Below are 144179 nucleotides of genomic sequence, written 5' to 3'. Positions count from 1 at the left end.
GCTGGAGAGGATGTGGAGAAATAGGAACACTTTTACACTGTTGGTGGGACTGTAAACTAGTTCCACCATTGTGGAAAACAGTGTGGCAATTCCTCAAGGATCTAGAACTAGAAATACCATTTGACCCAGCCATCCCATTACTGGGTATATACCCAAAGGATTATAAGTCATGCTGCTATAAAGACACATGCACCTGTATGTTTATTGCAGCACTATTCACAATAGCAAAGACTTGGAATCAACCCAAATGTCCATCAGTGACAGACTGGATTAAGAAAATGTGGCACATATATACCATGGAATACTATGCAGCCATAAAAAAGGATGAGTTCATGTCCTGTGTAGGGAGATGGATGTAGCTGGAAACCATCATTCTCTGCAAACTATAGCAAAAACAGAAAACCAAATACCACATGTTCTCACTCATCGGTGGGAATTGAACAATGAGATCACTTGGACACAGGAAGGGGAGCATCACACAACGGGTCCTATTGTGGGGAGGGGGTAGGGGGAGGGATAGCATTAGGAGATATACCTAATGTAAATGACAAGTTAATGGGTGCAGCACACCAACAAGGCACATGTATACATATGTAACAAACCTGCACGTTGTGCACATGTACCCTAGAACTTAAAGTATGATAAAAAAGTATCCATAAATAGCTCACAGCTTAGTATATAAAATCAGATTTGTAAATAAGTAATCTGTAATTAGACTAATTACAGTCAGATTATTCCTATTTTATAATATCTAAAAAAAATTGTAAAAGAAATAAAATCCTTCCTCAGAAAAAAAAAAGAAACTGGTATATTTATACAATGGAATACTACTTAGCCATAAAAAGGAATTAATTAGGCCGGGCGCGGTGGCTCAAGCCTGTAATCCCAGCACTTTGGGAGGCCAAGACGGGCGGATCACGAGGTCAGGAGATCGAGACCATCCTGACGAACACGGTGAAACCCCGTCTCTACTAAAGAAATACAAAAAACTAGCCGGGCGAGGTGGCGGGCGCCTGTAGTCCCAGCTACTCTGGAGGCTGAGGCCGGAGAATGGCGTGAACCCGGGAGGCGGAGCTTGCAGTGAGCTGAGATCCGGCCACTGCACTCCAGCCTGGGCTACAGAGCGAGACTCCGTCTCAAAAAAAAAAAAAAAAAAAGGAATTAATTAATGGCATTCACAGTGACCTGGATGAGATTGAAGACTATTATTCTAAGTGAAGTAACTCAGGAATGGAAAACCAAACATTGTATGGTCTCACTGATATGCAAGAGCTAAGCTATGAGGATGCAAAGGTATAAGAATGATACAATGGACTTTGGGGACTTGGGAGGAAAAGTGGGAGGAGGACAAGGGATAAAACACAACAAATATGGTGTAGTGTATACTGCTCAGGTGAAGAGTGCACCAGAATCTCACAAATCACCACTAGAGAAATTACTCATGTAACCAAATACCACCAGTACCCCAATAACTTATGGAAAAATAAAAAATCAAATAAAATAAAATAAAAAGATATCTCATGCTCAGGAAAAAGAAGAATTAATATTGTGAACAATAACCCTATTACCCAAAGCAATCCCTATCTATGAATTCCATGCAATTCCTATCAAAATGTCAATGACATTCTTCACAGGTGTAGAAAAAATCCTAAAATTTATATGGAACCAAAAAAGATCCCAAATAGCCAAAGCAATCCCAAGCAAAAAGAGCAAAGCTGGAGGCATCACACTACTTGACTTCAAATATACTACAAAGCTATAGTAACAAAATCAGCATGGCACTGGCATTTAAACAGACATTTAAACTAATGGAACATAATAGAGAACCCAGAAATAAATCCATGTATTTACAGGCAGCTGATTTTTGACAGTTGCCAAGAGTACACATTGGGAAAAGGACACCCTCTTCAATGAATGATTCTGGCAAAACCAGCTGTCTATATGCAGAAGAATGAAACTAGATCCCTATCTCTTTTCATATACAAAAACCAACTCGAAATGTATGAAAGTCTTAAATGTAAGACCGAAAAATATAAAACTACTAGAAAAAAACATAGGAGTAATGCTTTAGGACTTCAATCCAGGCAAAGATTTCATGGTTAAGACCTCAAAATCACAGACAACAAAAACAAACATAGACAAAATAGACTATATTAAAATAAAAGCTCTGCACAGCAAAGGAAGCAACAGAATAAAGAGACAACCTGTAAAATGGGAGAAAATATTTGCAAACCATTCATCCAGCAAGGAGCTAATATCCAGAATACACAAGGAACTCAAAAATTCAACAGCAAAATAGTAATAATAATAATCCTATGAAAAAGGGCAAAGGATAGGAATAGACATTTCTTAAAAGAAAATGGCCAACAGAGATATGAAAAAGTGTACAACCTCATTCATTACCAGGAAAATGCAAATCAAAACCACCATGAGATATCATCTGACCTCAGTTATAATGCTATTATCAAAAAGACAAAATATAAGGAATGCTGGCGAGGATGCAGAGAAAAGGAAACTTATCCACTGTTGGTGAGAATATAAATTAGCATAGCAATTATGGAAAACAGTATAGAGGTTTCACCAAAAAATAAATAAATAAATAAATAGAGCAACCACATGATCCAGCATTTCCACTACTGGGTATTTATTCAAATGAAAGGAAATCAGTACATCAAAGGGATACCTGCACTTCCGTGTTTATGCAGCACTACGCACAATAGCAAAGATATGTAATCAAGCTAAATATTCACCAATGGATGAATCGATAAGGAAAAAAATTACCTATGTATATATATATACACACACACATATATATACACATACACAAACATACACACACACATCACCTTTACGTCTTTCTCACATCTACCCAGGATCTCAGAGGCACTGCTCAATCTTAGAAGTAAGCCTCTCTGCCAGGAAACATGAAGGACCTTGAATCTTTTTTCAAATCTTTCTCTGCCATAGCCAGGGCTTCTGCTTGCCTGTTTCCCTCTGACTACTCTGATGAGAAGATTTTAAGCAACTCCCAGTGATTTTGCTACAGCAAATTATGTATTTCAGGACCCTCTGAGGGGTTCACTCTTTCCTTTGTCACCTTTTCTTTCCTACAAGAATGCCAACACAGGCCAGTTCTTGGCAAGAAAGCATCTGGCTCCCTGAAGACAACTGTGGTGGTGGGAAGACAATGACTCTGGCACACCCCTCTCTCAGCACTGACCCTTAATAAAGCAATCACAAGTTCATCAGTGGGAACTTCCCAAGGAGCTTCCAAAATGTCCTTTTAAGAGTGATTTTAAGGTAGCCCTGAGGGTCTGGAGCAATTCAGTACTATGCTGGTCTCCTATAAAGCCAAGAGGAAGTAAATTGGTTACTGACTAGAGTAGCATCAGAGGAAAGGAGGGGGATTTGACCCAGCAACAACTGGCAACTGCCTTCTCAGAGGATTTGCATTGTCAGTGGCTTATGGGGCCCAGGGAGGAGGTGGAAAACACTCTACATTAATGTCCCAACATCCCAGAGGAGAAAAAAATTATAACTGACGGAAATGTAATAAAACAGTCAAAAGCAGATGTAACCAGTTGTAGATATTGTGAAACATATTGGTCTTTTTGTTCAAATATTATAATTTTTATTAAAATAAAAAATAAATTAAAAGTATGTGCCCCACTCTACTCATATATTCCCCCTCTCTATCTGAATGTTCTCTCTAATCCCCATCCTCTGGCAATCAGATTTTTTTAAAAACGTATTACAATGTACACACAAGAGTTCATAAAACATAAATTGAGAGTTTAAAGAGTAATTATAAGGTAAACACTACATTTTATGTCAGGAAATTGGGTTTGTTCAACACTACTGAAATCTGCTATATGTCTCTTCCTACTCAAAATGCCCTCTCTGCCCTCCAATTCCAGAGTTAACTACTTTTCTGACTTTGATGATAACTATTTCCTTGCTTTTCATCACACATTTACCCCATATATATATATATTGCTATCTAATATACTTTCATTTTGCCTAGTTTTGAACTTTATATAAATAAAATTAAAGTAGTCTTCTTGGGTTCTTTTAACATTATGCTTGTAAGATCCATTTGCATAGCTGCATGAAGGAAGAGTTTTATTTTTATGGGTAAGCAATATTCCATTATATGAATATACTACAATTTGATTATTCATGGTGCTGTTGGTGGACCAAGTGTTTCCAGTTTGAGGCTATCATGAACATACTGCTATGACCTTCTTGGACACGTGTGTGGTAGAAATTTGCACCCAATGTTTCTCTAGGGTGTATACCTAGGATTGGGAAAAGAGCCAACATGGTAGCTGTAACTGGTATTGCACTTTTTTCTTTTTTCTTTCCTTGAGACAGGGTCTTGCCTTGTCACCCAGGCTGGAATGCAATGGCACAATCATGGCTCACTGCAGCCTCAACTCCCACTACAGCCTTCCAAGTAGCTGGGACTACAGGCACATGCCATCACACCCAGTCTCCAACTCCTGGGCTCAAGTGATCCCCTTACCTTGGCCTCCCAAAGTGCTGGGATTACAGGCATAAGCCACCATACGTGGCCTTCATTATGCTCAAATGAGTGCTTCTCTAATATCTAGTCAGGGTAACACGTTTTCATGTTTACTGACCACTTCGATTTCCTGTTTTGAGATAAAACTCTTCAAGTCTTTTGGCTACTGTTTTATTAATTGTCTTCTTCATTGCAAGTTTGTTTTGTTTTGTTTTGTTTTGTTTTGAGATAGCCTCTCTTTGTTGCCCAGTGAGGCAATCTCGGCTTACAGCAACCTCAGCCTCCCCAGTTCCCCAAGCAATTCTCCTACCTCAGCCTCCCGAGTAGCTGAGGTTACAAGTATGTGCCACCATCCTGGCTAATTTTTTTGTGTATATTCCTAGCAGAGACGGGTTTTCACCATGTTGGTCAGGCTGGCCTCCAACTCCTGACCTCAAGTGATCTGCCCGCCTTGGTCTCCCAAGGTGCTGGGGCATGGGTGAGCCACTGCACCTGGCCAGATTTTTACAAGTTCTTTATATAATTTGAATATAAGCCCTTTGTTGGTCATGTGTATTTCAAGCATCTTTGCCTACTCTATGAATTGTCTTTTGTTTCTCTCAATTTTGATGTGTCAAATTCGTCAGTCCTTTTCTTCATTATTAGTACTTTATATACAGTACTAAAATCTTTACCTACCATGAAGATATTCTTCCATTATATATTCAAATCATTATTCCTACTTGGATCCATAATCTACCTAGAATAGGTTTTTTGATATTTTGGGAGAAGAAGGTCAAGTTTTATTTTTCCACATAGAAAATATGAGTCTCCATAGGACACCATAAAGGCACTTTATTATCCCAGTACCATTTACTGGGGAGAAAAATGGAAAACAGTCTTTTCCCTATTATGATGAAAGGTGCAACATCCATCATAAATCAATCCATCCATGTGTATGTCAGTGTCCACATGCATGTGGAGTCCTTACTTCTGGTCCATTAGTCTATGTTTCTATGCCTCATCAGTACCACACTATCTTCATTCCCATGGCTTTCTTCGCTAAAACAAGGCTTCCATCTTATTCTCATTCTTTAGTGGTGTCCTGGCTATCATTAGCCATTTGTTTTCCAAATATACTTACAATCAGTTAAGTTCTATAAAATCCCTCTCATTGCAACGAATCTATATAGATCAATTTTGGCAGAGCTGACATTTTTACAATATTTAGTCTTCTTCCAATCTATGAACATGGAATCTCTCCACATTTAGGTCTTCTTGAATGTCTCTTCATTCAGTTTTACAATTTTCACTAAAGAGGTCTTTCACATATTCTTTTAGATTTATATTTAGTTATTTGATCATTTCCATGCCATTTAAGTATTACTTTCTAAAAATTTCTTTCTAACAGTGTTGCAGTACATGTAGAAATATGATTGTTTTAAATTGATTTTTTCTAGCAAATCTGTAAAACTATTATAATGGTAATTTACCTGTAGATGCTTTTGGATTGTCTACGTATACTACCATTTCCTCATATCATTATAATTTTGTTTTCTCTCTTTTCTGTCTTTATACCTTTCATTTCCATTTCCTACCTAACTGCACTGGCTGAAACCGCTAGTGTACTGTTGAACAGAACTGATAATAATTTGTATTCCGGCATTCTTGTAATGTTTTGCTCTCAAAAAAAGGTTTTAACACTTTTCCATTAAGTATAATGATTGCTATGGGAATTTTGTGGATAATTCTATCAGATTAATCTATCAGATTAAAGACATTTCTTTTTATTCCTAGTCTGCTAAGAATATTTTTTAAGTAAATAAGGGTAAATTTTAGAAAATGTTTGAGGACTTCGTTGTTTCACTTAAATAATCACATGATGTTTCTTCTTTAATCAGTTCATATGATGTGTTATAGCAATTTTGCTTTTCAAACGAAAAGTCATCTATGTGTTCCTAGGATAAACTCAAGTTACTTATGATATATTAATATCTATTTGCTTATTGATTGATTTGGTTTGCATCAATATTTGAAAGTTATATTGAGCTATAATGTTTCATTTCTATATTGTCTTTATTGGGTTTGGCATGGAGGTTATGCCAGTCCCATAAAGGGAAGGGTAGCATCCATTCTTCAGAAGAAACCATATAGCATTCTTTAAATATTTTCTATAGATTACTCCTTAATGTGACCATCAAAAAAAAAGTTGAAATTTTGTGGATTCAGCACATTCCCTTGGAACAACAGTAGCTTCCTAACTAGACTCTCATTATTCCTTCAACCTGATCTGATAGTCACTTCAAGGCTGGTAGTTCTTCGAGGTTTGTAAAGTTTTTAGATATCTTAAACAACTTTGATTCCTTTTAACAAGAAGATTGCATGAAATTCTAGGTCACTATTAATGAAATTTCCTAATCAATATTTATTACATGACCGAATGCATATATTTTACTCCTCTTTTTTCATATGTGCAGGTTTTTCTTTATCCCGTTCTTCTATTTTTAAGTTAAACTAACATTTTAAAACAAAACACAATGTTGAAAAATTTTAATGAATTAAATTATGCCAAATGCTAAGGCACTAATAAAGGTGCTATACTATTCTCTCTTTGTTCCCTTCTTCTTCATGTTACTTTTCAGATGCATAAAGAGATTTGATAGAGCCTGTACAAGAGAAGAGGTTAAGCTCTGTGCAGCTCTAAAAATAAGTGAAAAAATTATATATTTATGTATAAGGAAAGGAACGCTAACATTCATGAGATTTTCAAGAGGGCCTATTATACTCCATAAAGCTGGGAATTGTATCTCACACCAATTAGAATGGCTATTACTAAAAAGTCAAAAAATAACAGATGCTGGCAAAGTTGCAGACAAAAGAGAACATTTACACACTGTTGGTGGGAGCAGTTAAACCGTTGCGGAAAGCAGTATGGTGATTCTTCAAAGAGCTAAAAACAGAACTACCATTCGACCCAGCAATCCCATTACTGGATATTTGCCCAGAGAAATATAAATCATTCTACCATAAAGACACATGCACACAGATGTTCACTGCAGCACTATTCACAATAGCAAAGACATGGAAACAATCTAACTGCCCATCAATAGACTAAAGAAAATGTGGTACATATACATCATGGTACATATACATATGCAGTCATAAAAAAGAATGGACTCATGACCTTTGCAGAGACATGGATGGAACTGGAGGCTATTATACTTAGCAAACTAACACAGGAAACCAAAGAGTACATGTTCTCACTTATACGTGGGAGCTAAATGATAAGAACTTACGAACACAAAGAAGAAAACAGACAGTGGGGTAAGAAGAGTGAGAGGAGCGGAAAAGATAACTATTGAGTGCTGGTCTTAATATCTGGGTGATAAATATGTACAACAAACCTCCATAACGTGTGTTTACCTATGTAACAAACCTTCACATGTACCCCCAAACCTAAAATAAAAGTTAAAAATAAATACATAAGTAAAAGATTTTAAAAATAAAAGACAGAAAAAAGAGATTGGGAATTGTATTAGTCTTCAATTCTGCTATTTCTGCAAAAATTATACTGGATTGTAATGGTTTTCTGTGCATACACAGAATCTTCTAAATATTTTTAAGTGTTTTTAATAATCCACTGTGTTACTCTGCAGTAATTTGCTGTTCTTTTCTCCCATTGTTGAGTATGTGGCTCTGGTTCCCTTATAGGTAGCACAGCAATGAATGTACCTCCTTCTCAGAAGCTTTTGCTCCTGGGATTAGGTTGATGGGCCTCTAATGTCACCAATGAAATGGGATCTTAGATATTTTCCAGCTAGGATATGACAGCTCCCAATAAAATCAAGTCACTAAACCTTTACTGCAAGCAAGGAGCCATTCTGGAACATAAAGACTTTAACCTTGGGTAGGAAGCAGGCAAGTAGAAGTCTTCAATTGCGTCATAACTTTCACTGAGGCCTCCAGTGACCTGAGAAAGTAATTGTGAGTGTCAGAGCCTTGTTCTTCCTTTTCTTTCTCCAGCAGCACGCTTCACCTACTCAGGAGAGTGCCTACGCAATCTGACTTGACAACTTCTAGAAAGAAATTGGAGCAACAGGGGTCTCAGCAGGGTGGTCTTGGGCCAAACAGTGAAAGCAGGCAGGCTTACCCTTTCCTCTTCTGCCCCCTTCAACTTTTTCCTGGTGTTCTTACCCACATCCCTCACCACACCACACCCTTTCATTCATCCTTGTCCCAGACTTATTAAGTATATACAGATAAGCAATCCAGGGAACTTGCATTCATTAAGAGAAACCCAGAAATTCAAAAGGACTGATGCTCTAAATCCAGAGGAATAGAAAACAGGAATTGGGCAGCTGCCAGCTTTCTTGCTTTGCTGGAGTATTCTGGAATTTGATGGATTGAGGGTTCTGGACACAATGCCCAAAGCCCCTTCCTTGTTGTGCTGGGTTCCTATTTCTGTTCTCAGCACTGACTCAACAGCTGCACAAGAGCTCGCCATGTTGGCTTGGATTACACCCTCTCACCCAGATCTCCGGCAGTTTGCGGGCAAACCTCCTGAGCAGCCTTGGGTGATGAAACCTATCGTGGTAGCAGGAGAATGGGACTGTGAATTCTCAATCCCCTATCCCCACCCCTTCCTTCCTCTCTCAGGTCCTTAAAGTCTAGCAGAAGGAAGCACAGCAGCAACTGACTGGGCAGCCTTTCAGGAAAGATGCAGCCACTCCTGCTTCTGCTGGCCTTTCTCCTACCCACTGGGGCCAAGGCAGGTGAGTGACCGCCCCCACCCACAGAGGCCTGACATCATCCCATAGATTCTTGAGCCAAATTGCCTTGTATATCCCAATTCTGTACTGTTGAGCAAGTTATTTGAATTTGTATTTCCTCAGTTTCCTCATCTATAAAATGAGAATAATATTAATACCGACTTTGCAGAGTTGCCATGAGAGTTAAATAAGTTAGAGTACTTAAATGTCTTGGAATTGCCCGCACACTGTAAGTGCTATAAAAACTTGCTTTGTATAAATAATTCAGCAGCATGTGTCAGAGTTTACCTAGGAGGTAAGAATACAGCAGTAACAGTACCATCAGCTCATGTCTAGATTTTTAAACACCAGTCCCACCTGGTCTTGAATTGGACTCAGAGGGCTCCGGGAAGCTCCATGAGGATGAAAGTATAAGGGAACTTCAGGAACAATCCTGTATTTACAGCAAAGCATCTCCTCAATACCTGAGGCTGAAGCTGGCCTTGCCTGGAACAAGGGTTGTTCTCCCTCTTTTGGAGAGGAGAAGGGAGCTGAGGCCTACGGTGGGGAAAAGAGCTCCTTTCAAGACAGCAGTGTTTCCTGTAGAACCCAGGAGCCCCCTCCCAATCTGGTGCCCCATAGACTCCAACCCTCAGCACCATCTCCTCCCTCTCCTGCACCTTCTCTCCTGCCATCTCCATCTTCCAGCCTTTCTGGAGCCACCAGCCTTTCTGGTACTCACACTGCAGGTTCAGCAAGCATAGAGTTAAGTGCCAAATGCTTCCTTCCAGGGGAGATCATCGGAGGCCGGGAGACCAGGCCCCACTCCCGCCCCTACATGGCGTATCTTCAGATCCAGTCTCCAAGAGGTCGGAGCAGCTGCGGAGGGTTCCTGGTGCGAGACAACTTTGTGCTGACAGCAGCTCACTGCTGGGGAAGGTGAGGAGTTAAGTAGCTTCCTGGGCAGCCAGGAACACAGCCCTGGGGAGCTCTTCGGAGCATCCATCTGAAAGAAGGGTTGTAGCAACAAAAAGGGTGAAAGAGGGACCAAGTGAGTCTTTGCGGGAGGGAACAGGCCAGTGTAAACGAGGAGGAAAGGAGGATACGATCAAAAAGAGCAAGAGGAAGAGATGGAAGACACATATTGGGGCTCAAAATATAAACTCAGGCTATTTATCAATTTAATCTGGGGCAGCAAACCTGAAGGCAACTACCACCCTGTCATCCCTAGCTCAGAGGTGCTGAGAAAGAGGATACAGCTGAGCCCCTGGGCCCTCCCATCCCCTCGATTCTGGTTAGCTGCAGTCTTGCCCTCCTGGTGCTGTCCGCCTACCCTGCAGAGCCGGTGGACCATAGCTCCTGCAGCCCAGACCTACCTCTTGCTTTTGCAGCTCTATAAATGTCACCCTGGGCGCCCACAATATCCGGAGACGGGAAAACACCCAGCAACATATCACTGCGCGCAGAGCCATCCCCCACCCTGGATACAATCAGCAGACCATCCATAATGACATCATGTTATTGCAGGTACCACCTACCTGGCTCTCTGGCTCCTTCCTAGTGTGTCCAGGAACAATGGAGGAGGAAGTGAGGGCAAGGCTTCAGGGTAGCGGGAAGGGTATGGGACGTGTACTGCACCAGCGACCCCTGAGCCTTGGCTGGAGGCCCCAGCTGAGCGGGAATGCCTACATTCTTCCTCCAGCTGAGCCGAAGAGTCAGACGGAATCGAAATGTGAGACCAGTGGCTCTGCCTAGCACCCAGGAGAGACTGAGACCCGGGACGCAGTGCACTGTGGCTGGCTGGGGCTTGGTCAGCCAGACGAGGAGAACAGACAGACTCCGAGAGGTGCAGCTGAGAGTGCAGAGGGATAGGGAGTGCCTCCGCCTCTTCTCTTTCTACGACGGCGGAAGCCAGATTTGTGTGGGGGACCGGCGGGAACGGAAGTCTGCCTTCAGGGTAACGCATGGGCATTGGCCAACACACCCCGGGATAGAGGGGCCTATGCAGAGCCAGGGCAGTGCGAACAGATTCCATCCCCACAGCCTCAGCCTGGGGGCCAGATCAGGGTGAGCTGGGGACTGATTTCCCCATCAACCTGGTCTCTGGGGGAATAGGAGGAAGACCCACAACATATACATAGGCAACATTCTCCTGGAGAAGGGGGAGGTACCTTGACTCGGATTGGGCTGGAGACAGTAACTCAGGCGGAGCTGAAGTCCAGCGACCAAAAGGGTCCAGAGGCTTGGCTCTGCACCCCACCAATCTTCCATCTCACACGCACCCAGTAGTTGAAGGGGCCCACCCACCCCTGCCTTCTCTGAGAGCCCGGAGCTCAGGGCAGCAGGAGCAAGGAGGCCTGTCTCAGTCTCCCTTCCCCTCTCTACCTACAGGGGGACTCCGGAGGCCCCCTGCTGTGTAACAATGTGGCCCACGGCATCGTCTCCTATGGAAGACCGTCAGGGATTCCTCCAGAAGTCTTCACCAGGATCTCAAGTTTCCTGCCCTGGATAAGGAGAACAATGAGAAGCTTCAAACAGCTGGATCAGATGGAGATCCCCTTGTGACTGACTCTTCTTCTCGGGGACACAGACCAGCTCCACAGGGTTGCCAGAGCCTTAATAAACGTCCCCAGAGTATAAATAACCAATTCCTCATTTGTTCATTAAACGTCATTCAGTACTTAGTTTGTTTGGATTGCTACAACAAAATAGCACAAATTGGGTGGCTTATAAATAACAAATTTATTTCTCACAGGTTTAGAGGCTAAGAAGTCTAAGATCAAGTCACTAGCTGATTCAGTGTCTAATAAGGGCCCATTTTCTGGTTCACAGACAATCATTGTCTCCCTGTGTCCTCATATGGTAAAGGGGCAAAGGAATTCTCTGATGTCTCTTTTACAAAGGACCTAGACCCATTCAAAGAGCTCAGCTCTTACGACGTAATCACATCCCAAAGGCCCCACCTAATGCCATCACATTGGGGATTAGGTCTGGGAAACATAGGGAAACACTGTCTCTACACAAAATTTTAAAATTAGCCAGGCATGGTGGCAAGTGCCTGTAGTCCCAGCTACTTGGGAGGCTAAAGTGGAAGGATTACTTGAACCCAGGAGGTTGAGGCTGCAGTGAACCATGCACTACAGCCTGAGCGACAGAGCAAGACCCCATCCCAAGAAAAAAAAAAAAGACTGGCAGGCCAAAAAGACAGAACTGAAATTCCAAAAAAAGACCTACTTTAGTGTATGAAAAAGGTGGCATCTCAAATCACTGGGAAACAATGGATTTTTAATAAATAGCATTAGAACAACTAGATAGATATTTGGAGGGGATGGAAAGTATAATTGGATCCATTCCTCACACCATACTTCAAAATAAACCTCAAATGGATCACAGATCTAAATGCAAAAACATTAAACCATACAAGCACTGGAATAAAGAAAAAGTAAAGAGATTTGCTTCTTTAAAAATAGTTAATGAGCACCCATGTTCATAACAACACTAACCACAATAGCCGGGGATGGAAGAACCCCAGCATCCATCACCAGCCAGCATACTTGTCCTAAACCTTGTGAAAGAAAATAGACTCTCAGGACCCAAACCTCACTACTCCAAAGGGAAAGTTAAGCTTGGGAACTGACCCACGGTAAAAAAAATAAATAAATAAAAAATAAAAATAAATAAAAAATAAACTGCTTTCTATTTATTTCCAAACAGCTATAATTCATAATCCTGTGGCATCACCTCATTTCCTCTACTTGCTTTTCCACATGTTTACTTTATCTTGTGTAAGATGTAGATTTAATGAGGCTAATTAGAACCTCACAAGAACATAACCATCTGCCTCATGTCCTACTCTCCCATTTTTACCTTCCTGCTTGCCCTTTCCCCTTTAAATACTGAAGTTCCTAAAACCCTTTAGGCAAAAGCACAGGTCATAGATGCTCCTGTGGCTTATATTTTTTCCCCTAGTGCATCTTCAACCTTGACTAAATAAACTTCTGTTAGATTGAGACCTATCTCAGTCACTTTGTGGTTTACAACCCTTCCTTACACTATACCAACCCCACTGTATGTATAAGCCAGCATTTTCCTCACCAATGTGATGAAGATCTGTCTCAGAATTTTTGATACTCTGAAGGTATATAAAACATCTCACAAAATGTTGACCAAAATAACAATACATTTGCCCTGAAGATTAGCCCATGACTGTCTACATCAATATTATATTCAAACAAAAGATTACTGAAATCACATAATTTAAAATTAAGCTTTAAACACTTTCTGAAAGTAACTACACAGAATCATCCAGGAAGTTTTCCTAGGTAAGTAGAAATATTAATTACTCCTTTCAGTGTGACATTTACTATCTAAACTTTTGCAGCTTTCATAATCTTAAATGAAATAATCCCTGAACAGACATTTTATCAAATCTAACAGGCTATATACGAAAATGCTTTGGTGAATTTGACCATTATTTTATGTGTATCTCTTATCAGAAAGTCATTTGTCTAATATTCAGTGTAAGCCATTTATCAACAAAATTTTAATCAATAATACATCTTTAACAATCCTCAGTCATTCTCTCTGTATTTACTAACTGCCTACTCATAGGAATTATCTATTACTGGCATACTCTGGGGGTAACAGTCTCATTATTAAATGTTTGCACTGACAAATGGAAAGAATACTTGCTGGTGAAGAGAAAGAAGGAGGGAACAGTAGTAGAAAGGTCCCCCATTCAGCCCTTCTTCCCTGTGGCATTTACTTAGAGCCTCAGAGCACTGCCCAGTCTCCAGACTCAGTCCCCAGGAAGCCCCACAGGCATTCATCTCATCTTCAGGTCTTTCTCTACCAGTCAGTGCTTCCAAGGCAGCTCTTTGTCTCTGCTACCCTGCTGAAAAGGTCTCTACAGACCCCAGGGTACTCACCTCCAGGTGACCATCCCAGAAGCCAGACCCACCACTTCTAACAAATCTGCACTCTTCCCTATTGAGTAAACCTCATGAGCAGAACTTTGGCAAGAAAGTGTTTTGCACAATGAAAACCAATGCAAAAGAACACAAATCTTTCTTTTTCCACGTGCAGACTTTGCACATTAGAAGCCTTACCAGTTTGAATGGAAAGTCATAAAATTACGGTAAGCTCAGGCACAGAAACCTCACTGGGAACTTCTTCCCCAGCCCAACAGCTAAGGCAAAAAGGAGGATTGGGTCAGATGATGATATTTCAGAAAGAGAAAATCTTTCTCCTCTCTCTCTCTCTCTCTCTCTCTCTCTCTCTCTCTCTCTCTCTTTCTCTTTCTCACACACACACACACACACACACACACACACGCATTAACCCACACTAAGCCATTTTCCTTTTCAAACAACCCAAGGCCAGAGAAGAGGGGAGCAGAGGAGAAAGAGTCTGTGTAGACAGAAAATCTGAAGATTCTAAGTTGGGCCCTGCCTCTTCCCATTCCATGTGGAGTCTTCAGAGGTCCTACCTGCAAGGCCAGGACTGTGTCTGACATGTACATGTAAATGAGAAATCGCTCTCTACTCCAGAATCTCAAGTGTTGCTCCACAAGATTCTGCAGTTGCCTGAAACTGCTACTCAACAGTACAAAGAAGGACATGGATGACTAGATTCTTGCCAGTGTGTTTTAGGTGAGACCAGTGTTTGACCCTCTTGCATTTATTTTAAACAAAAAAGTTCTAGAGACTTTTAGTTTAAAAGAGACTTTAAGTTTAAAAAACTTAAAGGAAAAGAATTGGGTCAGGTGATGATGTTTCAGAAAGTAAGCAGGTGCTAATCACAAATGCAAGGCAATGTGGTATGATGTTCAGGCTCTGTGAAGACCCAGAATTCAATCACATAAGAGAACACTACTTCTGATTAACACCAAAGTCCCTGAGAGCCCCATTCATCCCATCTGCAAGTCCAGGACTTCCTTCTGGTAAATGTGGTCATGTCGACTCAGCAACTGCCTGAGAACATGTTTTTTGCAACACCCCCACCATAGACATTCCTGTGGGAGGGAGGAGGCACATGGTGAAAGTTTACATCTTGAGAACCAATAGACCAGGAGGAAACTGATGGTCACTGAGCCTGCCCCTCCTCACTTTACCTGTTGGGTTGAAAAACGTGGAAGAAGGAGGCACAGGTCACTCCTGAACTAAGCAGTTGATAGAAAATATGCTGATGTTCCTGATCCTCTTAGATTTTCCTCTTCCCTCTGGGGCTAATGTAGGTAACTGACCATCCCCACCCTCAGAGGCTTGACATGTGGAAGATTGGTACTTCCACAATGTACTAATCAGGCTACCTCTGAGATCCACCTTACTTCAGTCATACCCAGGAATTTGCTGTACTCCAGCTCCATTGCAGAGATAATACTCTGAAAAGACAGAAATAAAAATTTCTCCCAAAGGGCAATGATGAGTCATATCCTTTTCATGACTCATCCACCTTGACCAGAAAAGCGATTTCTAATTAAGGTGGCACATGATTCTGGTAGAAAAGTACATCTGAAAATAAGGGCTATAAATCCCCATTCTCCAAACCCAAGAGCGGGCAGCTCTAGCCCAGGAGCTATCATCTGGATTAAGGCTGGAAGAGATATCTTATACTCAGATTCCTAGACATCATCTTCGCCTTGTCTCTGTTCTGCTAAACTACTTAGCTCTACTAGGGCAGAAGCCAGACCCTAACTGAACCAGCAAAGTGTTCCCTCATCACTGCTTCCTGGCCTGATGGAGATGAGCCCCAACAAGGCCACTTCCAGCCCATTGCCCCATCTCACTCTGATCTGCAGTCCTTTGTCCTCTCTCCTCTTTAGGAGTGCCTTAGGAAGATAAATCTTCCTGAGTGCCTTAGGAAGATAAATCTGTCCTGGTGTTCAGATTCCATTAGAAACTCTCTTCTCCAGCTGTGGAACACACAGCACACCTTGGGACTGTTCATTTGTGTATCCAATAAACATTTGTAGAGTATTTATTACATGCCTGACTCAGGATGAGGTAGAAAGAAGCCAGAGTATTCTGCCCAGTGTATCATGTTTAGGTATTAAAAGACAGCCCTATCCTGGAAGTGAGCAGGACATGGGGTCTGAAAAGCTTTGAACAAAGTAGCAATCATGGTAGGTCAGAGTGTTTTCCAGATTTTCTAGGATGGTCTATTCTGAAGATAGATGCCTTTCCCTTAATATGTATTTGAAGTATATTTGACCCAGAGCAATGACTGAGCTCCTTCATATCTACAGAAAGAGATTGATAACTAGGCAAGGAGTCAGGTCATGCTCTAAGCCTGCCATGATGCCCATAGAAGCCAGGAGCCTCAATCTCAGTGTGCCAGATTCCCTGAAGACTGCTACAGACCATTCCAACCTTTTAATGACCAATTTTTCAAGCCACAGGGAATTTCTGTCTTTTGTGTTCTGTGGACACAGAGATAAAATTTGTGTTTTGGGGGAGATCAAATGGGGTGAAGAAGCCAATTCACACTCCTCACCCTACATGGTGATGGAAAGTTCTAGAAAAAAAACCAGATAGGATGAAATATGGGGGTTTCCTGGTACAAGACAACTTTGTGCTGACAGTAGCTCACTCTCATGGAATGTAAGGAGCAACAACTGGTCCTGGATTTCCTGGGAATTCCTAGCACCATCCAAGAAACAATAGCCCAGGAAAGTCCCTGAGTGTGGAGCCAATGGCTAATAAGGATGTATCTGAGAATCTCCAAGCTGGCTCAAAACAAATATTGGATGCAGGATTGAAAGGTATGGGAGGGGCTGGGTGGCAGGGGAGGCTACTGTTGAAATAATCATATGGTTTTACTGCGTTATGTTATTAAAATGGTGAATTACCTAATTGAATTTTTAAAATATATCTGGGAACTACAAGTGCAGATTTCTTACATGCCTATCTATGTTGCATAGTGGTGAATCCAGGCTTTTAGCTTATCCATCACCTGAATAGTGAGCACTGTACCCAATAGGCAGTGTTTCAACTCTCGCCCCATTCCTAACTTCCCACCTTTTGTAGTCTCCAATGTCTATTATTCTACGCTGTATGTCCATGTATATCCGTTCTTTAGCTTGCACCTATAAGTAAAAACACGTGCAGTTTTTGACTTTCGTTTCTGATCTATTTCACTTAAGATAACGGCCTCCAGTTCCATCCATGTTGTTGCAGAAGCCATGATTTCATTCTTTTTTATGGTTGAGTAGTATTTCATGGTATATACATTTTCTTTATCCAGTTCTCTGCTAATGGGCTCTTACGTTGATTCAATAACTTTGCTATTGTAAATAATGCTGCAATAAATGTGTAAATACACTTACCTTTTTTATGTAATGATTTATTTCTCTTTGGTTCAGTACTATTCAATAGTGTGATTGAAAGATCAAATGGTAGTTCTACTTTTAGTTTTTTTGGAAATCTTCATACTGTTTTCCATAAAGATGTACTAATTTACATTCCCACCAACAGTGTATAAGCATTCCCTTATCTCTGCATCCTCCTCAACATATGTTGTTTTATGACTTTTTAATAATAGCCATTCTGAATGATGTATGATGATATCTTATTTTGGTTTTAATTTGCATTTCTCTGATGATTAGTGATGTTGAGCATTTCTTCATATGTTTGTTTGCCTCTTATATGTCTTCTTTTGAAAAATGTTTGTTCACGTCTTTTACACACTTTTTAATGGGTTATTTGATTTTTTTCTTGTTGAGCTGTTTGAGTTCCAGGTAAATTCTGGATATTAGCACTTTAACAAATGCGTACTTTGCAAATATTTTTTCGCATTTGTATTGGTTGTCTGTTTACTCTGTTTATTGTTTCTTTTACTGTTCAGAGAAAGTTTTTAGTTTAATGAAGACTTATGTCTATTCTCACTTCTATTGCATTTATTTTTGAGGACTTGATCATAAATTCATTGCTTTGGTCAACATCCAGAAGAGTATTTTTCTCTTTTTTTTCTAGGATTTTTATGATTTCAGATATTACACTTAGGACTTAAATCCATCTTGAGTTACCTTTTACAAATGGTAATTCAAGATGGATCCTGTTTCATTCTTCTGCATATAATTATTCAATTTTTCCAGCATCATTTATTGAAAATAGTGTCAAGACGGCCGAATAGGAACAGCTCCAGTCTCCAACTCCCAGCGCGAGCAACACAGAAGACTGGTGATTTCTGCATTTTCAACTGAGGTACTGGGTTCATCTCACTAGGGAGTGCCGGACAATCGGTGCTGGTCACCTGCTGCAACCCTACCAGCTAGAGCTGAAGCAGGGCGAGGCATGGCCTCACCTGGGAAGCGCAAGGGGGAAGGGAATCCCTTTTCCTAGCCAGGGGAACTGAGACACACAACACCTGGAAAATCGGGTAACTCCCACCCCAATACTGTGCTTTAAGCAAATGGGCACACCAGGAGATTATATCCCACACCTGGCCGGGAGCGTCCCACGCCCACGGAGCCTCCCTTATTGCTAGCACAGCAGTCTGCGATCTAACCGCAAGGCAGTAGCGAGGCTGGGGGAGGGGCGCCCGCCATTGCTGAGGATTAAGTAGGTAAACAAAGCCGCTGGGAAGCTCGAACTGGGTGGAGCTCACAGCAGCTCAAGGAAACCTGCCTGTCTCTGTAGACTCCACCTCTGGGGACAGGGCACAGCTAAACAACAACAAAAGCAGCAGAAACCTCTGCAGACGCAAATGACTCTGTCTGACAGCTTTGAAGAGAGCAGTGGATCTCCCAGCATGGAGGTTGACATCTGAGAAGGGACAGACTGCCTGCTCAAGTGGGTCCCTGACCCCTGAGTAGCCTAACTGGGAGACATCCCCCACTAGGGGCAGTCTGACACCCCACACCTCACAGGGTGGACTACACCCCTGAGAGGAAGCTTCCAAAGCAAGAATCAGACAGGTACACTTGCTGTTCAGCAATGTTCTATCTTCTGCAGCCTCTGCTGCTGATACCCAGGAAAACAGGGTCTGGAGTGGACCTCAAGCAATCTCCAACAGACCTACAGCTGAGGGTCCTGACTGTTAGAAGGAAAACTATCAAACAGGAAGGACACCTACACCAAAACCCCATCAGTATGTCACCATCATCAAAGACCAGAGGCAGATAAAACCACAAAGATGGGGAAAAAGCAGGGCAGAAAAGCTGGAAATTCAAAATATAAGAGCTCATCACCAGCAATGGATCAAAGCTGGATGGTCAATGACTTTGACAAGATGAGAGAAGAAGGCTTCAGTACATCAAACTTCTCAGAGCTAAAGGAGGAATTACGTACCCAGCGCTAAGAAACTAAAAATCTTGGAAAAAAAGTGGAAGAATTGATAGCTAGAGTAATTTCTGCAGAGAAGGTCATAAACGAAATGAAAGAGATGAAAACCATGACACGAGAAATACGTGACAAATGCACAAGCTTCAGTAACCGACTCGATCAACTGGAAGAAAGAGTATCAGCGATTGAGGATCAAATGAATGAAATGAAGCGAGAAGAGAAACCAAAAGAAAAAAGAAGAAAAAGAAATGAACAAAGCCTGCAAGAAGTATGGGATTATGTAAAAAGACCAAATCTACGTCTGATTGGGGTGCTTGAAAGTGAGGGGTAAAATGGAACCAAGTTCAAAAACACTCTTCAGGATATCTTCCAGGAGAACTTCCCCAACCTAGTAGGGCAGGCCAACATTCAAATCCAGGAAATACAGAGAATGCCACAAAGATACTCCTCGAGAAGAGCAACTCCAAGACACATAATTGCCAGATTCACCAAAGTTGAAATGAAGGAAAAAATCTTAAGGACAGCCAGAGAGAAAGGTCGGGTTACCCACAAAGGGAAGCCCATCAGACTAACAGCAGATCTCTCGGCAGAAACTCTGCAAGCCAGAAGAGTTGTAGAGTGGGGGCCAATATTCAACATTCTTAAAGAAAAGAATTTTAAACCCAGAATTTCATATCCAGCCAAACTAAGTTTCATAAGTGAAGGAGAAATAAAATCCTTTACAGATAAGCAATGCTTAGAGATTTTGTCACCACAGGCCTGCCTTACAAGAGACCCTGCAGGAAGCACTAAACATGGAAAGGAAAAACCGGTACCAGCCATTGCAAAAACATGTCAAAATGTAAAGACCATCGAGGCTAGGAAGAAACTGCATCAACTAACGAGCAAAATAATCAGTTAATATCATAATGGCAGGATCAAGTTCACACATAACAATATTAACCTTAAATGTAAATGGGCTAAATGGTCCAATTAAAAGACACAGACTGGCAAACTGGATAAAGAGTCAAGACCCATCAGTCTGCTGTATTCAAGAGACCCATCTGACATGCAGAGACATACATAGGCTCAAAATAAAGGGAGGCAGGAAGATCTACCAAGCAAATGGAGAACAAAAAAAAGCAGGGGTTGCAATACTAGTCTCTGATAAAACAGACTTTAAACCATCAAAGATCAAAAGGGACAAAGAAGACCATTACATAAGGGTAAAGGGATCAATTCATCAGGAAGAGCTAACTAGCCTAAATATATATGCACCCAATACAGGAGCACCCACATTCATAAAGCAAGTCCTTAGAGACTTACAAAGAGACTTAGACGTCCATACAATAATAATGGGAGACTTCAACACCCCACTGTCAACATTAGACAGATCAACAAGACAGAAAGTTAACAAGCATATCCAGGAATTGAACTCATCTCTGCAGCAAGCAGACCTAATAGACATCTATAGAACTCTCCACCCCAAATCAACAGAATATACATTCTTCTCAGCACCACATCGCACTTATTCCAAAATTGACCACATAATTGGAAGTAAAGCACTCCTCAGCTAATGTACAAGAACAGAAATTATAACAAACTGTCTCTCAGACCACAGTGCAATCAAACTAGAACTCAGGACTAAGAAACTCAATCAAAACCGCTCAACTACATGGAAACTGAACAACCGGCTCCTGAATGACTACTGGGTACATAACAAAATGAAGGCAGAAATAAAGATGTTCTTTGAAACCAGTGAGAACAAAGATACAACATACCAGAATCTCTGGGACACATTTAAAGCAGTGTGTAGAGGGAAATTTATAGCACTAAATACCCACAAGAGAAAGCAGGAAAGATCTAAAATTGACACTCTAACATCACAATTAAAAGAATTTAGAGAAGCAAGAGCAAACACATTCGAAAGCTAGCAGAAGGCAAGAAATAACTAAGATCAGAGCAGAACTGAAGGAGATAGAGACACAAAAAAACCTCCAAAAAATCAATGAATCCAGGAGTTGGTTTTTTGAAAAGATCAACAAAATACATAGACCACTAGCAAGACTAATAAAGAAGAAAAGAGAGAAGAATCAAATAGATGCAATAAAAAAGGATAAAGGGGATATCACGACTGACCCCACAGAAATACAAACTACCATCAGAGAATACCGTAGACAACTCTAAGCAAATAAACTAGAAAATCTAGAAGAAATGGATAATTTCCTGGACACTTACACTCTTCCAAGACTAAACCAGGAAGGAGTTGAATCCCTGAATAGACCAATAGCAGGCTCTGAAATTGAGGCAATAATTAATAGCCTACCAACCAAAAAAAGTCCAGGACCAGATGCATTCACAGCTGAATTCTACCAGAGGTACAAGGAGGAGCTGGTACCATTCCTTCTGAAACTATTCCAATCAATAGAAAAAGAGGGAATCCTCCCTAACTCATTTTATGAGGCCAACATCATCCTGATACCAAAGCCTGGCAGAGATACAACAAAAAAAGACAATTTTAGACGAATATCCCTGATGAACATCGATGCAAAAATCCTCAATAAAATACTGGCAAACCGGTTTCAGCAGCACATCAAAAAGCTTATCCACCATGATCAAGTGGGCTTCATCTCTGGGATGCAAGGCTGGTTCAACATTCGCAAATCAAAAAAGATAATCCAGCATGTAAACAGAACCAAAGACAAGAACCACATGATTATCTCAATAGATGCAGAAAAGGCTTCTGACAAAATTCAACAGCCCTTCATGCTAAAAACGCTCAATAAATTCGGTATTGATGGAACGTACCTCAAAATAATAAGAGCTATTTATGACAAAACCACAGCCAATATCATACTGAATGGGCAAAAACTGGAAAAATTCCCTTTCAAAACTGGCACAAGACACGGATGCCCCCTCTCACCACTCCTATTCAACATAGTGTTGGAAGTTCTGGCTAGGGCAATCAGGCAAGAGAAAAGAAATAAAGGGTATTCAGTTAGGAAAAGAAGAAGTCAAATTGTCCCTGTTTGCAGATGACATGATTTTATATTTAGAAAATCCCATCATCTCAGCCCAAAATCTCCTTGAGCTGATAAGCAACTTCAGCAATGTCTCAGGATACAAAATTAATGTGCAAAAATCACAAGCATTCTTATGCACCAGTAACAGACAAACAGAGAGCCAAATCATGAATGAAATTCCATTCACAATTGCTTCAAAGAGAATAAAATACCTAGGAATCCAACTTACAAGGGATGTAAAGGACCTCTTCAAGGAAAACTGCAAACCACTGCTCAGTGAAATAAAAGAGGACACAAACAAATGGAAGAACATACCATGCTCATGGATAGGAAGAATCAATATTGTAAAAATGGCCATACTACCCAAGGTTATTTATAGATTCAATGCCATCCCCATCAAGCTACCAATGAGTTTCTTCTCACAATTGGAAAAAACTGCTTTAAAGTTCATATGGAACCAAAAAAGAGCCCACATCTCCAAGACAATCCTAAGTCAAAAGAACAAAGCTGGAGGCATCACGCCACCTGACTTCAAACTATACTACAAGGCTACAGGAACCAAAACAGCATGGTACTGGTACCAAAACAGAGATATAGACCGATGGAACAGAACAGAGTCCTCAGTAATAATACTACACATCTACAGCCATCTGATCTTTGACAAACCTGACAAAAACAAGAAATGGGGAAGGGATTCCCTATTTAATAAATGGTGCTGGCAACAGACACATGAAAAAATGCTCATCATCACTGGCCATCAGAGAAATGCAAATCAAAACCACAATGAGATACCATCTCACACCAGTTAGAATGGCGATCATTAAAAAGTCAGGAAACAACAGGTGCTGGAGAGGATGTGGAGAAATAGGAACACTTTTACACTGTTGGTGGGATTGTAAACTAGTTCAACCATTATGGAAAACAGTATGGCGATTCCTCAAGGATCTAGAACTAGATGTACCATATGACCCAGCCATCCCATTACTGGGTATATACCCAAAGGATTATAAATTATGCTGCTATAAAGACACATGCACACGTATGTTTATTGCGGCACTATTCACAATAGCAAAGTCTTGGAATCAACCCAAATGTCCATCAGTGACAGATTGGATTAAGAAAATGTGGCACATATACACCATGGAATACTATGCAGCCATCAAAAAGGATGAGTTTGTGTCCTTTGTAGGGACATGGATGCAGCGGGAAACCATCATTCTTAGCAAACTATCACAAGAACAGAAAACCAAACACCACATGTTCTCACTCATAGGTGGGAACTGAACAATGAGATCACTTGGACTCAGGAAGGGGAACATCACACACCGGGGCCTATCATGGGGAGGGGGTGGGGGGGAGGGATTGCATTGGGAGTTATACCTGATGTAAATGACGAGTTGATGGGTGCAGCACACCAACAAGGCACAAGTATACATATGTAACAAACCTGCACGTTATGCACATGTACCCTACAACTTAAAGTATAATAATAATAAATAAATTTAAAAAAAAATAAATAAATGGTGCTGGGAAAATTGACCAGCCATAAGTAGAAAGCTGAAACTGGATCCTTTCCTTACTCCTTATATGAAAATTAATTCAAGATGGATTAGAGACTTAAATGTTTAGACCTAATACCATAAAAACTCTAGAGGAAAACCTAGGTAGTACCATTCAGGACATAGGCATGGGCAAAGACTTCATGTCTAAAACACCAAAAGCAACGGCAGCAAAAGCCAAAATTGACAAATGGGATCTAATTAAACTAAAGAGCTTCTGCACAGCAAAAGAAACTACCATCAGAGTGAACAGGCAACCTACAGAATGGGAGAAGATTTTTGCAATCTACTCATCTGACAAAGGGCTCATATGTGGAACCTACAAAGAACTCAAACAAATTTACGAGAAAAAAACAAACAACCCCATCAAAAAGTGGGCAAAGGATATGAACAGACATTTCTCAAAAGAAGACATTCATACAGCCAACAGACACATGAAAAAATGCTCATCATCACTGGCCATCAGAGAAATGCAAATCAAAACCACAATGAGATACCATCTCACACCAGTTAGAATGGCGATCATTAAAAAGTCAGGAAACCACAGGTGCTGGAGACGATGTGGAGAAATAGGAACACTTTTACACTGTTGGTGGGATTGTAAACTAGTTCAACCACTATGGAAAACAGTATGGCAATTCCTCAAGGATCTAGAACTAGATGTACCATATGACCCAGCCATCCCATTACTGGGTATATACCCAAAGGATTATAAATCATGCTGCTATAAAGACACAAGCACATGTATGTTTATTGTGGCACTATTCACAATAGCAAAGACTTGGAATCAACCCAAATGTCCATCAGTGACAGACTGGATTAAGAAATTGTGGCACATATACACCATGGAATACTATGCATGGAATACTATAAAAAAGGATGAGTTTGTGTCCTTTGTAGAACATGAATGCACCTGGAAACCATCATTCTTAGCAAACTATCGCAAGAACAGAAAACAAAACCGCATGTTCTCACTCATAGGTGGGAACTGAACAATGAGATCAGTTGGACTCGGGAAGGGGAACATCACACACTGGGGCCTATCACAGGGAGGGGGGAGGAGGGAGGGATTGCACTGGGAGTTATACCTGATGTAAATGACGAGTTGATGGGTGCTGACGAGTTGATGGGTGCAGCACACCAACATGGCACAAGTATACATATGTAACAAACCTGCACGTTATGCACACGTACCCTAGAACTTAAAGTATAATAATGATAATAAAAAAAAGAAAATAGTGTCTATTTCTCTAGTATATATTTTTGTTGGTTTCGTCAGCATCAGTTCGTTGTTGGTATGTGACTTTAGTTCAGGGTTCTCTATTCTGTTCCATTGATCTATGTATCTACATTTTTTTATTATACTTATACTTTAAGTTCTAGGGTACATGTGCACAATGTGCAGGTTTGTTACATATGTATACTTCGGCCATGTTGGTGTGCTGCACCCATTAACTCATCATTTACATTAGGTATATCAACTAACGCTATCCCTACCCCCTCCCCCATCCCCACAATAGGACCTGGTGTGTGATGCTCCCCTTCCGGTGTCCAAGTGATTTCATTCTTCAATCCCCACTGATGAGTGAGAACATGCGGTATTTGGTTTTCTGTTCTTGCGATAGTTTGCTGAGAATGATGGTTTCCAGCTGCATTCATGTCCCTACAAAGGACAGGAACTCATCCTTTTTTACGGCTGCATAGTATTCCATGGTGTATATGTGCCACAATTTCTTAATCCAGTCTGTCACTGATGGACATTTGGGTTAATTCCAGGTCTTTGCTATTGTGAATAGTGCCACATAAACATACATGTCCATGTGTCTTTATAGCAGCATGACTTATAATTCTTTGGGAATATACCCAGTAATGGGATGGCTGGGTTGAATGGTATTTCTAGTTCTAGGTCCTTGAGGAATCACCACACTGTATTCCACAATGGTTGAACTAGTTTACAGTCCCACCAACAGTGTAAAAGTGTTTCTATTTCTCCACATCCTCTCCAGCACCTGTTGTTTCCTGATTTTTTAACAATTGCCATTCCAACTGGTATGAGATGGTATCTCATTGTGGTTTTGATTTGTATTTCTCTGATGGCGAGTGATGATGAGCATTTTTTCATGTGTCTATTGGCTGTATGAATGTCTTCTTTTGAGAAGTGTCTGTTCATATCCTTTGCCCACTTTTTGATGGGGTTGTTTGTTTTTTTCTTGTAAATTTGATTGAGTTGTTTGTAGGTTCCACATATGAGCCCTTTGTCAGATGAGTAGATTGCAAAAATTTTCTCCCATTTTGTAGGTTGCCTGTTCACTCTCATGGTAGTTTCTTTTGCTGTGCAGAAGCTCTTTAGTTTCATTAGATCCCATTTGTCAATTTTGGCTTTTGTTGCTGTTGCTTTTGGTGTTTTAGACATGAAGTCCTTGCCCATGCCTATGTCCTGAATGGTATTACCTAGGTTTTCTTCTAGGGATTTTATGGTACTAGGTCTAACATTTAAGTCTCTAATCCATCTTGAATTAATTTTCATATAAGGAGTAAGGAAAGGATCCAGTTTCAGCTTTCTACTTATGGCTGGTCAATTTTCCCAGCACCATTTTTTAAATAGGGAATCCTTTCCCCATTTCTTGTTTTTGTCAGGTTTGTCAAAGATCCGATGGCTGTAGATGTCTAGTATTATTTCTGAGGGCTCTGTTCTGTTCCATTGGTCTATATCTCTGTTTTGGTACCAGTACCATGCTGTTTTGGTTCCTGTAGCCTTGTAGTATAGTTTGAAGTCGGGTAGCGTGATGCCTCCATCTTTGTTCTTTTGGCTTGGGATTGTCTTGGCAATGCAGGGTCTTTTTTGGTTCCATATGAACCTTAAAGCAGTTTTTTTCCAATTCTGTGAAGAAAGTCATCGGTAGCTTAATGGGGATGGCATTGAATTTATAAATTACCTTGGGGCAGTATGGCCATTTTCACAATATTGATTCTTCCTATACATGAGCATGGTATGTTCTTCCATTTGCTTGTGTCCTCTTTTATTTCACTGAGCAGTGGTTTGTAGTTTTCCTTGAAGAGGTCCTTTACATCCCTTGTAAGTTGGATTCCTAGGTATTTTTCTCTTTGAAGCTATTGTGAAGGGAAGTTCATTCATGATTTGGCTCTCTGTTTGTCTGTTACAGGTGTATAAGAATGCTTGTGGGGGCGGCGTGCCCAAGATGGTCCAATAGGAACACCTCCAGCCTCCAGTTCCCAGTGTAAGCGACATAGAAGATGGGTGATTTCTGCAGTTTCAACTGAGGTATCAGGTTCATCTCACTGGGCCTGTTGGACAGTTGGCGCTGGCCTGCAGGTGCAGCCCAACCAGCAAGAACTGAAGCAGGGCGAGGCATCACCTCACCTGGGAAGTGCAAGGGGGAAGGGAATTCCTTTTCCTAGCCAAAGGAAATTGAGACACACAACACCTGGAAAATCAGATAACTCCCACACTAATAATGTGCTTTACCAAGGGTCTTAGCAAACAGCACACCAGGAGATTACATCCCACACCTGGCCCAGAGGGAGCCACGCCCACTGAGCCTCCCTCATTGCTAGCACAGCAATCTGAGATCTAACTGCAAGGTGGCAGTGAGGCTGGGGGAGGGGCATCCAACATTGCAGAGGCTTAAGTAGGTAAATCAAGCCTCCAGGAAGTTTGAATTGGGTGGAGCCCACCACAGCTCAAGGAGGCCGGCCTGCCTCTGTAGATTCCTCCTCTGAGGATGGGGCATAGTTAAACAAAAAGCAGCAGAAACCTCGGCAGAGGTAAATGTCCCCATCTGACAGCTTTGAAGAGAGCAGTGGATCTCCCAGCATGGAGGTTGACATCTGAGAACGGACAGACTGCCTGCTCAAGTGGGTTCCTGACCCCTGAGTAGCCTAACTGGGAGACATCCCCCACTAGGTGCAGAACGACACCTCACACCTCACATGGTGGGGTACACCCCTGAGATGAAGCTTCCAGAGCAACAATCAGACAGCAACACTCGCTGTGCAGCAATATTCTATCTTCTGCAGCCTCTGCTGCTGATATCCAGGCAAACAGGGTCTGGAGTGGACCTCAAGCAAACTCCAACAGACCTACAGCTGAAGGTCCTGACTGTTAGAAGGAAAATTAACAAACAGAAAGGACACCCACACCAAAACCCCATCAGTATATCACCATCATTAAAGACCAAAGGCAGATTAAACCAAAAGATGGGGAAAAAAACAGTGCAGAAAAGCTGGAAATTCAAAAAATCAGAGCACATCTCCCCCTCCAAAGGAACGCAGCTCATCGCCAGCAAAGGAACAAAGCTGGACGGAAAATGACTTTCATGAGTCGAGAGAAAAAGGCTTCAGTCGATCAAACTTCTCAGCGCTAAAGGAGGAACTACATAACCAGAGCAAAGAAACTGAAAACCTTGAAAAAAGATTTGATGAATGGCTAACTAGAACAACCAATGTAGAAAAGTCCTTAAAAGAACTGATAGAGATGAAAACCATAACACGAGAACTACATGACAAATGCACAAGCTTCAGTAACCGACTCGATCAACTGGAAGAAAGAGTAACAGCGACTGAAGATTAAATGAATAAAATGAAGCGTGAAGAGAAGTGTAGAGAAAAAAAGAGTAAAAAGAAATGAGCAAAGCCTCCAAGAAATATGGGATTATGTGAAAAGACCAAATCTACATCTGATTGGTGTGCTTGAAAGTGAGGGGGAAAATGGAACCAAGTTGGAAAACACACTGCAGGATATCTTCCAGGAGAACTTCCCCAACCTAGTAAGGCAGGCCAACATTCAAATTAAGGAAATACAGAGAATGCCACAAAGATAATCCTCAAGAAGAGCAACTCCAAGACATATAATTATCAGATTCACCATGTTGAAATGAAGGAAAAAATGTTAAGGGCAGCTGGAGAGAAAGGTCAGGTTACACAAAAAGGGAAGCCCATCAGACTAACAGCAGATCTCTCAGCAGAAACTCTACAAGCCAGAAGAGAGTGGGGGCCAATATTCAACATCCTTAAAGAAAATAATTTTCAGCCCAGAATTTCATATCCAGCCAAACTAAGTTTCATAAGTGAAGGAGAAATAAAATCCTTTACAGACAAGTAAATGCTTAGAGATTTTGTCACCACCAGGTCTGCCCTAAAATAGATCCTGAAGGAAGCACTAAACATGGAAAAGAACAACAGATACCAGCCATTGCAAAAACATGTCAAAATGTAAAGTCCATCGATGCTAGAAAGAAACTGCATCAACTAGTGAGCAAAATACCCAGCTAATATCATAATGACATGATCAAGTTCACACATAACAATATTAACCGTAAATATAAATGGAGGAAATGGTCCAATTAAAAGACACCGACTAGCAAATTGGATAAAGAGTCAAGACACATCAGTTTGCTGTATTCAGGAGACCCATCTCACATGCAGAGACACACATAGGCTCAAAATAAAGGGATGGAGAAAGATCTACCAAGAAAATGGAAAACAAAAAAAAAGCAGGGGTTGCAATCCCAGTCTCTGATAAAACAGACTTTAAACCATCAAAGATCAAAAGAGACAAAGAACACCATTACATAATGGTAAAGGGATCAATTCATCAGGAAGAGCTAACTATCCTAAAGATATATGCACTCAATACAGGAGAACCCAGATTCATAAAGCAAGTCCTTAGAGACTTACAAAGAGACTTAGACGTCCATACAATAATAATGGGAGACTTCAACACCCCACTGTCAACATTAGACAGATCAACGAGACAGAAAGTTAACAACAACATCCAGGAATTGAACTTAACTCTGCACCAAGTGGACCTAACAGACATCTACACAACTCTCCACCCCAAATCAATAGAATATGCATTCGTCTCAGCACCACATCGCACTTATTCCAAAATTGACCACAAGTCAGAAGTAAAGCACTCCTCAGCAAATGTACAAGAACAGAAATTATAACAAACTGTCTCTCAGACCACAGTGCAATCAAACTAGAACTCAGGACTAAGAAACTCAATCAAAACCGCTCAACTACATGGAAACTGAACAACCGGCTCCTGAATGACTACTGGGTACATAACAAAATGAAGGCAGAAATAAAGATGTTCTTTGAAACCAATGAGAGCAAAGATACAACATACCAGAATCTCTGGGACACATTTAAAGCAGTGTGTGAGGGAAACTCATAGCACTAAACGCCCACAACAAAAAGCAGGAAAGATCTAAAATTGACACCCTACCATCACAATTAAAAGAACTAGAGAAGCAAGAGCAAACACATTCGAAAGCTAGCAGAAGGCAAGAAATAACTAAGATCAGCACAGAACTGAAGGAGATAGAGACACAAAAAACCCTCCAAAGAATCAATGAATCCAGGAGTTGGCTTTTGAAAAGATCAACAAACTTGATAGACTGCTAGCAAGACTAATAAAGAAGAAAAGAGAGAAGAATCAAATAGATGCAATAAAAAATGATAAAGGGCATATCACCACCGACCCCACAGAAATACAAACTACCATCAGAGAATACTATAAACATCTCTACGCAAATAAACTAGAAAACCTAGAAGAAATGGATAATTTCCTGGACACTTACATTCTCCCAAGACTAAACCAGGAAGGAGTTGAATCCCTGAGTAGACCAATAGCAGGCTCTGAAATTGAGGCAATAATTAATAGCCTACCAACCAAAAAAAGTCCAGGACCAGATGGATTCACAGTCGAATTCTACCAGAGGCATAAGGAGGAGTTGGTACCATTCCTTCTGAAACTATTCCAATCAATAGAAAAAGAGGGAATCCTCCCTAACTCATTTTATGAGGCCAACATCATCCTGATACCAAAGCCTGGGAGACATACAACAAAAAAAGACAATTTTAGACCAGTATCCCCAATGAACATCGATGCAAAAATCCTCAATGAAATACTGGCAAACCTAATCCAGCAGCACATCAAAAAGCTTATCCACCATGATCAAGTGGGCTTCATCCCTGGGATGCAAGGCTGGTTCAACATACACAAATCAATAAACAAAATCTGGCATATAAACAGAACCCACATGATTATCTCAATAGATGCAGAAAAGGCCTTTGACAAAATTCAACAGTCCTTCATGCTAAAAACTTTCAATAAATTCGGTATTGATGGAATGTATCTCAAAATAATAAGAGCTATTTATGACAAACCCACAGCCAATATCATACTGAATGGGCAAAAACCGGAAGCATTCTCTTTGAAAACGGGCACAAGATAGGGATGCCCTCTCTCACCACTCCTATTCAACATGGTGTTGGAAGTTCTGTCTAGGGCAATCAGGCAAGAGAAAGAAATGAAGGGTATTCAGTTAGGAAAAGAGGAAGTCAAATTGTCCCTGTTTTCAGATGACATGATTGTATATTTAGAAAACCCCATTGTCTCAGCCCAAAATCTCCTTAAGCTGATAAGCAACTTCAGCAAAGTCTCAGGATACAAAATCAATGTGCAAAAATCACAAGCATTCTTATACACCAATAACAGACAAACAGAGAGCCAAATCACGAATGAACTTCCATTCACAATAGCTTCAAAGAGAATAAAATACTTAGGAATCCAACTTACAAGGGATGTAAAGGACCTCTTCAAGGAAAACTACAAACCACTGCTCAGTGAAATAAAAGAGGACACAAACAAATGGAAGAACATACCATGCTCATGTATAGGAAGAATCAATGTTGTGAAAATGGCCATACTGCCCAAGGTAATTTATAGATTCAATGCCATCCCCATTAAGCTACTGATGACTATCTTCACAGAATTGGAAAAAAACTGCTTTAAAGTTCATATGGAACCAAAAAAGACCCTGCATTGCCAAGACAATCCTAAGCCAAAAGAACAAAGATGGAGGCATCACGCTACCCGACTTCAAACTATACTACAAGGCTACAGGAACCAAAACAGCATGGTACTGGTACCAAAACAGAGATATAGATCAATGGAACAGAACAGAGCTCTCAGAAATAATACCACACATCTACAGCTCTCTGATCTTTGACAAACCTGACAAAAACAAGAAATGGGGAAAGGATTCCCTATTTAATAAATGGTGCTGGGAAAATTGGCTAGCCATAAGTAGAAAGCTGAAACTGGATCCTTTCCTTACTCCTTATACGAAAATTAGTTCAAGATGGATTAGAGACTTAAATGTTAGACCTAGTACCATAAAATCCCTAGAAGAAAACCTAGGTAATACCATTCAGGACATAGGCATGGGCAAGGACTTCATGTCTAAAACACCAAAAGCAACAGCAACAAAAGCCAAAATTGACAAATGGGATCTAATGAAACTAAAGAGCTTCTGCACAGCAAAAGAAACTAACATCAGAGTGAACAGGCAACCTACAAAATGGGAGAAAATTTTTGCAATCTACTCATCTGACAAAGGGCTAATATTCGGAACCTCTAAAAAACTCAATCAAATTTACAAGAAAAAAACAAACAACCCCATCAAAAAGTGGGCAAAGGATATGAACAGACACTTCTCAAAAGAAGACATTCATACAGCCAATAGACACATGAAAAAATGCTCATCATCACTCGCCATCAGAGAAATACAAATCAAAACCACAATGAGATACCATCTCACACCAGTTAAAATGGCAATCATTAAAAAGTCAGGAAACAACAGGTGCTGGAGAGGATGTGGAGAAATAGGAACACTTTTACACTGTTGGTGAGACTGTAAACTAGTTCAACAATTGTGGAAAACAGTGTGGCGATTCCTCAAGGATCTAGAACTAGAAATACCATTCAACCCAGCCATCCCATTACTGGGTATATTCCTAAAGGATTATAAGTCATGCTGCTATAAAGACACATGGACATGTATGTTTATTGTGGCATTATTCACAATAGCAAAGAGTCGGAATCAACCCAAATGTCCATCAGTGACAGACTAGATTAAGAAAGTGTGGCACATATACACCATGGAAAACTATGCAGCCATAAAAAAGGACGAATTTGTGTCCCTTGAAGGGAGATGGATGCAACTGGAAACCATCATTCTCAGCAAACTATCACAAGAACAGAAAACCAAATACCACATGTTCTCACTCATCGGTGGGAATTGAACAATGAGATCATTGGACACAGGAAGAGGAACATCACACACTGGTTCCTATTGTCGGGAGGGGGGAGGTGGGAGGTATAGTATTAGGAGATATACCTAATGTAAATGACGAGTTAATGGGTGCAGCACACCAACATGGCACATGTATATATATGTAACAACCCTGCACATTGTGCACATGTACCCTAGAACTTAAAGTATAATAATAAAAAATAAAATAATAAAAAATAAATTTAAAATAAATTTAAAAAGTAAAAAAAAAAGTATTTAAGTCATAGAAAAAAATAAAAAGAAGTGTAAAGAACAGGATCAAACAGTTCTAAATACCTTAGGAACAAATAAGGAATCTTAACAAATGTTAAAATTATATTTCAATTTTCAGAAATTCCAAAAATTCACCTTGTTGATGAAACTGTTGGGAAACTGACTCTCTCATACTCTGATGATGTTAAAACAAAGCAATTCCCATATGGAGGCAATTTTGGTGATACTAATAAAAATAGATATAAATCTACCACCTGACTCAATTAAAAAATAAATAAATAAATAAAACTAAAAAAAATAAATAAATTTTAAAAAGTAAAAAACAAAGTATTTAAGTCATAGAAAAAAATAAAAAGAAGTGTAAAGAACAGGATGAAGGAGACAAGCAAGACATAACAATCCTGTGCTGTGGGTTTCCTGGAGCAGAAAGAGGATACCAGTGGGACAGCTGGCAATTTTTAAGAATGTCTGTTAAATGACAATATACCAACATTAATGTCCTAGTTTTTGTATTTGTATTGTGGTTACATAAGATGTTAGCATTAAGGAAACTGAAGTTTTAGACTTTTCCATAAATCTAACAGGATTCCAAAATAAAAAACTAAAAAATTTTAAAAGAAGTAAAACAAAATGAAAATGTCTTGCAAAAAAAAAAAAAGAATTAGAAAAGCAAGAGTAAACCAAATCCAAAATTAGTAAACGAAAAGAAATAATAAAGATCAGAGCAGAAATAAATGAAATTAAAATGAAGCAACAATACAAAACACCAGTGAAACAAAAAGCTGTTTTTTAAAAAAGTTAAACAAAACTGACAAATTCTTACCCAGGTTGACTAAGAAAAACATGAGAGAAGATACAAATAAATAAAATCAGAAAAGAAAAAGAGACATTACAGCTGATACCACAGAAATTCAAAGGATCATTAATGGCTACTATAAGCAACTATATGTCAATAAATTTGAAAATCTGGAGGAAATGGACAAATTCCTAGACATGTACAACCACCAAGAGTGAATCAGGAAGAAATCCAAAATGTAAACAGACCAATGACAAGTCACAAGATCAAAGCCATAATAAAAAGTCTTCATAAAGAAGAGCCTGGGACCCAATGCCTTCACTGCTGAATTGTACCAACATTTATGTAAGAACTAATACCAATCTTAATCAAACTATTCCTAAAAAGAGTAGGAAGGAATACTTCCAAACTTATTCTATGAGGCCAGTATTACCCTGATAACAAAACCAGACAAATATAGATGAAAAGGAGAAAACTACAGGCCAATATCTCTAATGAATATTGATATGGTTTGGCTATGTCCCCACCCAAATCTCATCTTGAATTCCCACATGTTGTGGGAGGTACTCAGTGAGGGGTAATTGAATCATGAGGGCAGGTCTTTCCTGTGCTGTTCTCGTAATAGTGAATAAGTCTCATGTAATCTGATTATTATATGAGGGGGATTTTCCCTGCACAAGCTCTTTTTGCCTGCCACCATCCATGTAAGATGTGACTTGCTCCTCCTTGCCTTCCACCATGATTGTGAAGCCCCCCCAGCCACGTGGAACTGTAAGTCCATTAAACCTTTCTTTTGTAAATTTCCCAGTCTCAAGTATGTCTTTATCAGCAGTGTGAAAATGGACAAATATAGTAAATTGGTACCAGGAATGGGGTGCTGATGAGAAGATACCCAAAAATGTGGAAGCAACTTTGTAACTGGGTAACAGGCAGAGGTTAGAACAGTTTGGAAGGCTCAGAAGATGGGAAAATGTGGGAAAGTTTGGAATTCTCTAGCTACTTGTTAAATGTCTTTGACAAAAATGCTGATAATGTTATAGACAATGAAATCCAGGCTGAGGTGCTCCCAAACGGAGATGAGGAACTTGTTGGGAACTGGAGCAAAGGCAACTCTTGTTATGTTTTAGCAAAGAGACTGGTAGCATTTTGCCTCTGCCTTAGAGATCTGTGGAACTTTGAGCTTGAGAGAGATGGTGTAGGGTATCTAGTGGAAGAAATTTCTAAGCAGCAAAGCATTCAAGAAGTGACTTGGGTGCTGTTAAAGGCATTCAGTTTTAAAAGGGAAAAGAACATTAAAGTTTTAAAAAAATTGTAGCCTAGGCCAGGAGCAGTGGCTCAAGCCTGTAATCCCAGCACTTTGGGAGACCAAGGTGGGCAGATCACGAGGTCAGGATATCGAGACCATCCTGGTTAACACGGTGAAACTCCATCTCTACTAAAAAATACAAAAAACTAGCCGGGTGAGGTGGTGGGCACCTGTAGTCCCAGCTACTCGGGAGGCTGAGGCAGGAGAATGGCCTAAACCCAGGAGGCGGAGCTTGCAGTGAGCTGAGATCTGGCCACTGCACTCCAGCCTGGGTGACAGAGCGAGACTCCATCTCAAAAAAAAAAAAAAAAAATTGTAGCCTGACAATGCAATATAAAAGAAAACCTCATTTTCTGAGGAGAAATTCAAGCCAGCTGCAGAAATTTGCATAAGTAATGAAGAACCAAATGTTAATCCCCAAAACAATGAGGAAAATGTATCCCAGGCATGTCCAAGGTCTTCACAGCAGCCCCTCTCACCACAGGCCCAGAGGCCTAGGAGCAAAAAGTGGCTTTGGGAACAAGGCCCAGAGTCCCCATGCTGTGTGCAGCCTAAGGACTTGGTGCCCTCCATCCCAGCTGCTCCAGCATCGCTGAAAGAGGTCAACACAGAGCTTCTGCTGTGGCTTCAGAGGGTGCAAGCCTCGAGCCTTGACAGATTCCATGTAGTGTTGGGCCTGCAAGTGCACAGAACTCAAGAACTGAGGTTTGGGAACCTCCACCTAAGTTTCAGAAGATGTACGGAAACACCTGGATGTCCAGGCAGAAAACTGTTGCAGGGGCAGGGCACTCATGGAGAACCTCTGCTAGTGCATGGAGAAGGGAAATGTGGGGTTAGGGCCCCCACACAGACTCCCTACTGGGGCACCACTTAGTGGAGCTGTGAGAAGAGGACCACTGTCCTCCAGACCCCAGAATGGTAGATCAACTGACAGCTTGCACTGTGTGCTTGGAAAAGCTGCAGACACTCAATGCCAGCCCATGAAAGCAGCCATGATTGGGGGCTATACCCTGCAAAGCCACAGGGGAAGAGCTGCCCAAGGCCATGGGATCCCACCTCTTGCATCAAGATGACCTGGATAAGAGACACGGAGTCAAAGGAGAACATTTTAGAGCTTTAAGATTTGACCACCCAGCTGGATTTTGGACTTGCATAGGGCCTGTAGCCCCTTTGTTTTGGCCAATTTATCCCATTTGGAATGGCTATATTTACCCAAAGACTGTACTCCCATTGTATCTAGGAAGGAAGTAACTTGCTTTTGATATTACAGGCTCATAGGCGGAAGGGACTTGCCTTGTCTCAGATGAGACTTTGGACTGTGGACTTCTGAGTTAATGCTGAAATGAGTGAAATGAGTTGAGACTTTGGGGGACTGTTGGGAAGGCAAGATTGTTTTGAAATGTGAGGACACGAGATTTGGGAGGTGCCAGGGGCAGAATGATATGGCTTGGCTGTGTCCCCACCCAAATCTCATCTTGAATTTCCATGTGCTGTGGGAGGGACCCAGTGGGAAGTAATTGAATCACGGGGGCAGGTCTTTCTTGTGTTGTCATGGGATAGTGAATAAGTCTCATGAGAGTTGATGATTATATAAAGGGAAATTTCCCTGTATAAGCTCTCTTTGCCTGCTACCATCCACATAAGATGTGACGTGCTCCTCCTTGCCTTCCGCCATGATGGTGAGGCCTCTCTAGACATCTGGAACTCTTAATTCCATTAAACTACTTTCTTTTGTAAATTGCCCAGTCTTGGGTATATCTTTATTAGCAGTGTGAAGATGGACTAATACAAATATTGATATAAAAAATTCTCAGCAAAATACACTAAATCAAATTCAAAAATATATTAGAAAGATCATTCATCACAATGAAGTGAGATTTATCCCTGGGATGCAAGGACGGTTAACATACACAAATCAATCAATATGACATCACATCAACAGAATGAAGGATAAAACCATATGATCTTTTCAATTGATGCTTTAAAAAAAGCATTTGATAAAATCTAACATCTCTTCATGATAGAAAAACACCCAAGAAAGTGGGATAGAAGGAACATACCTCAACATAATAAAAACCATATATGACAAACCCACAGTTAGTATCATACTGAATGAGGAAAAACTGAAAGTCTTTCTTCTAAGATCTGGAACATAACAAGGATGCTTATGTCCACCATTGTTATTCAACATAGTACTGGAAGTCCTAGCTAGAGCAATTAGCCACAACAAAGATAAAAGGCATCCAAATCAGAAAGGAAAAAGTCAAATTATCCTCGTTTGCAGATGATACAATCTTATATTTGGAAAAACCTAAAGACTCCACCAGAAAACTATTACAGTTGATAAGTTCAGTAAAGTTGCAGGATACAAAATCAACCTACAAAAATTAGTAGTATTTCTTTATGACAACAGTGAACAATCTGAAAAAGAAATTAAAAAGTAATCCCATTTACAATAGCCACACACAAAATTAAATACCTAAGAATTAACTTAACCAAGGAAGTGAAGGATCTCTATAACAGAAACTATAAAACATTGATGAAGGAAATTGAAAAGGACACAAAACTGGAAAAATATTCCATGTTTATAGGTTAGAATAATCAATGTTGTTAAAAGGTCCATACTACCCAAAGCATTATACAGATTCAATGCAATCCCTGTCAAAATACCAATGACATTCATCACAGAAATAGAAAAATCAATCCTAAAATTTATGAAGAACCAAAAAGGACCCCAAATAACCAAAGTTATCCTAAGCCAAAAGAACAAAACTGGAGGAATCACATTACCTGACTTCAAATTAGACTACAGTGCTATAGTAACCAAAACAGCATGGTACTGACATTAAAATGTGCACATAGACCAATGGACAAGACTAGAGAACCCAGAAACAAATCCACACACTTACACTGAACTCATTTTCAACAAAGTTACCAAGAACACACACTAGAGAAAAGACAGTCTCTTCAATAAAAGGTACTGGAAAATTGAATATCCATATGCAGAATAATAAAATTAGACCCCTATCTCTCACTATATACAAAAATAAAATCAAAATGAATTAAAAATTTAAATCTAAGACCTTAAACTATGAAACTACTATAAGAAAACATTGCAGAAAGTATCCAGGACATTGGTCTGGGCAAAAATTTCTTGAGCAATAACCCACAAGCACAGGCAACAAAAGCAAAAAGGTACAAATGGGATCATATCAAGTTAAAAAAGCTTCTGCACAGCAAGGGATACAATCAACAAAGTGAAGAGACAACCCACAAAATGGGAGAAAAATATTTGCAAACTACCCATCTGACTGGGGATGAATAACCAGAATATATAAGGAGCTCAAATAACTCTATAGGAAAATATCTAACAATCTGATCCAAAAAATGGGCATAAGTTTGAATAGACATTTCTCAAAAGAAGACACACAAATGGCAAACAGGTATATGAAAAGGTGTTCAATGTTATTGATCATCACATAAATGCAAATTAAAAGTACAATGAGATATCATCTCACTCCAATTAAAATGGCTTATAACCAAAAGACAGGCAATAACAAATGCTGGTGAGGATGTGGAGAAAAAGGAACCCTTGTATACTGTTGGTGATAACGTAAATTAGTATAACCACTATGAAGAACAGTTTGGAGGTTCCTCAAAAACCTGAAAATTGAGCTACCATGATCCAACAATCCCACTGCTGGGTATATACTCGAAAAAAAAAAAGAAAAGAATCATTATAATGAAGAGATATCTGCATTCCCATGTTTGTTGCAGCACTGTTCACAATAAATAAGATTTGGAAGCAACCTAAGTGTCCACTGCAGATGAATGGATAAAGAAAATGTGATACATATACACAATGAAGTACTATTCAGCCATAAAAAGGAATGAAATTTAGTCATGTGCAGTGACATGGATGGAACCGGAGATCATTAAGTGAAATAAGTCAGGTACAGGAAGAGAAACATCGCATGTTCTCACTTATTTGTGGGGTCTAAAAATCAAAACAACTGAACTCATGGACATAGAAAAAAGAAAGATGATTATCAGAGGCTGAGAAGAGGGGACAGGGCGGAGGCTGGGATGGTTAATGTACCAAAAACATAGAAAGAATAAATAAGACCTGCTATTTGATAATGCAGTAGGGTGACTACAGTCAATAATAACTTTATTGCGCATTTTTAAATAACTTAAAGAATAAGTGCATTGTTTGTAACTCAAAGGATAAATGCTTGAGTAGGATGGATACCCCATTCTCCATGATGTGCTTATTTCATATTGCAGGTCTGTATCAAAATATCTCATGTACTCCACAAATATATACACCTACTACGACCCACAAAAATTTTTAAAAAGGAAGACCTAAGGAACCAACCTTGGGTTAAGATCAGGTTTAATGGACATTTTGTAGACACACATGTGCCTTGAGAGGGGAAATATATAAACTATAGCATCAAATGTCTTCCTAATTGAGAGCTAAATCAGAATCATAAGAAATTAACTAGGTAACTTAAAATTGCCCATCTGATAGTCAGCGACATTGTTCCCTAGCATCAACCCAGGCTTTTTTAACAAGTGGTTAAATTTTAAAATGAACTAAATCTCAAAATGTTGGGAAGATTTAGTGCTACTTAAATCTATATCTCTTTAATTTGGAAGAAATCAGAGTCTCACATAGTGTTTTTACATGAAAGAGGGACTTTGTTTTGCTAAGTATAAATATTTGCGATGAAAGAAATCAGACCAACTTGGAAATACCATGCAAACTTGAAAGCACAATTTTTATAGTACATCCACATTATAAATCAACTTAGTTCCAATTCTGACCAGCTTCTCATAAGAGGAACCACAGGAGAAAACAAATGCACTTCCTGTACTAGTGTTTGTGTGAAATAAAGGATCTTAACAAGTATTAATTCATCTATGAAGTGCTAGAATTTTATAGATGGTGCTGAAAAAAAAAAAAAGGGTATGGATTAGGAATCACCCTTGGGGTCTGGTTGCTAAAATAAAAGACAGGGTTTAGAGGGGGAAAAAATTCTGCTTGGCCATTCTTCCATTGCTATAAAGAAATACCTGAGACTGGAAATTTTCTAAGGAAAAGAGGCTTAATTGGCTTACAGTTCTGCACACTGTACAAGCATGCCATTAGCATCTGCTCAGCTTCTGGGGAGGTCTCAGGGAACTTTTACTTGTGGTAGAAGGTGAAGTGAGAGCAAGCAGGTCACGTGGTGAGAGCAGAAACAAGAGAGATGCGGGAGGGAGGTGCCACACACTTTAAAATAACCAGATCCCACAAGAACTCACTCACTATTGCAAGGACACCACCAAGCCATGAGGGCTATGCTCCCATGTCCCAAACACCTCCCACCAGGCCCCACCCCCAACACTGGGGATTACATCTCAATATGAGATTTAGATAGGACATCCAAACTATATCACTGTTCATGACTAAATGTAGCAACAGATTCATGTCCAGGGAATTCTCTTGGCTTACCAATTGCCCTATCATCCAAAACATGTGTAAACATGTTTTTACACAAATGAAAATTGAAAGAATTTATGACCAGTACAATTGCACTATAGAAAATCTTTAAAAAAATTTTTCAGGAAAAAAAAGAATAAAAACTTCAGATGAAACCTCAAGTTTGTAAAAAGGAATGAAGAGCACCAGAAATTATAACTATTGGGTAAATGTAAACTTTTTACTTCTTTAAAACATGATTGCTTAAAGTAAAAAATAAAAACAAAGAGTTATGAGGTTCAGAACATACGTATAAGAAAACATAATGATACTTCAAATGTAATGTATCTGTATCATGTACTATCATTAGATAGCACAAGGATGGACAGGGAAAATAGAAATACACTGCTATAAGGGTCTTACATGACATGAATTGGTGTAATATTCCTTGAAGGCAGACTGTGATAAGTTAAAGATGTATGTTGTAAACTCTGGAACAAACTTTTTGAATTTTTATGTCTTTTTTAACTTTTATTTTCGGTTCAGGTGTACATGTACAGGTTTGTTATACAGGTAAATTGTGTGTCATGGGGGTTTTGCATACGGATGAGTTCATCACCCAGGTGTTAAGTATAGTACCCAATAGGTAGTTTTTTGATCCTCACCCTTCACCCTCCCTCCACCGTTAAGTACACCCTGGTGTTTGTTGTTCTCTTCTTTGTGTCCACGTGTACTCAATATTTAGCTCCCATTTATAAATGAGAACATTTGGTATTTGGTTTTCTGTTCCCATATTAGTTTGCTTAGGATAATGGCCTCCAGCTCCATCTGTATTGCTGCAAAGGACTTTTTATGGCTGCATAGTATTCCACGGTGTACCTGTGCTACATTTTCTTTATTCAGTCCACCATTGAATTTAGGCATTTACGTTGATTTCATGTCTTTGCTATTGTGAATAGTGCTGTGAGGAACATATGCATACATGTGTCTTTTGGGTAGAACAATTTACATTCCTTCAGATATATGCCCAATAATGGGGTTGGTGGGTCAGATAGCAATTCTGATTTGAATTCTTTGAGAAATTGCCAAACTGCTTTCCATGATGGTCAGACTAATGTACATTTCCACCAGCAGTATATAAGTCTTCCCCTTACTCCACAATCTCGCTGGCATCTGTTATTTTTTTACTTTTTAGTAATAGCCATTCTGACTTTTGTGAGATGGTATCTCACTGTGGTTTTGATCTGCATTTCTCTAACGTTTAGTGATGTTGAACATTTTTTCATATGCTTGTTGGCCATGTGTATATCTTCTTTTTAAAAGCATCTGTTCGAACAGAGTCCTCAGAAATAATACCACACATCTACAGCCATCTGATCTTTGATAAACCTGAGAAAAACAAGAAATGGGGAAAGGATTCCCTATTTAATAAATGGTGCTGGGAAAATTGGCTAGCCATAAGTAGAAAGCTGAAACTGGATCCTTTCCTTACTCCTTATATGAAAATTAATTCAAATGGATTAGAGACTTAAATGTTAGACCTAAAACCATAAAAACCCTAGAAGAAAACCTAGGTAATACCATTCAGGACATAGGCATGGGCAAGGACTTCATGTCTAAAACACCAAAAGCAACAGCAACAAAAGCCAAAATTGACAAATGGGATCTAATTAAACTAAAGAGCTTCTGCACAGCAAAAGAAACTACCATCAGAGTGAACAGGCAACCTACAGAATGGGAGAAGATTTTTGCAATCTACTCATCTGACAAAGGGCTCATATCCAGAACCTACAAAGAACTCAAACAAATTTACAAGAAAAAAACAAATAACCCCATCGAAAAGTGGGCAAAGGATATGAACAGACATTTCTCAAAAGAAGACATTCATACAGCCAACAGACACATGAAAAAATGCTCATCATCACTGGCCATCAGAGAAATGCAAATCAAAACCACAATGAGATACCATCTCACACCAGTTAGAATGGCGATCATTAAAAAGTCAGGAAACCACAGGTGCTGGAGACGATGTGGAGAAATAGGAACACTTTTACACTGTTGGTGGGATTGTAAACTAGTTCAACCACTATGGAAAACAGTATGGCAATTCCTCAAGGATCTAGAACTAGATGTACCATATGACCCAGCCATCCCATTACTGGGTATATACCCAAAGGATTATAAATCATGCTGCTATAAAGACACAAGCACACGTATGTTTATTGTGGCACTATTCACAATAGCAAAGACTTGGAATCAACCCAAATGTCCATCAGTGACAGACTGGATTAAGAAAATGTGGCACATATACACCATGGAATACTATGCAGTCATAAAAAAGGATGATTTTGTGTCCTTTGTAGGGACATGGATGCAGCTGGAAACCATCATTCTCAGCAAACTATCGCAAGAACAGAAAACCAAACACCACATGTTCTCACTCACAGGTGGGAACTGAACAATGAGATCACCTGGACTCGGGAAGGGGAACATCACACACTGGGGCCTATCACGGGGAGGGGGAAGGGGGGAGGGGGGAGGGATTGCATTGGGAGTTATACCTGATGTAAATGACGAGTTGATGGGTGCTGACGAGTTGATGGGTGCAGCACACCAACATGGCACAAGTATACATATGTAACAAACCTGCACGTTATGCACATGTACCCTACAACTTAAAGTATAATAAAAATAAATAAATAAATAAAAGCATCTGTTCATGTTGCTTATAGTTTCTGGTTATTAGACCTTTGTTGGGTAAATAGTTTGCAAATATTTTCTCCCATTCTCTAGGTTGTCTGTTTGCTCTGTTAATAGTCTTTTTGCTGTGCAGAAGCTCTTTAGTTTAATTAGGTCCCATTTATCAATTTCTGTTTTTGTTGCAATTGCTTTGGCTCTTCATGATAAAATCTTCACCAGATCCTATGTCCAGAATGGTATTTCCTAGGTTATCTCCCAGGGTTTTTACAGTTTCAGGTTTTTACATTCAAGTCTTTAATTCACCTTGAGTTGGGTTTTGTATGTGGTGTAAGGAAGGGGTCCAGTTTCAATCTTCAGCATATGGCTATCCAACTATCATGGAATGCTTTTCCATTTGTTTGTGTCATCTCTGATTCTTTGAGCAGTGTTTTGTAATTCTCATTGTAGAGATCTTTTACTCCCTGGTTGGCTGTATTCTTAGGTATTTTATTCTTTTCATGACTATTGTGAATACGATTGTGTTCTTGATTCAGCTCTCAGCTTGGATGTTGGCAATGCATAGGAATGCTACTGTTTTGTGTGCATTGATTTCATATCCTGAAACTTTGCTAAAGTTGTTTACCAGACCAAAGAGCTTCTAGGCAGAGACTATGGGGGTTTCTTGGTATAGAATCATATCATCTGCAAACCGGGATAGTTTGACTCCTTCTCTTCCTATTTGGATGACTTTCATTTCTTTCTCTTAACAGATTGTTCTAGTCAAGACTTCCATAATACATTAAGAGGGAGTAGTGAGAGAGGACATCTTAGCTTGTTCTGGTTTTCAAGGGTAATGCTTCCAGCTTTTGCCCATTCCCTATGATATTGGCTGTGGGTTTTTCATACATGGCTCTTATTGTTTTGAGCTATGTTCCTTAAATTCCTAGTTTGTTATGGGTTTTTAACATGAAGGGACATTGAATTTTATCAAAAGCCTTTTCTGTATCTATGGAAATACTCTGTGGTTTTTGTTTTCAGTTCTGCTTATGTGATGAATCACAGTTATTGATTTGAGTATGTTGAACCAACCTTGCATCCCAGGGATAAATCCTACTTGATTATAGTGGATTAACTTTTTGATGTGTTGCTAGATTTGGTTTTCTAGTATTTTGTCAAGGATCTTTGCATCTATGTTTATCAAAAATATTGGCCTGAAGTTTTCTTTTACTGTTGTGTCTCTGCCAGGTTTTGGTATCAGGAAGATGCTGGCCTCATATGATGAGCTGGAAAGGAGTCCCTTCTCCTCATTTTTTTTTTTTTTTTTGGAATGGTTTCAGTAGGAAAGGTAAAAGCTCTTTTTTTTTTTTTTTTTTTTTTTTTTTTTTTTGTACATCTGATAGAATTTGGCTGTGAATCCATCTGCCCCTAGGCTTTTTCTTGTTAGCAGGCTTTTATTACTGATTATATTTCTGAACTCATTACTGGTTTCTTTAGGGATTCCATTTCTTGCTGGTTCAATCTTGAGAGCTTATATGTTTCTGGGAATGTATTCATTTCTTCTAGGTTTTCTAGCTTGTGTGCATAAAGGTGTTTGTTGTTTGTTGCAGTTTCTGAGAGGTTTTTTGTATTTCTATGAGGTCGGTGGTAACATCCTCTTTGTCACTTCAGACTGTGTTTATTTGGATCTTCTCTCTTTTTTCTTTATTAGCCTCACTAGCAGTCTGTCTTACTAATTCTTTCAAAAAAAACAAACTCTTGCATTCATTCATCTTTTGTATTTTTATTTGTGTCAATTTCCTTCAGTTCAGCTAGGATTTTGGTTATTTATTGTCTTCTGCCAGGTTTGGGGTTGGTTTGCCCTTGGTTCTCAGTTCTTCTAGTTGGGATGATAAGTTGTTCCTGTGATATCTTTCTAACTTTTTGATGTGGGTGTTTAGTGCTATAAACGTCCCTCTTAACACTACTTTGGCTATATCCCAGAGATTCTGATATGTTGTATCTTTGTTCTCATTGATTTCAAAGAATTATTGACTTAAATCTTAATTTTGTTATTTACCCAAAAGTCATTCAGGACCATGTTGTTTAATTTCCATGTAGTTACATAGTTTTGAGCAATATTCTTAGTATTGATTTCTATTTTTATTGTACTGTGGTCCAAGAAGGTGGTTGATATGATTTAGGGTTTTTTTAATTTGCTGAGAATTGTTTTATGTATGATTGTGTGGTTGATTTTAGAGTATGTGCCATGTGTAGATAAGAACAATGTATATTCTGTTGTTTGGGGGTAGAGAATTCTGTAGATGTCTACTAGGTCCATTTGGTCAAGTGTCGAGTTCAGGTCCTGAATATCTTTGTTAGTTTTCTGCCTCAAGGATCTATCTAATACAATCAGTGAAGTGTTGAGGACTCCCACTATTATTGTGTGCTTATCTAAGTCTCTTTGTAGGTCTCTAAGAACTTGCTTTGTGAATCTGGGTGCTCCTGTGTTGGGTGCAAATATATTTAGGATAGTTAGATCTTCTTGTTGAATTGAGCCCTTTATCATTACATAATGCCCTTCTTTGTCTTTTTTTATCTTTGTTGGCTTAAAGTCTGTTTTGACTGAAATTAGAATAGCACTCCCTGCCTTTTTGTGTTTTAAATTTGCTTGGTAGATTTTTCTCCACACCTTTACTTTGAGCCGATGGGTGTTGTTGCATGTGAGATGGGTCTCTTGAAGACAGCGTAACATTAGGTTTTGCTTCTTTATCCAACTTGCCACTCTGTGCCTCTTAATTGGGGCATTTAGTCCATTTACATTTAAGGTCAGTACTGATATGTGCAGATTTGATCCTGTCATCATGTTGTTAGCTGGTTATTATGCAGGCTTGTTGATGTGACTGCTGTACAGTGTTGCTAGTCTATGTACTTAAATGTGTTTTTGTAGGGGCTGATAACAGTCTTTCCTTTCCATATTTAGCACTCCCTTCAGAGTTTTTCTTTATTTTTTCTGACTGAGTTATTTTGGAGAACTGGTCTTCAAGCTCTGAGATTCTTTGCCCAGCTTGTTCAATTATGCTGTTAACACTTGCAACTATATTCTGAAATTCTCGAAGTGAGTTTTTCAGCTCTATCAAATCACTTTGGTTCTTTCTTAAAATGGTCATTTCACCTTTTATCTCCTGTATCATTCTATCGTATTCCTTAGAATCCTTGGACTGAGTGTCAACTTTCTCCTGAATCTCAATGATCTTCATTCCTATCCATACTTTCTGAATTTTACTTCTGTCATTTTATCCTGGTTAAAAAAACATTGCCAGGGAACTAGTACAGTCATCTGGAGGTACAAAGACTCTGGTTTTTGCATTGCCACAGTTCTTGCACTGGTTCTTTTCAACTGTGTGGGCTGATGTTCCTTCAGTCTTTGAAGCTGCTGTCCTTTGCATGGGATTTTTTTAAATTTTGCTTTTATCTTCCTCGATGTCCTTGGGGATTTGATGGTGGGTTCAGTCAACTGGCTTCATTTCTGGAAGATTTTAGGAGACCACGGCTCAGCTCAGCACTTCTGGGCTGCATGCACTGACTCTAGAGGGCTGATATTAGGCTCCTGGCTTTGTTTTCTGGTCCCTAGAGGTTAGGAACCTGCTACGCTGGAGGGGTCAAAGTGTTCCCATACCTCTGGTAACAATACTCCAATGGGTAGCGCTAGCCAAAGGGCTTCATTGGGCAGTGACAGTGGGATTCATGCTTGTTGGCATGTGCCAGCAGCAGTGGTAGCACAATGAAATGCATGCTCATCAGCTGGGGTAGAATACTGGCAGGTACAGGGCTTGTGGCCTTCACATGCACATTCACACTGGCAGCAAGGGTAGTGCCTAGAGCAACCATTTTAGAAGAATAAAACAGCAGAACTCAGTGGTACATGCCTGTAGTCTCAGATACATGAGAGGTTGAGGCTAGGCGACCACTTGAGCCCAGGAGTTTGAGTCCAGCCTGGGCAACTCAGTGAGACTTCATTTCTTTAAAAAAATTGATTAGAATGTCCCAGGAATAAAACAAAGAGGTATAGTTTGCGAGCCACTTGTGATGATTACACAGGATCATAACAATACTAAATTAGACCAGGCATCATGGGTCATGTCTGTAATCCCAGCATTTTGGGAGGCTGACATGAGTGGATTGCTTGAGCTCAAGAGTTCCAGACAATCCTGGGCAACATGGTGACACCCCATCCCTACAAAATTAGCCTGGCACAGTGGCAGGTGCCTGGAGTTTCAGCTACTTTGGGGGCTGAGACAGAAGGATTGCTTGAGCCTGGAAGTTTGAAGCTGCAGTGAGCCATGTTTGTGCCACTGCATTCCAGTCTGAGTGATAAAGCAAGACCTTGTCTCAAAAAAAAAAAAAAAAAAAAAAAACTAAATTCCAAAAAGTCAAGAAAATGGGGAGGTGGAACAAAGAGCATATGAGACAATAGAAAAAAAATAATAAGATGGTAGATTTAAACACAATGATATTAATAATTATGTTACAAATAGTCTAAATACTCCAATTAAAAGGCTATGATTGTCACACTGGAAGAAAAAGACTTCACTTTATAAATAAAATAATTCCCTAAGTCCCAAAATTATGAAGTCATAGAGTAGAAACCCAGCTAGAATGTAGCCTCAGCAGATCTGCAGTCAACATATAATCGAAGCAAGAAATAAATATTTTTATTGTTGTCAAAAGCACTGTAATTTGGGAGTTGTTTCTTCCCCACAGCATAAGCTAGGGAAAGCTGACTGACAACCACATTGTAGCATGGTGACTTCTATATGTTTAACACTCAATGATTAATTTTTTAAGTCTTTTGGAAGACAAAATTAAAAGGAAACTGTCTAAATCATATCAATTGTATCTTCCATAAGCGTAATATTTTAAAGCATTTACGTTCAGTAAGAAACATTTTTAAATGTCTATTACTATTTCTATTTGATATTGTACGGATGTCCTAAGTAATGTGACAACAAAAATAAGGATTTGGAAGTTGAAAAGGAAGACATAAGTTGCTATTTCAAGTAGAAACAACTGCTGTCTTTAGATAGCAATCCACATGTAAGAGAGCTCAGCAAAACTGATGGATGAAAGGTCAAAATATAAAAATCAACACATGTCTTATAAACCCACAAAAACAATCAAATTATTTTAGTAGATTACATTATATTTCAAAATATGTCCTGCTCCTCTCCACAGTACACCTCCTTAAGAAAAGATTGTATGTCCCCACAGCAGTAATGCCAAGCTGGGGCATGTGACTCATTTTGACCATTGCCATGTGAGCATAGTGACTTATTCCACTTCTGCAAAGCAGCTCTGTCAGCCACCACATGACTTGCCTGTTTGTTTTTCACTCTGCCACAAGACCAAAATATTTCATACAGAAGCAACAAAAGAACAGTGAACACATAATAAGAATAAGATAAAATTTATGAATGTATGATGTGGGGGGGTGGAATATACTTAACTTTTTTACTGTCAAATTCTGTTAGTTTGCGGTGACAGAATGAGGTCAGTGTGATAACAGAAAAAGTTGAATTTATAAAACAGACCTGCACAAATCAAATCTTACTCTACAGCAAACTATTAATAATTTTAAAAGATACAGGTACACATTAATCATTCTTTCCAGAGGAAGCTGAAACCATTAGATGCTCCTGCCAAAAAAGTCTGTGCCTCCTACATTAGGTCAGTCCAGAGTATCTCCTCTCCCCCATCATCACTGCCAACCAAAGGGCCATAATAACTTGGATGAGAGAAGGACCTGAGGAGCCCTGGAGATTGAAGGCCAAGGCATGGGACCCTCAGGGCCTTGTCTCTACCAGAAAATTCTTAAGGCCCGTCCCTTACTTCCCTTAGACCAGGGCTACCCTAAAGGAGCCCACTGCCTGTACCAAGAAGTCCCTGGACAATTGAGCAGGAGAAATGTCCCTAGAGCCCCAGACACACTGTCCACTGAAGCACAGTCAACTCAGCTCTCATGTCCAGCCCAGCATTCCCCACGGGATCAGGGACTGCTGGCTTCCTGGCCACTCAGTGGCCTCAGCCCCTTACAGCCTATTCTTCCTTAGTCTTAGCCCACAGCCTGGCTCCCAGAATAAGACTCTCTTGCCAGCCCCTCTTGAGTTACAGGAGATTCTTTCTGTGGAATAACAGGAAGGCTATGCTTCTACCATTAGTTATCAAATAAATTTTATATGCAACTAGCATATGCCCAGCACTGTGCTAGGCACAGAAATCCAGTGGTGCACAGAGTAAACACTCACTGCTCTCACTAACAGTTAAAATTTAAGGTGTCCTGGATCTGAGAGCCACAGTTTCGTGTCCCATCTTCTGAGTCCTATATGGCCTAGACCTCATTAGATGTCTATCAAATTTAAAACCTTCTAATTTCAGAATAATTACCATGCCTCTCATTTGTAAAGAACACTATACTTAAAGCTTAAATCACCTCATTGATCCTAGAAATATATCTTGTTGGCACTAGAATAAAGGATTGTTTGCTTAGTTATCACCTTCTTCCACTACTGTGCTCTGTGGAGCTACAGGAAGTGGGAAGGAAGAGAAAAGCAACCAGTTAACTATTCCCAGCCCCACAGTCCTTCACTTCAATCAGAAGAGCATATCTCTGTCTCTTTTAGGTATAGGCTTAGTGCGAAATTTCCTTTGAAAAGGAGATCCCTTTTACTTTTTAAAAAAGGAAAAAGCTTTGAAACCCACTGATGGAGAACAACTTCCTCCTTTGGGATATAAAGAAGCCAAGGCAGAGAAAGGAAAGTGACCCCAGACGGCCATTTATTGAGTTACCCACAAAGCCAGGTTTGAAACCTTGGTCTCCCAACTGCAATGCCAGTGCTCTTCCAGCCCAGAGATGTGACTTTTTAGAGGAGCAAGTGGCCTTCAAACTCACTTAGCCACCTCCTTCCCCAATAGCTTTCATCCCAACCACCCTGGTCAAGCAAACATCTGGCTACTCAGATGCGAACCTGGACAGATAATATACAGAATTCAACCATTTTCCTTTTACACCCTACATAAAACCATGTGTACAAGGAACACATGTGCCATCTAATGGTCTGTATAATGCTTAAAGACAGTTGTCACACACACTTTCCCCCATCCCCATTGCAGGGAAATTCTACTGAGTTCTAAGTTAAACACCTCTACTCTCCACCCCTCTCAGTTTTTCACTGGTCCCCACTATGAGACAGTTGGGAGTATATTTACCACACAAGACCTTCTCCTCTGGAAACTCTCCCCAGAACTTACGGACGAAGTTCTAGGATGAGATCCTCTTGGATTTTGTGCAGGTGATACTGACATAACATGACAAGCAACGTAGCAAAGATCATCACTGGGAGAAAGGCATGTTCTATACCCCAGTGGGAGCTCAAATGAGGATCCAGCCCAAGAATGAGCTAGGGGCCAATCTTCCTAATATGGCCACCATTCTTCTTATGCAGCGAACTCTGTATTTAAAAAAAAGGGTAGACACAGGAGTCTCAGGCCTGGGGTGTCATCCTTATCTTGGGACTGTTTTATGTTTCCTTTGGGGGAAAGCATGACTTCTTTTATCAGTTCTCTGAAACAGCTGACTGACAGGATAGAAAAAGGATCACTTCCATCCAATTTAGAACCTTCCATGACCTTCATGAAGCTGATAAATACAAAGTGATGAACTTGAAACAACCAACATCCCTATCGGGTTTTCATCTAATTCCAAGTGACTCCCAGGATTTCCCCCACTTCCAGAAGAACCCTGGAGAAAGCTGATGACTTCCACCCAGAAATGTGTTAAATGCAAATAAGACTAGTAACGATTTCCCCCAAGGCTCACCAGAACTAAGAACTCCTCAAAAACTGCACCTTAAACGATGTCCAGACTTCACACATCCATCCCCACTGGCTACGCAGCTTAGAGGCACGTTTAAAGAGTATATCATTTACATTGTGGAAGCCCAAAACAACAGAAAAGAAAAGGAGATGTGGAGTTAAATGAGTTACTCCACTACCATCACAGTAGCTCCCTTAACAAAGCCTTCACAAAGCCTTCTTTTACCTGGGTATGGGTCTGCTCAGGAACCCTGAAAGCTAGAACTCCTGTCTATGTCTTGTTTATATCACCATATGTCCCCATTACCCAACATATTCTGGACATTATTTTGGAGAACTGGGGCCTGGTTCCTAACCTCTTACCATAGCCCTACTGCCTTCCTCTGTATTTCCCATCCTTATGTTCTGAACTTGGCAAAATACAGTTAACACACCTCAGTAGCCATATTAATCTCCTAAGTCTTCAGGAATGATTTTCTTACTAACTCTCATCACCTCTCAACCTCACACAATCCAGTTCAGGTCATGAGAACATTGTGCAGGGGTCCTACATTGCATGGTCAGAGGCAACTTCTATAGGTATAAACTCAGCAGTGTAATTCAACCACAGTCAGAGAGGGCTCCCCATGTATAAATTACTCTGCTAGGTTCTAGAGATTCAAAGATAAACAAGATAAAGTCCTTGATTGAGACACCCAAATTATCGTAGAAGCAGTGGATACACAGAGGGTTATCTATGACAATACAGTAAAAGGTACAATAGATGTAGGTGTAAATTGCTGTTAGAACGTACATAAGAAAGAAATTTACTCTGTCTTAGTGAAGGAAGAAGGCAGATGAATGTTAGGGGAAAGTTATAGTCGAGCTGAGTTGTGCAGAATGATGAAGAGCTTTCCAAAATCCTCAAGAGGGGAGGGCCCTTTCAGACAGAAGAAAGAGTACGAGCCTTGGTCCAAAAATGACAGAAGAGCGTGATGTGGGAGAGGAAGAGGAAGTGCACTGAAGGACCTGAAGGAAAGAGACTGAAGATGAGACTGGAGAAAGGGGCTGGATTTATTTTGTGAAGCCCTTTACAGGGCAGGCTAAGGCATCTGAATCTGATCCTATAGAACAATACATTGGGAAGCCCTTCCCTGGGTGAAGATACAGGAACTAATAGATTTATCCTTGTAACATTTGACCAGTGGGATTTCATCATTGTTATGGACCAGCAATTACTATGTTTCCCATTTTTCTTCTGAACTTATTATGGTTGAGAAATCATAGAAAGAAAAATATATAAAATAGAAAAAGATGTGTAAGAGCCACGTGGAAAATAGTAAGAAGTTCTAATGTAAAATGAAATTCGAGTCTTAAAAGGGGAAGAAAGAGAATATAAAACAGAAACAATATTTGAAGTTCTGAAGACCAAGAAATTTTCAAACTGGTAAAATATATCAAGCTACAGAATTTTTAAAGTATAAATTTTAAAAAGAAAATGAAAAACACACCTTGCCATATTATAGTAAAATGCTGAAAACATTTTAGTAAAGTAAAAAAGGAACAATAAGACTGGCACCTGGCTTCTTATTATAAAAACAATGGAAGCCATAAGACAATATAATATACTTTAAGTTGCTGAACATATATGTATAAAGTTTTTTTAAAATAGTTACCAACTTAATATTCTATATCTAAAGAACATATTCTTTAATGCTGAATGTGAAATAATATTTCCAAATATATAGAAAACTGACAGAATTATTTGCCCAAAAAAACTAGAAAAATATTTATACAAAGTTATTCGAACTAATAAAATATGTTTTCAGCTAAATTACTCAAATGTAAGAATGAATCAAATGCAAAGAAATGATAAATATATGAGTAAATCTAAATAAATATTATCTATATAAAGCAATAACAATAATGTCTTAGTAAGGTTTTAAATATGTGGCAATGATAACATAAGGGATTAAAGGAAACTGATTAAGTTAAAATCTTTTAATGTTCTTGAATTCTCCAGGAAGTGAAAAGAGTACTAACTTAGACTACATTTAATAAGTCAAGACTTTATTTTTTCATCTCCAGGGTAACTATTAAAAGAATAGAAAAATAACATATAATTAGTAAGTGGAAACAGAAGCCAAATTAAATGATTAAGAAATTAATCCAGAGGAAGAATAGAAAGAAAAAGGACATATAACAGATGGAACAAATAGAAAACAGGTAGTAAGGTAGTAGATTTTACATCAACTATATCAATTACTACCTAAATAGAGCTGTGGTAAGAAATGAATGGCAAAGCATATGAAAAGCATTTAGTGCAGTGCCTAGTACAATGTATAGTAAGTGCTCAATGAATACTAGATATCATTTTTTAAATGCACCTAAAATGCACCCCAAAAATAATCTAATTAGAAGACAAAATGATCATATTGGATTGAAAAACAGCTATACACTACTTACTAGGAAAATGCCTTAAATATAATAATACAGAAAAGTTGAAAGTAAAAAGATGAAAAAATAGATCACTTGCAAACACTAACCAAAAAGTAAAGCTGATCTAACTTCACAAAGAAAACTTTAAAGACAGGAATATTACTAGAGATTTTAGAAGACATTTAATCATGTCAAAAAGTCAACTCGTTGAGAAGACATAATAATTCTAAAACATGTGCATCTAATAACATAACTTCGGAATATATAAAGCAATAATCAACAAAACAAATCCTCAAACATAGTGGAATGTTTTAACACATCTCTATTTGTACAACAGGCATCTCTATTGATATACAGGCAGATTAAAATATCTACATGCATATTGAACACCTCTTGTGCCCTGTCTCACATTCTCTTGGCCCACATTTTTACTCCAGTCATTGCCATAGCAATCAGCTCCCCACAATGCAACTGGATGGCACCTTGCCTCCACTGCATTATGCATCTCCCACTTTCTGACCTGGAATGTCTCTGCTGCCTCTATATGGAGCACTTGCAAAAATGTTCTCATTTATTTTGATATATGCACAAAATCTATATGTACAAGCGAATTAATCTTAAAATTAAGAATTTTTGTTCATCAAAAGATAAGAGGGTGAAAAGGCAAACCACAACATTGAAGAAAACATTTGCAATGCATGTATTTGACAAAAGACTCATATCCAGAATATACAAAGAACTACAAATCAGTAAGAAAAATCCAGACAATGCAATTTTTAATGAACAAAATTTTAAATACACACTTAGCACAATAGATATTGAGATGGCCAATATATATGTAAAACATCTTTCAACCCTATTGGTCTTTAGATAAATGCAAATTTAAAACCACAATAAGATGCCATTACCCAACCTCCGGAGTGCCTACCATAAAAAGTTTTGACATCCTAAGTGTCAGCAAAGTAAACCAACAATACCAAAACTTTTGGACACTACTGATGGGAGTGGCACAATCACTTTGAAGAAAAAATGTTTTGTTCAATGTATGCTTATGTTGAGCACGGCAATTCCTTTCTAAAGATACATGCAACAGAAATGCGTACATCTACGTACCAAAGATACGAATAACAAAGTTCAGAGCCGATCCATTCCCAATAGCAACAACTAAATTAGAAATAAGACAAATTTCAATATCCAGTAGGATTAATATATAAATTATAGTATAATCATTTAATGGAAGAATAATCATCAATCAGAATTAAGGAACAACATTTCACACAAACACATGGATGAATCTTTACAATAATAATGTTAAACAAAAGGAACCAGACACAAAACTGACTGATTGATCCTATTTACATAAAGTTTTAAAACAAACAGGTAAAATTAATCTAATGTAACGGGAGTCAAAGTAGAGGTTACATTTCAGGAAAAGAAGGCAGTGTCTGAGAAGGAATTCTGAGATGCTGGCAATGGTCTATTGTCTGATCTACGTTGCAGTTTCATAAGTGTGTCACTTTGTAACAAAACGTTGGGACTACACCTAAGATTTGTACACTTTGGTATGCTTGTGTCATTCTTCAATAAAAAGTTCGTTTTAAACTGCCTGAAAACACCATATGTTTGTGTAGCTGTAGTGCAAAAAGAAGTCTCATAAGCTGCTGGAAAGAGCATAAATTGGTACAATGATTTTGGAAAAAGTTTGGGATTCCCTATTAAAGTTGAAGCTATGTGTATGCTTTGACCAAGTGATTGTATTCCTAGATAACAGGCCATAAAGACATGTTCAAATGTGCACCAGGATACATGTTCAAGAATGCTTTTCCCGGTATTAGATGCATAATTTAAAGAAACGAGACAGAAGAAAATGTCCATCATCTGTAAAATTGATAGTTAAATTGTAGTATTCACACAATGGAAACAATGACCTACACACGACAACATAAGTAGATCCCACATACATAATATTAAGTGAAAGAAGCTAGTTACAAAATAATACATACATATTATCCCATTTATATAGTATTCAAAATAGACCAAACTATATTTTATAGAGGTACATATATAGATGGTAAAAATATAACTATTTCACTTTTCCAAACTCAGGAGCCAAATAGATTCAAAAAAGTAAGAAATTATCACAGAAGTCAGTCAGGCTAACAGTTACCTCTAGTGGAGGTATAGAATTGTGATTGGGAAGCATACAGGGCTTCTGAGAGCTGTCTATGTTTCTATTTCTTTTTTTTTTTTTTAATTTATTTATTATTATTATACTTTAAGTTGTAGGGTACATGTGCATAACGTGCAGGTTTGTTACATATGTATACTTGTGCCATGTTGCTGTGCTGCACCCATCAACTCGTCATTTACATCAGGTATAACTCCCAATGCAATCCCTCCCCCCTCCCCCCTCCCCATGATAGGCCCCGGTGTGTGATGTTCCCCTTCCTGAGTCCGAGTGATCTCATTGTTCAGTTCCCACCTATGAGTGAGAACATGCGGTGTTTGGTTTTCTGTTCTTGTGATAGTTTGCTAAGAATGATGGATTCCAGCTGCATCCAAGTCCCTACTATTTCTTAACCTAGGTAATGGTAATACAAGCATCTGCTCTATAATCATTCTTTAAACTGACAGGTACACTGTAAGTCCTTTCTGTATAGGTGATATATTTCACAATTTAAAAACAAAAAATAAGCCAGGCATAGTGATGAACACCTGTAGTCCTAGCTACTCAGGAGGCTGAGGGAGGAGGATTGCTTGACCCCAGGAGTTCAAGGTTGCAGTGTGCTATGAATGTGCCACTACACTCCAGCCTGAGTGACAGAGTAAGACGCTGTCCCCCGCCCAAAAAAAAAAAAGACAGGAGGGAGGAGCAATCTAAATGACCATGGATGAATGAATAAAGCAAATGTGCTATATACATACTATGAAATATTATTCAGCCTTAAAAAATGAGGAAATCCTGTCATATGTTAAAGCATGGATGAAACTTGAAGATGTTGTGTTAGGTGACGTAAGCCAATCACACACAAGCAAAAAAATTTTTAAACTGCATAGTTCCTCTTACATCAGGTATTTCAAGTAGCCAATACTCATAGAAACAGAAAGCAGAATGGTGGCTGGGGAAGGGGGAAATGGGGAATTATTCAATGGGTATAGAGTTTCAATTGTGCAAGATGAGAGAGCTCTAGAGATCTGCTGCACAGCAGGGTGCATATAGTTAACACTACTGTACTGTACATTTAAACATGGTTAGGTTTGTAAATTATATGGTTTTTACCATGATTTTATGTGTTTTTTACCACAATTTTTAAAAACTGACCTATAAGACAAACTCTACATTTTCATGGCACATAAGCCCTTCCTAACCCAGCTCTTCTCCAGCCTCATCTTCCGCCATTCCTGCCCTTTTTCACTCAACTTTCTGCTGGATACTTTATGTAGTTCCACAAACACCCATCCTTTCTCTTGCCCTCTTTGCATAGGTTACTCTGCACAGAAAGCCCCATCTCAATGTGGCCAATGATAAATCTAACCTATCCTTGAGATCTCAGCTCAAATGAGGCTGTCACTGCTTTCCCAGGACAGACTCGAGAGCTTCTCTAACCACCCCACAGCACATTATACATCTCTCACTGAAGCACATGGCTATTTGTGCTGTAGTTATGAGCTTGCAGATTATGATCTCCTTTGTCTCACCAGGGTCTGGTATCTAGGAACTGCTCATCCATCTACTTTCTCACGGTAAAGTGAGTCAGTGAGTGAGTGAGTGGCATTTTATTAGAACCCCAGAGCTTGGGAGGAAGAGAGAATTTTGATAGCCAGGCTAACACAAATATTGTCATTGAAAGAACTCATAAGACAGCAGAAGAAAAAGAATAGAAGGTTGAGGCTGGGTGAGATAGTGCCAGTCATGTATCAGGTGGTTCTCAAGGAACCCAGGCCACACAGAAAAGGTTATAAAAATTAGGGGAAGCTGAAGCAACTGCAAGAATGCATGGAAATAGTGGCACGTGAGGTCCCACAACACAAAATGAGGATGCACCTAACCGCCCCAGCATAACATAGAAAGGATGTTATCATTCTCACAAGGCTGGGAAACCCCAGGACACAGAACCACTGCTCCTCAGAGTAGGGCCTGGGAACAGAGTGGTGGCTCCCAGAATCCCTCAGATGCTGTGATAGGATTGGGGCAGGTGGAAGACTGTTCCAAGTGTTGAGAGGTCCTCTTTTTATTTCTTTGGCCTTTTAGAGTACTGGCGTAACTTAAAGGAAGACAATTCTGGTTCACAAACTCTTGGAAGAGGTTAGTGATCTTGGGGCCAATAATGTCAATACTGATAACTAACTTTGAGTACTTACTATGCCTGATACTTTCCCAAAACAATTTTAATCCTCACTATCATTAAGCCCATTTTATAGATGTGGAAGTGGGGAGCTAAGAGAGATAAAGAAACGCACCCAAAGTCACAAAGCTAGTAAAGGGTGCTACCAGGATTCCAATGCAGTCTGATTCCAGAGCTCTTAACTATGTATTTAATACTTACTTTACCTCATTCCCAAATGCATGGTGTGAATAAGGCTTTTGTAGGAAAAAGATGTACCCTTTCCCAAGTCTCGACAATGTGATCTTTGCTGTTAATCAAGAACATTTGTCCTGAGAAATTCACCGCTCCTTTCTCCTTATGACATTCCTCTTACAGGCACTGAAAAATCAGTCTTTCAGAAGAGGTCTTCATATTTAGAGCACTTCCCTATGGCAGCATCAATAGACTAGCCAAATGTTCAGAACTGTGTCAGTCATGCATAACTGCTAAGGGAAGGAGAAAGTTTTTCCTGGATGTATGTGTTAAGAGATAAGGAAATACCGGAATAAAGAGCAAATGAAAGGCAGAATCATTATCTGGGACAACACTGATTTCAGATCCTGGAGGGCTAAATCCACGACTACTCAGAACTCCTGAGTAGGCTGCCTCCATTATTGGCAACAACCACAAATCAAATGAGTTTCATGTAGGCATGTGAAAAGGAGAGTTTGTGACATTACAGACCTCTTCTAAATCTCACCAGATATGAGATCACCATTGATAGATTTGATTCTAAGATGCAGAGAACTTTCCGTTGCTGGCCTTGCCAGTGCTGAAAGCTGATAGAAGGAAGGGCAGCATCACAAGGTTTAATGAGAGAAGCATCCCAGATTTAAGGGTTTCTACCCAAACCCATGGGAAAGGGATGGTTTAAGGACTGCTTAGAATGAACACTGAAGGATACTGGTGAAAGGAAGTAAGACAGAACAGGAAACAACATAAACCCAACTGTTCTCGGGTCTGCAATGAATCTGCAACGGAAGCAAGAAAGCAAAAGGGTCGGGTGCAGTGGCTCACTCCTGTAATCCCACCACTTTGGGAAGCCTAGGTGGGCAGATCACTTGAGGTCAGGAGTTTGAGACCAGCCTGACCAATGTGGCAAAACCCAGTCTCTACTAAAAGTTCAAAAAACTAGCCAGGCGTGGTGGTGCGCACCTATACTCCCAGCTACTACACCTATACTCACCTGTGAGGCCTGAGACTATAAAAATCCTAGAAGAAAATCTAGAAAAAACTCTTTTGGACATTGGCCTAGGTAAAGAATTTATGAATAAGACCTCAAAAACAAATGCAACAAAAACAAAATTAGAAAAATGGGACTTAATTAAACTAAAGAGCTTCAGCACAGCAAAACAATCAACCTACAGAATGAGAGAACCTACAGAATGAGACAGACCTACGTACAGACAACATATAGAGTGAGAGAAAATACTTGCAAACTATACATTCAATAAAGGACTAATATATAAGAAACCCAAACAAATCAACAAGAAAAAAATACAAATAACCTCATTTTAAAAGTAGGCAAAAACTATGCACAGTGGCTCACGCCTGTAATCCCAGTATTTTAGGAGGCTGAGGTGAGTGGATCACTTGAGATCAGGAGTTTGAGACCAGCCTGGTCAACGTGGTGAAACCCTGTTTCTACAAAAAATACAAAAAATAGCTAGGAGTGATTGTGGGTGCCGGTAATCCCAGCCACTTGGGAGGCCAAGGCAGGAAAATCACTTGAACCTGGGAGGCAGAGGCTGCAGTGAGCCAAGATAGCGCCACTGCACTCCAGCCTGGGCGAAAGAGTGAGACTTTGTCTCAAAAAAAAAAAAAGAGCAAAGGACATTAACAGACATTTCTGAAAAGAAGACAAACAGCCAAAAAACATATTTTAAAAACTCATCACTAATCATGAGAGAAATGCAAATCAAAACCAAAATGAGTTACCATCTCACACCAGTCAGAAAGGCTATTAAAAAAAAGTCAAAAAAAAAAAAAAAAAAGCCAATGCTGGCAAGGATGCAGAGAAAAGGGAATGCTTATTCACTGTTGGTAGGAGTGTAAATTTCCTACGAAAAACAGTATGGAGTTTCTGAAAGAACAAAAAATAGAACTAGCATTCAACCCAGCAATCTCACTACTAGATATCTACCCAAAGGAAAAGATATAATATCTCAAAGATTCCTGCACTTGTATGGTTATCACAACACTATTCACAATAGCAAAGTCATAAAATCAACCTAAGTGTCCATCAGTGGCTGACTGGATAAAGAAAATATCTAACCACACACACATACACACACACACACACACACACACACACACACACAACCCATGGAATACTATGCAGCCATAAAAAAGAATGAAATCATGCCCATTGTAACAATATGGATGGGCCTAGAAGCCATTATCCTGAGTGTAGTAACTCAGAAACAGAAAATCAAATTCTGCATGTTCCCTTTCATAAGTGGGAGCTAAACAATGGGTACACATGGACATGGAGATGAAAATAAGAGACACCAGGAACTCCAAAGCAGAGGGATTGAAAAATTTCATATTGAGTACAACATTTCACTAGAAGCCCAAACCTCACCATTACACAATATATCCATGTAACAAACCTGCACATGTACCCACTGAATCTAAAATGAAATTAAAATAATGTTAAAAATCATAATAATACAGATCATGCCTTATAAAATTGAGAGAAATGGTTTGTTGTTGGTTTTGCTCTGCTTCTACAGTCCAGGACAGCAGGATGATGTAAGGAAAGATCATGCAATTGGATATAAGTTCGATACCTAGTTATGTTTACGCTTACAAAATTTTGTCAAGTGATTGAAATTATCTAAGACTTAGTTTCTTCATCTGTAAAATAAAAACAATAATACTTCTCAGGGTTGATTTGAGGGTAAATGAGATAAAGCACACACCTGAACTCTCCCATACGTCATAGGTTAAAAGATGCACAATATTTCTCATTTTAATTTCTTCACAACAGAAATGAACCTGGTAATTAATGACACATTATTGTTTAATTTAGAAAAAATTTTATTCTTCCTCAGTGGCACATAAAATAATGAGAGTCCAGGGTAACTTCAAATAACGACAGCTGCAGATATCAATTTATTCTCAAGCCAAGTGTGACTCTCAATGCGCAAGTGGTAACCCTAACCCCTCCAGAGAACACAACTGTTCTCCTTTATACGTTCCATTTTTTTCTCCATTCATTGGACTAACTCTTCCTCCCACAACCCCTGTTACTCATATTAGTGGAATGGAAAAAGTATGAGCTTCAGAACCAGACAAATTAAGTTTTGGCTCTGCCGCTATGTGACATTCTGAACTTCCACTGAGTGCCACATAATTGTGTATAATAATACTAACCCCAAAAGACTGTTAATAAAGATTAAATGAGAAGATACATGGAAAGTCCTAGCAGTGCCAAACACATTATAAATTCACCCTTTACTTTTGGTAAAAGAATCCAAACATAATAAGCTAAATATTATATAATTCCATTTATGTCCAGAATAGGCAAAATACATAGAGACAGAAAGTAGATTATTTGTTGCCAGGGGTTGTGGGGAGGTGGACAATGGGAGTGACTACTCATGAATACAGGTTTCTTTATGGGGTGATGAAAATGTCCTAGAGTAAATGGTGTTGATGATTGCACAACCTTGTGAGTTTACTAAAAGGCACTGAATTGTATATTTTCAAAGGGTGATTTTATGGTATGTGAATTACGTTTCAATAAAAATATAGAAAGAAAGAAAAAAATAAAAAATAAATTCTCCCTTTTTCCTTCCTCCTCACACCACCACATTCCTTTCTTCTGATTGTTAGAATTGAAAGAAGGGCTGATACCTAGATTAGGGTCTGGCAAACTATGGTCTGCAGGCCAAATCAGCCTCCCACTTTCTTTTGTAAATGAAGTTTTACTGCAACACGTTCATATCCAGAGTTTACAAATTGTCTGTGTTTGCTTTTGTGCTACACAGCAGAGTTGAATAGTTGCCACAGAGACCATTTGGCTCTCAAAGTTGAAAGTACTTCCTACCTGGTGATCTACAGAAAAGGTCCCTAATCCCTGCTTAGAATGGGCACTACAGCACCTAAAACTCCCGCCTCCATGTGTTCCACTATCTACTTCTAGAGAGCTGCTCTGAATGACAAGCGTGCATCCCTCATCCTAGTACTCTTGGGAACTGACCGCAACTTCTACACCACCAGAGCAGAGAGTAGAGTCATAAGAATTTCTGATGAGGAAGATAATCATGCCAGCATGAAAGGCAGAAACGAGATCAGGCGGTTTCTGTGGCTTCAAGCCCTCCCCTTTCTTCTACTTCTAGGGCTATAAAAGCAGGGCCCAGTGAATGGGTGACAGAAGAACTAACCATGGTCAGCATGGGCAGTGTCACAGAGAAAAGGCAGGCCCTGATCATTTTGCTGGTCTTCCTCTTGCCTCCTGAAGCCAGATCTAGTGAGTCTAGGGTGTAACTTCCTCTCCTCTAGGTCCTCAGCCCCTATTCCAAAATCTTTAACCTGGGTCAGAAAAGAGCCTAAAATAATGCTGCAGGATATCTTTGCTTGTGTTCCAAAGGGAGATCTCTACCTAGAAGAGTCATATTCTTTCCTGCAGTTGATTCGAGTGTCCCAGGGACAAGAAGACTAGGGTGGAGAAAGAATTAGAAACTGGCTTTGGAAGTTTCCCTTAACCTACTTTGTTCAAAATGCCCCCGATTCTTATCCACTGCCTTTCTCTCGTATTGAGGAGGGCAGGATAAGGACATGATGAAATGTCTAAAGGAAATGACAAATCAAGCTGGGTAATGATTCCATGAATGTTTAATTTATAATTATTGATTTAAAGAAAAAATATTTTTTGCACTCTTAAGTATGTATGTTATGATTCTCAGTTTTAAAAAAAATTAACATGAACCATAACCAGAGAGAAGCCATTTTTTTCTGCAGCCAGGTCATACAGAAGAACTGTGCTCCTCACCAGCCTTTAGGGATGCACTTAGGTGATGGGGTGTGTCCAGAAAATCCCCTTAAAAACACACATCGAAGGCCTGTTTGTGACTGCCATTTCTACTGCCCACTGACCCATTCCCTGAGCAGCCAGTGCCCCTTCCTTACTTCAATCATTAACTGATAGTGAAATATTGATTTCTCCACCTTTGGTAGTATTAAAGATCATTAAAGGGAATGTTTGAAATTATGAAAAAGAACTTCAAGTTTCAGGGGGGAAAAAAGGTTGGGGGAGAGGAGTTTCCTAACAGGGATCCCAGTTAATACATAATCAATATGCAAGTTTATTTATACATCTCTCCATGTCCACTCCATCTGTATCTTGCCATTCTTGACCTGCATTTCCATCCTCCTTACCTTCCCCAGAGGACAACTCATTTTCTTTGAACAACCTGGCATTTCCCAGAAAAAAAAAAGTGAAGGGCTGGGAGCTGTCTGTTGTCCTGATTTGCTCCCTCTGCCTTTCCTTCCAACTGTGGTTGGAAAGAAGCACCATTGAAAAATCCCTAAACGACCCCTGCAGGCTCTACCCTGTGGCCGTGGACACATGCTGTTGATACCACCTGTCTCGTGAGTCTCACATAACTTGCCCTTTCACACTATCTACCCCATTAGCCTTACCAAAACCATACCTGCATCCTGGGCAGCATCTGCCCTTCAAGAAACTAAGGAATCTCCTTGCAACCAAGAATGACTAGACCAATGAGACACCCTTTAAGGCCCCAGCACAATATAAAAATCCCACAATATAGTAATCTCAATAAGGAGCTATCAAGCCATTGCAGGACCATCTAGAATACAACTAGAGTATAGTTCCTTTCAATCCAGGAACAATACTCTAACATCTTGGCTCACAGGAAGCAGAAGTGAAGATGATGAGGATCAGGGCTGAGCCTGTGAGCACCAGCTCCACCCCTGCCACCAACCACAGATTAAACAAGCATCATGTGGACCCCTGGGATGGAAAGAATAGCTGTTGCCTTATCAGCGTCCCCCACAGCGCACCCAGAAAAGATAAAGTCATCATGGCTACAATGTTACAGAAGATGATGGCCCAAGAAGTAGGCCTGCTTAACTGAAACTGAGAGTGATAAGGGGAGCGGTAGCATCTCAGAGACTACAGCAGAAGCCATCCACATAAAAGAGCTTTGCCCAAACTTATGATAAAGGACACCCTCAGACTCTCCGTACTTTAATACTAGCCCATTTCAGAAATGGTGAATGGAAAGAGAAATCTTACGAAGAACCCCCCAAAAGAGAAAAATGTTTTTAGGTTTGTGCTAAAGAGCCTGGAAAAGAAATAAGGACACACACACTGAGAAATCTTCCTCCTGCCCCAACACTGGGAATAATCTCCCAGGATCTCTCCATATCTCATTCTCCTGGATACTCTGTTCACTCAGAAATATTGTGCAGAGTGCAGTAATTCAAAAGTGAACTATTGTGTTAAGAGTGAAGGCAATATAGTAAAATAAATCAATTTGAAAGTAATTCTCTTAAATTGCTTTATAGATGTTTAATGTAAGCTAGTAGCTGTTAAATGTAAACCTTAAATTCAGAAAAACTTGGTCATTCAGAAACTATAGAAACAGGCAGGACTTATTGCAAGGGCAAACACAGAGTGAGCTCCAGCCTGCTTCAGGAAAATCTGCCAATACCATAAAGAATGTACTCTGTCTGCTCCACCGCACTACTGCTCGGTCTGAGCCCATGCCATCAGCTGTCCCTGACCCACAGGAGTTCTTTACAAGAGACTGCAAAATTCATGAAAATTTCTAGGTGTTTTATACCTGCCACCTCGAGGGTTAAAACAATTTGCATAGAAATTTTCAATCAAGAAAGACACAGTCATTACTCAAAGAACAATAAACAGCCTGGCAGCACATGAATGAATAGAAAAAAGATGTTATATGCAAAGCATGGAATAACCAAAGTCCATAACGGATGTTAATCTGTAATGTGTTTAGGAGAATTTAGAGGAAGTATAAGATTTATTCTTTCATCAAAAAAAATACAGCCAATGAGGGCACATCTATCAATTATCCATCAAGTGGTGATATGGCAGCACAAGGCAAAACCCAAAGGAATAAAACCAACATTTATTAAGAACCAATCATGTGGCATTTCATATTGAGCATCATATTTAATTCTCAAAAAAAGCCTTGTACTGTATCATTCTTCATATTTTATGGATGCAGTAACTAAGGTTGAGAACTTTAAAAATTTTCCTAAGTTCAGACACATAGCTAAGTGGCAGAACCAAGATTCAAACTCACCCCATCTAACCGCAGAGCAAACTGCATGCCTTAAATGTCAAAGTGAATAATAGCACAGTTAATACATGCTTTGGGAACTCAGACAAGGGATGATCCCTCTGCATTATAGTTACTAAGGAATCATTGCCATTATTTAAATGCCAGTGCTTCTACATCAGGCCCAAATTTTCTGTCCTACTAACTGTTAATCAAGACTCGATTCAACCTCTACTTGAGTATCTGCCGCGATGAGAAATCACTTACCTCCACTGACCACACATTTATTTTGTAACAACAGATTGTTAGTAAGTTCTTTCTATATATACTCAACAGCTGCTTCCCAAGATGCTGTAGGATTATGTCTAGAGTCGAACTAGCCGGAAGCAATTTCCAAAATACACCATTGCACTGTGCAGCAAAGGTCCCACTACCCCTTGGTTGGCCCAAACATTCTAGGCAGCACTGGACATCTGAATCATCAATTATTTCCACAAACCCTTACCCCTCTGCCACTCACCCTCACTAGAAGAATTAATTCTACATGATAATAGCTCCCTCATGTTACTCCCTTCTAAGTCAAATTGTACACCCCTTTATCTGATAAACAGAGTCTAAGTCACATGACCTAAATGCAAGAGAAACTGGGAATGGAAGTTTGTGGATTCTACCTTAGTAAGGCAAAAATTATCATTGGGAATTCCTCTAATACAAGAAGGGTGTTCCAGAGACATTAAGGAGCCACATAAATGGAAAATGTCTACTACAATCAATCACTTGGCTGCCCAACATCAACATTCATTCTTTTGCCATACTTAAAGTTTCCAAGAACAAAAATTATCCCACTGAACGTAATCTTTACTATCTTTTATATAAAGGAAAATTAGGCTTGACTCAGCAGAACTGAAATAACCCAGTGTCAACAGTTACTGCTTTTAACTTCAAGTACTGTGAAGTACCTAGGGTACCTAGAGAGGTGATACATGCTCCAACAATAGTTTGATCACATTTTCAATTTGATATTCTCTAGTCTCCCAACTTGATAACTGTACACTAATCCATAAAGTTCACTACCAACATGCTATATATAAAATAACCAAAGGGGCTTCGAAGAAGAATGAGAAAAAGGAAATACCTTAAAATACACAGGTATACATATGACAGAGAAAAGAAGAAAATGTGAGCAGATAGTGCAGTCCTCATTTCTGAAATTGGTCCCCTGACTGGGGCTATACCTATTCCATTTCCTGACCCTCAGCCAGGCAGGTGGAACAAAACTTAAGTCTTGGTGGATCTGAATATTGATGCTGTGGAGCTGTCATACTAGTCCCAGACTACCTACCTCTCAATTTCTCATTATGTCAGTGAAAACAAACACCTTTGATTTGTTTAAGCCTCTGCTTTTTTGGTCTAATTGATGTAAGACCACAGGACAAGACATCTCCAGCTCTGGATTCTCTTCTGTTCTGCTAACGGTGGAATGCCCAGAGTAGGGTTGCCAACTTTAGCAAATAAAAAATACAGGATTCCCAGCTAAATTCAAATTTTAGATAAACAACAATTTTGTAATATTAGTATGTCTCATTCAATATTTGGACATACTTAACTAAAAAATGATTTGTTCATCTGAAATACAAATTTAACTGGGCATTCTGAATATTCTCTGGCAACACTTGAAAGAGTGAAGAAAGTGGTATAAGGACACCTAAGAAGACCAGATTTGAAAAGACATTAGGAATGTGTGTAAATGTCTTATTCTAGAGAGAGTTAGAGCTGTAGGTAGAACTTGGGAAATTAAGTTAAAAGCAACAGAGGGCCTGGCCAATATATACTAAGGAGTGGATCACTCTGGTCACAAGCCCAAGCTGAGACCAAGGGCATAGCAAGATGATTTGGAAAAGGCACTTATACAGTACACATCCCCATCTTTTGAACTAAATGCCTTGTAAATCTCCAAGAGAAATGACAGTCCACCATGTGGACTGCCTTCTCTAAGTCAGGGGAAAATAACGGCTATGTGCTTGAAACCCACTTCTGATATTATAAGGTGTGTGGTCTTGGTCATGTTAATGTGTCTGAGTCTCAATTCTACAATTGTAAAGTGACAGTAATGGTGTGTCCCCAGGTTGTTGTGGAAAGCTTGATTCTTAATGTGACAGTAGGAAACCCCAACCTCTCTGGAGCAAAAACCCTTCTATATCTTTACTTCCCCTCTACATTGGCAGGACTCTATTCCTCTATTTCTCTCTAGTGCTAGAGCAGAAAGGGCCCTTGATTTGGAATCAGAAAAACCTAATCTGAACCATAAGCTATGATAGCTGATCTAAAAATTTGACTATCATGACATGATAATGATCATAACGGTAATACATATTGATAGGGTTGCTATGAAAGTAATAATATATCTAAGAGTTGTGACAATATATGATATGCCTAGACTCTCAGAAAATGCTAATTCCAATCTCAATTGCTCTTTGCATAAATTTCTGTCCTAGGGTCTGTTCCTTTTCCACATCTAGCCTCCTTGGATCTCTCTTCTGCCAAAAACACGTGGTTCAGAGGAGAGAGATCCAGGTCAATGTTTTTCAAATTACAAGGAATTATCCCTTTAAGTGGCATTGTTGCTCAAGTTTTGACATGTAGTGGAGTGGAGTGGAGTGGAGTGGAATGGAAACTAACAGAACATCGCAGAAGGTTAAGATAAAGATTGTTTTCTGAAACCTTTGATTTTTGCTTACGTACTCACACATACATATGTGCATGCATTGGGACTCTGCAATATGCATTTCTGACTATGGATCATAGCCATAAAAATCTTTGCACTGAACATTCAGTGGGCCTTTCACAAGCTGCCCTAACTGGGAAAGAAAAACATGGCCCCTCCATTTCCTGCCCCCAACTCCAGAAAAAGCACCATGGTTGAGGGTACATCTGAGAAGCCAGCACTTGGGAGTTCAGGGCTCAAGTTCCTCTCTAGAAAAACACAGGGTGATTCTGGGGGAACTTCTGATCATAAACACAGTCAATTCAGAGTGAGAAAAGAAAACATGACCACGCAGTTCCTGTGGTTACCAGCCCTGCCCCTCTCTTGCCTGCTGGGTATTATAAAACCCAAGACTGGAAAGGAAAACCAGCATTTGCTCAGGCAACCTCTCTGGGAAGATGCTGCTTCTTCCTCTCCCCCTGCTGCTCTTTTTTTTGTGCTCCAGAGCTGAAGCTGGTGAGTATCGGGGTTCTTCCCTCTGAAATCTGCAGTATCAGCTCCTGAAACAAATATGTTTAGTCTGAAAATAGCTGACTCTTGAACAGCGTTCCAAGATCTCTCTTCAAGAGTCCCAAAGGGAAATTTCCACTTAGGATGCACGCCACCCCACCCACTGCCATTCTCTACAGCCTAGGACAGCTCCCAGGAACAAGGAATTTTACCTCAATTGTGGAAAAACCCAGAGCAAGTGGAAGGAAAAGGGGTATCCCCAGGAAAACAGACATGTCCTCTTAATCTTCTGAGCATCAGGGCTACCCATTACCTTGTTATTTGCTGAATCTGTGGCCACGCTCACGAGCTGTGGAGAAATCTAAAACAGGAACCTGGACAGCGGGTCCTACACAGAGAGAGAGGAGGGTGGGCCAGGGCAAGGTGGGAGTGGGGGAAATCTGAGGTGAAAACATCTGAATGGAGCAGAGGCAGGACCAGCTGTTGCACCTGGAGGAAAGAATGGATTTCACCTGGAAGGTTATGAGTGGGAAAGATACGAAATATAGGAGACTGGAGAGGGAAGGTGGGCAGAACACAGGGTAAGAATGAGATTCCAGGGAAGCCTCGCTCAGCTTTAACCCAATTTGTCCATTCATTGGAGAGAGTATTAAAACCCATGTTTAAACCCTGGGGTGCTCTGTTCCAGGGGAGATCATCGGGGGCACAGAATGCAAGCCACACTCCCGCCCCTACATGGCCTACCTGGAAATTGTCACCTCCAACGGTCCCTCAAAATCTTGTGGTGGTTTCCTGATAAGACGGAACTTTGTGCTGACAGCCGCTCATTGTGCAGGAAGGTGAGAAAACAGGGTCCATTTATCTCCAAATGGGAGGTGAACAACCAGAGTAGCAACCAGGGATACACCTGCACTGGGGCCTGAAGAGGGGGTCCTGGGTCTGGTCAACTTTCAGGAGAGGGAAGACTTGGGCTGAAAGACTTTAGTCTGTGATTGAATAGCTTCCTTGAGCCTCAGTCACTGTGAGCTAAGCTCCCCTTCGGAGGAGAAGGAGGCCCTGTCCAAGGTCCCTCGTGTAGCAGTAGCACCCCTCACCCCTACCGAACTCAAGGCACACGGTTCACTTTTCAGGGCCCCACCCAGTCTCAGGGCCACTTCCTCTATGGCCTTTTCAAGAACACTGACCTCTAGTTCTCAGGGTCCTGAACCCATCATTTTATGGGAGGCAGAGAACAGGGTCCACATGAGACCCTCACTTTTCCCTTTAACTGATATCTCCTGCTTCAGGGGGCTGGCCCTCATTCAGGGTTCCCTGAATCAGGAAGTGTGAACCCTGTCCCCTGAGTCCTCCATGGTCTGTTCATTCCCCAGTAATTCCAGGGGTCCTAGAAATTGTGTCTCTTCCCTGAGAAAGCTCTTTCATGAGTAAAACCTGAGCCCCTAAACGCCACAAGTGGCCCATGAAAAGGGAGATGGGTAGAGTCCGGGGACCCAGTGAGAGACTTTAGTCCCCTTTTCTCAGAATGAGCTCACCTCAGGAGAAACCCCAAGCCATCCCTGTCACTCCTTTTCCTTCCTTCTTCCTCACAACAGGTCTATAACAGTCACCCTTGGAGCCCATAACATAACAGAGAAAGAAGACACATGGCAGAAGCTTGAGGTTATAAAGCAATTCCGTCATCCAAAATATAACACTTCTACTCTTCACCACGATATCATGTTACTAAAGGTGACAACACCTCTCTTCTCCTTTTCCCCTTCCCATTCTCCTAAGCTTCTCCTTCAGGTCCTCGTTGCCCTGAATTTTTCTTAGGACTTGACTCTAACGTGAAGCTACTCACCCTGCCCCTCCCTGATCACCTTCAACTGCCCAGAACCCATTTCGAGGACTGACAGTCCTTCATTCCCTTCACAGTTGAAGGAGAAAGCCAGCCTGACCCTGGCTGTGGGGACACTCCCCTTCCCATCCCAATTCAACTTTGTCCCACCTGGGAGAATGTGCCGGGTGGCTGGCTGGGGAAGAACAGGTGTGTTGAAGCCGGGCTCAGACACTCTGCAAGAGGTGAAGCTGAGACTCATGGATCCCCAGGCCTGCAGCCACTTCAGATACTTTGACCACAATCTTCAGCTGTGTGTGGGCAATCCCAGGAAGACAAAATCTGCATTTAAGGTGATCCTCCAACTAGGTTTCTTCTCCAAAACTCACTGTTCAGGGACCAGAATGCTCTTAGAAGGAGATTGGGTCAGAAGGTTGTCAGCCAGTGACAGAGTTGGCATCACAGGGATTGTCTGTCCTCCCATGGCCCAAGACAGCCTCTGACCATCCATTCCAGTCTACTGCACTGGGGGCATGGGGTGACATGAAGAATGTGGGTGACTGTCCCAAGAAAGGAAGAAGGGGTATCAGAACTAGATGTGTAAGTGAGGAGCCCCAGCTCCCGGGTCTGATTTGACTTTAGGTCTCACTGTGACTCCAAGCTGGCTGGCAGACAGGAGTGGAGGACTTCCTGGGCTTACCTTCTTCTCTCTCTCTCTCTCCTCCCCCTCCAGGGAGACTCTGGGGGCCCTCTTCTGTGTGCTGGGGTGGCCCAGGGCATCGTATCCTATGGACGGTTGGATGCAAAGCCCCCTGCTGTCTTCACCCGAATCTCCCATTACCGGCCCTGGATCAACAAGATCCTGCAGGCAAATTAACCCTGGATCCTGAGCCAGCCTTAAAGGGAACCTGGAACTGGACCTGACCAGTAAAGTGTGTGCCACTCATTCTGGCCTGCCCTTGGTCCCTCAGCCACAACCCTGAGCCTCCAGAAGTATCCTACAGGTCACAGAACTCTCAATAAACCTCAGTGAAGACACAGCTTCTAGTCATGAGTGTGTGTCCCCTCTCTGCTGCTCTCTTCTCCTTGCACATAGCGACCTGATTCCCAGCCCAAGCACACAAGGATTTGGAAGGGGTGTGTCTGTGTGTGTGTGTGTGTATGTGTGTGTGTATGAGAGAGAGAGAGAGACAGAAAGAGAAAGAAAGAGAGAGAGAGAAAAAAAAATAGGAAATAATGAAGAAAAAATTGAGAAAAAAAAAGATTTTCCCTGGAAAGGCGGGATCCACATTTCCAGCATGAGAAATGCCACCAAATCCTTCCTTGCCTTAATTATCACCGCTATACCAGTTCTGATTTATCTTTAGTAATACTCAGAATCACTAAGAACATTTTGAATTATAAACAAGATATAAGATGTTTACAGCATCCCTGGCATCTTCCTACTAGATGCCAGTTGCAACACCCCCTTCTCCACTGCAAAGTTGTGACAACCAAAATGTCTCCAGGCATTGCTAAATATCCCCAGGAGAGGGAGGGAGGAGGAAAGAAAGATCACTCTCTTTCGTTGAAGACCGCTGGTTTAGATACATGATATAAAGAAGGCAGTTGATACCACACAGGGCCCTCCTCATAGCCCACATTGATAAGAAAAGAGCCTCCCTCTGTGAAGCTTTCATCTGATATGCAGAGAAGATTGCCTTCCACTTACTTATTGTTACAAAACAGATACTGAGAACAGATTAGAGGAGAGACAGCATCACAAGGTCTGTATGAGCAACACCCATCCACAAATGGCTTCACCCAAACCAGCAGGAAGTCCACAACCTAGAGCCTGCTCAACACAAACCCTTGTCACGGGAGACTGACTGGAGGAGAGAAAACAGGCAGGACAGGGACACAACAGCCAGAGCCTGAGGCTGGCAACACCCATCACTTCTGAAGGTGTGCTGAACACCTTTGGCCAAGTGAACTATTGCTAGGAATTTTCTTTAAGAAAAAATCAAAGACATACACAAAGATTCATTCATAAAAATTTTAATCGCAGCATTTTTAATAACAAAAATCTGGAATCCCAGACATGGAGGAAAGCTTCTATGACAAACTTGTATGAATGAATATTTTAAATTCACAAGCTTTGTGTTAAAAACATTTAATATGGAAAAATTCAAGAAAATTCAATATATTCAATATAATGTAATGTTTTTACAAAGCAATATGAAAAATCTTCCTATAGTAGAATCTCAGTTTTGTAGCTATATGTTTTATATATGCACAGGAAAAAATTGGAAGTAATTACATCAAAATAATTATGGGGGTTATCTCTACATGATGGGATTAATAGCTATTCTGATTTTGTCTTTATGCTGGCTACAAGTCCCATCCTTGTATTCTAACTATTGAGGATGCAGCACCACTCATGGCTCCACCAGTGGATAAATGCATATAACCATCTTCAGAATCCCATTGGTCAGGGTTTTCTGCATGGGAACAAAGCATCCTTCCATTTCCAGGTGCGTCACTCAGCCCATTCAGGAAGCTACCACAGAAGCTAAGTCCTACAGGTTCCCTCAGGTTAGTGAGTAGTCTTTTCTGGTAATTGGTGTCAATGGTCAATTGCAATCTCCTGAAAATCTCCACTGCCACAGCTGGTCCCAGAGTCCTAATTGATATTTTGCATCTCACTTCCACCACCCACTCTAGGTGCCCTCCCACAACCATCTAGCAGTTCAGTAAGTCTGAGCTGTAGTCTGATGGAGTGACCCAGAGCTCTACCCTGAGGGGACTGAGTTGTTAGTTGCTTTGCACTTGTTAGGTTTGGGTTGTTGTAACTGCCCATTTACAATTATCAGTGAGCACAAAAGTATAGGGGATACTTCCAGGGAATCCCCTTGGTTGCAGTCATACTCTTATCTTCTCCCATTGCATTGCAGCAACCCTAGCTTCTCATGGTAATTAAGGCCAATTATTCTAGCCATAAGGCAACTCTTTCCTTTGCCTGCTGGTCCACTGTTATGAGGAGTCCCAAACGGCTGAGTGATAGTCACAACTTCCAGTTCACTGGAGCCTTTCCCACCTGCACTGGAAAAAGCATTTTCTTCCTGGAAACTTAGACCTCTAAACTGGCAGAATTTGAGTTTGCAGGAACAGGAAGATACAAATTCCACAAGTAAGTGCCTGGGAGTGATAACTAAAGGGATCAATTCCACTTCTATCCCTTGATTCCTGGACTCATATATTCTAGCTATGTGGGACACTGAACCATAAATTGGTTATTGATTCAGCATATGTATCACATCCTGGAAAGCAGTGCTCCAACTTCCAACCCTACAGGGTGTCATCTCTGAGCTGGCACCTTAGCTGAGCTTTCAACAGGCCAGCTCATAATTCCACTAGGTTGACTGCTTCTGGGTGGCATGGTATATAATAAGACCAATGAGCCCATCATTTTACATTATTTGCCATAAAATGAGTCCTTTGCTCTGAGGTAATATGTGTGAGAACCAGGTTGATGGATTGGGAAATCTGTAAGCCCTCATATGGTGGTAGTGGCAGAAGGATTTCAGACAGAGAAGGAAAACTCATGTCCAGAGCAGGTATCAATGGTGATAAAGATGAATGTCCATCCCCTCCAAAGTAGAGGGGTCAATCTCTCACTGGATAGCCACCTGATCTCTCCAAAAGCAGTGCCATCTCAAAGACTCAGCGATAGTCTCTGCTGCTGGCAAGTTAGGTGATTAATAGTGGCAAGACCCGAATTGATTTTGGTGAAAGAGAGTGTCCATGTTCTTGGACCCATGAATAGCCTCCATTCAATCTCCATGACCACTCTACTCTGATCATGGCCCATTGTTCCAGCAGCGAGGTGATCAAGAAGAGAATGTGGCTGACATCCACAAGCCATATCACCTCTTTACCTGGTTGGGAGTCTCTGTGAGTCCATGTGGTCCGGTGCTCAGGCACAGCAACTTCTCCTTAGCAGACAGCACTGTGCAAGTGGAGTTCTCGGTCTGTGGTGGCAGCAGCAGTGGCAGCAATGAGCAGGGATTTATGACCATGAGAACAGAGTGAGTTGTCACTAGAGTCACTCCAATCTAAAAGCAAAGCAAGCAGTCAACGCAAGTGGAATCCAGGGGAGCTGGGATGGTGTATAAACTGGACCAGGTGCACTGGTCCTTACCTAGAGATATAGTTGGGACCCTCCAAAAACAAGCTCACCTTTATTCTGCTGATAATTAGATCATTCTGAGCAAAGTATATTGTCAAACAGTGGACCTAATTATGTATATAAATATCATCTATTAGAGTGAGTGAAGGAGGGGGTTGAGGAGGTAACACCAATGGTGGATGAGAAAATAAAAACTGCCCACCTGAAAGCCAGAAACAAGTGAATCTGAACAGTGCAAGGAATGGATTTTAGTAGACATTGTTGATGCCCTTCCCAGGACCTCTTAAGCAGGTGATGCACCCATTCCCCAGCTGTTGTGAGTGACAGCCATCAACCAATATCCATGTCCATGAGTTCATATATATCCTTTCCCTGAGCCACTTCTCTCCACACAAAATAGATGCCCAAATTGATTTTTGACATGGCTGCCAAGGACACACAATAGGGCAAGGACAGTCTATTCAATAGGTGGTGTTGGGAAAACTGGATGTCCACATTCAAAAGAATGAAATTAGACCCTTGTCTCACACCCTATACAAAAATAAACTCAAAATGGATTAAAGACTTACATATAAATCCTGAAATTGTAAAACTACTAGGAGAAAACATAGGGGAAAACTCCATGACATTGCTCTGGGCAATAAATTTTTGGATATATCCCAAAAACACAGGCAACAAAGCAAAAATAGACAAATGGGATTGCATCTAACTAAAAGTCTTCTGCACAACCAAGGAAACAATCAACAGAGTGAAGAAACAATCAATAGAATGGGAGAAAATATTTGCAAATCACACATCTAATAAGGGGTTAATATTCAAAACAAATAAAGAAGTCACCTCAATAGCAAGAAAGCAAATAACCCAATTTTAAAATGGGCAAAGAACCTAATGACATCTCTCAAAAAAAGAAATACAAATAGCCAATAGGTATATGAAAAAATGCTCAACATCACTGATCACCATGGAAATGCAAATTAAGCCACAATGAGATACCACCTATTAAAATGGCAATTATCAAAAAATAAAAGGTAACTGATAAAGAAGATGTAGAGAAAAGAGAACACTTGTACACTGTTGATGGCAATGTAAATTAGTATAGCCATTACAAAAAAAATATGGAGTTTTACCCAAAAATTAAAAATACAATTGCCATAAGATCAAGCAATCCCATTACTGGATATATATTTAAAGGAACTGAAATCAGTATGTCCAAGAGATATCTGCACTCCCATGTTTATTCATAATAACTAAGATATGGAATCAACCTAGGTGTCCATCACTGGATGAATGGATAAAGAATACATACATACACACACACACACACACACACACACACACACACACACACACAGAGTGGAATACTATTATCCATCCTTAAAAAGAAGAAATGGTGTCATTTGCAACAACATGGATGAACCAGGAGGACATTATGCTAAGTGAAATAAACCAGGCACAGAAAGAGAAATGCTGCATAATCTCGGTCATATACTCTTAAAAGCCAAACTCATAGAAATAAGTAGAATGGTGGTTACCAGAGCCTGGGGTATGGGAGAGGTACAGGAGGAGACGACCTTCCTGGTTCTGAAGTCCTTCTACTGCTGTCACAACCATCCTACTCCAAAGGTACAAACATCAAGGGGCCTCCAACAGCTCTCCCTGCTTGCCTCAGAGCTTGGGAATTCCAACTCCAAATCTAGTTGTAAGTGCAATATAGTGTGAATTGAAGAAAAAGAATCTTCAAAAATGTACATATGCTTTGTTTGCAACAGTATGGAAAACTATACATTTTAGGGAAAAGTGGAAAGTATCCTTCAAATATAGAGGTAGTTTTCTCAGAATTGTAACTTAAAGGATGGCTTATTTATTTATTTATTCTTATTTTTATTCTCCTTAAAATTGTTTTTATTTTCACAAATTGCAAAAAAAATGAAGAAACACAAAAATGCAGAGGGGCTTTCTCAAACATTTGCTTAGATGCTCAGCAAATGGTCTTATTTTCTGTTTTTCCCATACACAGCACATTCCCCAGGAAGCAGGGAAACCACAGAACATGGTACCCTGTCGCCTGGGGCAGAAGATGGGGAGTGAGGAGGACATACTCAGGATCATCCAGAGCCTGAGCTGGGAGAAACTACCTAGGAAAATCTTTAAGAATGCCCTGAGGCCAGTGGCTGGGTCTGCCCTGTAGTGTGAACCCAAAGAAGACAAGTCTCTCTTGGGCAAGGAGTGTGGAAAGAGCCGTTGGTGGCACACTGGCCTCTTCAGCCAGCCCATCCATAAAAGACAAGGTCAACCATCATTGCAGATTTGATTCAGTGATTCAGAGAGTGACACACTGACTGTGTTAACGGAGGCTAGGATCTGATAAGGGGAAGAAAAATGTTCCAGCATCTGCAGATTTAGCCTAGATATGAGGGGTTTTTCCTCCATGCAATGGGAAGGGACCTGCCCAACACAAACACTGGACAATTATAGTCCAAAACAGCCCAGTTTCCCTGGGTTCTGCAGAAAGGGCAGAGACAGAAGTAAGGAGGCCAAACACGGACACCCCCAACTCCCGACCCTGACCCTGACCCAAAGCTGAGCCTTCACCTAAGATACTGCAAACTGTTCCCCTCCCTCCATTCCACCATTCCCTTAACTATTTTGTACACTCACAATCCCACTTGATATAGAGCAAGGGGTAATAGAGAAACAGATTTCCCTTATACGTGTCAAATTATTTTAAAGTGGTTATATAGTAAATGATAACAAAAAAAATTGAAAAGAGAAACAAAGAAGGCTTATCCTACTGTAAGAGCTTGTACAGAGTACAGCTCCAGAATGTTCAGGAACATCTGATGCTTGTAAATATAGTGCTCTGACAGCTTCATAGCACTCTTCTCTCCACACACTGCCCAACACACTTGAATTCTTCTCAGCCTCTGCCCCTCCCTAAGAAAAGTTCTTGCAAACATATACGTTCTTATAAACGGAGATTTGTCTCCTCATGGCCATTTGATAGTCAAATCAAAAATGATTTATCTAGTCTTCAACAACCTAGGTAAAGAGAGATCAGCAAACTTGTGGGTGAAGCAGAATAAAATCAGGATGAAAATCACCTCTGTGTAAAACAGGACATAGCGAGGGCCTGCAAACAGCACACCTGTAATTCACTGGTGTCATGGCAGAGGTCCAAAACATGTGATATGTGCACTCCTGACCTTCCCTGACAAGGGTTTCGACTCAATGGGCAAACTCATCATTTACCTGTGAAAAAGTTTTATGAGCAAAACATAATGAAAGGAAGGAATTTAACAACACTAAAGGTCTATTTCAAGAGACCTATTGTACAACATGCTGGTTACGGTTAATAACAATGCATTTTGAGAACTGAAAATCATGAAGAGAATAAATTCTAAGTGTTCTCAGCACAAAAAAAGATAAGCATGTGAGGCATTGAATATGTTCATTAGCTTGATTTAGTCATTCCCCAACACATATGTATATCAAAACATCATGTTGTACACTGTAAATATGTACAATTTGTATTTGTCAATTTAAAAATTAATATTGGCTGGGTACAGTGGCTCATGCCTGTAATCTCAGCACTTTGGGAGGCCGAGGCTGGCAGATCACTTGAGGTCAGGAGTTCGAGACCAGCCTAGCCAACATGGTGAAATCCTGTCTCCACTAAAAATACAAAAATTAGCCGGACATGGTGTCGTGTGCCTGCGGTCCCAGCTACTTGGGAGGCTGAGGCACGAGAATCACTTGAACGCAGGAATTGAAGGCTGCAGTGAGCCGAGATTGTGCCACTGCACTCCAGCCTGGACAAAAGGGCGAGATTCAGTCTCAAAAAATAAATAAATAAATAGATAAATAAATAGTGATAGTAATAAATAAATAAAACTGGAAAAATTAAAATTTGAAAAAACTTTTTAAATTTTTTTCTTTTTTTATTATACTTTAAGTTCTAGGGTACATGTGCACAATGTGCAGGTTTGTTACTTATGTATACATGTGCCATGTTGGTGTGCTGCACCCATTAACTCGTCATTTATGTAGGCATATCTCCTAATGCTATCCCTCCCCCCTCACCCCATTCCACCCCATGGCCAGTGAAGATGAGCATTTTTTCATGTGTCTGTTGGCTGCATAAATGTCTTCTTTTGAGAAGTGTCTGTTCATATCCTTTGCCCACTTTTTGATGGGGTTGTTTGATTTTTTCTTGTAAATGTGTTTAAGTTCTTTGTAGATTCTGGATATTTGTCAGATGGATAGATTGTAAAAACTTTCTCCCATACTGTAGGTTGCCTGTTCACTCTGATGATTGTTTCTTTTGCTGTGCAGAAGCTCTTTAGTTTAATTAGATCCCATTTCTCAATTTCGGCTTCTGTTGCTGTTGCTTTTGGTGTTTTAGAGATGAAGTCCTTGCCGATGCCTATATCTTGAATGATATTGCCTAGGTTTTCACCTAGGGTTTTTATGGTTTTAGGTCTGACATTTAAGTCTTTAATCCATCTTGAATTAATTTTTGTATAAAGTGTAAGGAACAGATTCAGTTTCAGCTTTCTACATATGGCTAGCCAGTTTTCCCAGCATCATTTATTAAATAGGGAATCCTTTCCCCTTTGCTTGTTTTTGTCAGGTTTGTCAAAGATCAGATGGTTGTAGATGTGTGGTATTATTTCTGAGGGCTCTGTTCTGTTCCATTGGTCTATATCTCTGTTTTGGTACCAGTACCATGCTGTTTTGGTTAATATAACCTTGTAATATAGTTTGAAGTCAGGTAGTGTGATGACTCCAGCTTTGTTCTTTTGGCTTAGGATTGTCTTGAAAATGCGGGGTCTTTTTTGGTTCCATATGAACTTTAAAGTAATTTTTTCCGATTCTGTGAACAAAGTCATTGGTAGCTTGATGGGGATGGTATTGAATCTATAAATTACCTTGGGCAGTATGGCCATTTTTGTGATATTGATTCTCCCTATCCATGAACATGGAATGTTCTTCCATTTATTTCTGTCCTCTTTTATTTCATTGAGCAGTGGTTTGTAATTCTCCTTGAAGAGGTCCTTCACATCCCTTGTAAGTTGGATTCCTAGGTATTTTATTCTCTTTGAAGCAATTGTGAATGGGAGTTCATTCATAATTTGGCTCTCTGTTTGTCTGTTATTGGTGTATCGGAATGCTTGTGATTTTTGCACATTGATTTTGTATCCTGAGACTTTGCTGAAGTTGCTTACAGCTTAAGGAGATTTGGGGCTGAGACAATGGGGTTTTCTAAACATACAATCATGTCATCTGCAAACAGGGACAATTTGACTTCTTCTTTTCCTAATTGAATACCCTTTATTTCTTTCTCCTAACTGATTGCCCTGGCCAGAACTTCCAACACTATGCTGAATAGGAGTGGTGAGAGAGGGTATCCCTGTCTTGTGTGAGTTTTCAAAGGGAATCCTTCCCGTTTTTGCCCATTCAGTATGATATTGGCTGTGGGTTTGTCATAAATAGCTCTTATTATTATCTTGAGATACATCCCATCAATATCTAATTTATTGGGAGTTTGCAGCATGAAGGGCTGTTGAATTTTTTAGAAGGTCTTTTCTGCATCTATTGAGATAATCATGTTGTTTTTGTCTTTGGTTCTTTTATATGATGGATTACATTTACTGATTTGCGTATGTTGAACCAACCTTGCATCCCAGGGGTGAAACCAACTTGATCATGGTAGACAAGCTTTTTGATGTGCTGCTGGATTTGGTTTGCTGGTATTTTATTGAGGATTTTTGCATTGATGTTCATCAGGGATATTGGTCTAAAATTCTCTTTTTTTGTTGTATCTCTGCCAGGCTTTGGTATTAGGATGATGCTGGCCTCACAAAATGAGTTGGGAAGATTCCCTCTTTTTCTTTGGATTGGACTAGTTTCAGAAGGAATGGTAGCAGCTCCTTTTTGTATCTCTGTTAGAATTCGACTGTGAATCCATCTGGTCCTGGACTTTTTTTGGTTGGTAGGCTATTAATTATTGCCTCAATTTCAGAGCCTGTTATTGGTCTATTCATGGATTCAACTTCCTGTTTAGACTTGGGAGGGTGTATGTGTTCTGGAATTTATCCGTTTCTTCTAGATTTTCTAGTTTATTTGCATAGAGGTGTTTATAGTATTCTCTGATGATAGTTTGTATCTCTGTGGGATCAGGGGTGATATCCCCTTTATCATTTTTTATTGCATCTATTTGATTCTTCTCTCTTTTCTTCTTTATTAGTCTTGCTAGTGGTCTATGTATTTTGTTGATCTTTTCAAAAAATCAGCTCCTGGAGTCATTGATTTTTTGAAGGGTTTTTTGTGTCTCTATTTCCTTCAGTTCTGCTCTGATCTTAGTTATTTCTTGCCTTCTGCTAGCTTTTGAATATGTTTGCTCTTGCTTCTCTAGTTCTTTTAATTGTGATGTTAGGGTGCCAATTTTAGATCTTTCCTGCTTTCTCTTGTGGGCACTTAGTGCTACAAATTTCCCTCTACACATTGCTTTAAATGTTTCCCAGAGATTCTGGCATGTTGTGTCTTTGTTCTCACCGGTTTCAAAGAACATCTTTATTTCTGCCTTCATTTCGTTACATACCCAATAGTCATTCAGGAACAGGTTGTTCAGTTTCCATGTAGTTGAGCAGTTTTGAGTGAGTTTCTTAATCCTGAGTTCTAGTTTGGTTGCACTGTGGTCTGACACAGTTTATAATAATTTCTCTTCTTTTACTTTTGCTGAGAAGTGCTTTACTTCTAACTATGTGGTCAATTTTGGAATAAGTGTGATGTGGTGCTGAGAAGAATGTATATTCTGTTGATTTGGGGTGTAGAGTTCTGTAGATGTCTATTAGGTCCACTTTGTGCAGAGCTCAGTTCAAGTCCTGGATGTCCTTGTTAACTTTCTGTCTCATTGATCTGTCTAATGTTGATAGTGGGGTGTTAAAGTCTCCCATTATTATTGTGTGGGAGTCTAAGTCTCTTTGTAGGTCTCTAAGGACTCACTTTATCAATCTGGGTGCTCCTGTGTTGGGTGCATATATATTTAGGATAGTTAGCTCTTCTTGTTGAATTGATCACTTTACCGTTATGTAGTGGCCTTCATTATCTCTTTTGATCTTTGTTGGTTTAAAGTCTATTTTATCAGAGACTAGGATTGCAACCCCGCTTGTTTTTGTTTTCCATTTGCTTGGTAGATCTTCCTCCATCCCTTTATTTTGAGCCTATGTGTGTCTCTGCACGTGAGATGGTCTCTTGAATACAGCACACTGATGGATCTTGACTCTTTATCCAATTTGCCAGTCTGTGTCTTTTAATTGAGGCATTTAGCCCATTTACATTTAAGGTTAATATTGTTATGTATGAATTTGATCCCATCATTATGATGTTAGCTGGTTATTTTGCTCATTAGTTGATGCAGTTTCTTCCTAGCATCGATGGTCTTTACAATTTGGCATGTTTTTGCAGTGGCTGGTACTGGTTGTTCCTTTCCATGTTTAGTGCTTCCTTCAGGAGCTCTTGTAAGGCAGGCCTGGTGGTGACAAAATCTCTCAGCATTTGCTTGTCTGTAAAGGATTTTATTTCTCCTTCACTTATGAAACTTAGTTTGGCTGGATATGAAATTCTGGGTTTAAAATTCTTTTCTTTAAGAATGTTGAATATCAGCCCCCACTCTCTTCTGGCTTGGAGAGTTTCTGCCGAGAGATCCGCTGTTAATCTGATGGGCTTCCTTTTGTGGGTAACCCAACCTTTCTCTCTGGCTGCCCTTAACATTTTTTCCCTCATTTTAACTTTGGTGAATCTGACAATTATGTGTCTTAGAGTTGCTCTTCTTGAGGAGTATCTTTGTGGCATTCTCTGTATTTCCTGAATTTGAATGTTGGCCTGCCTTGCTAGGTTGGGGAAGTTCTCCTGGATAATATCCTGCAGAGTGTTTTCCAACTTGGTTCCATTCTCCCCATCATTTTCAGGTACACAAATCAGACCTAGATTTGGTCTTTTCACATAGTCCCATACTTCTTGGAGGCTTTTTTTAACTCTTTTTTCTCTAAATTTCTCTTCTCGCTTCATTTCATTCATTTGATCTTCAATCACTGATACCCTTTCTTCCACTTGATCAAATCAGCTACTGAAGCTTGTGCATGCATCACGTAGTTCTCATGCCATGGTTTTCAGCTCCATCACGTCATTTAAGGTCTTCTCTATGCTGTTTATTCTAGTTAGCCATTTGTCTAATCTTTTTACAAGGTTTTTAGCTTCTTTGAGATCGGTTCAAACATCCTCCTTTAGCTCAGAGAAGTTTGTTATTACTGATCTTCTGAAGTCTTCTTCTCTCAACTCGTCAAAGTCATTCTCCGTTCAGCTTTGTTCCATTGCGGGCGAGGAGCTGCATTCCTTTGGAGGAGAAGAGGTGCTCTGATTTTTAGAATTTTCAGCTTTTCTGCTCTGCTTTCTCCCCATCTTTGTGGTTTTATCTACCTTTGGTCTTTGATGATGGTAACGTACAGACAGGGTTTTGTTGTGGATGTCCTTTCTGTTTGTTAGTTTTCCTTCTAACAGTCAGGACCCTCAGCTGCAGGTCCATTGGAGTTTCCTGGAGGTCCATTCCAAACCTGTTTGCCTGGGTATCACCACCGGAGGCTGCAGAACTGCAAATATTGCAGAACAGCAACTGTTGCTGCCTGATTGTTCCTCTGGAAGCTCCGTCTCAGAGAGGCACCCAGCCATATGAGGTGTCGGTCAGCCCCATCTGGGAGGTGCCTCCCAGTTTGGCTACTGGGGGGTCAGAGACCCACTTGAGGAGGCAGTCTGTCTGTTCTCAGATCTCAAGCTCCATGCTGGGAGAACCACTACTCTCTTTAAAGTTGTCAGACAGGGACGTTTAAGTCTGCAGAAGTTTCTGCTACCTTTTGTTCAGCTATGCCCTGCCCCCAGAGGTGGAGTCTACAGAGGCAGGCAGGCCTCCTTGAGCTGCGGTGGGCTCCACCCAGTTCGAGTTTCCCGGCTGCTTTGTTTACCTACTCAAGCCTCAGCAATGGGGGGTGTGACTCCCCCAGCCTCGCTGCTGCCTTGCAGTTCGATCTCAGAGTGTTGTGCTAGCAGTGAACAAGGCTTCCTGGGCATGGGACCTTCTGAGCCAGGCGTAGGATATAATCTCCTGGTGTGCCATTTGCTAAGACCATTTGAAAAGTGCAATATTACACCAGGTGCAGTGGCTCACGCCTGTAATCCCAGCACTTTGGGAGGCCGAGGCGGGTGGACCACGAGGTCAGGAGATCGAGACCATCCTGGCTAACACAGTGAAACCCTGTCTCTACTAAAAATAGAAAAAATTAGCGGGGCCTCATGGTGCACACCTGTAGTCCCAGCTACTTGGAGGCTGAGGCAGGAGAATGGCGTGAACCCAGGAGGCGGAGCTTGCAGTGAGCCAAGATCACGCTACTGCACTCCAGCCTGGGTGACAAAGCGAGACGCCATCTCAAAAAAAAAAAAAAAAAAAAAAAAGAAGAAGAAAAGAAAAGCTCAGTATTAGGGTGAGAGTGACCCTGATTTTCCAGGTGCCATCTGTTACGACGACTTCCCTTGGCTAAGAAAGGGAATTCCCTGACCCCTTGTGCTTCCTGGGTGAGGCAATGCCTCACCCTGCTTCAGCTCACAGTCCGTGAGCTGCACCCACTGTCCTGTACCCACTGTCCTGCACCCACTGTCTGACAAGCTCCAGTGAGATGAACCTGGTACCTCAGTTGGAAATGCAGAAATCACCAGTCTTCTGTGTCACTCATACTGGGAGCTGTAGACTGGAGCTGTTCCTATTCAGCCATTTTGGAACCTCCCCCTTCAGCAGAGCTAATTTTTTTTTAAAGACCTACTTTTTAAAAGGCCATTGGATTAATTTTTTTAAAAGGCCATTGGACAGTCACAATCTCCATGACCTCTCACAAGAGCTGCATGGGCCATATGAATCTTCACACTGATATTTTGTATTCACTCATATTTTTATAAATAAAGTAAGGCTAAGAGAGGCTATAAAGCTTTGCCAAGGGCAAAAGCCAGGGCACCCAGGATTGGAGCCTATACATTGAATTATTGCCTACTGCATGCCTTAAATGGCCAAAAGAATGGTACAACTTGCATGGGAGCTTAGGGAAAGGAAAAGCCCAAATGCTCCACAGTAGCTAAAGAAGATTGGAATCATAATCCCTTGGGGATGGACAGGACCATCAAGACTGGGCATGATGCCCTCCTCCAGTGTTTCAGTACTCTTTATGATGTCCCCAACTGGTTGAAGACTCTGCTTGAACATCTCCAATGATGGAAACTCACTGCTTTTCCCTAGGCAGATGTGTCCTGATGTCGTAAAGTAGCTGATTGTTAGTTCTGCTTATATAGATCTCACAGCTGCTTCCAAAATACCTTCCAACCCTAGACCTGATCCCATCCCTCCTCTTGTCTCCAGTAAAAAAAACATGTTCTGTCCCTAATAGAGAAGTTCATACACAACCAGAAGTCTGGTATCAAATCTCAGCTGAGCTTTCTTTTCTCAGAAGCATCATCCCTGGGTCTTCCACCCTTTTCCCAAGCTTCTAGTTTCTCTCACAATTTTAATGTGCTCTAGTTTGTCACTGTTACTTTGAAGTACTCAGGGCTGGCCAGACATGGTGGCTCAGGCCTATAATCCCAGCACTTTGGGAGGCCAAGGCAAGTGGAGCATCTGAGGTCAGGAGTTCAAGACCAGCCTGGTCAACACAGTGAAACACCATCTCCATGAAAAATACAAAAATTAACTGGCCACGGAGTTGCATGCCTGTAATCCCAGCTGCTCAGGAGGCTGAGGCAGAACTGCTTGAACCTAGGAGGCAGAGGTTGCAGGGAGTTGAGATCACCCCACTGCACTCCAGCCTAGGTGACACAGCAAGACTCCACCTTAAAAAAAATAAAATAAAATAAAGTACTTAGAGCTGGCTACAATGTTTAAGACAGCACAATCCAGCATCCTGCTCATTGAGCCTGTCCTGCACAAGGTTTTAAGAACATGGTTGCCAAAATTTTTAAAATCAGGAAATCTCATGGGAAAATCCAGATTGCTGGCATCTCCTGAACATCAGGTCTGGCAATCATTGACCCATATTCCTGTATAGCAAGAATCAGTTGGAGCTGAAGGCTGCTCAGTTTAGAAGGAACACGCAACCATCTATTTCCCACACAGGAAATCCAACCTCCCCTTATTTGCTTCCCCAGCACAGAGTGTCAGTTTCCATGTATCATTGCTGTTATGCTGTTGCTTTTCTTGCAGTTAGGAGAAAAATGAAATTTTTCTTGACATTTTTCTGTATTGAACATGGAGAATGATAAATATAGATTGAGAGAGCTGGCCATGTGCTTCAAAAAAAGTGGGGAGAGCACACACGGCTTTGTAGGAATAAAGATTCTTCCTATGGGTTTAATGTTTAATATGTAAACAAAGTTACACATTAGTTTAATGTGTACATATTAAATTAAATATAATGTAATACAGTTAAATTAACAGCTCACTGCACTAGTGCAGTTACCATCCTGGTTCCTGTAGGTATTTTACCTGATCAGAGTAGAGCAGCCTCAAGCTGACTTTGCATCCAAGTGAAACCCCGTGTGTTCTTGACATATGCAACTGTTAAGGCATCCTTACTCACTTTTATTCTTGTGCAGTTGGTCTTTAAACCAAATGAGAGACTCTATATATATCCTTTAAGTATATACATATAGGCCGGGTGCAGTGGCTCATGCCTGTAATCCCAGCACTTTGGGAGTCCAAAGCAGGCGGATTGCCTGAGGTCAGGAGTTCGAGACCAGCCTGGCCAATGTGGTGAAATCCCATCTCTACTAAAAATACAAAAATTAGCTGGGCATGGTGGCAGGTGCCTGTAATCCCTGTAATCCCAATGAGACTCTGTGTGTGTGTGTGTGTGTGTGTGTGTGTGTGTGTGTGTGTATGCTTTCCATTGCATCTCAAAGGCTGTCGAAAGCACTAGGTAGCCCAAGAACAAAATCAGAGCCTTTTGACAGTTTGAGATTGCTTCTTAAGACACCTGATAAATAAAATAAATACATAAAGAGAAGAGAAACTTTAAAATATATATGATGCTACAAGAATTGACCAGATAGATCCATGAAAATGACTAGAGAGCTCAGATAATGGCTTTAGCCTATAGAAAACATTTGGCATATAGTAAACACAGAAACCATGGTAAAATAAATGGTGCTGGGTTAATTTCTTAGCCATTTGGGAATAAATACTAATAAGCTATTACCATACATGTGACAAAGCTCTTGGCCACCCCAATCCACAGCTCCAGTATACTGGGCTCAGATATGATTTGGCTTATTGGTTATGTGTACTTCGGGAGGGTCATCAGAGACCTCACCTACTCCCCTTGTGACCAGCTATTTCTCCAAGAGTCCATCATATTGTACCTGTTTATCATGAAACAAAAAGATCTCTCACAGCTCACAGTTACTACTGATACCAGAAAACATAATTTGACCCTTGAAATGCTGAAGCAGCCAGTTTATCAATCAACTGTGAGGAATGAAAAAAATCTATTTCCATCTTTGAAAGTCTCAAAAAAATGGCTTTCCAAGTACCCTTTCTCAGAAAGCTGCTGGGAGCTAGACATGACAAAATAAGGAGTAAATGAAGAAAAGATAGATATGCAACAGGAAACTAGGGTTCAATAACAAAAGAGAGGTACCAGGGAAGTAATCAGCCCTCTCTGCAAAACTTAACCACTGAGGCGGTGCTTAAGGCCAGGTCAGCAATCACACAGAGGCACAGAGGAGAGAGGAGTCAGTTCTGCTAAAGGGAACAGGACACTAGCTCTAAATCCTGAGCCCTGGGACAGAATAGCTGTTGACGTCTAGGAAGGAACAAGCCTAAATGTTCTTTATCTTGATTACTCATGGCTGTTGAGGGGAAATCTGACCTCATGAAACCACAGTTTTAAGGCACAGACCCAGAGTAACTGTGGTTTTTCAGAGCCAGGACCGCACTATATTCTCCCATTCCAGTCCCAGGCCAGTCACGTTCAAAGAATGCCCTAAAGGTGACCTTGGCCTTCCCTCTTTATTCTAGGATGTCAAGAGCAGTGTGGAGGAGCTAGAATGTCAGCCCAAGGCCCTCCAGCATTTCTTCCCTGAGATTAGTCCACACACTCTTAGAACCCCTGGAGGCTGTCCTGATGTCCCAAGCATGCAAGACTCTCACTATGCAAAACAGGCTTCCCCTGATCTTTACAAATTTCTCCAGCTGTCCTGACTGTCCGAAAAGGGAGAAGGACTGGAGAAAAGCCGTCCTCTCTCTGCTCTGAGTCCTAGCAAGTGAGGGGAGAAAGAGGAGCCAGGATTTGTCTTTCTAAGCTGCTAAAGCAGGAGTTCGCCCAAAGGCTCTAACGCTCACCCAGCCTAGGAGCTGGAGCATGCAAGGCAACCTCCAGCCTGCAGTGTGGGTAGAGGGGTTCTCCAGACCAGCCGAGAAAAAGGTGCCGCGGCTCACAGGCGGAAAGGAAAGGCAGAAAGGCCTCTGCTACCTCCAGCAGATGCGGTGTCCCTGAAGATAAGAGGTCTCCTCCAAGATCAGTGCCATTTTTACTGCCCCAGGAGATAAAGTGACTCTGGGGAGCTCTAGAATTAGACTTTACCCACAAGAGCCAAGAATGAGAAATTTTGAGATGAAGCTGGGAAGTCCTCTATTGGGGCATTGAGTAATAGAGATGGTCCCCTCCAACCTATATTGTGGACTTTCTTCACCTTCCCCAAAGGAAATAGTTAATGAGACTCCCTGGGAGGGAAAAGCACCAGGGTGAAGGTGCTAGTACCTGGGGCTTAAGTGGCCTAAAGAGGGTAGGAGGCTGGACTACTGGAACCACAGCACCTAAAGGGGCCTCGAGAGTTGTGACTCAGCCTCTAGCCATCCTCCCAGCTTAACCTCACGCTAGCAGCTAACAGAGGCCTCTCCTTCAGCCCCTTCCTTGGGGAAGAGGAAATAGAGTCAAAAAAGGAGGAACTAGGCACAGTGGTTCACACCTGTAATCCCAGCACTTTGGGAGGTTGAACTGGGAGGATCACTTAAGGCCAGGAGTTTGAGACCAGTCTGGGCAACATGGTTAGACCCCACCTCCATCAAAAAAAAATTAATTAGTGGGGCATGGTGGTGCACACCTGTGGTCCCAGCTACTCAGGAGGCTGAGGCAGGAAGATTGCTTGAGCCCAGGAGGTTGAGGCTGCAGTGAGCTGTGATGGTGCTAGTACACTCCAGCGTGGGCAACAGAGTGAGACCCTGTCTCTAAAAACATAAAATAAAATAAAACATAAAGAAGAGGAAGGTCTGTGGTCTGAGTTCACTTCCCACGAGAGTGGGGTTCTGGGTTCTTCCTCCTATCTTCTCTCAGGTCTCCATCTGGCTTCCCTGGGTAAAATGGGAGCAGAGCATTCGCCCAGCCTCAGCAACTCATCTCGTGGTTGAGTCGCATTCTGTGGGGTTGAAACAAGATGAGTGCAAGCGGCCCCTGCCTTCTCTTCTCGCCCAACCAAGCCCCCTCGCTGCTGCCCACCCAAGTTCTGCGGACGTGCACCCACTTCTTGCATGCACCCCTGCAGTGCCAGGCCCCTCTGCCAGGGCTCCTCAGGAGAGAGGAATCTCCCTACCTCGTCTCCTACATACCCTTACCCCTCTGAATGGCAGAGAAGACGGGGATGGGGTGGGAAATCGCCTGAAGGAGGCGCACACTGAGAGGCACAGCTTGGGGCCCCGTTGGGGTACTACCCTCTCACCCCTAGGGTGAGAAAGTCCGCCCAGGGGCAGGACTTTCTCCCAGTCACAGGGGCTGGCTGCTGGGAAGCCCCCAGGCCCACTGTCCATGCCCCTCTCTTCCCTGCCCTGCTGACCTGCCAGGGCCCAGAACCCAGCTCAGCCGCTTGCGTCCCGGATGCCTGTCCCCCTCCAGGCACGCTGAGGTTGTTCAGAGTGCTGTCTCCCCTCCCGCCACCAGCTCCTGTCCCCTAAGACCGTCTTGACCTGCGCAACTTCCTCCCAGGTTCCAGCGGGGCCTTTCCACTGTCCCATGCCCTAGCTGAGCGGGACCAGGCCTCTGGAGCAGGCAAGACCTCTCCTCACAGGAAACTCAACCCTTCACATCCAGCCCAGCACTAGGTGGACTCCGGACCGCTGACCGCCAATCACAACGCAGCCTCTGCTACTTTCAGCCTGCCCTGCCTTTGGGCTAAGGCTCCCCCAGCTGGCCACCTGGAGCATAGCATCTTTCGAGTGAAAATGTTCCTGGGCCACAGCCCTGCCATCAATCAATAAACAAATCCTCCTGAGGGCCAACATCGTCCCAGGCTTACAAAAGTGAATATGCCTGGTTCAGTACTCGCCCTATCAGAGACCACGGTGTATGAGACTTGTGCCTGATGTTACTGTCTCAGAGGAGCACAGCTTGTCCAAGATCTGGTTGGGGAAAAAAAATTGTAATAACCTTGTTTTGAGAAAAATATAAGATGTGAAGGGATGTCATTTGTATAGAATAATACAAGGTCACATATATTATCTCATTTCATCCTAGAATCACTGTATGATTAGAGCTGAAACACTCAAACTTATCTTTGAAATGTACTGTGCCATAGTGGTTAAGCATGCTAGCACTGAAACCAACTGCCTGGGTTCAAATCCCAGCTCTATCATATGATAGCTGTGTGACTTTGAGCAAAATATATACTGTTTCTGTGCCTCAGTTTCTCCATATCCAAAATACAGATAATTATAGTACCTATCTGATATAGTTTTGCTGTGTCCCCACCCAAATCTCATCTTGAATTGTAGTTCTCATAATCCCCACATGTCATGGGAGGAACCCAGTGGGAGGTAATTGAATCATGGAGGCGGTTACCTCATGCTGCTGTTCTCATGATAGTGAGTGAATTCTCACAAAACCTGATGGTTTTATAAGGGGCTTTTCCCTCTTTTGCTTGGCACTTCTCCTTCTTGCCACCATGTGAAGAAGGAAAAAGGACGTGTTTGTTTCCCCTTGTGCCATGATTGTAAGTTTCCTGAGGTCTCCCCAGCCCTGCAGAACTGTGAATCAATTAAACATCTTTCCTTTATAAATTACCCAGTCTTGGGTATGTCTTGATTAGCAGTGTGAGAATGGACTAATACAGTAAATTGGTACCAGGTAGTGAGGCAATGCTGTAAAGATACCCAAAAACGTGGAAGCGACCTTGGAACTGGGTACCAGGCAGAGGCTGGAACAGTTTGGAGGGCTCAGAAGAAGACAGGAAAATGTGGGAAAGTTTGGAAATTCCTGTAGACTTGTCAAATGGCTTTGACCAAAATGCTGATAATGATATGGACAATAAAGTCCAGGCTGAGATGGTCTCAGATGGAGATGAGGAACTTGTTGGGAAATAAAGCAAAGGTAACTCTTGTTATGCTTTAGCACAGAGACTGGTGGCTTTTTGCCCCTACCCTAGAGATCAGTGGAACTTTGAACTTGAGAGAGATGATTCAGGGTATCTGGCAGAAGAAATTTCTAAGCAGCAAAGCCTTCAAGATGTGACTTAGGTGCTCTTAAAAACACACAGTTTTATTCTTTCATGAAGATATGGTTTGGAATTGGAACTCATGTTTAACAGGGAAGCAGAGCATGAAAGTTCAGAAAATTTGCAGCCTGGTGATGTGCTAGAAAAGAAAAACCCATTTTCTGAGGAGAAATTCAAGCCAGCTGCAGAAATTTGCATAAGTAATGAGGAGCCAAATGTTAATTCTGAAGACAATGGGGAAAATGTCTCCAGGGTATGTCAGAGGTCTTTACAGCAGTCCCTCCCATCACAGGCTTGGAGGCTTAGGAGAAAAAAATAGCTTCATGGGCTGTGCCCAGGGCCTTGCTGTTTTGTGCAGTCTTGGGACTTGGTGCCCTGAGTCCCAGCTATGGCCAAAAGAGGCCAATATATAGCTCAGGCCTTTGCTTCAGAGGGTGCAAGCCCCAAGCCTTGGTGGTTTACACATGGCATTGGGCCTGCAGGTGCAGAGAAATCAAGAAGTGAGATTTGGGAACCTCTGCTTAGATTTCAAAGGATGTATAGAAATGTCTGGATGCTCAGGCAGAAGTTTGCTGCAGGGGCAGAGCCCTCATGAGGAATCTCTGCTAGGGCAGTGCGGAAAGGAAATGTGGGATGGGAGCCCCACACAGAGTCCGCACTGGAGCACTGCCTAGTGGAGTTGTGAGAAGAGGGCCACTGTCCTCAGACCCCAGAATGGTAGACCCAGCAGCAGCTTGCATCATGTGCAGCGACAAACACTCAATGTTAGCCTGTGAAAGCAGCTAGAAGTTGGGGCTGTACCCTGCAAAGCCAAGGGGCAGGGCTCCCCAAGACTGTGAAAACCAACCTCATGCATCAGTGTGACCTGGATGTGAGACATGGGGTCAAAAGAGATCATTTTGGAACTTTAAGTTTTAATGACTGCTCTATTGGAATTTGGACTTGCATGGGGCTTGTAGCCCCTTCATTTTGGCCAATTTCTCCCATTTGAAATGGGTGTATTTACCCAATGTCTGTACCCCCACTGTATCTAGGAAGTAACTTACTTTTGATTTTACAGGCTCATAGGCAGGCGGGACTTGCCTTTTTCAGATGAGACTTTAGACTTAGACTTTTGAGTTAATGCTGGAATGAGTTAAGCCTTTGGGGGACTGTTGGGAGGGCATGATTGTGATCTGAAATGTGAGGACATGAGATTTGGGTGGAGCCAGTGGTGGAATTATAAGGTTTGGCCGTGTCCCCACCCAAATCTCATCTTGAATTGTAGTTCCCATAATTCCCACATGTCATGGGAGGAACCCAGTGGGAAGTAATTGAATCATGGGGGCAGTTACCCTTATGCTGCTGTTCTTGTGAAAGTGAATGAGTTCTCAAGAGACCTGATGTTTTTATAAGAGGCTTTTCCCACTTTTGCTTGGCACATCTCCTTCCTGCCACCATGTGAAGAGGGCATGTTTGCTTCCCCTTCTGCATTGATTGTTAAGTTTCCTGAGGCCTGCCCAGTCATGCTGAGCTTTGAGTCAATTAAAACTTTCTCCTTTATAAATTACCCAATCTTGGGGATGTCTTTATTAGCAGTGTGAGATTGGACTAATATACTATCTTATGTAGTTATTGAAAGCAAGTTAATACTTGCTTAAAACACATAAGGGCTCAACATAGTTAGCTATTATTGCTATCACATAATCCAAAACCCTAATTGTATGAGTAGGACCCAATAAGGTAAAAGGACTTCTGTGGTCACACAAAGTTCTTAACTCTTAATGAAGTGTGTCATTGATTCTCTTAGAAACTGGAAAATTCATTTAAAGGAACTTAATTTACTCATGTACCACCTTAACCCATTGCTTAAATTCTCCTACCTCATCCTCACCTGGTGATCCCCAAGCCTGGGTGACCTGCTTCACTTTTTGACCACTCAAATGATTAGAAAGTTCTTGAACTAAAAATCTGCTTCCCGGTTATTTCTGCCCAGAGGGCCTTCATTTGCATTCTGTGTTCACACCAGAACAAGTCAAACAAATCTAACACTTCAAATCCAAGACCACCCTCCAATCGTTTAAAGACAATGGTCATACCTCTCCAGGTCTTTTCTTTCTCAGACTAATAGCTCTCATTCCTCCAACCTCCTCACTTCTCTGGACATATCCCTCAAGGTCCAGGGTTGATGCTTTCCTGGGACAGGTCTCCCATATGTTCAGCTGTTGTGAAAGACCACATGCAAGAGCAGGAGGCAAGGCCCCCTGCCCTACCCATGACTCTTCAGGCCCCTGGAGGAGTGGGGCAAGCCAAGTACACAAATTAGAACCAGATCACTTGCCTAACTCGAGACCCATACTCATGGTGTAGCTGACAAAAGTATTTGTTGATGTCTTGCATTTGCTTCAAAATAATCTGAGGGGTTGGGGAGGTTGGCATAAGGCAAGGAATGGAAGGTGTAAAGGAAATTAAATTGGCCATGTATTGATTATGATGCAAGCTGAGGAACAGATACATTGAGTTCACTATACAATCCTTCCTACTTTTGTATGCATTCAAAAACTTTTATAATAAAATATTTTTTAAATATTTCTGACACAGGATCCAGTACAAGAAGATGAACTCCTCCTTTCACTTTGAAATAGGATTCTTCCCTTGTATAAAACAAGAGGAAGCTGGTACAGTGACTCACGCCTGTAATCCAGCACTTTAGGAGGCTGAGGCAGGAGGATCATTTGAGCTCAGGAGTTTGAGACCAACCTGGGTAACATGATGAGATGCCATCTCTACAAAAAATACAAAAACTAGCTGGGCATGGTGGCACATGCCTGTAGTCTCGGCTACCCTACTCAGGAGGCTGAGGTGGGAGAATTGCTAAACCCAGGAGATTGAGGCTGCAGTGAGCTGTGTTCACACCGCTGAATTCCAGTCTGAGTAACAAACCAAGACCTGGTCTCAAAAAAAAAAAAAAAAAGACAAGATGAGGGCCAGGCTTCTGAAACTCCTCCCCAACTCCACATGGAGCCATTGTCCAGCCTTTAGTCTTAATATAATGCAATGTTGAGGCAAAGAAAAAAAATGCATATGTACCATATCTCCAACAATATGATAATAGGTGCACACTTGTTTGTGAGATTAGAAGTGACTGGGTTTTTTTTAATTAATTTTAAAGTTATTACCTTGACTTTTTACAATAGACATAAGTAAACATAAAACACAAAGGAGCAAAAGACTTTGCTGAAACATCTTCATAGGAGTCCAGAATGAAAGTCAGACAGAGCACATACAGCAGAAAGACCTTCCCAGAAGATTGTGGAAACAGGTCCCCAGAGCAAAGAGTACAGGAGAGACTCATAACTCTCCAGGCTCAGTGCTAGGGGAACCCTTCATGGGAGCAGCTGAAATGAGGCCTGGAAACTGGACACTGCTGAGCCCTGACATCCAGGCCTCAATGCCCTGACTCAGCCCATGGCAGCGACCCCTTCAAATAAGCTCTATGTGGGCCTGTAATCAGGAAAGACTAGAGCATCCAGCAGTGGAGATTTGATTCTGAGATGCTGGGAGTTGTTCCCGGTGCTTGCTCCTGTCTGGCTGGTGCTAAGAGCCAAAAGTGGAGAGTTGTGTGAGCTTTGTCGTTCAGCATAGAGGCTTCACCTAGCCCATGAGAAGGGGATGCCCCAGGTTTGCCCAACACAAGCACTGGCCAAGTTGAGTCCCCTCTGCTGAGGGAAAGAGAAAGAAGCCAACACTGCTCAAGTCAAAACACGCTGCTGGTCAGGCCCAGTAGTGTGGGTCTGTAATCCTAGATACACAGGAGGCCAAGGCAGGAGGATGGCTTGAGCCCAGGATTTTGAGGCTACAGTGAGCTGTGATTGTGCCACTGTATTCCAGCCTGGGCAACAGAACGAGACTCTGTCTCTAAAGACAAAAAAAGCAAAAAACAACTCCATAAAAACACTGAATACTGACTACATGTCAATACACAGCACAATACGTGTAATTAAAGGGTGTGTCAGTATGAGGGTTCTAAGGCAAGCCTGGTTTTTCTGGGAAAAGCCCTGGACTTTTCCTCTTCTCCTTTTGAATATCCCAAGACTAAGCACTCCCCACACAAACCATCTGAGGCTGCCCTTCTGTGCACTGGATCTCTCAGTCTGCCAGGCCAGAGAGAGACAGAGAAAAAGTTCATAGATCTCTCTAGATTACATGATTTGTGGCTGGGGTTATTATTCAGTGATTCTATGTTTTGGATTAAATGATGAGAGGCTTCTGTCCTCACTCAACTTTTCAACACTTTCAATTTGTTTGGATAGTTTAAGTGTTTGGGAGTTTTGCTGTTGTTTTTGTTACGTGGCTTTAGTGCAATTAAATGCTCCCACTCCCCAGAAGAGGAGTTGGCAGCATTACTTTGGGTTCATTTTCTCATCACTAATATCATTAGGTAGGGGTAGCCAGGAAGCTAAGATCTTTGCTAATTTTCATGGTAGTTTTCCTGATGAAAATCTTCTCTGATTTTCATCTAGTATATGACCGTATCTTTGCTGGGCCCCCAGCTCTGAAAAGTGCACCACGACCAGCTGTGAATTTTCTGTAATCAACCCCACCTCAGGCTCTGAAATAATCACACTGACCCGTTCTTTGGTCCTTTATCTTCAAATGGCCTTTCTGTCACATCCCAGTAGTAGCCAATGGCACAGTCACACAGGGTAATGTAGGGAAAGTTCAACAGAGGGAATATTTGCAAAAGAAACAGAGTTACAGGAAAACAGTAGGGCATGGTGATGTGCCCCAAAGCTAGCAAGAGTGAGGAGCCACCACTGCCTAGCAGCAGGAAGGGGCCTAGAGAAAAATTGGTTCTTGAAACCTGGGAAGAGAGTTGAAGTTCTACCTCTATGGTGCCAGTTGCAGCTATAAGGCAGGAGCTGTGGGCTGCAATAGAGGAAGGACCCACAGCCAACTGGTGGTCTGGCAGGAAGAGACTGTGAACAAATTCCATCACCTCACTCTCCTCCTGCCTCCATCTCCTGCCAGTGCTTCCACTGGCCAACTCCAACTGCTAGCCAGAGCACAGAATGGCTTTTGAAGCCGCCCACAAAAGTAGGACCCAGAGCAGGGTGAGGAGCTGTCCTGGAGGGGTAAGTGGAGAATAACGACCTGGAGCCTTTTTCCTGCCAGATCCCAGTCCTGAGGTAACCTTCCTTACAGTCCTTTGGCCTGTTCTCCTCTCCCGTGCCTTTGGTTGAAGTCCTAAAATAAGCTATACCCCTTCTATCCAAGGAGGTTCTTCAACTCTTCCTCTTCAAGGACAGAAGCAAAAGGAAAAAGTCAAATCACTGAGCCTTAGATATTCTCAAGCTTTCTCTAAAATAATATTTGGTAAACAAAAACAAGTAGGCCAAAAAGTATACTGTTATGTCTCCAGTTTCTGGAGATAGGAAATGTTCTTTTTTGAAGTCACACCCCTCAAGAGGGAGTCTTCCAATCCCTATGTAACAGAGGCCACCAAGGGGGTCGGAGGTATTGCAGGAGCCAGACAAACATCTTTTGATCACTCCATAACAATTAACTCCTAACCCTGGCTCCTAGGAACAGGGATGTAACCTGGATCCCACCATCCTTTCACAGAGAGGGAACCCTCACCTACACAAGAAGACATGGAGTGACACTCATCAAAGCTCAGCCAACAGCTTCAGGAGAGCAAACATTTGACATCTCTTCTGCCTTGTGTGTTGCCCCCATTTGTATACCATTTTATAAATATTTTCTTTAGTTTCTCACTGCCCCAGTTGCATCTGAGAGAACTGGTGACTTTGGGTCCTTCCATTACACTTCATCTGACCTTCAGAAGATACTGTTCCAGTCCTTTGCCAAAGGAACCTACAAAATATGCAGCACTTTTGAGGGGTCTTGTGTATAGGATCTGAGCTGGTACTAATACTAGGGAACCCAAAATATGTTGTGGTCCATCTGTTAGAGTTGCACTTGAAAGGCGCCAAATGATAAAGGAAGCCCTATCCTAAATCCATCCCGCAGTGGGCCAGTTGGATCCTTGAACCTACCCTTTGGTAAATACCATGGTCCCTGAGTGCATACTTTTAATGTATAGGCAGCACTTAAACGCTGATGGAACTCTCATGATTCCCTGACTTATAAAATAAGAGGTATTATGGTAAAAAAAAAAAAAAAAAAAAAAAAAAAAAAAAAAAAAAAAAAAGCTGTAGTTGTCCACAACCTAGCCAAGATGACAAATCAGAAACAATACAACATTCCGGGTAAAATGGCAGAATTTGGTGGTAGCCTCAAAGATTTAAATGATGCAGATATGGTCACCTGGAAAACCAAATACACCCTGGCAGATAATAGCAGACTACTCTACCAAGTGGTGGCCCAGCGGTTATCGCAGTTTTGTATGTTGTGTCTTCATTAGAATGGAGCAACACAGCCTCTAGTATTTGATATGTGACTTTTGATAAGGCAAATATGTTCTTTTAGTTCCCGTCAGGAGGAAGGATCAGAACAGTTTGCATTCACCCAGGATGGAAAGCAGTCTCATCTCAGCACTATATTAAACCTCTGGTTCTCTCTCAACACAGTCCAGAGACCTTTGCATCTGGACATTCTACAGAACATCAGACAGATCCACTATATTGATAACATGGACCACAAAGAGGCGCAGTGCCAGGCAGGCCTCTTTGGATTTTGCAGATAGCATATAACACTCTTGGGAATACTGCTCCAGCCCATTTATTGGGTTTCTCAGAAGGCTGCTGTCAGCTTTTTAGAGGATCTCCCAAAACAAGAGAGTCCTGCAGCACGTTCAGACTGCTGTATGAGCAGCCCTGGCACTTAATCATATGACCCAGCAGATCCCATGGGTGCTAAAGGTAGCCATGACAGATAAGGGTGGGCACCTGTGAAATGACTGACAAGCCCTCATAAATGAATTATAGCACAGACCTCTAGGGTTCCATAGTAAGGTAATGCCATATGTAGCAGAGAACTATTTACCATATGAAAAGTAGCTGCCAGGGTGCTACTGGGCCCTAGCAGATAATGAGTATCTGACCATGGGACATAAGGGTGACTGTGTGATCACAGCTGTCCATCATGAGCTGAATCATATCAGAACCACCAAGTCATAGTATAAGGCAAGCACTCCTATTGACCAACCTGGTGAGTTTGGCTTTTCTGTCCCCACAACTTTAGGTGCCACTTAATTACAGGTCCTTGTTTCCAAGCACAGAGTGGGGGATTTGCTTTCACCAGGGCCAGGGATATAATAAGGGTTTCACTAAAAAATAGAGTTATGGCTGCCAACTGTCAAGTCAAGCTTCCCTTGACAGTAGATCTCTAGGCAATAGTAAAGTTACAAAATGACCCTGGTTATCATGAAGAGATCAAGTTGTTGCCGCACAACAGTGCAATTGTGGCCCAGGAAGCAGTACAATACACTTTTCAATGCTTCTACCCAGTGATAACTATAACACACAATTGCAGCAATCCTACTTTAAAAATGGCATGGTAACCTTAGAGATAAAGATCTGAGTTGCCTTATTGAATAAACAACCTAAACCATCAGAAGTGCTTGCCAGGGAGTTAGGGTGGGGAAAGTAGAAAATGTGCTAAAGGAAGATAATGACTGTTAATAATGACCTCAGGAGTGACTGTAAAAGTATGGACCGTAGCGAATGTAAGAAAATGTCTGCAATCTACACATCTGACAAAGAGCTAATATCCAGAATCTACAAAGAACTTAAACAAATTTACAAGAAAAAAACAAACAACTCCATCAAAAAAGTGGGCAAAGGATATGAACAGACACTTCTCAAAAGAAGACATTTATGCAGTCGACACATGAAAAAATGCTCATCATCACTGGTCATCAGAAAAATGCAAATCAAAACCACAATGAGATTCCATCTCACACCGATTAGAATGGCAATCATTAAAAAGTCAGGAAACAACAGATGCTGGAGAGGATGTGGAGAAATAGGAACGCTTTTACACTGTTGGTGGGAGTGAAAACTAGTTCAACCTTTGTGGAAGATAGTGTGGCGATTCCTCAAGGATCTAGAACCAGAAATACCATTTGACCCAGTGATCCCATTACTGGGTATATACCCAAAGGATTATAAATCATGCTACTATAAAGACACATGCACACATGTGTTTATTGCAGCACTATTCATAATAGCAAAAACATGGAACCAATCCAAATGTCCATCAATGATAGACTGAATTAAGAAAATGTGGCACATATACACCATGGAATACTACACAGCCATAAAAAAGGATGAGTTCGTGTCCTTTTGCAGGGACATGGATGAAGCTGGAAACCGTCATTCTCAGCAAACTATCACAAGGACAGAAAACCAAACACCGCATGTTCTCACTCATAGGTGGGAATTGAACAATGAGAACACTTGGACACAGGGCAGGGAACATCACACATGGGGGCCTGTCATGGGGTGAGGGGCATGGGGAGGGATAGGATTAGGAGAAATAACTAATGTAAATGATCAGTTAATTGGTGCAGCAAACCAACATGGCGCATGTATACCTATGTAACAAACCTACACATTGTGCACATGTACCCTAGAACTTAAAGTATAATAAAAATAAAATAAAATTATGAAAAAAGTATGGACTATAGCTTGTCCCTATAAAAATATTTTAAGAGGTTATTAATATTTGTATGACATTTTCATTTTTAAATTTTGCTATTGATATAAAATTGTACATATTTATGGAGTATATACATAGTGATGTTTTGATACATAAAATGTATAGTGATCAGGTCAGGATAATTAGCATATCCATCATCTAAAACATCATTTCTTTGTGTCGAGGACAGTCAATATCTTCCTTCTAGTTGTTTGAAACTATATATTATTATAGTCATCCTACAGTGCTATAGAACCCTAGAACTCATTCTTGCTATCTAGCTCTAATTTTGTATCCTTTAACAAATCTCCTCCTCTCCCCACCCCCTTCTCTAGTATCTAGTATCCTCTCGTTCTACTTTTTACTTCTTTGAGATCAACTTTTCTTTAATTTCCCATATGAGTGAGAACGTGTGGTGTTTAATTTTCTATTCCTGGCTTATTTCACTTAACATAATGTCCTCTAGTTCCATCCATGCCATTGCAAATGAAAGAATTTCATTCTTTGTTATGGCTGAGTGTGGCTGGATGAATTTATGCCATTGTGTACATACACCACATTTTCTTTATCCATTCATCTGTTGTTGGACACCTAGGTTGATTATATATTTTGGCTTATTGTGAATAGTGCTGCAATAAACTTGGGGGTGCACATGTTTCTTCAATATATTGATTTCCTTTCCTTGGATAAATGCCCAGTAGTGGGATTGTTAGATCATGTGGTAGCTCTGTTTGTAGTTTCTTGAGGAACCTCCATACTTTTCTCCATAGTGGCTGTACTAGTTCACATTCCCACAGACAGTGTATGAGTTCCCTTTTCTCCACATCCTCGCCAGCATTTGTTATTTTTTGTCTTCCTGGTAACAGCCATTCTAACTGGGGTGAGATGATACCTCTTTGTGGTTTTGATTTGCCTTTCCCTGGTGACCAGTAATGTTGACAATTTTTTAAATATTTATTGACCATTTGTTTGTCTTCTTTTAAGAAATGTCTGTTCAGATCATTTGCCCATGTTTTAATAATTTTTGGGTGGGTTTTTTTTTTTATGCTGTTGAGCTTTTTAGTTCCTTGTATATTCTGGATATTACTTCTCTGTCAGATGAATTGTTTACAAAAATTTCCCCCCATGCTGTAGGATGAATTTTTACTCTGTTGTCTTTTCCTTTTGTGTAGGATTCCCTTTGCTGTACAGAAGCTTTTTAGTTTGATATAATCCCACTTGTTTATTTTGCTTTTGTTGTCTGTGCTTTTGAGGTCTTATTCATAAAATCTTTTCACAGACCAATGTCCTGAAGTGTTTCCACTATGTTTTCTTCTAGTAGTTTTGCAGTTTCGTGTCTTATATTTAGATCTTTGATCCACTCTGAGTTGATTTTTGTATAGGGTGAGAGGTGGGAGTCTAGTTTCATTCTTCTGCATATGAATATTGGGGTTTTTGAGCACCATTTATTGAAGAGGCTGTCCTTTCACTAATGAGTGTTCTTGGTGCCTTTGTCAAAAATTAGTTGGCTGTAGTTATGTGGATTAATTTCTTGGCTCTCATTTCTGTTCCATCAGTCAATGTGTCTGTTGTTTATGCCAGTACCATGCTATTTTGGTTGCTTCAACTTTGCAGTATACTTTGAAGTCTAGTAGTGTGACGCCTCCACCTTTGTGCTTTTGTTCAGGATTACTTTGGCTATTTGAGGTCTTTTGTGGTTCCATACAAATTTTAGGATTTTTTTCTATTTCTGTGAAAAAGGTCACTGGTATTTTTATAGGGATTGCGTTGAAACTGTGTGATTAACATTTAAATCGGTAGACTTTAAGTAAAGCAAATTATCCTCCACAGTGTAAGTGGGCCTTATCCAATCGTTGAGGACCTGAAAAGCAAAGACTGAGGTTCCCCAAAGTAGAAAGAATTCTCCTCAAGACCGAAACATAGAAATACTTCCTGAGTTTCCAGCCTGCTGCCTTGAGGAATTCAGACTCAAGACTCCAGCATCAACTCTTGAACTCTTATCTGAATTTCCAGCCTGCTGGCTTGCCCTACAGATTTCAGACTTCCTAGCTTCCACAGCATAAGCCAATTCTTTAATCTCTCTCTCTTCCTCTCTCTCTCTCTCTCTCTCCTCTCTCTCTCTCTCTCTCAGTCTCTCTGTCTCTCAATTACAAATAACATCTATCTTATTGGGTCGGTTTCTCTAGAGAACCCTGAGTAATACACTTCCCTTTATAAGACTTTTTTATTATAAATTGAAATGGCTACTCCCTTGAACAATCAGTGACAAGATGAAATGAACTCAATGTGAGGTACTGGATCAGACCATTTTAAAAGGTGGAGGGTAGCTGATACTGTTGGTATCCTGCTAATGTATCATCAATGCTCACCAAAGTGAGCCTCTACAGAAGGCTTCTTATGCCAATCATCCACAACTCTCCCCAAAAGCTTTGTCAGACCACAGGAGCATGCTCAGCCAGAGTACAACAGCAGACCAGAAATGTCAGGGAGTTAATGACTCTAAAGTTGCCTTAACCCATTGTGGATGAGAATTGCTGGATAAATAACCCATTTTCATTATTTCATTCATGTTCCTTCTGGTGGAACAGTGCTGAGACATGTACCACACCATCTTCCAAAAGTCCTGGATGAGATAAATTCCCAGGTGCCCACAGAGGTAATTTGCTCATTAAAACACCCTATATTTTCTTTCCTTCTTTCCTTCTCTGTTTCACTTCTTCACTCGCCCATCAGTGTTTCCAGGAATCACATCACAAATAAACTATTTACACTCAATTTTTGTATCAGGGTCTGTTTCTGAGGAAATCCAGTCAAGATACTCCCGTGATGATAAATTACTTAATGGGTACAATGTAGGTTATTAGGGTACTGGATACCCTAAAAGCTCTGAGTTGGCCCTTATGCAATTTATGCGTGTAATGAAATGCACTTGCACCCCAGACATTTATATAAATGTTTTAAAGACCAAAAAAACGATACTTCCAGATACCAAGATTTATTTAAAACTACTATAATCAGTAAAATATGGTGTGAATGCAAACACAATCAATTAAAGCAATAGAACAGAACAGAGATCAGAAATAAACACCTTTATCCACAAACACTTGGTTTATGACAAAGGAGGAACTGTAGAGAAGTGGGAAGGATGGTCATTTCAATCAGTATTGCTGGGTCAAGTGAATATCTAGAAGGAAAAATCAAATTTGACCCCCATCTCACAGACACACAAAAATTAATTCCAGGTGATCCACATGGGAAAGGCAAAACAATAAAACTTTGAGATGATACAATAGAAAAATATATTTAATATTTTGGAGTTCAGATAGATTTCTTCAAGGCACATAAAAAAGCACTAATTTTAAAGCAAGCTTCTCAACCTCGCACTATTGACATCTCAAACTGAATACAATTTTGTTGTGGGGAGTTGTTCTGTGCATTGTAGGATGTTCAGTAGCATCCCTGACCTCTACCCACGAGATGCCAAAAGATTCCCCACCACCACTCTCCAGTTATGACAACCAAAGTTTCTGCAATACATTCACCAATGTGCCCTGGGGGTATGGTTACCAGATTTAGGAGGAAAAAAGCAAGATGCCAAATTCAATTAGAATCTCAGATAAACAACAAGGAAAAAACCATATAAATAGATAGATATCTCAGATAGATTAGATAGATAGGCAGATATCATAGATAGATAGGTGATAGATACTCAGTATGTCCCAAATATTGCCTGAAAAATACTCAGCCCATCGTTGAGAATCATTGCCTTAAAGGAAAAATGATTTTAAAAAATGAGACTACAAGAAGGACTTTTGCTCACGAAAAGACACCTTTAAGAGAGTGAAAAAGCAAACTGTAGAATAAGAGAAGATCCTTGCATCACATATATCAACAAAGGGTTCACATGCAGAACTTACAGGTTGTACCTATCAATCAATAAGAAAAAAAATCAGACAACTCAATGACACACAGATAAGAGACTTGAACAGAAAGTTAACAAAAGTAAGATAACCAACTGACCTATAAATATATGAAAGGTACTAACCTCATTAGTAAGTAGAAAAATACAAATTAAAACCACAGAGCAAGAGCCGCATGCACTCATTAGAATAGCTAAAATTAGAAAGATTGATAATATCAAATATTGACAAGGAGAGCAACTGGAACTCTCCTACACTATTAGAGGAAGTGCCAGTTAACAGCTCCATCACTTTTCACTTTCTCAGTATCAGCTGAGAAACTGAAAATGCACATATCCTATGACATCAATTCAATGCCTAAGAATACACCCAAAAGAAATCTCTGCATCATAAAGCATGAACAATAATGTTCATTACAACGTGATATGTGAAACAGCCCAAAAGTCCTTCAACAGCAGAAAGAATAAATACAATTATGGAATAGTTATACAATGGGATACTCCCCAGCAACAAAAATTAACTGCTATTACAATGACATTGATGAATCTCACAAGTATAATGTTAAGGGGAGCAAAAGCTAAATTTAAAAAGAGACCTATTGTGTCAGTACACCTATAAAAAGAACAGAAACAAACAAAATCAATCTTTGGTGTTAAAAGTCAAGATGGCAGTCACATTTGGTGAGGGTGGAGATGGCAAGAATTAGGATGAGGCACATGGTTGTTGGGGGGCCTCTGAAGTGTTGGTGATATCCTATTTCCTGATTAGGGTGGTGGTAACATGGACGTGTTCACTTTGTGATTGCTGAGTTATATTAGTAGAGCACCATGCTGCAATTAAAAGTTTGGTTTGGGCTGGGCATGGTAGCTCATGCTCGGAGTTCCAGCACCTTGCCAGGCCGAAGAGGATAGATTGTTTGAGACCAGGTGTTTGAGACCAGCCTGGGCAACATGGCGAAACTCCATGTCTACAAAAAATAATACAAAAATTAGCCGGCCGTGCTGGGGTGCATCTGTAGTCCCAGATACTCAGAAGGCTGAGGTGGGAGGGTCGATTCAGCCCAGGAGGTCAAGGTTGCAGTGAGCTGTGATCTTGCCACTGCACTCCAGCCTAGGCAATAGAGACCCTGTCTCAAAAAAAAATAAAAATAAAAAAGTTTGGTGTGTTGGGTCTGTTTTTGTTTTAAGTTGGCTTTCAGTCCCTGTGAGAATTTTTGGTTTCCTAATTTATAATTAACACTTTTCAGTGACCTCATTTTTCCCTTACCTTCTCAATTTTACCATATATTAAGAGGCATATTTTTATCCATAACAGCCTCTTTGATTACGCTATTAATCACCAAGGAAAAAATATTAAATACACGAAAATATTGATCCAGAAATTGTTATTTCTTGAACTTCCACTGTGTCTCTAATTTACCTGGCTCTTAGAGGTTATTACCTTTTCATATTCTATCTTTCAATTTTTCATTAACTATTTTATCTCAGTTTTCTCCCTTTTCCCATGAGGATATTGAATTTAATTGGGCATAAACACTATTGCTAAAAGAATTATAGCCAGGCCGGGCGCAGTGGCTCACGCCTGTAATCCCAGCACTTTGGAAGGCCGAGGCAGGTGGATCACGAGGTCAGGAGATTGAGACCATCCTGGCTGACACGGTGAAACCCCGTCTCTACTAAAAATACAAAAAAATTAGCTGGGCGTGGTGGTGGTGGGCGCCCGTAGTCCCAGCTACTCGGGAGGCTGAGGCAGGAGAATGGCGTGAACCCGGGAGGCGGAGCTTGCAGTGAGCCGAGATTGCGCCACTGCCCTCCAGCCTGGGCCACAGAGCGAGACTCCGCCTCAAAAAAAAAACAAAGAATTATAGCCAACACCTGACCTGGTTTATATGCCAGTCTATTTTTATATCCCCAAATCTTAAAAACGTCACCTTTAATTTCCATCATAATAAGGCATTTTCCACCATTTGTTTCATCAAGTAGTACTGTTTGTATTCAATTAACAGCTTCTAAAATCTCATTTTTTACTCAGTCTTTTAGACAAGTCAGGTGATCTACAAGAAGGACTACCTCTACTCCTGTTCACCAGGTGTGAAAAAGAAAAAGAAAAAAAAAGATACATATATATGAAGAGAAAAAAGAAAAAAAGAGTGCCTCCAGTTTTTTACACTCGTGTTTCACTGTTTTATCCACTCAATCTTGAAAAATAAAAGTATACTTTACCACCCCATTCACTCACTCAGTGGTTCCCAAAAAAGGATGCCAAATATGTTCTAGTAAGCCAATAAATACATAAGTTTAATTCATCTGACAATCTGCCTTCTCAAGCAACCTCCAAGAGTATATTGCATCATAAAGTCACAAATGTTTTATTATATGTGAGTGTGATTTTCAGATTCACATGAAAATGTAATTTCCTCCCATAGATATTTTATAAAGTTTTGTTTTAAAATTACTTATGCCTTCCTCACATACGGGACCACTTTACCCTCATCTGCATGTTCATATATCTTTCTTTTACTCTGGAATTACGTTCCAATCATCTTCTCCCCATTAAACCCCTGCTGATCAGATATGCCGGTAAGGGTTTCAAATCTCCTGTTTAGTAATCTGTGACCCAGCAATGAAATAGGACCACTTCTCGCACCTGCTTTTGTGTGGCTTTCTTGCCTGTTATCTATTTGCTACACTGTTGACTAGTCTCTTGACAGTTGAACCTGTGTACCCTATTGCTGTTGCTGCACTACAAACTGCTCCATAATTTAGTGCCATAAAACAACCATAGGATTATTCTTATGGATTGCCTGGTCCAGGAATTTCAGAGCACAGCAGAGACACCTGGTCTATGCTCCATGAAGCCTGGTGCTTCATGTGGGAATACTTGAAGGCTGGGGGTGACTCAACAGGGACTGGAGCCATCTAGAGGCATCTTCATTCACACATCTGAAAGTTGTTGCTGGCTGTTGGCAAGGACCTCATGGGCTATCAGCAGGAACACCTATATGGCCTCTCTATGTAGTCTGTCTACGTGGGCTAGTTTGGACTTTCTCATAGCATGATGGGTGGTTCTAAAAGTGAACATTTCAAGAAAATAAGGTCGAAGTGTGTGGAAGTTTTATAACCTAGTCTTGGAAGTTACATCACTTGAGGCAGTCATAAATATCCATCTGGACTTGAAGGGAAAGTACATACACTTCACCTTTTGATGGGGAGTGAAAACTTTCCAGAATAGCATGTGAAACTGAGATATTGTTGTGGCCATCTTTGAAAAATACAATCTGCCACACAAAGCTTCCACCAATCCCATCCGTATGCTCTGCATTCTCTCACTTCTCCCAGATTTTCAAAATTCTGTCTTTTCTTATATTTCTAACGCCCCAGCCAATAATTTCATGTGATGATGATGACGATGATGATGATGATGGTGATGATGATTGACATCTATCAGATCTATGTGCTGTGGACTGATCTGAGATTTAAATGTATTAACTTAGTCTTCACAGCAATTATATGAGGCAGGTACTTGTTATCCTCAATTACTGTAAGGAAACTAAGGTACAGAGAGGTTAAGAAACTTCCCCAAAGTCACACAGTTGTTAAAGAGAAGATCTGGAATTTGAACTCAGGGAATCTTTTTCCAGGACCTACACTCTCAACCACATTGTTTCATTTATTCAATAAATACTAATTGAGCATCTACAAAATGAAGGTACTCTCCAAAATTCAGGGGTGAAGAGTGAATAAAGCAGATAAAATCCCTGCTCTTGTGGAGTCTGCATTCTGGTAAGAGGAGACAGGTGAGAAACAAACAAGTAAATATACAATACATCAGATGGTCATAAGTGATATGAAACATAAGACAGCATGAAGGCAAAAGGAAGTTCCAAACGTGAGGAAGAAAATTGATTTTAAATATGCTGGTGAAATAATGTCTAATAAGATATTTGATTCGAGACCTGAAGGAAGTGAGGTCTAGGAGAGCCATGTGGCTATTTGAAGGCATGGCATTTCAAGCAGGGGAATAGCAGAAAGGCCCTGGGGCAGAAGCAAGTTTGTCACGCTATACTGAGAAGCCAGTGTGACTTGGGAAGGACAGGCAGGAGGTGAAGTCATATAGACAAGTGAGGACCAAATCACTGGGGGTCTCAAGGGTCCCCAAGATCTTGAAAGATCTTTGGCTTTTACTCTGAAACCAGAATCCATTGGAAGACTTTGAGCAGAGGAGTGGCATGATTGATTTAAGTTTTTATAGGGATAACTCCGTCTACCAAGTGAAGAATAAATTGTAAGGGAGTAAGAATGAGAGCAGAAAAACCAGTAAGGAGGCCCTTATGATGATCCAAAGATGAAATTAACTTGAACCAGATGGTAGCTGTGGTGGACATGGTGAGATACCTAATTATGGGTTTATTGCATGTATGGATTTCTTCTAGAGATAAATCCAACCATTCCTGCTCATGGATTAGGGGAGTTAATGATGACTTCAAGTTTTTTATTTTGACCTGAGCAAATGGGAAAACTACACTGCCATTAGATGAGACTGGGAGAACCAGCAAAGGGACAAGTTTGGGGCCATGGAAATCAAGAGAGTGGTATGGGGCATGTTAAGTTTAGATGGCTATTAGTCATCCACATACAAACATTGAGTACGTAGTTTGATATTTAAACCTAGAATTCAGGAAAAATGTTCAGGCTGGAGTCAGAAACTTGGGATTCATTAGATACTATTCAAAAACCTGAGATTCATACTAAGGAGAGAGCCTACATGGAGAAGAGGCCCAAAGACAAAGACTGCAGTGTGCCAATGTTCAGAGATTAGGTGGCAGTCAAAGCCAGCCAAGGGGACTGAGCAGTGGCTAGTGAGGTAAGAGGAGGACAAATCATGTCCTGAAAACCGGTGGAGAAAGTGTTTTCACTGAAACAAATGTTGCAGAGAGGCAAAGTATGTGGTGATCTGAGATCAATGAATTTAGCAACATAGAGGTCACTGACAAGAGCTGCTTCAACAGAATGGAGGAGAGGCACTAAGCCATGCTACCTCTGTAGATGGAACCTAGCTTCTTTAGAGAGATTTTTTTTCCCCTCAAAGTTCTTCAATCTCAAAAAAATGAAGTCCCCATGCTGTGTAACAGCATTTCATCTAAGAATCAACACTCTGGCCTTTGCCTGGATGTGGAGTCCCGTGAACAGTCCATAAAAGGTCCTAGTTGTAACCTTCTTCCCCACAATCCACACCAGGCACCCTGAACCTCTCAACTCCACCTTCAAGCCACTAGTTACATCCTCAACTTCAGTGCCCTAGGGATCCTACACAGATCTAAACTGGATACTGAGCCCAGGGCTGTCTCTTAATTATTTAGAGTCTAAGCTTTGGGAACACCCTCTGAGTCCTCTCTCTTCCTCTGTTGTCATGGCCACCCCCTTCTCTTCTCCTGTCATCTTTCTTCTCCATCATCTCCTCTAGCTAATCAAGTCTTCAGTGAGATACCTCAGTGACATAGTGACCTTCTCTCTAAACTCAGTAAAAATTCCATGTTGGTTATGGTCCAGCCTCCTGTAGCTGGGTCTGGCCTATGTTGATCCATGGAGGAGAAGATAGACTAGCCTACATCTCCGTCGCTAGAAACCCCTCAGGTTGCCAACTGCTGAATTGTATAACGAAATGTGAGCTGAATGGGCAGAAGACGCACGAGCACAAAGATAAAGCCAGCTCTGGTGATCACTGCCTCAACCCCCCAGGGCCACAGACAACAGACTTTATCCTGTATCCTCATGACACACACACGCATCCACATGCACATGTGCCTGAGGATTTCCAAGCTGCCTGTTCTCCACATTTACTACCAGGAGTGTCTTATTTAATAGGTCCTAGTGACAACACCTTTATTATATCAGAGTGCAGGGAGAAAAGCAGGCCCAGCCCTCATCATCTCTGCTGTGGAGAGGGGTATGAGAAGTAGCATTCTGCCAGCACAGAGCTATCCAGTACCTGGGAGGCCCTCTAATTGAGTGTCTGCCGTAAGAAAGGAGCTGGAGAAAACTGACCTTCCCTGCAAGTACCTGATCATGTCTCCCTGGGTCCCTTCCCTAGGGCCCAGCCTCCCACTACCCCCATCTCATGTAGTGCTGAGTAGACTGTAGGGAAAGGGCCACAGCCACACTAGAGATGGGGAAATACATTCACCATAGATCAATTTCAGAGGGGCCTGTGCTGGGGCCAGGGGAAAACAGACCCAGGAAAAGCCTCCCAATGGCCATTTTACAGCACAGAGCCAGACAGTGGCAAGAGCCTGCAGCCAGTAGCCTTTCCTCTGAGTGAGTAGGAAATGGAATTTCTGGGCTGGTGAAGCCTCTGGTGGTGCAAGAAGAGCTGCTCATGCTAAACAGTTCCCCTCAGGTCTGGCCTCGCCAAAATCTAATATCATTCTCTATCTATCTCTCCATCTATCTTTCTCTACCCAACACTGTCAGAGTGTGTAAGAGGGTATTTCTCATTCACTGCCGTGGAAACTAAGAGCAGAGAGATCTCAAGGGTACTTGTTCTCCACCACAGGTCCTGGCCAACAATGGAGGGTATGGAGCTGATGCTGGAGGCTGGTCAGGTCTCTCAGTACCTACAAAAGGTCCTACTGGGAACAGATGTCTGGTTAGGGTGCAGACTAGGGATGGGGGCATCTAAAAGTCTTAGTGGAAGGGAGAAAGCAGAAGACAAGGTGCAACCCCTGGAGAAGACCTGGCATCTCCACAGACGCCGAGGCTCAGGAATGCTGTTCCTATGGCCCCAGACTCTGAGGTCAGAACAGACTATCTTATAAAAAGGAAGGGAGAGTTCTAGGATCCTTTATCTAATGTGTCTCCAGAATTAGGACTTTGGTTGGTTGGTTGGTTGGTTGGTTGGTTGGTTGATTGGTTCTACCATGTAGTAATAGAAATGCATAAAATGGTTATGTGAATAGCATTTAGCAAGTAACATCTCAGAGCCCAAGAGAAGTCACAAAAATCTATTCAAACAAAATGAAGCAGGGAACATTCACACAGGTGGCATTGGGAAGGAGCAGAGGCACTTGTCACCAGCAAATCCCCCATCCCGCTCTGCCTCTGCCCAAGCTGAGGAAGCAGCCAGGATCCCTCTCTGACTTTTTATCCTGCCCTGCAGGGCTGGCCTGATGTCCCAGAGGTTGACTGAGCTCAGCTCCTTTTGTTGTTTCAGGAAGCAGCTGTGAGGAAAACAGTCCTGTTTCAATGAACAAAGTCCTTGTGATTACTGCAGACCCAGGAAGAAGTCTTTTCTTCCCAAAGGGAAAGCCAGCTGCACTCACCCCTATGCCCAGATGTGCAGACGAATATTTCTAATGTCTTGTTGTCTAAGGTTTGAATGTTTTATCTCCAAAGTGACAGATGGATGCTGAGAGCTGCAAAAAGTTTACCTAAAATAGTTCAGTTGCTAAAGGAGAGGCTACGGAAGATAAGAGAAGTTGACCCACCCATCCCCAGAACCCAGAAGAACAACAACTTTAAGGAGGTTGGAGGGAAAGATGGAACACACTCTGACAGAGCCTGCTCTCCATCAGCCTCCCTGGAGATGAGGGGCTGGCTGCTGCAATCAGAGCTCTGCCCCTGTGTACCTCCTCTTCACAAGGGGTGTAAAGCTCTGCAGGAGGTTTCCATCTCACCTCCTTGAGGATATTGATGGACAGCCACCCTCCTAAATCTATACACTAAAAGGTACCTAATGTAGTGGAACCCTCCCATTCACCTCTCACCTTCTACACTGCAACCCTCAGCTCACTGGAAGGAAAGACATAGCCAGGAGAGAAAGGAAGGATTGTCAACGTTGTTGAAGAGATGAGGAGTTCCTTAACACCTCAGGGGCTCAGCTGGGTTTCCACAGTGGAGGACAGTGAGTGGGGCTACCCCACCCCTGGTCCAGCAGTAGACACATGACTCAGGCCTGGCCAGGCAGGACACTCCACACTTGGCCACAATAGTTGGTTCGGAGATGGCACAAGACCCATAACAGTCTAAGGATAGTTAGTTCTGACATTCTTTATGGAACTAAGAGAAACAGTTTTTTTGCTGGAAATAGAAGCCAAGAATTCACCCTCACTCTAAAAGGAGAAAATCTTCCTAAGAATGAAGTCAACCATCAAAAAATAAAAGCTGAGAATTGAAAAGATGTGGATTCTTGATGACATTATGTAAGCACCTGGATCTAGCCATGTATGAAGCCAGTTTGCTTTGCAATATTACCCAATGTATTTTCCCTCTCAGTGCTTCCTTTTCTCTTTGCTGTGTAAGCGAACAAATCCAGCAAGCCTTAGTTTTGACTCTCAAAAGCAAGTTGTTTTATTACATATCTAATAGCCTGGAAAGGAGGAAATTCAAGAGCAAAGGTTTTGTTCAGAGAAGTCCAAGCATGGAATTTGTTCTATAAATCAGAGGGTAGGAAAGAAACTGGCTATGATGTCAGAGCAGTTGCCCATTACCTAGCTTTCCCTGGGCTTAGGGAAGGAGCTAAAAGATTTGGAGAGAACATAACTAGATTATAAATGCTGCCTGAACCCTCTGAGAAGGAGCCTAGCTAGGGAGGTAAGGAGAGATGCTTGAAAACCTAGAGAGGTAAAAGAGGCATCTGAAAATAACAGGGATTGTACCACAATTCCCAGGCACAACTGAGAGAGTCTACAAGGATCTCAGAGAAGCCGCCCTAAATTCAACACAGAGCTTGTGTTGGTTTTAAAATGTGTGAACAAATTATTTAACTCTCTTCCCTTTAAAAGTTTTAGAGCTAAATTTCTCTCCCCTTGGACTCAGTGACTCACATCTAACAAATAGATTGTGATAAAAGTAACTGTATGTTACACTGAGATTAGATTAGTCATTAAAGGTATTGAAGCTTTCTCCTCATTCTCACTCTCTTGAATCACTCACTCCAGGGAAGCCAGCTGCCATGTCATAAGGATACTCAAGCAGCAATGTGAAGAGGTCCACATGGCAAGAAACAATCAGCAAGGAATGAAGCCTCCTGCAACAGTGTGTATGAGCCTTCTTGAAAGAGGATCTTCCAGCCCCAGTCTTCAGATGATTGCAGCCCTAGGTGATATCTCGAGCATAACCTCAGGAGAGACCCTGAGCCACACCCCACAATCACCGAGCTAAACTGCTACCATATTCCTAACCCACAAGACTATATAAGATAATAAACACTATTGTTGTTTCAAACCACTAAGTTTTGAGATAATTTGTTAACAGCAACATATAACTGACTCAGAGCTAGATCACAATAAAGTGATTGAGCAGTAATGACTGTGAAAAATTACCACGAGATGAGCCTGAGGGGACACTCAGCAAGGCCCATGCATTCCATTCTGTTGGCAAGCCAAGTGTTTCTTCATCCTCCAGCAGATGCTGTGGAACCTGATATCAAGGCAAGAGCCATGGGTATCAGAAGCAGTGACCAAAATACTGCCCAGAGGTCTGGCCTAACCAGCTGCACCTTAGCCGACCTCAGCAGGCAAGATCCAAAGGCCAAAGGAGATGAGACCCTTCCAAGCAGGCACTGAGGACTAGATAATAGTGCCTGCCAAAGGGCCTGCTACACCCGGATGTCTAGCTAGGAGAAGGAAAGGAGAAAAGGGACAAGGCACGCTGAAAGACTAAGAATTTACCCAAGGAAAATTGAGTATATGAGCAGTTTTAAACTAGAAATGATAATTAACTTCGTTGGGTGAGTTTAAGTTTATACCACTTCCAAGGAGAAATGTTTATGAGCAAGTTCTATTCAATTACAGAAAATAGTTATCTTTCTATACATCTGAAATATGACAGCACATCTTAAATCCACTACACATTTTTGCATATTGTGAAATATTTCAGATATACAAAAGATAAAATGAATACAGCCTAAGAAATGAGAAGTTAAATTTCCCTGGTTACTCCTCCCTGATCACAGTAGTATTATCATCATCATTCCCTTGCATTTCTTTTTACTTTAACTACAAATATATTTAGCCCCTCAATTTAAAAAAAGTATTATTTTGCATACTTTTAATCTCTAGGTAAATAGCATTACATTGTAGGTACTTTTCTGCAACTTCTTTTTTGTTTAACATTATAGTTGTGAGATTCACTTCTCTTGAAATTTGTAATTCCAGTTACATCTAGTTAATTTAATTTCTTACTCCATTTAAATTTATTATGGTTACTGATTATTTCTATTATCTTATTTTGGCCTTTCTAGTTTTTCCTAAGCATCCTCTTTTTATCTTTTCCTGATAACTTTTAAATTGATTAGATTATCTTATTCAATTGTTTCCCTCTACTGATTTAGAAGTGCACACTTTACTTCTAATACGCAAGATTTAGCCTTTTTAAATTTACGTTTAACAAAGTTTAACATTATTCAGTATTGCTATATTTTTCATAACAATTCAACTCCAGTCAAATATTTCTCTTACTACCTATTACTTGTGACTAATATTTTTAATTTTTACCCACAAATTAAACATTATTGTTGTTGCTTAACATAGTAAATATTTATATTTATCAACTTTATCAATTCCATTGATCACTATTTTCCTGTATCTTACATTTTCCTTTTGAGATCATTTTCTTTTTTCCTGACAAAGTATATTAAGTCTGATGATGGCAAATGCTCTCAGTTTTTGCTTGTCTAAAAAGTATCCTTGTTTTACCTTCATGTTGGGAACAGCCTTCCAAATCTGGTCATAAACTGTTCGTGAGGGCCATGACACCCAGGCTGCAGGTTGTGGGTTTACCGGAATGAGGGCAAGGAACCCCTGGCCCACGCAGGGCAGAAAACCTCTTAAAGGCATTCCTAAACCACAAAAAACAGCATGAGTGATCTGTGCCTTAAGGACATGTTCCTGCTGCATAACTAGCCAGATAACTAGCCAGAGCCCATCCCTTTGTTTCGGCCCATCCCTTTGTTTCCCATAAGGAATACTTTTAGTAAATCTATAATCTATAGAAACAATGCTTATCACTGGCTTGCTGTCAATAAATATGAGGGTAAATCTCTGTTCAGGGCTCTCAGCTCTGAAGGCTGTGAGACCCCTGATTTCCCACTATTTCTGTGTGTCTTTAATTCCTCTAGCGCCCCCTTGGTTAGGGTCTCCACGACCCAGCTGGTCTCAACACCTTCACTCTTGAATAATTTGTTGATAAGCAGTTCTAGGTTGGTAATTATTTTCTGTTCACGCTTGAGATATTATTCCACTAGATTGTGTTGTTGCAGCTGAGGTGTCAGGTGTCTTTCTAATTGTCATTTCTTAGGTCGGGCACAGTAGCTCATGCCTGTAATCTCAGCACTTTGGAAGGCCAAGGTGGGTGGGCCAATTGAGGTCAGGAGTTGGAGACCATACTGGCCAACATGGCAAAACCCATCTCTACTAAAAATATAAAAATTAGCTGGCTATGGTGGCACACGCCCATAATCCCAGGTACTCAGGAAGCTGAGGCAGGACAATCGCTTGAATCCAGGAGGTGGAGGTTGCAGTGAGCTGAGATCCTGCCACTGCACTCCACCCTGAGCAACAGAGAGACTCCATCTCAAAAAAAAAAAAAAAAGGGCATTTCTTTATAGATAATCTGTCTTCTTTCTGACTACTTTTAATAGCTCTCTTTTTCTAGTTTTACTATGATGAAACTAGGTATAGTTTTGTTTTTATTTATCCTACTTGAAACTTATTTTGTTTACTGAATCTGAGGATTCATATCTTTCTTTAATTCTAGAAAACAATCAGCTATTGTTTCATCAAATATTTTCTCTGTCCTCTTCTCTGACTCCTCTCTTCTGGGACACCAGAATCTACAAAGAACTAAAACAAATTTACAAGAAAAAAAACAACCCCATCAAAAAGTGGGCGAAGGATATAAACAGACGCTTCTCAAAAGAAGACATTTATGCAGCCAACAGACACATGAAAAAATGCTCATCACTGGCCATCAGAGAAATGCAAATCAAAACCACAATGAGATACCATCTCACACCAGTTAGAATGGCAATCATTAAAAAGTCAGGAAACAACAGGTGCTGGAGAGGATGTGGAGAAATAGGAACACTTTTACACTGTTAGTGGGAGTGTAAACTAGTTCAATCATTGTAGAAGACGGTGTGGTGATTCCTCAAGGATCTAGAACCAGAAATACCATTTGACCCAGCCATCCCATTACTGGGTATATACCCAAAGGATTATAAATCATGCTACTATAAAGACACATGCACACGTATGTTTATTGCAGCACTATTCACAATAGCAAAAACTTGGAACCAACCCAAATGTCCATCAACAATAGACTGGATTAAGAAAATGTGGCATGGCCGGCACGGTGGCTCCTGCCTGTAATCCCAGCACTTTGGGAAGCTGAGACGGGCAGATCATGAGGTCAGGAGATCAAGACCATCCTGGCTAACACGGTGAAATGCTGTCTCTACTAAAAATACAATAACCCCTTTAGCCAGGCATGGTGGCGGGTGCCTGTAGTCCCAGCTACACGGGAGGCTGAGGCAGGAGAATGGCATGAGCCCAGGGGACAGAGCTTGCAGTGAGCCGAGATCGCGCCACTGCACTCCAGCCTGGGCGACAGTGTGAGACTCCATCCCCCAAAAAAAAGAAAGAAAATATGGCACATATACACCATGGAATACTATGCAGCCACAAAAAAGGATGAGTTCATGTCCTTTGTAGGGACATGGATGAAGCTGGAAACCATCATTCTGAGCAAACTACCACAAGGACAGAAAACCAAACACCACATGTTCTCACTCATAGGTGGGAATTGAACAATGAGAACACTTGGACACAGGGTGGGGAACATCACACACCAGGGCCTGTCGTGGAGTGGGGGGAGGGGGGAGGGATAGCATTAGAAGGAATACCTAATGTAAATGACGAGTTAATGGGTGCAGCACACCAACATGGCACATGTACACATATGTAACAAACCTGCACGTTGTGGTCATGTACCCCAGAACTTAAAGTATAATAAAAAAAATTTGAATCGTCACATTTTAATTTTTCAAAGTTCAGGTTGGTTCTTTATCAATTCTGCTGGTATTTTTTGATAGCATCTTGTCCCTTTCTCATGTTTTTAATTTCTTTTCTTTCTTAAACATTTGAAACTTAGTAATTTTATATTCTATATCTCTAAATTCTAACATTTTAAATCCTTGATTGTCTAATTCTGCTGTTTGTTGTTGTTGTTGTTGTTGTTGTTTTGACACTTCTTCAGAGTGCTTTGTTTATTTGTGTGTTTTGTAATTTTGGATTGTATGTTTCTGTTTGACAGGACTTTATCTATTGAAATCCTGTGAAACCAAACCAAGTGAAGATTTATGTCTTCTATCTGTGACATTTAATTTAAATTATTGGGTTAGAGCCTCCTAGGCCAAGTAGGTAACAATTAATTCAAACCACAAATATGATGGAGGACAGGAAAACAGATAAAACTTCTCAGAGAATAGTAATTTTTTTTTACAACCAATCCTAGACAAGAGCAAAGCCTAGAGAAACAAGTTTCCAAGCCATGTTCTTTGATACCAGGTGGACTTTTAAAGTTTACTTTTTCTCTGAGAACACAGTCCAAGGGCTTTATGCAGGGGTCTCAGTTCCAAATTTGCTTCAATCTCAGGCGTTGTTTCCTGCCACCCAAGCCTCTTGGTTACTGAAATTAAAAGCCACAAAACACCTGTTAAAGACAATTATTCAGTGACATTTCATAAAGTGAGGTAAGGAAGATTTTCCATCACAATAAGTATAGGTACCACTACAATGTGGTCTTGCAGTGGGAGAGATTGGGCTCAACTCTGTAGATGAACAATAAATAAGAGAAAAATATCAAGGGTAAGAGGGATTCTGGCTAACACAAACTAATGGGATTCATGTGAAGATAGGCCAAGGTGATCAGACATCACCCAGCGGATGGAAGGATGAGGGGCCTGATCAGAGATTGAGAATGATCAGATATCAAAGGTGAGGGGGTTCTTGCTAAACTGACTTAGCAAGGCTCTTTGCGAAAACTGGATTTTACAAAGAGGTGTACAAATAAGCCTAGACGGTTCAGAAGCTTGACTAAAGTTTGGCCAAGCAAATAATCTTTATCATAACCTCAGTCCCAAGACACATTTCATTTTTTGGCCTCTGGGATTTTTTTATTTTTCTAGCTAACTTGGCAACACATTTAAACAGAGGTATGTTTAATTTTATCCAGCATATCCAGGAATTTTAAACTGGGAGTTTTTTAAACTATACATGCCACTATAATGTTCCCCTCATATGGTTTTCAAAGGTCACTCAGCTTGCAATGTGTGAAATAGTTTGGAGAGGAGAAACATGCAAAAGCAGGAAGACCTACTAGGAGACTATTGCAGATATTTACACAAGACAGAATAACTCATAAGAGGATTGTGATGGCAGAGACAGAGGGAATATGAGGAAATTTCAAAATGTTTGTGGAAAAAATGAATTAAAAGATAAAAAATATAAAATATAAACTTTATTTCTCAACATAAATTCCACCAAGTTCAAGACACTTTTTTAAGAAATGACACCAGCCATTTAGTACACCCTAAAGAACTGAGAGTCCTGGAGACTTAACCATGTCAAAACAGTCCTTTTTACATTATTAACTGAAGAAAACTGTGTGCCCTTGACAGATGTTTTCAAGATTAGGAAACAAAAAGAAGTCAGAAGGGGCCAAATCAGGTGGATGCCTAATGATTTCCCATTGAAACACTAACAAAATTGTTCTTGTTTGATGAGAGACATGAGCAGAAGCATTGTCACAGTGGAGAAGAACTGTCTGGTGAAGCTTTCTCAGGTGTTTTTCTGCGAAAGCTTTGGCTAACTTTCTCAAAACACTCTCAATAGGCAAATTAATGTTATCATTCTTTGGTCCTCCACAAAGTCAACAAGAAAAATACCTTGAGTATCCCAAAAAAACTGTTGCCACTACCTTTGCTCTTGACGGGTCTGCTTTGCTTTGACTTCCTCCTCTTGATAGCCATTGCTTTGCTTGTGCTTTTTCTTCAGGATCATACTGGTGAAGCCATGTTTCATCTCCTGTTACAATTCTTTGATGAAATGCTTCAGGATTGTATTAGTCTGTTTTCACACTGCTATAAAGAACTGCTGGGGACTGAGTAATTTATAAACAAAATAGGTTTAATTGAGTCACGGTTCTGCATGTCTCAGGAGGCCTCAGGAAACTTAAAATCATGGTGGAAGGCAAAGGGGAAGCAAAGCCCTTCTTCACATGGTGGTAGGAAAGAGTGAGTGAAAAGCCCAGAGGAGACTGCTGCTTATAAAACCATCAGATCTCATGGGAACACCCTCACTATCATGAAGACAGCATGGGGGAAACTGCCCCGGTGATCCAATCACCTCCCACCAGGTCTTTCCCTCAATAGCTGGGGATTACAATTAAAGATGAGATTTGGGTGAGATCACAAAGTCATATCAAGGATCTTGACCCCACTTGTTTAAACTTTCCACTGAAAGCTCTGCTCTTATCTGTAGCAGATCTGAGTACAACAGTTTTGTCACCCATCAAGTGGAAAGTTTGCTCCACTGTAATTTTTCAGGCAGAATTGTGTAAACTGAACCAATTGAGATGTTTCTTGTGTTGGCTATTGTTTCTGCTGTTCTCTTCAATTAGGGCACAAACAAGATGAATTTTTTTCCTCACAAAGTGATGTGGATACTCTGCCACTATCTATATCTTCAACATCATCTCCTCCCCATTTTGTTGAGATGGGGTCTCACTCTGTTGCCCAGGCTGGACCACAGTGGCTCAATCATAGCTCACTGCAACTTTGAACTACTGGGCTTAAGCAATCCTCCTGCCTCAGCCTCCCAAGACACTGGGACTACAGGTGTGCACCACCACACCTGGCTAATTTTTAAATTTTTAGTACAGATGAGGTCTTGCCATGTTACCCAGGCTGGTCTCAAACTCCTGGACTTGAGAGAGCCTCGTGCATAATCCTCCCAAAGTACTGGGATTACAGGCATGAGCCACCATGCTTGGACGTCTCCTCGTTTCTTAAAATGAGTTATGCATTTGTAGACTGCTGATTTATTTGGGGCATTGTCCTCATAAATTTTTCATAAAGCATCAATTTCATCGTTCTTCACCACAAATTCCGTGTTTGTTCTTGCTTCAATTTTCACAGAATTCAGATTGCTTTAATAGGGGCTCTTTTCAAACTGTCTTAGCCTTCTTAGTGCCTCAGATCCTGTTCAGACATGTTATATAACAAGTCAATACAAGTTTATTTTGGTGTAAAAAAATTTGGAAACCTATGTAGTTTTTAGCATAATACACATTTTCCATGAACTTTTCAAAGACTCCTCTTAGATAAACCTGAGAGAGATTCAGTATTTAAAATCAATAGGGTTTCGGATGTCCAAGAAGAGATTTGTAGTGAAAAGTTTTTATAGGGGTTAGGAGCTCAGATGAGAGATCCGAGTTGCATAGGAGATTTGGGATGTCTTCTGTTAAAGCCTGGTAACTGAATTCAAGGCATACATCCCCGGCGTAAAGTGTTATTTTAATATGAGGGGACCTTTGGAATGTTTAAATGCAGATAGAAAGGAGCCAGCGGAAAGAGAGAGAAGAAAAAACTGGCCGAGTGGAAAGAAATCCAGACTACCGGTGGAAGGGTTCTCTTGCATTACTGACCCGCCAACTTAATAGATATCCAGAATTCTGAGGTCTGGGTAGCTTCGGGTTTTAAGTGAAGGGTTTTGTTGGTTGAGTTTGGTTTGGCTGGTTTTCTACACTAAAACCTTCCCTCCTCCGCCTTTTCTGGGTCCATCGGTCTAATCCCTCCCACCTCGCTTGCTAGAGAAACACACAGCCTATATTTACAAGCTTTTCCGGGTCGCCGAGAAGGGCCACGCACAGGATTGCGACCTCGATTGGAACCCGCTTCCCGAAAGGGACATGCGCAGAGAGGTCCTGGTCGCGTTTGAAGTGAGGTAAACTCTAAAGTTACGCAGGCGCGTTAGGTCCTAGTCGCTATGCGTGTGCTTGTGGGTGAGGGACTGCAGAAAGGGAGAGTGCCGGGCGGGCTTAGTCGGAGATTGAGGGCTGGGAATCCGCTTCCGGGAGGGCACTGTCTAGTGCACTGGTAACCTGGCCTTGGCCGCCTAGCCCGAGAAGCCGAATCTCCCTAATCCCTGTGACCTGTGTCACCTCTGCATCGCGGGGAGGGGAAGAAGTGGGGAGCAGTCTGGTGTCAGATGGGCTGGCGCCGGAAGAGGGGGGCCACAGCGGGGACGAAAGGCGCCCCCACCCCGACTCCCCGGAAATATAAGCAATTTGTATTTTCCGATCAGGTGGCGGGACTGGCTTCATTGGGACAGCCCTAAGCCAGCTGCTGAATGCCAGAGGCCACGAAGTGACGTTGGTCTCCCGACAGCCCGGGCCCGGCCGGATCACGTGGGTAAGTCCATCCTCTGGAAGCGGGTGGGAGGGCAGAGTTGGGCGGTGCAGGGCGGGGCAGGGGCACTGTGTGCTTTCTCCAACAGGATGAGCTGGCTGCGTCTGGGCTGCCGAGCTGCGATGCCGCCGTCAACCTGGCCGGAGAGAACATCCTCAACCCTCTCCGAAGGTCAGCCTGGGCCCTAAAGCTGATACCCACTAGAGCACAGGGAGGAGAGTGTACCACTGATGAGAACCTGTGAGCTAAGGGTAATGGAACTCCTAGATTCTGAACTAAACCGATATCCCAGACTACTCATTCTGCTCCACTTCTCCACCCAGTCAGCCAATTGGCTTAAGTCCTCAGGTATAACTCAGGATGCCCAAAAAATGTATGCCCTTTCCCTCTACAGGAGACGTTGACTGTTTCTGTTAAGCCAAAATTAAGGGCTTTACTAGAAATGGGTATGAAATAGTTCCCAGGAAAAGATAGAGAGAGGGATATGTGCACCTATGTATTTAGTGGCTTTTTATTTCCCATGTTTCTCCTGCAGATGGAATGAAACCTTCCAAAAAGAGGTTCTCCGCAGCCGCCTAGAGACCACCCAATTGCTGGCTAAAGCCATCACCAAAGCCCCACAACCCCCCAAGGCCTGGGTCTTAGTCACAGGTGTAGGTATGCCCCCTAAATCACCAGCCCCTCATATTAGCCATGGGAAGGGGGTAACTCAGACCTCTGTAGCTGTGCACACACCCGAGCACTGGTTTTTTCCAGGTAAAATGACTTCCTAGGCCCTTGATCCATGCATGTTTCTCCTAACCTTTGTGTACTTTCACTAAGAAACTGAGACCCTGAAAAAGAGTGAGGAGTGGCATCACTCTTAGTGCCAGGGAAAAGTCCACCTATTCCAAAGTCCCTTACTTCTCACACCATAGTTCTTTAGGAACAGAGTTCATGGTCACCTCTGGGACCAAGTAATTGCAAACAATTATAATGCACACACCAGCCACTATTTGAAGTGTTTTATGCTTATTATCATTTATTCCTTACAACAACCCTATGAGGTAGGTACTATTATTCCCATTTTAAAGATGTGAAAATTCTATACAGAGAGGTTAAGTAACTTGCATCAAGTCACAGAGTTAAAAATGAGGGAGCTGATTAAAACTCAGGCAGCCTGGTACCCAAGTTCCTGTTCTTAACCACTACACTCTAGCAGCCTCTAAGTTTAGCCCTGCAACCAGAGTTCCTCCAGGGAAGGAACACTTCAGGTCCTGGAAAAGTTCAAGGGGAAAATATCCAAATGGCTCTGTCTCCAAATGGGGAGATCCTAAGGGCCAAAGGAGGTGAAGCCAAGGGAAGCCTCCAATACAGAGAGCCAGGCAGGACCAAGGACATCCAGGGCAAATGAGTGTGTTCCACCGGCAGCTTACTACCAGCCCAGTCTGACTGCGGAGTATGATGAAGACAGCCCAGGAGGGGACTTTGACTTTTTCTCCAACCTCGTAACCAAATGGGAAGCTGCAGCCAGGCTTCCTGGAGATTCTACACGCCAGGTGGTGGTGCGCTCGGGTGAGAAACAGGGGCCTGGGTATCAGACAGGGTTGGAATGTCTTCTCTGAGCTGGGAAGTGATGGGATTAGGAGAGCTGATGGGATTATGAGAGCTGAGATTACAGAGTGAGAGGATGCTACCACTTCTAGCCAACCTACAGATGAGAAGGTGTGAAGTCTTAGAGAGCCATACTGCTCACTTCTGTTACAGAGCCAAGTCAGCATGGGGAGAGTGAGGAAGGGGAAACAGAAACCAGGAGGAGCAGTGGGGCTGCTTCAAGGCTGAGAGGACCTCTGTACCTTCCCTCTTGCCTGCTGTAGGGGTTGTACTGGGCCGTGGGGGTGGTGCCATCGGCCACATGCTGCTGCCCTTTCGGCTGGGCCTGGGGGGCCCCATCGGCTCAGGCCACCAATTCTTCCCCTGGATACACATCGGGGACCTGGCAGGAATCCTGACCCATGCTCTTGAAGCAAACCACGTGCACGGGGTCCTGAATGGAGTGGCTCCATCCTCCGCCACTAATGCTGAGTTTGCCCAGGCTTTGGGTGCTGCCCTGGGCCACCGAGCCTTCATCCCTGTCCCCAGCACTATAGTGCAAGCTGTCTTTGGGCGAGAGCGTGCCATCATGCTGCTGGAGGGCCAGAACGTGATCCCACGGCGAACACTGGCTACTGGCTACCAGTACTCCTTCCCAGAGCTAGGGGCTGCCTTAAAGGAAATTGTAGCCTAAGTAGGTCATGGCAAGGGCCTGAGGCCTGTCCCTCATAGGCTTCCAGGTTAGGCACTGTGAATAGGCTCAGCTCCTCTAGAGAGCTGAAGCCATCTGGTTCTTAGATTTCTCCCCCAGTCCTCTTTCCCATTGTTCTGTTGCTCCACCTTATTGTCTCAAGGCTGTAATCTCATCAGGTTGGGACATTAATCTTTTCAACTCCTTGCAAGATTTCCTAGTTGGGTTTCTCTACATGTCCTGCAGCTGCCCCACTTCTCCTTTATGCTGTGTAGAGAATGCTCTGCAGTTTAGGCAATAAAGATAAATTATCTCACTAACCTTGGCTCATCTCTCTGGCCTAGATTCGCCTACGATTTACTTCAAGGAATGTCACCCTAGATGATTCTTCCCCCAAGACGGGGTTTTGAAAGTTATAATGGGCAGTCTCTCTCATCACCCTCTCCCTTCTTGGTCCTTCAGTTGCCAAAAGAGCTTGTCACAAGTTTGGGACATCTGGTTATGATAAAGGTAGGCACTAGAAGACAGAATGATGATCCATTTCCAGTGGGCCCTGTAGTCACCCTGGATGCTGTCAGAGTGCCATTAGAATGCCAGTAGAGGAAGAGGTGAGGCCCAGGTGTAGGATAGACTTCAGTCTGTGTCACCAAATGGCAAGTGCATTACTAACCACACAGTGGTCCCAGTTTATCAGGCTGCAGCAGAACAAAGCCAACATCCCTGTCTATAAGAAGCTTAGGACTTGCCTCTCATCTGACTGGGGCCACTCAAGTCAACCAGCGCCGTTAGCACAAAAGGGCAGAAGATACTTTTGGTCTACTGTACACCCACCATCACTGAAAGTGAAAAGAGCAAGATACCAATCAAGAACTATAAACAACCCTATCCGGAGAAAAAAAAAACCTCCCAAGTTTTCATCTAAGACCCTTTTTACCTACCTAAAGCTGTGACATCTGCCATAACTTGATCAGACACAGTTCCCCCAGCCACCAGTTCAGGCCATATTAACCAGTCTCTTCTTCTCAGGGACCTCTGGGTTATCTCTGAATCACTGTCACCTCCTTGACCAGCCTGTCTCCAACACACCTGCCCCCAGCCTGGGTCAGTATGGTACAGTGGTGTAAATCACCAAAAAGGGAGGGGTGAGGACACAAGGACCCAAGGACCCTCCCCATCATCATTACATTCTCCATGCAGTATTCAACTCCCTGTGCCATTCAGAGGGAGGCAAAAGTCACGGCCTGGAAAAGATCTTATCCAGAGACTCATCACAGGGCCCACATAGAACAGAATCCAGGGGCACCTGTCCTACTTCTTTATCTGGTCTTGGATTCCAGGAAGTTGACTGGCTCTGTATTGTTCCTGGGGGTATGACCAGCCTCAAAGGTAGACGTAACAGAAAAGCATACTTTAGGCTGCACTAAAGGAAGGAGTACTGATTAATACCGTCTACACAGGGAATGTGCTACCTTGGAGATAGTAAATTCCCTGGCACAGGAGGACTTCAAGCAGACCAAGGGCAATGACCTGTAGGAATCAGGGTGGAGAGAGCATGTTAGTGACAGCAGAGTTGGTCTGGTGGCCAGTCAAGTGCCTTCCAACTCTGGTTATTTCATTTTCCAGATAATTGGTTCATCTAGAACCAACTGGTTCAACTTCCGTTAAGTCTTCCCATCCCCATACACACATACATAAAGCAGAAGTGTGCCTCACTTTATGCAACATATATCTTCCATAGAGAAAATGTTAGGGTTGGATCACATTAATATTGTCATTGCAGAGCATGGCTTCATCGATTTGGTGAAAAATCGACGTGTTCATCTCAACACCAGCAAGTGCATCTAACCAGGGATTTGCCAACAAATTTGTTAGTCTGTAAACAAACACTTGAATACAACAGGAGAGCTGCCATTTATAGGAACCCTGAGAGTATTCTGATAATGCAGTCATCCCTAATTTACCTATTGTATAAATGTGGATTTTGGAGGTTGCTCAAAAGGGATGCAGCCATTATAGGGCATGTTATAGTGAGAATGCAGTGTTAAAATCTAGGGTGTGGACCCTGAAGACAAAGGACCCACATCTCTCTGAAAGTGAGGTTTTGGTTAGAGAGCCTGTGCAGCCACAGGCAGACACACCTGAGACTTGGTCCAAGCACCTTTTCTCCAAGAAGCTTTCCTCTATGTTCTCATTTCTCCTCCCAACAGGTATTTTTACCACTGATTTGTAGGCGGAAGTAAAGCCCAAGCAACTCAATCAAGGTCACAAACAGGCATAGCTGAGACCAGAAGCCAAGTCTCCCTCTGCCTTCTTCACTAGCTCACTCCATTCTATCGTGGCCCCATCCACATAACGCTGTGGCCCTTCCAGGGCCCAGCGTCTCCTTCCACACTCCCAGGAGCTCAGCCAGGGAGTATCCTGTCCTCTGGCCATCCACAGCAGCAGCCAGAGAGAGGAACAGCTTAACTTCCTGTCAGTTCCCGCCCACCCTGCCCTCCACCCCAGCTCAGCTTGGAGGTGGAGCCAACAGTCTCAGTGTCCAGAACTAATCCTCTCCAGCAGCCCCTACTCCCTACAGAAACCCTGTGCTAAGGCAAAGTTGAGAAGTTAAGGCTGAGCAGAACCTCTTGAGAGCTGGCTGAGGTCCTCACTCGGTAAGATCAGGTCACTTTATGGACCTGTCCCAAAGTGGCTTCCCTGATCCAAAGCATCAACTCAGGGTGCCTCTGGATCAGAGTGTGAGCAGCAGAGGGACTCTCACAGAAAGGGCTGAGCTGGAGGCGGCTGGAGCTGACCGGGCGGCAACCACTCAAGCAGGTGAGGCTCAAAAGTTAAGACTGAGCAGGGCCTCAGACAGTTGGTTAATGTCCCGGCAGTATGGCTCCCGCTGCAGGATGAAGTCCACCTTGTGATCCTGACCCCAAAACACCTCCAGCAGCTGCCGCCGGAGCCGCTCTGTTTCCCGGGTCTTCCGAATGCCACCACTACCTTTTTCCTCTTCTCTCCCGTGCTGCTGTTTACCATGTTCTGCAAAGCCCCTGGAAGGATGCTGAGCCTTAGAAGACCCTTGTGTCCTAGGAAGAAACAGACCAAAAAGAGCTGATGAGCATCCTGGAGGGAAATTAGATCTTAGTGGGCTACCCCTCTCTTAATTGTCCTGCCTATTCTTGGCTTTGGGGGAGAAACCCTGAAGTTCCTGAAGCTGACCACTGAGTGGCAGTATCAACCCACTTCTGAAGGGGAGCTGGGCCGTTCTTTTGGAACCAGGGTGAGCTCTGCCACTATTATGATATAGTTCTAGTCCTAAATGAATCACTTATGTAATGGTCAGTAGAAGGCAAGCTGAATACAACTGGATCTCAGTATAAGCAACCGTTTTCCAAATAACTCCATCAAACATGCTGATTAAGAGAAACAGGAAGCAGGTGTTTCCCTACCAGCAAGGAGGTTCTATGTCAGGATCCCCTGGGAAGCTTATAAAGGCCAAGGCAACTCAAACCACTGCAAAATTAAGATTACACTTAATTTTGCCCAAACTGAGATCACACTTCCACCCAAGTCTCTGGGCCTGCTGAGAGAGGGCCAGGGGTGGGGGCTGCCCGCAAGTAGTCTAGGGGAAGGATTACCTGGCTGGCTTCTTCAGAAATTCATCCAGGGTGGGGCCGTTTCGTCCCAGTGGGTCATCAGGTACCATGAAGAGGTTTCCCACAAAGGTAAAGGGCAGCAGGCTGGATGGCGAAAGATATGTGGTCACAGAGGGGGCCCTGGCCCACCTCCCAGACGACTGAGACCAGTATCACCAGAAGCTGCTGGCTCCATCCTTCAAGAAAACTTCACCTGCTTCCCAGAGTTTTCACCCCATGGCCAGAGCAGAGCTGGCTTTAGAAAAACATCTGCATCTGTGCCCAATTCTCAGCAGGAGGGCTCCCTCACCGTTCTCTGATGATTGCCATCCACTTCTCAGACTCCTCCGCCAGGTCCCGGAACTGGTCATTGGAGACAATTATCCCATCTGTCTCTTCAGCCAGCTTCACCATGAACCTGTCTCCAAAACCACAGCAACCAAGAGAGGGTTGAAAAATTACCTACTGGGTACAATGTTCACTATTTGGATCATGGTTACATTAAAAGCCTAGACTTCACCACTATGCATTATATCCATGTAGCAAAACTGTACTGGTATCCCCCAAATCTATAAAAATAAAAGGAAAAACCACAGCAACCATTTGAGACTCTCCAAGGCCCCAACCCCAGAAGTTTTACTGACTCCCATGAGTCACTTCTGATGATGGAGATCTGGCCCCCTACCTCACTTGACCCAGCTACAGGCAACTGACTAGATATAAGTGCCATGGGCTAGAGAGGAAACAAAGATGAATCCAAGGTGGTCTCCCAGTAGTATCCTATCTGCTCACCATAGTCCTTTACCCAACACTTTGTGCCACATTAGTGAACAGTAAGATCTAGCTCTGACTGTCTTCCACCCTGCCCAACCAATCCCTCGCAAATCCAACATGCCCTTCCTTTGAAAAGCCTTTGTGCTCTGCTCCCTTCCTTCCCAGGACCACCATTAGTACCCTAGTAATTCAAATACTGCAACTGAGATCATGCATCACTTCCCAACAAGGGGGTCCCCACCTCTGACCACTCACCCACCCTCAAGTCTCCCCTGCCCTGCCACAAGAAAGCATGCTTATCCCCTACACAAAACTCTTCCACACTTGCCCTTTATTTACCAAATAAAGTCTACACACCCAGGCCTGGCAGCTAAGGCCTTCTACAGGCCAGCTCAAATCACCCTTACAGCCTTCTCTCTCCCAATATTCCCTAATCCACTCCCAACTCCAGCTAAAATCAATAATCAGATTACACTCTGCTCTCCACATATGTCTTATGCTGACTTCCATATTTCTCCAACTATTTCCTCTATCTGGAAGGCACTTCCCAAGACTTGCTAAGGAAAACAATCACCAAGGGAACTTTTTAAAAAAATGCCTGGGCTCCACTTCAGTAATTCTGATTCCACAAGACAGGATAGGACTCATGAGGTGGTGGGTGGTGGTCTTTTTAACAGATTTAGAAACCAAGAGATCCCAACCATCCCAGTCTTCTCAACACAAAAACTCACAAATCTCTCCTTTCCCACAAAACCCCAGCCAGAAGGGCGCATTCCTGTAGTGTTTGGTTTATGGTTTCTTTCAGCTCTCTAGTCAAGAATCAGATCTTGTTCCCAGTGTTTCCACCTCCTCCTGCAGGCCATGCACCTAGTACTAAGTGAGCAGTCAGTATTTGAAAGATAGTGTGGTATAGGGGGAACTGGGAGTCAGGATTAGATGTGACAGATATCAGGCTCTGAGCTTCTGTCTGGGAAACAAATTCAGAGAATGACATACAAATGTCTATGGTACACTTGGCCGGACTTGGTGGCTCACGCCTGTAATCCCAGCACTTTGGGAGGCTGACGTGGGCGGATCATGAGGTCAGGAAATCAAGACCACCCTGGCCAACATGGTGAAACCCCGTCTCTACTAAAATGCTAAAAATTAGCCAGGCATAGTGGCATGCACCTGAAGTCCCAGCTACTCGGGAGGCTGAGGTAGGGGAATCACTTGAACCCAGGAGGCGGAGGTTGCAGTGAGCCGAGATCATGCCACTGCACTCCAGTATGCGGACAGAGTAAGGCTCTGTCTCAAAAAAACAAAAACAAAAAGTATATGGTACACTTATGGTATGCAAACGGTATTTTCCAGTTAAGCATATTTTACTATGATCGCATTACACAGTATGTTGTTCAGCAACATTCATTCAGTATGCCTATGCTGTGCACCACTGTGTTTATTCACTGTTATTGGGCAAATTCCCAATTTATATTATGTTATCTGCCAACCAGGTCCCACACAACTGGGCAGACACATGCCTTTAACATTCATTAAAACGAACTCAATCTTCAGTTTCAATTCTGTTTCAATGCAGGTGTGGAAAGAAGGTTCCATATCTTGGGTAATCTGTGAAATCTAGACATAAATAGAATAACATTGGGAGAAAGTAAACTGCTTTTGGGTAGAATACCATTTACTTGTTAAGGAATAGAAGGTAAGTGTTTGAAAAGACAAAGTATATATCACTATGGTTTGGAAACTAATTTTTAAAAACTGAATAATGCCCTAGAGAATAAAGAACTTGTAAATTTTTTAACTTGGCTCTCTAAAATCTGCTCATTTCTCACACCACCTATGCAGACTATGGTAGAAGTGTGCCTTGTATTTTCATTAAAACCATCTGGCAGCTTTGAGGTCTAATTTCCCTTTGCTAAGACAGGTAACCATTCTGACGCTCTGTCTCCACAACTGTAGATTGGAGATATACCCACTGCTACACTGGAGTAGGTCTGTGCAAAGTTACAAAGGAATGTCACTGTACTCTTGCCCAGCACCTTGAGCAAGGCAAGCACATACCTCATCTTTTTCGTATATTCACAAGGAGGGTAAATGAATGGAGGAGGACCCTGAGACAAAGAGGTTAATTCACTAAGAAAAGCTGCACAGTCAAAGTCAATGAGTAGTGCTACATGACGCTCAAATTCAGATCTTCCAATTCTAAATCCAGTGATCTTTCTATTATACCATGTTTTGTACAGTCCTATTATTCGTGGGTTGTTTCTTCATTTTACTTGTTATTTTGATCTTTACTCTGGTTTTTCCAGAATGTTAGGGAAGTTTCTCTGCATGTTTGGAAATTCAGGTTATAAGAAGACATCGTGTCAGCTATTTATGTAACCAGCTTTCCCACCTTTCCACTAAACCAGTATTTTCTAGACAGTAAGGCACTATACAAATATGAGGTATCATTTTGTTTGATGAATGATGAATAGGCAAACATGGTTGTCTACAGTTCGTCTCATCACACCTGCAAGGCAGGTTTACCTACCCGATCATAAGGCACACAGAGGAGTAACTGGCCCTTACCCACCACCAAGGCTTGGAAACAGTGTAAACCACCAGGAGCTTTTCTCTCTCCCTCAATCTTCCACACGGCTCCTTGAATATCAAGCCTGGGGCCAGGAGAGGAGCAAGTACCTGTCATCATAGGAGGAGATCCTCTTGCCATCCATGACTCGTGAGGGTGTGAGGGAGAGCAGGCTGAGGGAATACAGCTTTTGCAGGAAGTGACTCTCTATTAAAAAAGAACATAATAGGGTTCTCCTCAAGGTGGAAACAGAGCCTACCCTGGGACACTGAAGACCAGGCCCAACTCACCTCTGACTTTGGAATCCTTACTGAAGCGCCACTGAGGCACAAAGACAGTTATGTCACGGTGGCCACGGTCCCAGAAGTACTGCACAGCAATGGCAATGCCCCGGCTGGAGAAGTAGTGCTGAAGGCCATGCCTGCAGTGGGAGGGGGTCGGCCAGAGGAGGGGCTTGGCACCCTGGCTACAATGCCAGCCCCTCAGGACATATCCTCCCTCCCCTAGGCCCTCAGCCCCACCAGGTACTCACACCATGGCCACGTTGCTGCCGTCAATGACAATATGGCGGAGGTCTGGCTGGCCAGGCACATTGGCAAGGCACAGTGTGAAAGGATCCTGCAGGGCCTCCTTGAAACGCTGTGTGCCAGTCACCAAGTTGCCCCCTCGGGCACCTCGTTTCCATTGAGGCCCCCGACCCCGTGCCATGCCCTGCTGCTTGTCTCCCCTGTCCCCACCATCTCCCCGGTCTCCCCAGTCACCCCGGTCTCCACAGTGCCATGGGGGTTCTGGTGCAGGCGGAGGGCTGGGCACCCTTGGAGGAGAGGCATTCCCATTGTGGAGCCGCTGGAGGAGGGAGGCTCCTCGGGACTGAGCTGCCCTGTGACAGGAGCCATGGGCACCGGGAGGCTCACGGTGGACACAGACCCCTCCTCCTCCTTGAGTTACCTCCTCCTTCCCCAGGGCCTTCCCTTTCAGGGGTGCTGACTCCCTTAACCCTCCACCCACTGACTGTGGCCTGAGGGCCACTTCTCTCTCCCAGGCCTCTTCCCCAGGCAATTCCTTCCACCCCAAATCCATCTCCCTGGGACCACCCTGTTTCCCTCCCTCCTTTTCCACAGCATAATTGTCTCCCCTTGCTCCCCTGGAATCTCTGGGTCCCACAGATCCAGTGTCCAGGGACTCCCTGCCGTCACTAGGGAGAGCTCTCTCTTCTTGGCACTGAGCACGGAGCAAGCCTGAGCTCCGCCCCTCCCAAGAAGCCAGCGCTCCTGGCCCCTGCCCACTGGACGCCTCCTGCACCAGACTCAGCAGCTCCTCCTGGACAGCCAGGGGCAACTGCAGCAGAGCCTCTCTATGGGCATCCCCCGGCGACTGCAGCAGGGCAGAGAAGTCTCTCAGCACTCCAGTACACTGAGAGGCTCCGGAAGATGGTCCTGGCGTGAAGTCCCAGCTCAGCCGCTCTGTCAGCTCTTCTACCCGGCTCTGAGCCATGACAAAAGCCTCAGTCAGGCCACTGATCATCAGTGTGCCGGGCGCCCTGGGCACCAGATGGGCTGATGTGCTCCAGGCCAGACAGTCAAGGAAGAAGCCCTGGGCTCCCAGAAAGATGCAGTGCAGTTTGGGCGGGTAATGGATTTCATCCTGCAGTTCTGGGCTGCAGAGGCCCTTCAGGTACTCCTGGTTGGGAGGAAGGGAAGGTCAGGAAAAGTAAACTGCTGGAATCCTAACTGGCCTGGGTCACCTCTCCTGGCTCCTTGCTCGCTCCTGAGCTCCAGGATGTCTGAAGTATCCACATGATGTTATTCCCATCTTAGAAATAAGGAAACTGAGACTTCTATCACAAAACTGAGCCATCCTGGAACCCCAGCCTAATCCCAAAGGAAGCAATGTGGCCCAGCCTCCCACCTCACAGTGCATTCCTTGGTGGGGCCAACTTGTTCAGCCAGATCTCTCTACTCTACCAAAGAGCACAGAATGATTTTTGCGAGCCTGGGCTATCACAGAAGAAATTAAGCTGAAACTGAAAACAAATACAGAGTTGGAAAGTCCCTCAAAACTCAGGGGCACTGAGGTTGCCAGTGAGACAACCAAGAAGTCGAGATCCTCCCCAGGCCCCTCCTCTTCCCTGCTCTCCTCCGCCCCGGGGGAAAGCGTCCTTGGTGCCTGGAGGGATGGGGGAGAGAAGGAGTTCACCTTGGCTCTGCTGGCGTTTTCCTTAGGGCCCTCCAGCTGCAGCCAGATGTGGGGGTTGTCCGGACAGTCCTTCGGAAGGACACTCACCCCCACGCTGAAGATGCGCTCCACATGAGGCTGCTGTTCCCGAACCTTGTTCTCAGCCTCCGCAGACACCGCAAAGCGGTCTGGGGACGCGGGGCGGGCCTCCCAGGTAGGCATGGCTGCTGCCCCCAGCCCTGGAAGGGAAGAAGGCAGCTCAGAGCCTCACTGCACCCTCAATCCAAATCCTGGTTTGTGGGACTACACCAGCTATCAACAGGTCGCACCTAGTTAAGGCTCTGGTAAACAGCCCCAGTAGGTGACAAGCATCTGAGTCCACTGGAGGTAGGGAGTATGTCATGCAGGCCTTTCCGGAGAGGAAGTCCCGGTAAACAAGGCTGTCTACCGAGGGTGGGCGTCTGGGCTTTGGAAAACCAAGACCACAGTCCTGAGCAAGAAGGGTGGGGGGCTTCAGCTCTCGGCCTGGAGGCCAGAAGGAGTCTCCTGGGGGACTCTGCAGCTTCTTAAAGACGAATCCTCAGCAGGGGTTTGAACTAGGCTGTCCTCTGGGGGCCCTGGTCTGCCATTTCCAAGGTTCAAGCCACTCCCACCCCTCCCCCAGCCGTCCGCTGCCCCTCTCCGTCACGCCACGAGCACCGCCCAGGGCCCAGGGGCCGGGCCGGGCCGGGCCCGCCCACCGCGGACTGGGACAGCCACCCCGGGCCAGGCCTACTCCGCACCATGGCCCCTCTCCCCTCTCCCGGGCGCGGGGGAGGGGCGCGCCTACCGCCTCCGCCGCCCGCGCCGGCCTCGGGTCCTCTCAGCGCCCGCCGGGCCCCCGCCTTGCCCGCGCCCCTAGCCCAGGGGACAAGGGCAGGGGGCCCGAATCTGGGCGGTCCTTCCCGGGTTCCTCACCCAACGGGGACCTCTCTTGTCCACATCGCACGCAAACTGTTTCTTGAGTCACTTCCTGGCCTGGGGCGGAGTCAGCCCAGCTCCTCCCGGCTGCGCGCCCTCCTCCCAACCCCGCCGCCGCGCCCAGCTGCCCCGACGGGCCCGCTCGGCCTAGTCCCCTCGGCGGCTCCAGGGCTCGCTCCTCGCGCTTCTCCACTCTGTCTCCCCGCCCTCGGGGTCCTCGCGCATTCTGCGCAGTTATTTCTCGGAAAGTGAAACCATGCGTTGAAAGTTGTTTCCCGCGAATAAAGATGTGGCCAACCAAAGAGGCAGCGTGACTGGCTCCACTGGTGCTCTAGGCCCAAGCACTTTCCACCAAAGCAATCGTGGCGGAGGCGAGGGAGGGGGTACCCCGGGTGGAGTACCCCTTTCTTCCAACAAATGGAAAGATGCCACGAAGAAGGGCTGTTGATTTGTGGGGGATTTTGAAGAGAGGAGGAATAGGAGGAGGGGGTTAAGGGGGCTGCCTCTGGCATACGCACACACTCACACATTCTCTCACACCCCTCACACACACACATACCGTGTTCTCCATCCCCCCAGGTCCAGCCTTCAGTGCAGTCCCGTCCAGCAGGGCTGCCCTGAAGCTCTGGCTGCAGCCCTCCCGTCCAGCGGGCGGGCGGCTTCATCCCTCCTCTCTCTCCCAAAGCCCAACTGCTGTCACTGCATGCTCTGCCAAGGAGGAGGGAACTGCAGTGACAGCAGGAGTAAGAGTGGGAGGCAGGACGGAGCCGGGACACAGGTATGGAGAGGGGGTGTAGCGAGCCTAGAGAGGGCAGACGATCAGGGTGCTGGCGGTGAGAGTCCAGGGAGAGGAGCGGAAACAGAAGAGGAGCAGAAGACAGGGGCACTTGTGGGTTGCAGAGCCCCTCAGCCATGTTGGGAGCCAAGCCACACTGGCTACCAGGTCCCCTACACAGTCCCGGGCTTCCCTTGGCTCTGGTGCTTCTGGCCCTGGGGGCCGGGTGGGCCCAGGAGGGGTCAGAGCCCGTCCTGCTGGAGGGGGAGTGCCTTGTGGTCTGTGAGCCTGGGCGAGCTGCCGCAGGGGGGCCCGGAGGAGCAGCCCTGGGAGAGGCGCCCCCTGGGCGAGTGGCATTTGCTGCAGTCCGAAGCCACCACCATGAGCCAGCAGGGGAAACCGGCAATGGCACCAGTGGGGCCATCTACTTCGACCAGGTAATCCCCCTACCCCTGTCCATGGGACCTGGAAGGACCCTGCAAGGACCTGGAAGCAACTGTCCAAGCCCACTTTGCTGTCCCTGAGGCTTTAAGAAAACAGCTTCCTACATCTTTCCCTAATCTGGCCTGTTGCTGCTCCACCCGACCAATGATTTCCCCTCCCTCCACCCATACGCAGCCCCTCCTTGCCCCTTCTCACCATTTCTTTTGAATCTGTTCATGCCTATTAACTCCTACTTGCCACTCCTTCTATTCATTACTCACTGCCCCTGCCCAGTCCCCATGGTACCCCTGAGCCATGGGCATTTCCTGAGCCCCACTCAGCAGGCTCTGCTTCCCCCAGGTCCTGGTGAATGAGGGCGGTGGCTTTGACCGGGCCTCCGGCTCCTTCGTAGCCCCTGTCCGGGGTGTCTACAGCTTCCGGTTCCATGTGGTGAAAGTGTACAACCGCCAAACTGTCCAGGTGACCTCAGCACTGGTCCCCATCCCTGGCTCAGGAGGGGAGGGAGGGGGAAGAAGTGGAGCCCAGCTGACCTCCAGGTGGACCCTCCACTGACCTGTGTCCTGGAAGCCAGGACCAGGGGAGGAATGGGCCTACCTTGCATTGAGTGTGGAGGATGTGCAGAGTCCAATGCTGGCCACTCCTCAGCCCTCCCAGGAGAGCCCATTAAGACCCAGCTTCCCAAGAGGAAGCCCCTGGGAAAGTGGGGGTCCTGAGCTAAGGACTGGGGAATGGAGGCTAACTGGGCTCCCCTCCCCAGGTGAGCCTGATGCTGAACACGTGGCCTGTCATCTCAGCCTTTGCCAATGACCCTGATGTGACCCGGGAGGCAGCCACCAGCTCTGTGCTACTGCCCTTGGACCCCGGGGACCGAGTGTCTCTGCGCCTGCGTCGGGGAAATCTACTGGGTGGCTGGAAATACTCAAGTTTCTCTGGCTTCCTCATCTTCCCTCTCTGAGGACCCAAGCCTTTCAAGCACAAGAATCCAGCCCCTGACGACTTTCTTCTGCCCTCCTTGCCCCAGAAACAGCAGAGGCAGGAGAGAGACCCCCCTCTGGCTGCCCATATCCCACCTCCTTGCATGGGACCCTGTGCCAAACACCCAAGTTTAAGAAAAGAGTAGAGCTGTGGCATCTCCAGACCTGGTCTTTCCACCCACCCACCACCAGTTCCCCTCCCAGCCACCTGCTGCATCTGTTCCTGCCTGCAGCCCTAGAATCAGGGCAAGGTTTGGCAAGAAGGAAGATCTGCACTACTTTGCAGCCTCTGCTCCTCCTGTTCCCCCACCCCAGCTTCCTGCTCAATGCTGTTCAGGAACAGGTGGCACAGGTGAGCCTCACAGGCCCCCACAGGAGCCCAGATGGACAAGCCTCAGCATACCCTGCAGGCTTCTTCCTGTGAGGAATGCCAGCATCACAGATCTCAGCCAGCACCGTCAGAAGCTGAACCAGCACCGCATGGGCTAGGGTGGAAAGCTCAGCCACAGGCAGAAGTGTGGGAAGGGCCTGGAGTCTGTAGCTGGTGAGGAAGGAAGGAGGGTGTATTGTCTAGTCTGAACATGGTACACATTCTGCATGTATAGCAGAGCAGCCAGCAGACAGCAATCCTGGCTGTCCTTCTATGCCAGATCCCAGATAGACTCTGGCCCTTACCTCCCCACCTGAGACTAGGGTGAGTGTGTTTGCTCTGGCTGAGAGCAGAGCTGAGAGCAGGTATACAGAGCTGGAGGTGGACCATGGAAAACATCGATAACCATACATCCTCTTGTTTGGCCACCTCCTGAAACTGCTCCACCTTTGAAGTTTGAACGTCGGTCCCTCCACATTCTGACTGCTGCCTCCCTCCTCCCAGCTCTCTCACTGAGTTATCTTCACTGTACCTGTTCCAGCTATCTACACCATCTCTCTTTCTCCTGATCTGTGCTGTCTTATTCTCCTCCTTAGGCCTCCTGTTACCTGGGATTCCATGATTCATTCCTTCAGACCCTCTCCTGCCAGTATGCTAAACCCTCCCTCTCTCTTTCTTATCCTGCTGTCCCATTGGCCCAGACTGGATGAATCTATCAATAAAACAGCTAGAGAATGGTGGTCAGTGAGACACTATAGGATCATTAAAGAGAAGATGCCTCTGGAGTTTGGATCGGGTGTTACAGGTACAAGTAGGTATGTTGCAGAGGAAAATAAATATTAAACTGTATACTAAAGTTACATTTTAAAAGTTGAATAATGTTTGAGTTAAATAGGAAATACCAAGGTGAATTTGTGGTTTTAAAAAGAAATAACTTTTTGAACTGTCACTAACACTAAAAACAACATCAGGAACAATCTGATATCCATTCTTAGAAACTGGATCTTTTCTTCAAATATTAATCACCATTAAAAAAAATATATCAAAAAAACCTCAGTTTCCTTGAAGAATAGCTGCACACCTTAAGTAACTCCAGGCCCAGAAAATGTTGTTGATGACAGAAAGCAAAGATGCTTTTTAAATGTATAAAGTAAAGCTGAAAGGCAAAGGAATCAATTTAAAGAGGCTCCCACTTAACATGCTTTGACAATTTGATTATCAAAAGGAAAATAATATAGCTAATTGGAGCAAGGTGAATTTTTTAAAATCCATGCATCTATAATGATATTCAAAAAGAAAGAAGTCACTATAAAGTGTGCCCAAAGGTAGTTAATATACTAAGTGAAAAAGAGTGAACGTAATAGGCTATTTTTAGTGAGTCACGATAAGTAGAACATAAATACAGTAGACATTTTGTCTATTTGCAAGGTACGTTTGTTTTTCTTTATCTGTGTAAGTAGGGAGGGGTGAGTACAGAGAACTGTGAGTAATTCCAGGAAGATCTGGCACTGTGCCAAGAATGAAAGATACTGATGGAACTATTTGGGCATATTTTGCAACTAAGAAGAAAAACAGTCCAATGGTGTGTTATAAGACAATGGATTAGTCAAATGTCCAAGACAACTGTTCACTGCTCAGGCTTGATTGTTCATCTCCTGGAAAATGGATCCTCTGTATTACCCCACTTATTATAATGAGATATTAATTAGGCAAAATAATTAAGAGTAGGTTTGGCTGTAACAGTAAAACCCAAAATAAGAATAGCTTAAACAAAATAGGAATTCATTTCTGTCTCACATAGAAGAATCTGTAAATAAGGGTCCAGGGATGGATGGCAGCCTTATGATGATTTGAAAGCCCAGTCTCCTGTCTTGCTGTTCTACCATCCTTAGCTTGCCACCTCATGACCCAAGACGGCTCCCTGAGCTCCAGCCATTACATCAGCCTAACAGGAAGGAGGAAGGAAGAAACAGCACATCTCTTTCCTTGAAAGAAGCTTTCTGAAAGGTGCACCAATATGTCTGATTGTGTCTCAGTAGAATTTAGTCGCCTGGGCTCACCAAGCCAGGGAGAGAGGCTAGGAGCTATAGGGTTTATTCCAGGCAGCCATGTCCAGCTAGAAGTTGGGAGTTTTATAATAAAGAAGAAGGGGAGATTAGCTATCGGGGAAGACAACTGGAAGTTGTTTTTTGTTGTCGTTTTTTGAGACAGAGTCACGCTCCTTCGACCAGGCCGGAGTGCAGTGGCGCAATTTCAGCTCACTGCAACCTCCGCCTCCCGGGTTCAAGCAATTCTCATGCCTCAGCCTCCCGAGTAGCTGGGATTACAGTTGTGCGCCACCAGGCCCAGCTAATTTTTTGTATGTTCAGTAAAGATGGGGTTTCGCCATGTTGTCCAGGCTAATCTCAAACTCCTGGCCTCACGTGATCCAATTACAGGTGTGAGCTACCACATCTGGCCACAAAGTACTACCAACTTGGTGGCTTAAAGCAACTATTTATTATCTCACAGTCTCTGTGGGTCAGAAGTCCAACAAAACGTGACTGGCTTCTCTGCTCAGGGTTTCACAAGGTCAAAAGCAAAGTATAAGCAGGGCGGCCTTCCTTACTGGAGGGGAGGAATTCACTTCTAAACTCATTTAAAGTTCAGTTCCTTATGGTTGTAGGACTTAGGTCCTGGCCCCCTCCATTCTCAAGCCGACAATGGCAAGCCAAGTGCTTCTCACGCTTTGAATCTCTCAGGCCTACCTTTCTACCATCTCTCTCTGACTTCAGTGGAGAAAGTTCTCTGAGTTAAAGGACTCATGTGATTAGATTGGGCCCACCCAGATAAGCCAGGATAATCTCCCTATTTTAAGGTCCACAACCTGAATTGCATATTTGAAGTTTGTTTTGCCATGTAACATAACATATTCATAGGTTCCAGGGATTAAGACATAAGACTAAGACATAGACATAGACATCTTTAGGGACATCTGCATATCAGAGTCACTAAACTTAAAGATGGCATCATGTAGAGAAAAGGCATCTAGCTACAATACCACTGCATGGAAAATGTATGGGCTTGAAAATTTCCCATGATGTGTACAAGATAAATATCAGTTCAGATTTTAATCATTTTAGAAGGTGAACCAATTCCCAGGTCCCAACCAAAAATTCTTTAATTAATAATCCAAAACTTGATCTACATTGAGATATATTTTAATTTTAGATATCTAAATTCAAAAATTGGCCTGAGCTGAAATAATATCTCTCAGGTCTACAGCCCATTTTTATAGTGGATTTAAGTATAGGTGTCATAAACTTTATAATCCTTATAATGGTGTGTGTCCTTTATCAAAATGAAGCTTTTAGAGAAACTGATGTATTCGTGATTCAATTGAAATTATTTAGGAGGATTTGATTGTTTTTAATCAATGTTTAAATAATTTTACTTGTTAAATGTAGAGATTTTGATTTGCTGGTTATAGAAATTGTGTTCAAATATTTAGACCATTTTTCCTTCAGTAGGTTTGTGAATAGATTAAACAATAAATAAAGCACAGGTGATGGTGAGTGATCCTCTTCAGGTACCAAAAGCTCCTCAGACTTTAAGGATCCTAACAGCAGACTCCAACTGTTCACCTTCCCTATGCCCATGGCCTGGCAGCTGATTCCTACAGAGAAGTCCCACTGATGAAGGATTCAGTGTGGATCTAAATCCATGGCCTCCAGCCACATCTGGTCCTCAATCCTGTAATCCTCAGTCCTCTGACTCTTTACTGGTTTCCTTTGCCTGCTGCCCCTCATCTTCCCCAGAATCCACTGCCGACTTCTGTTCACTCTTTAAGCCTTTTGCCCCACCGGTTCTGCTCCTATGGCCCATGGTCAGCGGCAGACAGCCTCACCTTCCACCTCACTGAGCACACAGAAACTCCAAGCAGGACCCTGCCCACCACCACACTTATAAACTCACCTTCCTCCCCATCTCTGCTTCCTCCTGTCTGTCTTGATGGGAGACGAGTTCTTCCTCCTGTCAAGGCTGCTATCCTTATCCACCAGTCTTGGATCCAGTTTCCTGCAGACATCCTGCCATCTATCACTCTCCTTTCTACTCACTCCTTCCCTTCAGCAGCTTTAAAGTTTAAGAGCTCAAGTCTCTTAAATCTAAAAGAGAAGATAGGCATGGAGTAGTTGTAGATACAGATATAGCTATCCTCAGCTCTATCTATTCCTGCAGGTAGTTAGCGTCAGCTCATCTCCTCTTTAAAGCAAAATATCGTAGTACAAATGCCTACACTCTCCATTACACCTCGTAATCACCAGTGAACTATGGCCTCCACTGCTCCACCTGAACTGCCCTCAGCCATGGCTCATAACTTCCGTGTTACTGAAGCTGGTGAACACTTCCTAGTCCTCCTGTCACTCAGACTCTCCCTAACTTGACCCTGCTGACTATGCCCTCCTTCTAAAAGCACTCTCTGCCCTGACTTCCCTGACTGTGCGCTCCCTGGTTTTCCTCCACCTCTCTTCCTGTGCCCTGAGTCTCTTAAGTGTTGATTTTCGTCAAGGTTCTGCCCTAGCATTCTTTGGTCCTAAGACACTCTCAAAGGCACCAGTGACCATCCATATGCTGACAATGTTGTCTCTATCCAGGATCGCCCTTTCTAAAACTCAGACTCATACATTGAATATTCCACTTTCAAGTCTACATGCTGAAACCTGAAATTATAGTCTTTCCTCCCTAAATCTGTTCTCTTGCCCGTTTTCTATATCTGTAAATGGAACTTCCCTGTTGCCCAAACCAAAAATGGCCATTATCCTTAATTCTTCCCTTTCCCATAACCCTCATATCTAGTCATTCACATCCATCGGTTCCATTCATTTCTTTCCATCTGCCCTGGCTCAAACTAACAATCTTTTAGATAGATTTCTATGAAAACCTCTTAACTGGTCCTGTGGTCTCTGGTTTTTCCCTTCAATTCTCCAGACTGCGGTTGCCTTAGTGATCTGTGTAAATAAACCTCACTGCCTAAGGCCCTTTGGGGGCTCCAGGTGGGCCTCAGAATGAAATCCATATTTCTTACCATGGTTTTCGAGATCTCTCACAATTCATCTCCCAGAATCTCCACTACTTCATTTTTCACCATCTACAAGAATGTACAGACCTAAGAAATAGTGCCACTTATTAGCTGAGGGGAAACAGCCTTCTTTGGAAAAAGAGAGTACAGCGTTTCAGTCAAAACTTATCAGGACCAAGAGAATAGATCTTGAACTCAACGGAGGTAAATCCGTTTTAGTTTATGAATCATCTTACTGAGGACCAAACTTTAATGGAGGCATCTTAGCGGACACTATGTAGTGCATTAATAACAGATGGAGAGACCATAAATTAAGTGAGGGGAGACTAATTCTAACAACAAAATGAATGTACTTGTGTCAGAGGCAGTAGTATAGTGGTTAAGATGGTAAGCACAGAGGCCGGGCACAGTGGCTCATGCCTGTAATCTCCGCACTTTGGGAGACCGAGGCAGGTGGATCACCTGAGGTCAGGAGTGCGAGACCAGCCTGGCCAACATGGTGAAACCCCGTCTCTACTAAAAGTACAAAAATTAGCCAGGCATGGTGGCGGGCGCCTGTAATCCCAGCTATACAGGAGGCTGAGGCATGAGAATCACTTGAACCCAGGAGGCGGAGGTTGCAGTGAGCCGAGATTGCACCATTGCACTCCAGCCTGGGCAACACGAGCAAAACTCTGTTGCAAAAAAAAAAAAAAAGAAAGAAAGAAAGAAAGAAAAAGAAAAGAAAAAGATGGTCAGCACAGGGGTCAGTGCTTAAATCCAGCCTCTCAGTGGCTGTACATGACTTTCAGTGAGTTACTTCACCTCTCCGTGCCTCATTTTCTTCATCTATAAAATGGAGATATTAATTGTAGGCACCCCACAGGGTTGGAAAGCATTTAGAACAGTACCCAACACAAAGCAAGTACTCAGTATATGTAAGTTACTGTTACCAGATGACTTAGTAAACAAGTTAAAACTTGGGCCTGTCCCAGGGATTCTTGGACAATCTTTTAAAAGCAGGTAGGATTTTTGATTTATTGTAGCCATTTACCTGTTACAAGGATTTTGTCTTCCAAGTGTATTCACTTTCATTCATGAACGCACGGACTTAGTAAATAGTTGCTAGGAAAGCATGGTATTGCAAGTCTTAGGTGGTCCCAACCTCACCAGATAGTTTATGTAAGTTTTAACAAGGGCACGAGATAGGGATATTCTTTATTTTTATTGTTTGCTTATGTCATGGGATTGTCTGGATACTGGCAACTTTGTAATTTCTCTGTTAGAGACTTAGGGAAGCCCTCCTGCCAGGGCCCAAATAAGAAGGAATAATTGTGATGGTGTAAACCAGAGAAGCACTGACTGGTTGCCTAGAGTATCCGTGGTTCTTTACTATGGACAAAACTCCTTAATTCACCCCTCCAAAAATAGGAGGAATCTCAAACTTCTGTTCAGACCTGGTAGATTGTTGAACAGCAAAGAAGAAAAACCTCACTGTCAGAGGACTTAGAAGTCAGTGTGAGTAAAATCTGATTCTTGCTTAAAGTCATCTAGAGTAAAAAATAATAGGATTTTGCCAAGCCACCTTTCCAGTCAGCCTTCCACTTTTAGAGTGCTGACCCTTTCCATTGCTGACCTGTGCTGCAAACAATTTATTACTTTTGACGAAGGGGCTCAGGCAAGACCTCTCTGACTGTCATGTGGGCTGAAGGCCCCAGGCCCCTGCACCATGGGCTCCTGAGCCACATTGTTTCCCTTACCACCCTGAACTGTATTTGTTTGTTGGATTGTCTGTCTCCCTCACCTGACTGTAGGCTGCAAAGAGGCAGAGACCGTGTCACTCCTGTTACCTGTTAGTCATCCCACACCTAGGCGGAGCCTGGCATATAGTAGGTGTCCTATAAATACTGAATGAACAATGGTATGCACATGAGCTGGGGAGTTCCCAGGAAGGATGGTCCCCACCCCTACCCATATGCCAGCCAGTGCTGAGCAGAACCCTGGGCAGGTGAGAAAGGCAGCAAAAAGCAAAGGTCTAAAGTCACGAAGCTTGACCTGGGTTAAGAAGGTCTCTGACCCTAAGGGGAGAGAACAGCAAGAGTTCCCAGGGCAGCAAGAAGAGTAATGTTAGCTACATGTGATGAATGCTATTCCATCCCAAGCCATACTGGCCTCTTCAAACAGATTATTTCATGTAATCCTTGAACCATCTCATAAATTAGGAATTGTTAACCCTGTGTTTTACAGATGGGGAAACCGAGGCCCCAGGAAACAGCCTGCCATAGGTAGCAAATATAGACACAAACCTAGGTCTATAATTTTTCCAGTACAATGAAGCTGGTTCAGCACTAACACCATTCTCTCATCATTCATTTATAAATTTTCTTTTCTTCTTTTCTTTTCTTTTTGAGATGGAGTCTCGCTGGAGTGCAGTGGTGTGATCTTGGCTCACTGCAACCTCTGCCTCCTGGGTTCAAGCAATTCTCCTGCCTCAGCCTCCCGAGTAGCTGGGATTACAGACTCCTGACACCACACCCAGCTGATTTTTGTATTTTTAGTAGAGACGGATTTCGCCACATTGGCCAGGCTGGTCTTGAACTCCTGGCCTCAAGCGATCCACCCGCCTTGGCCTCCCAAAGTGCTGGGATAACAGGCATGAGCCACCATGCCCTGCCTCATCATTTGTTTTCATTCCCACCCTGCCCACTTCCAAGATATTAACTGCCAAGAGTACCAGCTTGGAAGGCCAAAGGTGGGACTCTCCTTCTATCCCTGCCATGA

General features: G+C 42.3%; 5 protein-coding genes and 1 long non-coding RNA gene across 21 annotated transcripts; 4 read left to right on the top strand and 2 right to left on the bottom strand.

Annotated features, from left to right (window-relative positions):
- Positions 1 to 9174: 9174 nt before the first annotated feature.
- Positions 9175 to 11932, top strand: CTSG (cathepsin G). The gene is made up of 5 exons (XM_001114339.5): positions 9175 to 9276; positions 10044 to 10191; positions 10644 to 10779; positions 10955 to 11209; positions 11644 to 11932. The coding sequence occupies exons 1-5, from the start codon at positions 9222 to 9224 to the stop codon at positions 11815 to 11817; spliced, it is 768 nt and encodes a 255-aa protein (XP_001114339.3). The 5' UTR covers positions 9175 to 9221; the 3' UTR covers positions 11818 to 11932.
- Positions 11933 to 68772: 56840 nt separating this feature from the next.
- On the top strand, positions 68773 to 71705 carry CMA1 (chymase 1). The gene is given in 5 exon segments (NM_001194633.3): positions 68773 to 68854; positions 69537 to 69687; positions 70441 to 70576; positions 70763 to 71017; positions 71398 to 71705. Coding segments are annotated over 5 exon segments (744 nt in total). The 5' UTR covers positions 68773 to 68796; the 3' UTR covers positions 71542 to 71705.
- A 2416-nt stretch (positions 71706 to 74121) lies between these two features.
- LOC144330198 (uncharacterized) lies at positions 74122 to 120829 on the bottom strand. The gene is made up of 3 exons (XR_013396156.1): positions 120642 to 120829; positions 118943 to 120224; positions 74122 to 74758 (listed from the first exon to the last, which is right to left on the bottom strand). It is a non-coding gene; the product is annotated as an uncharacterized LOC144330198 (long non-coding RNA).
- A 159-nt stretch (positions 120830 to 120988) lies between these two features.
- Positions 120989 to 124016, top strand: SDR39U1 (short chain dehydrogenase/reductase family 39U member 1). 7 transcript variants are annotated; one of them, XM_077940797.1, is made up of 7 exons: positions 120989 to 121027; positions 121330 to 121436; positions 121522 to 121604; positions 121969 to 121993; positions 122632 to 122761; positions 122844 to 122987; positions 123290 to 124016. In XM_077940797.1, the coding sequence occupies exons 1-7, from the start codon at positions 121012 to 121014 to the stop codon at positions 123697 to 123699; spliced, it is 915 nt and encodes a 304-aa protein (XP_077796923.1). In that variant the 5' UTR covers positions 120989 to 121011; the 3' UTR covers positions 123700 to 124016. The 7 variants fall into 7 exon arrangements, with proteins under 7 accessions (XP_077796923.1, XP_077796924.1, XP_077796926.1 ...); XM_077940798.1 differs by lacking the exon at positions 122632 to 122761 and having other exon boundaries at positions 121969 to 122084; XM_077940800.1 differs by lacking the exon at positions 122632 to 122761 and having other exon boundaries at positions 121969 to 122090; positions 123416 to 124016.
- On the bottom strand, positions 122428 to 134478 carry KHNYN (KH and NYN domain containing). Of its 8 annotated transcripts, XM_077940772.1 has the most exons (9): positions 133667 to 133832; positions 133167 to 133327; positions 132859 to 133076; positions 131195 to 132342; positions 130953 to 131083; positions 130773 to 130869; positions 127630 to 127737; positions 127323 to 127424; positions 122428 to 126770 (listed from the first exon to the last, which is right to left on the bottom strand). In XM_077940772.1, exons 3-9 carry the CDS (start codon positions 133057 to 133059, stop codon positions 126521 to 126523), a joined length of 2037 nt encoding a protein of 678 aa, XP_077796898.1. In that variant the 5' UTR covers positions 133060 to 133076; positions 133167 to 133327; positions 133667 to 133832; the 3' UTR covers positions 122428 to 126520. The 8 variants fall into 8 exon arrangements, 7 of the variants coding, with proteins under 7 accessions (XP_077796898.1, XP_028707295.2, XP_002805046.2 ...); XR_013396150.1 differs by lacking the exons at positions 133167 to 133327; positions 133667 to 133832 and adding an exon at positions 134357 to 134466 and having other exon boundaries at positions 127630 to 127741; XM_028851462.2 differs by lacking the exons at positions 133167 to 133327; positions 133667 to 133832 and adding an exon at positions 134357 to 134478.
- CBLN3 (cerebellin 3 precursor) lies at positions 133972 to 137402 on the top strand. 3 transcript variants are annotated; one of them, XR_013395225.1, is made up of 4 exons: positions 133972 to 135009; positions 135356 to 135475; positions 135774 to 136342; positions 137062 to 137098. XR_013395225.1 is itself a non-coding variant. In NM_001194630.1 (3 exon segments), coding segments are annotated over 3 exon segments (618 nt in total). In that variant the 5' UTR covers positions 134236 to 134709; the 3' UTR covers positions 135972 to 137402.
- The last annotated feature ends 6777 nt before the right edge of the window (positions 137403 to 144179 follow it).

Source organism: Macaca mulatta, chromosome 7, assembly GCF_049350105.2.
Source record: "Macaca mulatta isolate MMU2019108-1 chromosome 7, T2T-MMU8v2.0, whole genome shotgun sequence".
Taxonomy (NCBI): Eukaryota; Metazoa; Chordata; class Mammalia; order Primates; family Cercopithecidae; genus Macaca; species Macaca mulatta.
This window is presented reverse-complemented; position numbering and strand designations above follow the sequence as displayed.

Excerpts from the sequence above, each read along its gene's own strand:
- CTSG (XM_001114339.5), top strand. The coding sequence starts at position 9,222 with ATGCAGCCACTCCTGCTTCTGCTGGCCTTTCTCCTACCCACTGGGGCC. Across the intron at positions 10,780-10,954 it reads ATGACATCATGTTATTGCAG|CTGAGCCGAAGAGTCAGACG; the intron begins GTACCACCTACC and ends TTCTTCCTCCAG. Across the intron at positions 11,210-11,643 it reads AACGGAAGTCTGCCTTCAGG|GGGGACTCCGGAGGCCCCCT; the intron begins GTAACGCATGGG and ends CTCTACCTACAG.
- SDR39U1 (XM_077940796.1), top strand. Across the intron at positions 121,674-121,968 it reads TGTACCACTGATGAGAACCT|ATGGAATGAAACCTTCCAAA; the intron begins GTGAGCTAAGGG and ends TTTCTCCTGCAG. Across the intron at positions 122,091-122,843 it reads GGTCTTAGTCACAGGTGTAG|CTTACTACCAGCCCAGTCTG; the intron begins GTATGCCCCCTA and ends TTCCACCGGCAG.
- KHNYN (XM_028851462.2), bottom strand. The coding sequence starts at position 134,462 with ATGAAGCCGCCCGCCCGCTGGACGGGAGGGCTGCAGCCAGAGCTTCAG. Across the intron at positions 133,077-134,356 it reads CTGGGGGGATGGAGAACACG|GGCTGGGGGCAGCAGCCATG; the intron begins GTATGTGTGTGT and ends CTTCCCTTCCAG. Across the intron at positions 126,771-127,322 it reads TTTCTGAAGAAGCCAGCCAG|GACACAAGGGTCTTCTAAGG; the intron begins GTAATCCTTCCC and ends GTTTCTTCCTAG.